Source organism: Triturus cristatus, chromosome 4_1 (assembly GCF_964204655.1).
Source record: "Triturus cristatus chromosome 4_1, aTriCri1.1, whole genome shotgun sequence".
Classification (NCBI taxonomy): domain Eukaryota; kingdom Metazoa; phylum Chordata; class Amphibia; order Caudata; family Salamandridae; genus Triturus; species Triturus cristatus.
The window spans coordinates 1,320,435,250-1,320,579,428 of record NC_140585.1 but is presented as its reverse complement, the minus strand read 5'-3'; positions in this window follow the sequence as shown (position 1 = coordinate 1,320,579,428).

The window sequence follows — 144,179 nt, the reverse complement described above, 5'->3', positions numbered from 1 at the left end:
GCGTATGTAAAAAAGAATTGTATTCCAGAGATGTTGGTGCTACTATCTGCATTCGGCAGGTGATTCAGTAGCCTTTGGGTCAGGTTCTAGGTGGAAGCTAAATGAGTGGATGCCTTTTGATGAGTGAAGTTAGCAGAGATAGTATCCTAGTAAAGTGCCAAAAGGAGAGATGTACTATATTATCCTATATATAAACGATTCCCTAAAGAAGGCAAAGATGGGTACAAATCTGGGAGTTAAACACCTTGGAGGAATGCCAAAAGTAATAACGGAAAAGAGATCGGGTGAAAATCAAATATGTGTTTATTAAGACAAATGACCATAAACCTGAACCAATTACATAAATATGTAAAAAAAAACATACAAATAATTTTAAATAAAACAAATGCATCCTGGGCTAACAAATCCAACCAATTCATCCCTCTAAAACTAGCATTGCTAAATCGACCATGGGCTATTGTCACATCCAAGACAATTTATCGCTCCTGTGTCAAACTGCAGTATTTTTAAAAGACAAATTTAAGAATCTCTCTGCGATGGCCATAAACAAATCACAGTCCATTAACATTTGTAATACAGGGCATTTATTAATATTATGTAGACAAAGCATTTTTTCATCATTTCTGATATAACTTCTCCTACATTGCCAACAAGACCTAGAAAAACCTGCCCTACCATCTTTAAATAGCATCCTCTCTGGCGGACTTCAGACAGAAAGCTAAGACCCGGCTTTTCGAGGGAGGCATCGCACCCACTGTGCTCAGATACCCTTAGGGGGTGACAGTGCTGCGCTACAAATATGCTGATTGATTGATTGATTAAGCTATACATATGCAGATTGCTTGATTTGGAAAATTGGATTAGGCCTACTCTAAGTTTGAGAATACTTTGACATAAAATATGATATAAAATTTTATATAAATATAGGAACAATTCCCCAACCTTCTAATGTTACGCCAATTTATGGCTTCACTTGCATATATTTAACATCAAAATTCAGCGAGAGCGGCAGTTGATTTTTCTTTAGCAAGTTGCACCAGGAAATGGTTCCCATAATTTTATTTACAAATCCTTTCATGTTTTTTTTTTACTGATGTAAAATTTTATTTAAAGAAACCACCCATTTCCCTTCACTATTCTGTTCTTCCCACCAACGGAGATATGGTATCTTATTACAAAAAAAGTTCCTCTGGTAGTTTTCTAAAGAAACATAATAGGTTATTCCTGCAGGCTATGTTAATGAAGTCATGATTGATAGCCTGAATCATAGACCCCTTTTTGTAAATGCAGCACGTTTTTTAACCATAGCACTTTCAAGTTACTCCCAGGGGGATTTTGCATTCAGAATTAAAATTTCAGCTCTATGCAATACCATTGGTAGAATTTTTAAAGAAAATGCAGTCATAAGAGTGTACAAGAGTAACCCCCATATTTCCAACTGAATTTTCGTAGAGCGTCCAATGATATTTTGGTTCTTACTTTAAAAGATTGAAAATGGCCAGTTAATTTTAAATTGTCAATAAACAACAAGCCAGGACCACAAGTATGAACCTATTTTGTGTTACCAAACAGGCCGATTAACAGAATCGGCCACTTTGCTACCACAGAAAAGGCTTTCATTTGTATCAAACCCTATTTTGCGATTTGGTGACCTTTCAACCAATCGCAAAACGGATATGTGATTCGGTATTTGGAAGGGGCGTGTTTAGGTCGTCCCTTCCAAATATCAAATTGCAGCACTATGTATGAATGTTTTGTGATGCAGTCACAAAACATTTGCATTTTACCACAACTTCAAGTTTGTGGTAACCCATTTGCAAATAGAAAGGTTTCCCCAAGGGACCCTTTCCCCTTTAGAAATGGTGGCAAAAAATTTTTTTAAGAGCAGGCAGTGGACCCACGGACCACTATCTGCTCTTAACCTCATCGCTGGTTATGACGGAGAGGTTCGGTCATGCGCGTCGGTCGCGCTGTGCGCATGACGGAACCACTCCGTCATGGCCCCGCCCGCTCAATGGAACCTTCAGCACGGCGCGGTAATCCGCGTCGCGCTGAAGGGGTTAAAAAATGAAAAGAAAACTTTTCTTTTTTTTTTCTTTTAAATACAACGCATTTTCCTTTAAGGAAAATGGACTGGATTTAAAAAAACTATTGCTTTATTGAAAAGCAATTAGGGACATGGTGGTCTGCTGACCCTAGCAGGCCACCATCACTGTGGTTTTAGAGATTCCTAAGGGGTCGCAAATTGTGACCTACTTCATGAACATTGATGAACATTGATGAGGTAGGTCGATTTGCCACACCCTAGAATTCACTAAATGAAACTGTTGGAGTTTGATAAATTAGGAATAGCAATTACCTAATTGTGATTTGCAGAAAATGGCAATTAAGCAATCGCTATCCCTAATGTTGATACATGTGGCGTAACGGACAGACTTTCTATCCGCCACCCATTTTGAAGTTTATTTCATTGATGTTGCTGTTTTGTTGAGTTCTGTAGAAGCTGTTGAAAGAAATGTATTTGTTAGCTATTGTTTGCTTTTTTATTAAATTTATTAGTTTTAAACCATTTATTTTATTTGTTGATTAAGTCATATACTTACTTGTTATAAAAAAAATGTGATGTTGATTTTATTGTTGTTTTGGATGTAAATCTTTGTTTAGAATTTTCTAGGTGGTGTTTTAGTGAAGTTTAATCTGTGACATATAAAGGAAAACATGTTACAGTTTTAGTTATTTTTTTTATTTTAAGCTAATTTTATTTATTTAGTTACAAAGGGCCTGATTCCGCCATCGTCCCAGGGTTTGCAACTGGCCGCCTATATGTTGGTGGTCCTGCACATGACATTACAATGCAACCGCCGCTGTGGCGATCGCATTGTGCATGTTTACCATTGCGGCGGGTGCTGCTGGCTGCAGCACCCGCCATAATGATAAAAATGCATGTTGTGTATTTCCCTGAACTACAAGGCAGGCACCATGCAGTGCCTGCCACCTGGTGCAGGAAACTTTAGGGGGCACCATAGGTGTCCCCCAAGTGCAAATTCCACATGCCCTCCTGCACAAGGGGTCCCGCAACGGGCCCCCAAAGTACATCCCACCAGCCTTCCAAAGGCGGTTGAACCACCATAGACAGGCTGGGGGGAATGCAGATTCCAAATCTGGGGGGCAGTTCCTGCTAGGCACCCCCACCATTTTGTGGATGCGCTGTGGGACCGACAGGCAATCATAACAACTGTCTCTGTTAGACCCGTGGCTGACGGGCTTTCCGCCATCCAGATCTGGCAGGCAGAAAAGGGACATACAATGGCAGTGAACCCGCCACCAGCATCGTAATAAGGCTCAAAGTTTTGTTCTTACCTTCAATGAAAGTTTTACTAAATAGTTGATTGTGCAGTTCTATTTCGTCTTGTTTTCTGTCTTGCAAAGGTTCGTGCTTCCTCTGTGTTTGTCCGTTTTATGGTAAATGTTGTATTAAGTAATATATTGCCTTTATAGTGTTTATTTAATTAGTTACAGTTTTCTATTGGTTTGGGTTGGTATAGTTTAAATTTATTGGTTGAGATGGCTTTTTTGAATTTTTGGGCAGTTACTGTTTAATTTGTTCAATATTTATTATGTTTATTTAATGTTTGTTTCTATTTTGTTTATTATTGTTCTTAAAATGTATATGTCGATAAATGTTATTTTTTTTATATATGATATATACTTATGTTTGTTTATTTTTGTAGTTGTTTTAGGATTTTCAGTATATTTGTTTTATTTAATTTCATTAATTTTTTTAGTGTTTGTTTATAATGTTTAGAGTATTTTATTTTTTTATATTATTGAAATGTTTTTTAAAGTTTATATGTATTTTATCGATGTTTGTGTAGGCGATATTATTTATATCCATGTTTTCGTTGTGTTATATATTTTTATATTTTATTTTAATGTTATAGATATTTTTGTTTTCTTTATTTCTGTTGTCAATATTTCTGGTTTGTGTAAGGGGTTTCGATATTGTTGTATACGATATTATTGACTCGATATTTTTGTAGTTCGATATTATAGGAGTCGATGTTGTATCAGTGATCCGTTTTCTCAATCTTCATATTTAGAAAATGGATTTTGCAATATAAGGCCAGGGCATCCATTTTCCTCTCTAAACCTAAGGCTGCATAATCACGGAAGATCAAATCATCGGCACATAGGAGACTGGGAATATGTACATTGTCCATTTTAGGTGAGAAAGGATGGGCAGTTTGAAGACCAGAGGGAAGCTCGGCTAAGTGGAGACTAACCAAAGTTGGCGCGAGAACACAGCATTGAAAACGGCCATTCTTTCAAAAGTTACCCCCAAAGTGCCAAACTCAACTTGATCTGTGCAATCCTTAAATTAAAAAAAGCAAGCCCAACTGTATTTACCATTAGATCATTTTCCTTCAAAGGTGACCTCTGACCACCATGTCAAAGGCATTTCAGAAGTCAACAAAACATGTGCAGGGGTTTATTTACAAAGAAGTGATGGAGCATGGCATTAGACTTCTTGGATTAATGCCGCGCTACGGCACTTCTGAAATACAGGGCTGCACCGTATTTACAACAATACGATGCATAGTGCAAGGGTGCCTGCATTGGGGTGAATAATTGTTTATTTGCAGGAAGGTGTCCCTTCCTGCTTTTAGCCTCTATTTGTTCTGCTTAGCGCAACCCAGATAGAAGCTGCGACTTGTCATTTTTAAAATTATTGTTTATGTGCAGGCAGGGGCACCTTCCTTCACACAAACAATCATGCATGGCGATATTTTGTATCTTTGTGTGCGGCACAATGCAGCACACATAGAAACAGCAAAAATGAGGAGACATGAAGCATTTTTCTTTGTTGCGCCATGTTCAGACCAGGTTTTGTTTGGACTTAATTTTGGATCTGTCCTATATTTAATCATGTCACCCTTGTAAATACGGGGCAGCGTCATTAACAATGAGTGTACGGCAGAACGCCCGAAGCAACACCCATTCACGAGCCCTTTCATGCTAAATCTAGCGTGAAAGGGAACCTTATTTACAAGGCAGCGTTAAGCCACGTTAAGCAGCTTAGCACTGCTTTGTAAATAAGGCAGAGCCCTATCCCCACACGAACATAAAAAAAGTGACGTTCCTGTGGCAATAGGGGCTTGTAAATAAGCCCTGCAGGGCCTTTCATTTACCTCTGGTGACTTCTAAACTGCAGTGCGAACTAATAATGGTCCACCATCAAATGGCCTTCTCGGAAACCCCCCTGTTCCATGGCTAAACAATTTTTGTTTATAGTCCATTACTGTAGGTGTGTTTAAAGAATCTCTGCAAACATCAGCCAAACGCATTAGACTGCAGGTTTGTGGCAGGCTTATGTCCCCTTTTTTATTTAAATGTTAACTCTACTAATGGACCCTTTTGTGATATTGGATTTTCACCAGTCTCTGATATCCACTTGAATAGAAGGGCTAACATTTTTTACCCAACACACATATTATTATTGACCACGAGAGCTGGAATATTATCAGGTCCTTAAGCATGGGAATTTTAGAGACTGAATGGTAGTTCATATGCTACTGACTGAGAAGGACTTATCAATATGATGATCAATCATATGTTTAATGGGTGATAAACATACAGCTGGCATTCCAAAATGGTATTAGAGATATCATTTCCATTTACCACCAGTTATTATATTTAAAATGAGGATGTGTAATAATTTTTATACACTATTAACCAATCTCCAGAACTATTGTTTTCCCTCTTTTTAATTACTGTATTCATTTCATACCAATCACAGTACAACAAAAACTTCTTTCTGCTTTGTACCTCATTAATTCTTTTATTTCAGTGTTAACATCCCCTGATCTAATTTCGTCCTAAATATTTGAAGTTTATTTGTATCAGCGGAGAATTGGATGAAACTTCTGATCAAGTTTACAAATTTCAAATTTGACCTTGTAACTCAATGTGATGACTGACACTGGCTCACAATATATGAGATAAATATTTATAGTATGTTAAAATAACAGCAAGTAGCCAATTGATTGAATCTTGAATATGTTATTGGCTTTCCCTTTGTTACTAGTTTGAAAAATGTGAATGTTTCTCCGCTTCCCACATCATATGGGTATACTAGTGTTTTTTTGTCTACCAGTTGCATAACTGGTAGTGTGGGTTGTGAGTACAGGGCTTTTCCGCGTTTTTATCCATGTATTTGCCAGCTCTGCATGGCATCATGGTCATGTCAATTTAGAGATCTCTGCTTCCCTAACATGGTAAAATTGCCTTCAACTCTTCAAATAGAAATGTATTTAATAATACCAAATAAGTAATTGATTTTATGATATAGTGGTTGGGGATGTGGTGCATGCTATATTTTGGGAAGTCCATATTATTTACCTCAATATAGGGACATACAACCTTTAACCCCTTCGCTGCAAGGCCTTTTCCCCTCCTGTGCTAAACCTTTTTTGGGCTATTTGGGGTAGTGCGCGCTTAGGCCCCTGTAACTCTTTGACCACAGTAGGTATCCACGCCAAATTTGCGTCCTTTTCTTCCAACATCATGGGGATTCTAAAGGTACCCAGGGTTTGTGGATTCTCCTAGAGGGTTCCCAGAAATTAGTCAAAATACAGCAAACTTTTGTTTTTTTTGTGAAAAATGGGGAAAAGTGGCTGCAAATGAAAGCGTCTGGGTTTTTCTCTGCAAATGATATCAAAAAAGGGTTTGTGGGGCTGAAATCACCATTTCTCCAGCTTTTAGGGACTGACAGATTTTTGTCAGAAATCCAACATGTTTTACACAGTTTTGACATTTTTCTGGGATATACCCTATTTTTGCTATTTTTTGTGCTTTCAACCTCCTTCCGGATAATGGTAGAAATGGGTAGAAAAGCAATAATGGATCCTGGAAAGCTATACATTTTTTAAAAGTAGACAAAATTCTGAATTCAGCAAGGGGTCATTTTTGTAGATCCATCAAGGTTTCTTTATAGAAACTAACAGTTAAATAGAGGAAAAATTAAAAATTTGTTGAAAAAAGCAGCCTTTTGAGTCAACGTTTTCACCTGTAACTTCTTCTAATTATGACATCTCTTTGAAACCAATGTACCGTTACATCCGGTGGACCTTCCTGGTTGTGGGGATATATAGGACTTGTAGGTTCACCAAGAGCCCAATTAACCCAGAGTAAAAAACTGAGCAGCATTTTGTAATGTTTTTTTTTTTGTTCCGGGTATATAGCAATTATTGTGGGAAAATGTATACATGAAAAAATCAGTATGAAAGACACCTATGTATTTCTGAAATGGGAACAAATTACAGAGTTTAGAAACAGTGCATATTTGCACATTTTCGAAATTGGGAATACTCATACTTGCATGACAATTATTGGTCATTTTTCAAAATGACTTTTTTTTTACACAATGTCTTTCATTTGGAAGGGAGAAATGCATCAAAAATCAATAGGTAATAACAGTTGCTTAACAAATCTGAACTACCCTAAGTCTCCCAATAAAAATGGTACCTCACTTGTGTGGGTAGGCATAGTACCCACGACAGGAAGTGGCTCAAAACCTAAGGTGAACACACAACATTTTCACACTGAAAATTTACACTTTTTTTGCGAAGAGTCTAGCTGTAGTTTTTGAATCCTAGCCCTGCCGGCACCTAGGTAAACCTAGCAAACCTATACATTTTTGAAAACTAGACACCCAGGGGAATCCAGGATGGGGTGACTTGACTGCCTCCCACCATGGTCTGTTACCCAGAATCCCTTGCAAACATAAAAAATTGACAAAAAAAACACATTTTCCCCACATTTCTGTGATGGAAAGTTCTGGAATCTGCGTGGATCCACAAATTTCCACCCACCCCGCGTTCCCCAAAGTCCTACAAGAAAAATGGTACCTCACTTATGCGAGTCGGCCTAGTGCCCGCGACAGGAAACGGAGCAAAACGTAACGTGGTCACACCTCAATTTTGCAGTGAAAAATGACCCTTTTTGGCAAAGTGACTAGCTGTAGTTTTTGAACCCTAGCCCTGCCGGCACCTAGGGAAACCTAGCAAACCTATACATTTTTTAAAACTAGACACCCAGGGGAATCCAGGATGGGGTGACTTGACTACCTCCCACCATGGTCTGTTACCCAGAATCCCTTGCAAATGTAAAAAATTGACAAAAAAAACACATTTTCCCCATATTTCTGTGATGGAAAGTCCTGGAATCTGCGTGGATCCACAAATTTCCACCCACCCCGCGTTCCCCAAAGTCCTTCGAGAAAAATGGTACCTCACTTGTGCGGGTCGGCCTAGTGCCCGCGACAGGAAACGGCGCAAAACGCAACGTGGTCACACCTCAATTTTGCAGTGAAAAATGACCCTTTTTTGGCAAAGTGACTAGCTGTAGTTTTTGAACCCTAGCCCTGCCGGCACCTAGGGAAACCTAGCAAACCTATACATTTTTGAAAACTAGACACCCAGGTGAATCCAGGATGGGGTGACTTGACTGCCTCCCACCATGATCTGTTACCCAGAATCCCCTGCAAACCTAAAAAATGGACAAAAAAAACACATTTTCCCCACATTTCTGTGGTGGAAAGTTCTGGAATCTACGTGGATCCACAAATTTCCACCCACCCCGCATTCCCCAAAGTCCTACAAAAAAAACTGGTACCTCACATGTGCGGGTCTGCCTAGGGCCCGCGACAGGAAACGGCGCAAAACGCAACGTGGTCACACCTCAATTTTGCAGTGAAAAATGACCCTTTTTTGGCAAAGTGACGAGCTGTAGTTTTTTAACCCTAGCCCTGCCGGCACCTAGGGAAACCTAGCAAACCTATACATTTTTGAAAACTAGACACCCAGGGGAATCCAGGATGGGGTGACTTGACTGCCTCCCACCATAGTCTGTTACCCAGAATCCCTTGCAAATGTAAAAAATTGACAAAAAAAACAAATTTTCTCCACATTTCTGTGATGGAAAGTTCTGGAATCTGCGTGGATCCACAAATTTCCACCCACCCTGCGTTCCCCAAAGTCCTACGAGAAAAATGATACCTCACTTGTGCGGGTCAGCCTAGTGCCCGTGACAGGAAACGGCGCAAAACGCAACATGGTCACACCTCAATTTTGCAGTGAAAAATGAGCCTTTTTTGGCAAAGTGACGAGCTGTAGTTTTTGAACCCTAGCCCTGCCGACACCTAGGGAAACCTAGCAAACCTATACATTTTTGAAAACTAGACACCCAGGGGAATCCAGGATGGGGTGACTTGACTGCCTCCCACCATGGTCTGTTACCCAGAATCCCTTGCAAACGTAAAAAATTGACAAAAAAAACACATTTTCCCCATATTTCTGTGATGGAAAGTCCTGGAATCTGCGTGGATCCACAAATTTCCACCCACCATGCAGTCCCCAAAGTCCTACGAGAAAAATGGTACCTCACTTGTGCGGGTCGGCCTAGTGCCCTCGACAGGAAACGGCGCAAAACGCAACGTGGTCACACCTCAATTTTGCAGTGAAAAATGACCCTTTTTTGGGAAAGTGACTAGCTGTAGTTTTTGAACCCTAGCCCTGCCGGCACCTAGGGAAACCTAGCAAACCTATACATTTTTGAAAACTAGACACCCGGTGAACCCAGGATGGGGTGACTTGACTGCCTCCCACCATGATCTGTTACCCAGAATCCCTTGCAAACCTAAAAAATGGACAAAAAAAACACATTTTCCCCACATTTCTGTGGTGGAAAGTTCTGTAATCTACGTGGATCCACAAATTTCCACCCACCCCGCATTCCCCAAAGTCCTACGAAAAAAATGGTACCTCACATGTGCGGGTCTGCCTAGTGCCCGCGACAGGAAACGGCGCAAAACGCAACGTGGTCACACCTCAATTTTGCAGTGAAAAATGACCGAACGCTGGGTGGTGGTAAATTTGTGTGAGCCCGGTGATGCCAAAACTTTTCCACACCAAAATGTGTGAAAAAAGTGATTTTTTCAGCAAAAATTGAGGTTTGCAGGGGATTCTGGGTAAGGAAACGTTGGGGGATCCACACAAGCCATACCTCCCTGGAAGCCGCCGGGTGTCTAGTTTTCAGAAATGTGTGGGGTTGGTAGGTTTCCCTAGATGGTCGCCGAGCACCGGGCCAAAAACCCAAGTGACCTCCCTTGCAAAACCAGGTGGTTTTGCAAAAGGCCATTTTGATGTTGCCTCACTACGTTTTGGGCCCTTGCCTGCCGCGGGTACTTGGGCCTCCCACACAAGTAAGGCACCATTTTTACCGGGAGACCTGGGGGAATGCTGGGTGGTGGTAAATTTGTATGAGCCCGGTGATGCCACAACTTTCCCACACCAAAATGTGTGAAAAAAGTGATTTTTTCAGCAAAAATTGAGGTTTGCAGGGGATTCTGGGTAAGGAAACGTTGGGGGATCCACGCAAGCCATACCTCCCTGGAAGTCGCCGGGTGTCTAGTTTTCAGAAATGTGTGGGTTTGGTAGGTTTCCCTAGATGGCCGCCGAGCACCGGGCCAAAAACCCAAGTGACCCCCCTTGCAATACCAGGTGGTTTTGCAAAAGGCCATTTTGATGTTGCCTCACTACGTTTTGGGCCCTTGCCTGCCGCGGGTACTTGGGCCTCCCACACAAGTGAGGCACCATTTTTACCGGGAGACCTGGGGGAACGCTGGGTGGTGGTAACTTTGTGTGAGCCCGGTGATGCCACAACTTTCCCACACCAAAATGTGTGAAAAAAGTGATTTTTTCAGCAAAAATTGAGGTTTGCAGAGGATTCTGGGTAAGGAAACATTGGGGGATCCACGCAAGCCATACCTCCCTGGAAGCCGCCGGGTGTCTAGTTTTCAGAAATGTGTAGGTTTTGGTAGGTTTCCCAAGATGGCCGCTGAGCACCGGGCCAAAAACCAAAGTGACCCCCCTTGCAAAACCAGATTAACTATTGTTCCTACAGCGTGAGAATTTTTGAATAATATTGCAATTAAAATTTGGCAGACATTTTGAGGTTTGCAGGACATTGGGGATAAAAAAACTTTTTAAATTCACAAGAGAGACATCACCATGAACTCCCATGTGTTTTCGACAATATCTACAGATGGTGGGTTATTCTTACATGGAAAGTGTACCTTGGCAGAGAAACTAAAGACAAAGATTCCTGCACAACCATCTATTCCTCAAACGCACACTCATACTGGTTGGATTTGGCACGAGGGCGAGTCATGGTTCAGTGTATTAAATTTTATTAACAAGAGATTTCACAAAAATGAAATGCACTGTCAATAATTAAATTCACAAAAAACCAAACCAATGACTCGCAGCTCGTGAGCTATAAAGCCATGTCAAGGCACCAACCACTTTACAGGCCATTCACACACCTTACATACCTGATACAAACAAGACCATTCGCACCACCAGGCACAAAAGCAACACATTACAAAAATCATAAAAAGGGACAAGGTACACACTGCTTCAGAAAGACAAATATTACTGCACAGCCATCTAATCTGCAAGCACACACACATACTGGTTGGATTCGGCACGAGGGTGAGTGATGGTTCAGTAGATACAATTGTATTAGCAAGTGATTTCACAAAAATGAAATGCACTGGTAATAATTGAAAGGGCGAGAAACTGAACCATTGACTCACAGCTCGTGAGCTGTAAAGCCACGACAAGGCACCAACCTCTTTACAGGCCATTCATACACCTTTCATACGTGTGAGACATACAAAACCATTCACACCGCCAGCCGCGGGCCCATCACATAACAAAACTCGCACCAGCACACAGCGCCATTCAAGGGCCCATCACTTTCACACGCCCACATTCCTGACACAGCAACTACACAGGATTGCGTGGAGTGGCACTCAGCTAGCAGTGTGTGTAGTGACCAGTAGAAAGTCACTACTCACACACAGCCAGCCGAGCGCCAGTCCACACACACCGCTAGCAGAGCGCCAGTCCATGCACACCGCTAGCCAAACACCAGTCCACGCACACCGCTAGCTAAACACCAGTCCACGCACGCCGCTAGCCAAGCGCCAGTCCAGGTACACCGCCAGCCAATCGCCAGTCCAGCCACACCGGCAGCCAATCGCCAATCCACGCACACCGCCAGCCAAGCTCCAGTCCACTGACACCACCAGCCAAGCACCAGTCCGCACACACCAGCAGTCCACGCACACCGCCAGCCAAGTACCAGTCCACGCACACCGCCAGCCAAGCACCATTCCACGCACACCGCCAGCCAAGCACCAGTCCACGCACACCACCAGCCAAGCACCAGTCCACGCACACCGCCAGTCCATGCACACCGCCAGTCCACGCACACCGCCAGCCAAGCACCATTCCACGCACACCACCAACCAAGTGCCAGTCCACACACACCAACAGCCAAGCGCCAGCCTACACACACCGCCATCACATTTAGGATTTTGTTAGAAAAAAATAAAAACACAAACAAATCGCAAATAGATACAAATCTTCAAACACAAAATCAGCAACTAAATACAGTGCACTAACACCAACCTTGAAACAGAATCAAATTATCCAAAGAATACAGACCAGGCAGTTCACTTTACCACTCATGAATGCTCCCAAAAATTATTTCGCGTGTGGTACGCTCTAAAACAAGCAGGGACACACAGTGCAGGTTGAGAAGGACAGTCGGGGCAGTACATACGACACTCCTTCTGCGTACCTCTTCGCCAACAGACTCTACATCTCCTACTGGGAAAATCTTTTGAGGGTGTGGGAGGAATGTGATCTGGAAAGTGGCGATCTTTCAATCTAGCAACATCCTCCACCACTCCAACTCTAGGAATACTTGCCTGTTCCACTACAACAAGGCTGCCTATTACAGACTCCTGAAACTTAGCAAAAGTCATCTTTGACTCAGGGCAAGAATCCTGGAACACAACAAAAGCATTAAACATTGCCAAGTGGAAAAGATGGATAGCCAACTTCTTGTACCAAATGTAAGCCTTACGAAGAGCAGTTTAAGGTTCCAACCTCTGATCTACTCTGTCAACACCACCCATGTGCCTATTATAGTCTAAAATGCACACAGGTTTGCGCGCTTCAGCGACCTGACCCCAAACAGTCACAGGTGCAGTGCTTTCATCATGGATGTAGTCAGCATATAGACATCTCTCCTGTCTGAAAACTTCACAGCAAGAAGCTCCTGGCAACGCAACCCACTGCACTGTCCCCGCACAAGCTTTTGACAAACAAGTTATTTCGTGAAACCTTTACGGTTAGAGCGGATTGTGCCACAAGCAAGAATGTCCACTTTGGCCAATTCCCTGAACAACCGCACACCAGTGTAGAAGTTATCTACATATAAATGGTGGCCTTTGTTAAAAAATCCTCTACCAAGTTCCCAAACAATTTTCTCAGTCACTCCAAAAGTGGACGGACAACCAGGGAGGTTAAGCCTGGATTCCTTACCGGTGTACACCCTGAAATTAGAGACATATCCAGTCCTACTGTCACACAGCATATACAGCTTTATTCCATAGCGTGCCCTCTTACTAGGAATGTATTGCCTAAAAACCAAGCGGCCCTTGAACAACACCAAAGACTCATCCACTGCAATTTGTTTCCCAGGAGCATAAATCTCAGAAAATCGATCTACAAAGTGATCAAGGACAGGCCTAATCTTAAAAAGACGGTCACACTCTCGTGGCAACGCTAAACCATTATCAACAAAATGCATCATCTGAAGCAGAAGCAAATACCTGTCACGACTCATGACTGCCGGAAAAATAGACGTTGCCATCAAGGGACTGCTAGACCAATATGAAGACATTGATGGCTTCCTTAGCAAGCCCATCAAAAAAGTTAAACCCAAGAACTTCTTCATCTCTTCAAGATTTGTGGGAGTCCATCGGGTAGCTCTAGAGTGTGGCTTAAGACTGGCACTGTTATCCCTCAAAAACTGTTCAGCATACAAATTAGTCTTCTCAACAATCTCTGCCAAAAACACATCGTCCGTAAACTCTGGCAATGCCAGCTGAACCATGCCAGGGGCAACCCAGAGGTCATCACTTTCAAAGGGAAGCCTTGCAGCCCCAGCCTGCAGCCCAGATGCCTCTTGCCACACTACACCAACGGGAAGCCTTGCAGCCGCAGGCTGCAGCCCAGAAGCCTCTTGCCGCACTACACCAACGGGAAGCCTTGCAGCCCCAGGCTGCAGCCCAGATGCCTCTTGCCGCACTATCGGCACATCAGTCTCCTCCTCTAACACAGGCACTTCATCCGCACTAAGAGTATCTTCATCATCCGATGACTCCATACGGAGAGGAAACTCACTGCCAGAATCGTCCCCTGCCTCCTCTCCCTCAGATGCAGAGTCAGTCTCTGAACCATGGTCAGAGGAAGACTCAAACAGCAAACCAACAACCTGCTGAGCAGTAATCCTGCGGCTAGCCATTATACTTACTAAGATAGAAGACTGCACAAACAAGTCAACAACAACCAACAATGTGCAAAACCAAGTAAGTAAAGAAATGTGTACCTTTATCACAAAGATCAATGTACTCAAAAACTATACAATTCAATTACAAGAGACAGCTGCACTCACCAGAAACCAACTCTGCAGTGACACAGCAAAAACCAACGATATCCAACTAGAAAGAAGAAAAAAAAACAAATTACTCACAAGACAACAAAATAAACATCGAGCACCAATGCAAAAAGTTTTTGACACTCAAAAAACAAACATACTGCTATTATTACACCATTTGCAAAAAAAAATTCATGCAGAGAAATCAAACACATTTACATTGTACAAAAAAAAGTCTCTTACCAAACTACACAAACAGCAGAACCACCAGTAACAAAACGGCAAACTGAAAAGAGCACTTCACCTAGAACAAAAAAGTTAAAAAAAAACATTACAATTGCAATTCACAAAACATATAACAATAAACATTATAACATGCTATGTCACTACCCAAATGGTCAATCGGCTTGTGTGCCAGGTGGGGCAGAAAACAGCAGGAAAAAAAAAGGCTACTCTGTTCCGGAGCGGGTGGGCCAAATACATATTATAAAAAATTGCACCCTGGAAGCAAGGGGTCACTTCTATTTTTATTTACACTAATTCCCTGGTGTCTAGTGGGCTTTTCTGCCCCCCCTGGGACCAGAAACGGCTACACAAAAGACCGATCTGCTCCCAGGGGGGGCAAAAAAGTCTTGAAAAAAATTTGGCCCCCCAGGAAGCGACCCTTGCCCAAGGGGTCGCTTCCTTTACGCAAAAAAATAACATCCCTTTTGTCTAGTGGGCTCTTCTGACCCCCCTGGGACCAGAAACGGCTACACAAAAGACCGATCTGCCCCCAGGGGGGGCAGAAAAGTCTTGAAAATTATTTGGGCCCCCAGGAATCGACCCTTGCCCAAGGGGTCGCTTCCTACAATAACAAACACATCCCTGGTGTCTAGTGGGCTTTTCTGCCCCCCCCCTGGGAGCGGAAACGGCAACAAAATTAAACCAATCTGCCCCCAGAGGGGGCAGAAAAGTCTTAAAAAAAAATTGGGGGCCCAGGAAAGTGACCCTTGCCCAAGGGGTCGCTTCCTACAATATCAAACAGATCCCTAGTGTCTAGTGGGCTCTTCTGCCCCCCCCTGGGAGCGGAAACGGCAAAAAGATTCAACCGATCTGCCCCCAGAGGGGGCAGAAAAGTCTTGCACACATAATGGGGGCCTAGGAAGCGACCCTTGCGCAAGGGGTCGCTTCCTTTATTACAACAACGCATCCCTGGTGCCTAGTGGTGGCATTCCTGCAGCACGATCACGACGCTGTGCACGATCGTGCTGCAGGAATGCCCTGTATTGAGACATCAGGGGAGAGAAAATACTCTTTCCTCTCCCCCGATGCCTCAATACTTGGAAAATCACCCCCGCGGCCCCCGCGGCCCCACCGGAGAGCTCCACATACCTGCTGCTCCTGCTGAGACGCCTGGAAGCAAATGGCTTCCAGGCGTCCCAGCGCTTCCTGATGACGTCGGCGCGCGCTGTGCGCGCTGACGTCATGGGGAAGCGTGGGGGGGCTTGGGGGTGGCAGCAGAAACTCTTCCACTGCCATCCCCCTCTGTGGGGGCACGATCGATGCCCCAGGGGGGGAGCGCCAGCGCTTCCTCCAGGGGCTGTGCTCATGACGGAGCGGTTCCGTCATAAGCACAGCCCAACCGATGCTCATGACGGAACCGCTCCGTCATGAGCATCGAAGGGGTTAAGAAAAGTGGAATACATTAAGGGAAATAAATGATTTTTTGCAAAAACAGGGGTAAAATCAATACTAATTAGGAACTGTAACTGATATGAACCCCAATGTACCCCAATATAGGCCTAGGTAGTTGCAGGACCTTTTACCTACATTCGTCCTACCATTGTTCTACATAACCGGTTTGGTGCTGATCTTTTACCTAATTAGGTGCTGCATAAATGTTATATGGTTTTCTCCAAAAACTAGCCTCATTATTATGAATGAGGATTCTCAGTATCACAGCAGTATTACCATTTTATTCATAATAACTCTGCATTAGGGTCACCACTATCGTCATTCTTGTCTGACATGCCCACAGTACAATGTCTCAACTAGGGAGAACCCCAGAGGGTGACGTCTGGGTATATTGGCACCACATCTTTGCTTGTCAAACCACAGGAGAAAGACTTCCATGCTGACATGAGATGCTGAGGTCCCTGCATGCAGATACTCCAGCACCCAGTGGTCTGACTTCCCTCGCGGGGTATCCAACTCAAGACCAAGATAGGGTCCTTCGCTCTCTCACATCAGGTAATAGGATTGGCTCTATCCTAGGTGGATTCTTGGCCACACACCTCCATAAATGCTAGGTACACTTAGCTAGATCTAGTCAGGTTTGCATCGTAGGAGTACGCATTATTATTGTCATGTTCGATAGTTTCCAAAAATGATTGGCTCCTTGGTGAGAGAAGTACACTGTGAGCTAGCTGGTCTACAGGTGAACATATCCGGTGGGGGTGTCTGGAATCAGTCTTGACACCAATCCCATAGTTTATCTTGTCTAAAAGCGCAGATCCTATATAGATTTATAGGAACTACACAACAGAACTAGATAGTGGGTCCACACTAGCATGAATAACAGCAGATGCCTTCAGAATGTTATTGCAAGGGAAACACCCTTTATGTACCTATGGGTTGATAAAAAACTTGGGAGGAAACAAAGGTTTTATTGCAAACAGTGCCCCAGGGGCTCCGCAGAAATGTGTGCTCATTTTCTGTGTCCTCCAGCACATTTTATTATTGCAGAAGGGGTCACGGACACTCGTCCGTCACTTTTTAATACAGATAGCACTGGCACACATGAAGCACCAGTACTATTTTAAGGAGGCATTGTCTCATTCTCATGGGAGCATGGCCCTATGCAAATGAGGGAAACACTTTACCATATTATGCCATATTATGGGCACAGTTGCAGAGAGAGGCAAAAAGGCCATCAGGAGTGTGAACTGGTTACAGACCAAAAAAAAAAGAATAACATTTTCAGACCACCCCTAAGGGACGCTCTCTGTAGTGGGGTCCAGTAGAGACTGGAGCCCCCTGCACAAAGATAGATGGACTTGCTTCTTCAAACAGTTGGTCTGCCTTTCATTAATGTGCAATATTTGCAATAGGTTTAACTATCCCTGTTTGAGACCGACATACCTGTTCAAAGGAGCACCATGGCTCAAACATGGACATTGTGGCTGATCCATAACAGGTGCCATGGTGCCCAATGCAAAAACATTAATGTCCTTAAGGATACAGAGAATTTAAGGGAAAGTTTAACCATTGTACCTAAGAACAAAAGGTGAGTATAGTCTTTGTATCATCACTCTTTCTATCATCATTGTTTAGTGGTGCAACAATGACTTTATTTAAGGCTGTTCAAAGGCTGTGGCATTATCATCTCTAGTTTGTAAGGTTGAAGAAAGAGGTGGTTTGTAATGCCGTATTTTTCTTAATTCATGGCTAATCAATGGAAACCGTTTATCTGTACATTATGGGAGATTCAATAAAAATATATATAAAAAATGTGTATAAGTTAATATGTCTTTGTGCATTTATGCGACTAAGAAACCCACTTTAGTTACCCATATGAAAATTATGTTTACAGAATCCAAACTATTCTTGGTCGAGACCTTGGAAATATGCTGTGCCCCTTTCTCCTTTACGGTTTACATATTTAAGGCAATCAAATTTAAAGAAAAAGGTAAAATAGATTCATTTATTTTGAGGTTTTTATTGTGCACATTATAAATTAAGTGTAATTGATCAGTGATCCAAGGTTTTATGAAAAAGGCGTATAGATTAAAAGACATACTTGCATTGTGATTTTTGACAGATGAAAATGTGGGCAAGCCCTGCTGTTCAATTATAGGATGTTCTTCTTTAAACGGTATACTACATCAAAATGTGACGGTTAACCCTGTCTCCCAATTACAAGTGCCTGGATACCCTTGCAGGTGACAAGCAGCGCTCAACAAATCCACCTTATATTACATTACATTGCAAGTGCCTTAAGCTATAATGCACTTTTAGTACTGAAAATACTGCATCCGCCATGCTGGTTGTGTTATCTATAGAAAATCTGAAAGGACATATCACTAATATCTTTGAATTGAATCTCGTGTGTCTTAGTTACAGAAGTGATGAAAACAATATGCTGATTAATAATAATAATGATGTTTTTTTAGTTTTTTGCTGAGCAGAGCAAAATAGTCATAACTAAAACAGTTATCCCCGGGAAGTTTACCTTACACTTCACAATATAAAACCTTTTCGCTATACATAGAAAACCACCATGGATTAAAAAGCAAGAAATAGAAAAAAGCATGTTACAAAAATAATCTGGATACATCCTGAACAATTTATTGGTGTGCAAATCCTGCATAGTGAAGTGCTAAAGGGCTAAATTGCTACAATACCCACTAAGACCCAAAATCGACTGATCGGAACCTGAACATTTAGCTTAAAATCACCATAGATTAAATACAAGTAGATAGCTAAAAGTATATTACAACCATAATCCAGCTGTACCCTTAATTTTTTGGGCAATGTTTGAGTCGATATCACAGCTATTTACAAGTGTTAAAACATTTTGTTTTTTCTTTTCAGACAATGGTGTTAAAGTGCTAAAGTGCTATGGGACCCAGGCAGACCCACAATAAACTACCTTTTACCGACATATAGCCGGCAGGAATAAAAATAAAAAAGCTATAATCTGGTCACTTCCTTAAAATTTCTAAAAAGATCTTTGGTCAGAAATCCCTTCTTTTTCTGGTTATGCATATCCAGCATAATAAAGTGTAAGGTGTGAAAATTCCAAAGTGCTGAAGTGCCAGAATCTATAAAATTTATGTTACCACCATGGTTTCCAGGTTTGTTAAATATTCCCAAACAACAGTGAATTTTCTTGTAGCACCAACCCTTCTAGCATACGCTTCTTCAAACTTCATAGTTCTTTTCATTTTGTTTAACCATTTTAAGTAGGAAGGTACATCTTCCGACCTCCAATTCTGGAGGACTAAAGAACGAGCAACGAGGGAGCAAATCGCTGTAAAGGTCTCCTCAGCTTTTGTCAGATCTTCCCTTTTTTTTGTAATGCCGAAGAGGGTTTTCCCAGCCTCCGGGTCTAGCCTCTTCTGAATTGCCTGATTACCAGCTGACATTTTTTGATCCAGAATGGCTCTAATTTTGGACAGGTGAAGAATGTATGTAGCCAAGCCCCTTCACCTTCTGCCTGACAGTGGAAACCTCTATTCTACACTTCCGGATATTTTTTACTAAGATTTTTTAGAGTATAGTATACCATCCACCAAGACAAGAAGGCCATCCTTTTAAAATTGGCAACTATTAACACCTTGCTCCCTAACTGGGATATGGACTGCCACTACTGTCTTGATAAAGTACAGTTTGTTTCCCGACTTACTCTTTTTAAATATTTCTCAACCAAGGGAGATTCATTGGATTTACTAAGTTGAGAATACCAGTTGCCCACCCCTCTTAGTTTGGCTCGAAAAAAAGCGTTCGCCTGCTTGGATGGGGTGCCGCTTGATGAAGGATTATATCTATTTATAAAATTCACAATCTGTAGATACTCAAAAAAGCTGAGCTTATTACATTGGCCGTATCCACTTTGAATGTCTTGCCAGGTAATTATTTTATTGTTCATAAAAAGGTGCTCTAGTTCCTCTAAGCCACAGTCCTTCCAGTTTTTAAGATGACTAGAAGGGATTTGGAGACCCAAACTTTTGCATTCCACTAACTTCAAATAGTGGAAGCCAGAAGAACTGGCTTGTTTAAGGAAGGATTGCAATCTGGAAGTCCTGCAAAATCTTGTATCTAGTCCTCTTCGGCAGTTTAGATATTTTCAGAAATATCGGAATTTGTGAGCCAGATTAATGTATCATTTTATTTTTTTGAAAACTGTCTAATAATCCATTAGGTTCCAGTAAATGAGCTGTAAGGTCTAAAATTGCTGCCTCATAATAATTTCGCATTTTTGGCAATGCTAACCCACCCTGATTAATATCTAGTTGTAGTATGGCTAACTTGAACCCGTAAGCCTTTTACACCAGACAAATTCCCTAAATATAGATTCTAACTCTTTAAAATACTAAGGGGCCTATTAGGATTGCGGGCGGACTTTAGTCGGCCCGCCACCCTAGCGGTGCTGGGACCGGCCACCAGTAGTGCGGCGGTCCCGCACCTGCAATTAGGATGCCACCGTGGCGGTGGCATCCTCCATCCCTAGCATTGTGGTGGGCGGTGCTCACAGCACCGCTCACCACAATGCTGGGAATGCACGTTGTGCATTGTCATGCACAAGGTGACAGGCACCGCCTGGTGCCTGCCACCTTGTCCGTGACAATGTAGGGGGTACCATAGGCACCCCCATGTGCACCCCCACCCTCCAATACCCTGGGGGCCCGCAACGGGCCCCCGAAAGCAAAATCCACATGCCTTTCCCGCCACGGAACGGCTGCTTCCCGCTCCCATGCTAATATGGATGGCGGTGTCTATCAGACACCGCTACCATATACAGACCCTTTTCCGTCCGGTCGACTGGTCGACCGGCGGAAAACCGGCGGACGGTCTTTCCGTCTGCCAGGGTCCCCCAGCCATACTAATATGGCGGGGGAAATCGGTGGCGATCCGACCTACATCATAATAGACCCCTTAGAATTGAAAGGCACGTTTATAAAAAGAAACCCAAGTAGAGGAAGTATGGACATCTTTATAAGGGCTACACAACCTATTAATGATAAGGGTAAAATCACCAATTATTCAGCAAAACCTTGATTTTCTTCCGCATTGCTAGATAGTTAAGCTTAAATAGCTGCTTATACTGATTAGAGACAAATACCCCCAGGTAACATATTGGTTCCGCTTTTAAGGCCTGAGGTTTGCGATTTAGGGGAAGAAAATCGCAGTCAGTGTTTAAAGTCAAAATCTCAGTTTTGTTTTGATTTATTTTATAACCTCCAATCAATTCAAATAGACTGAATTCTGTAAATACCCGGTCCAGATTCAGGCTCTCAGGACTTAAGTATAAAACAATATCATCTGCGAACAATTTTAGTTTCGCCATACCCTGTATTGGAGCTCTAATTTCCAAATTGTCATGAATTGTTGTGACCATGGGCTCAAAAAAGAAGGTAAACAGTGGGGGGGACATCGGACACCCTTGTCTGGTCCCCGGTTAATATTTAATGTCCCTACTTGGTTTGCATTCATCACCACCTGAGCCTGGGCACCCTGATAGATGTTTCTCAACATTTCTATAACCTGGGTAGGGACACCAAATTTGCCCAAACCAAAAAAAAGAGCATCCCAATTAACCAGGTGGATAAACAAATATTAAGAAGAAAAATATAAGAAACCAAAATGTTTGATTTTCAAAGTAAAATAAAACTGCAAACAGAAGAATGTTATTAGCTCACCTAAGTGTTATTACATTATGTGAAGGCACCGCTAGATAGTTCTAGTTAAAAACCTCTGTAATGTTTCGCCCTAGACCTGATAATAAACTGAACTCTGAGTAACGGTGGCAAGGCACTGAGGGCACAATATATTTTGAAAAGGTCCCTATATCTCTGATAGAAGAGCAGAATCCCACGTCCGTCTGCATAAAAACTCATTGCCACTCTGATTAGAGGTGATTATTTGTTGCAAGCATAATGGAGGAGAGAAGAAAAAACTTCAACTCCTGCTGGTATACAGCACTAAATAAAAGGTACTGCATGTTATCAACCACATAATGGTCAATAACATGTAGACTCTGTATCAAAAGGTGCATTGTCATATGTAAAACTAGATTCTGTGACCAATAACTAGCAAATTTCTGATCCCATTTACCACCTGCTCTCTGCATCCGGTAAATGGAATCAGGCAAGTCGGTGGCAGGAGGTTCGGTAGCTGCTCAGGGTAAGGGCAAGCAAATATGAGGATCTGTTGTTTTCCTTGTGGAACTGAAGGGGGCAGTCAGGGTCCAGGATAAGCCTCTGCATGATGCTGCTGTCTCTCTGTCTCAATCCACAGTTTTACCAGGTGAGGATGTGCGTCTGCTAAAATCAGGTCTTGTGTTTCCGGACCCCATAATCTCAACCCCAGAAACACTAGACAGCTCATACTATGGCAGAGCCATACTACACAAACAGCAGAACCACCAGTAACAAAACGGCAAACTGAAAAGAGCACTTCACCTAGAACAAAAAAGTAAAAAAAAAACATTACAATTGCAATTCACAAAACATATAACAATAAACATTATAACATGCTATGTCACTACCCAAATGGTCAATCGGCTTGTGTGCCAGGTGGGGCAGAAAACAGCAGGAAAAAAAAAGGCTACTCTGTTCCGGAGCGGGTGGGCCAAATACATATTATAAAAAATTGCACCCTGGAAGCAAGGGGTCACTTCTATTTTTATTTACACTAATTCCCTGGTGTCTAGTGGGCTTTTCTGCCCCCCCTGGGACCAGAAACGGCTACACAAAAGACCGATCTGCTCCCAGGGGGGGCAAAAAAGTCTTGAAAAAAATTTGGCCCCCCAGGAAGCGACCCTTGCCCAAGGGGTCGCTTCCTTTACGCAAAAAAATAACATCCCTTTTGTCTAGTGGGCTCTTCTGACCCCCCTGGGACCAGAAACGGCTACACAAAAGACCGATCTGCCCCCAGGGGGGGCAGAAAAGTCTTGAAAAATATTTGGGCCCCCAGGAATCGACCCTTGCCCAAGGGGTCGCTTCCTACAATAACAAACACATCCCTGGTGTCTAGTGGGCTTTTCTGCCCCCCCCCCTGGGAGCGGAAACGGCAACAAAATTAAACCAATCTGCCCCCAGAGGGGGCAGAAAAGTCTTAAAAAAAAATTGGGGGCCCAGGAAAGCGACCCTTGCCCAAGGGGTCGCTTCCTACAATATCAAACAGATCCCTAGTGTCTAGTGGGCTCTTCTGCCCCCCCCTGGGAGCGGAAACGGCAAAAAGATTCAACCGATCTGCCCCCAGAGGGAGCAGAAAAGTCTTGCACACATAATGGGGGCCTAGGAAGCGACCCTTGCGCAAGGGGTCGCTTCCTTTATTACAACAACGCATCCCTGGTGCCTAGTGGTGGCATTCCTGCAGCACGATCACGACGCTGTGCACGATCGTGCTGCAGGAATGCCCTGTATTGAGACATCAGGGGAGAGAAAATACTCTTTCCTCTCTCCCGATGCCTCAATACTTGGAAAATCACCCCCGCGGCCCCCGCGGCCCCACCGGAGAGCTCCACATACCTGCTGCTCCTGCTGAGACGCCTGGAAGCAAATGGCTTCCAGGCGTCCCAGCGCTTCCTGATGACGTCGGCGCGCGCTGTGCGCGCTGACGTCATGGGGAAGCGTGGGGGGGCTTGGGGGTGGCAGCAGAAACTCTTCCGCTGCCATCCCCCTCTGTGGGGGCACGATCGATGCCCCAGGGGGGGAGCGCCAGCGCTTCCTCCAGGGGCTGTGCTCATGACGGAGCGGTTCCGTCATAAGCACAGCCCAACCGATGCTCATGACGGAACCGCTCCGTCATGAGCATCGAAGGGGTTAAGAAAAGTGGAATACATTAAGTGAAATAAATGATTTTTTGCAAAAACAGGGGTAAAATCAATACTAATTAGGAACTGTAACTGATATGAACCCCAATGTACCCCAATATAGGCCTAGGTAGTTGCAGGACCTTTTACCTACATTCGTCCTACCATTGTTCTACATAACCGGTTTGGTGCTGATCTTTTACCTAATTAGGTGCTGCATAAATGTTATATGGTTTTCTCCAAAAACTAGCCTCATTATTATGAATGAGGATTCTCAGTATCACAGCAGTATTACCATTTTATTCATAATAACTCTGCATTAGGGTCACCACTATCGTCATTCTTGTCTGACATGCCCACAGTACAATGTCTCAACTAGGGAGAACCCCAGAGGGTGACGTCTGGGTATATTGGCACCACATCTTTGCTTGTCAAACCACAGGAGAAAGACTTCCATGCTGACATGAGATGCTGAGGTCCCTGCATGCAGATACTCCAGCACCCAGTGGTCTGACTTCCCTCGCGGGGTATCCAACTCAAGACCAAGATAGGGTCCTTCGCTCTCTCACATCAGGTAATAGGATTGGCTCTATCCTAGGTGGATTCTTGGCCACACACCTCCATAAATGCTAGGTACACTTAGCTAGATCTAGTCAGGTTTGCATCGTAGGAGTACGCATTATTATTGTCATGTTCGATAGTTTCCAAAAATGATTGGCTCCTTGGTGAGAGAAGTACACTGTGAGCTAGCTGGTCTACAGGTGAACATATCCGGTGGGGGTGTCTGGAATCAGTCTTGGCACCAATCCCATAGTTTATCTTGTCTAAAAGCGCAGATCCTATATAGATTTATAGGAACTACACAACAGAACTAGATAGTGGGTCCACACTAGCATGAATAACAGCAGATGCCTTCAGAATGTTATTGCAAGGGAAACACCCTTTATGTACCTATGGGTTGATAAAAAACTTGGGAGGAAACAAAGGTTTGTATTGCAAACAGTGCCCCAGGGGCTCCGCAGAAATGTGTGCTCATTTTCTGTGTCCTCCAGCACATTTTATTATTGCAGAAGGGGTCACGGACACTCGTCCGTCACTTTTTAATACAGATAGCACTGGCACACATGAAGCACCAGTACTATTTTAAGGAGGCATTGTCTCATTCTCATGGGAGCATGGCCCTATGCAAATGAGGGAAACACTTTACCATATTATGCCATATTATGGGCACAGTTGCAGAGAGAGGCAAAAAGGCCATCAGGAGTGTGAACTGGTTACAGACCAAAAAAAAAAGAATAACATTTTCAGACCACCCCTAAGGGACGCTCTCTGTAGTGGGGTCCAGTAGAGACTGGAGCCCCCTGCACAAAGATAGATGGACTTGCTTCTTCAAACAGTTGGTCTGCCTTTCATTAATGTGCAATATTTGCAATAGGTTTAACTATCCCTGTTTGAGACCGACATACCTGTTCAAAGGAGCACCATGGCTCAAACATGGACATTGTGGCTGATCCATAACAGGTGCCATGGTGCCCAATGCAAAAACATTAATGTCCTTAAGGATACAGAGAATTTAAGGGAAAGTTTAACCATTGTACCTAAGAACAAAAGGTGAGTATAGTCTTTGTATCATCACTCTTTCTATCATCATTGTTTAGTGGTGCAACAATGACTTTATTTAAGGCTGTTCAAAGGCTGTGGCATTATCATCTCTAGTTTGTAAGGTTGAAGAAAGAGGTGGTTTGTAATGCCGTATTTTTCTTAATTCATGGCTAATCAATGGAAACCGTTTATCTGTACATTATGGGAGATTCAATAAAAATATATATAAAAAATGTGTATAAGTTGATATGTCTTTGTGCATTTATGCGACTAAGAAACCCACTTTAGTTACCCATATGAAAATTATGTTTACAGAATCCAAACTATTCTTGGTCGAGACCTTGGAAATATGCTGTGCCCCTTTCTCCTTTACGGTTTACATATTTAAGGCAATCAAATTTAAAGAAAAAGGTAAAATAGATTCATTTATTTTGAGGTTTTTATTGTGCACATTATAAATTAAGTGTAATTGATCAGTGATCCAAGGTTTTATGAAAAAGGCGTATAGATTAAAAGACATACTTGCATTGTGATTTTTGACAGATGAAAATGTGGGCAAGCCCTGCTGTTCAATTATAGGATGTTCTTCTTTAAACGGTATACTACATCAAAATGTGACGGTTAACCCTGTCTCCCAATTACAAGTGCCTGGATACCCTTGCAGGTGACAAGCAGCGCTCAACAAATCCACCTTATATTACATTACATTGCAAGTGCCTTAAGCTATAATGCACTTTTAGTACTGAAAATACTGCATCCGCCATGCTGGTTGTGTTATCTATAGAAAATCTGAAAGGACATATCACTAATATCTTTGAATTGAATCTCGTGTGTCTTAGTTACAGAAGTGATGAAAACAATATGCTGATTAATAATAATAATGATGTTTTTTTAGTTTTTTGCTGAGCAGAGCAAAATAGTCATAACAAAAACAGTTATCCCCGGGAAGTTTACCTTACACTTCACAATATAAAACCTTTTCGCTATACATAGAAAACCACCATGGATTAAAAAGCAAGAAATAGAAAAAAGCATGTTACAAAAATAATCTGGATACATCCTGAACAATTTATTGGTGTGCAAATCCTGCATAGTGAAGTGCTAAAGGGCTAAATTGCTACAATACCCACTAAGACCCAAAATCGACTGATCGGAACCTGAACATTTAGCTTAAAATCACCATAGATTAAATACAAGTAGATAGCTAAAAGTATATTACAACCATAATCCAGCTGTACCCTTAATTTTTTGGGCAATGTTTGAGTCGATATCACAGCTATTTACAAGTGTTAAAACATTTTGTTTTTTCTTTTCAGACAATGGTGTTAAAGTGCTAAAGTGCTATGGGACCCAGGCAGACCCACAATAAACTACCTTTTACCGACATATAGCCGGCAGGAATAAAAATAAAAAAGCTATAATCTGGTCACTTCCTTAAAATTTCTAAAAAGATCTTTGGTCAGAAATCCCTTCTTTTTCTGGTTATGCATATCCAGCATAATAAAGTGTAAGGTGTGAAAATTCCAAAGTGCTGAAGTGCCAGAATCTATAAAATTTATGTTACCACCATGGTTTCCAGGTTTGTTAAATATTCCCAAACAACAGTGAATTTTCTTGTAGCACCAACCCTTCTAGCATACGCTTCTTCAAACTTCATAGTTCTTTTCATTTTGTTTAACCATTTTAAGTAGGAAGGTACATCTTCCGACCTCCAATTCTGGAGGACTAAAGAACGAGCAACGAGGGAGCAAATCGCTGTAAAGGTCTCCTCAGCTTTTGTCAGATCTTCCCTTTTTTTTGTAATGCCGAAGAGGGTTATCCCAGCCTCCGGGTCTAGCCTCTTCTGAATTGCCTGATTACCAGCTGACATTTTTTGATCCAGAATGGCTCTAATTTTGGACAGGTGAAGAATGTATGTAGCCAAGCCCCTTCACCTTCTGCCTGACAGCGGAAACCTCTATTCTACACTTCCGGATATTTTTTACTAAGATTTTTTAGAGTATAGTATACCATCCACCAAGACAAGAAGGCCATCCTTTTAAAATTGGCAACTCTTAACACCTTGCTCCCTAACTGGGATATGGACTGCCACTACTGTCTTGATAAAGTACAGTTTGTTTCCCGACTTACTCTTTTTAAATATTTCTCAACCAAGGGAGATTCATTGGATTTACTAAGTTGAGAATACCAGTTGCCCACCCCTCTTAGTTTGGCTCGAAAAAAAGCGTTCGCCTGCTTGGATGGGGTGCCGCTTGATGAAGGATTATATCTATTTATAAAATTCACAATCTGTAGATACTCAAAAAAGCTGAGCTTATTACATTGGCCGTATCCACTTTGAATGTCTTGCCAGGTAATTATTTTATTGTTCATAAAAAGGTGCTCTAGTTCCTCTAAGCCACAGTCCTTCCAGTTTTTAAGATGACTAGAAGGGATTTGGAGACCCAAACTTTTGCATTCCACTAACTTCAAATAGTGGAAGCCAGAAGAACTGGCTTGTTTAAGGAAGGATTGCAATCTGGAAGTCCTGCAAAATCTTGTATCTAGTCCTCTTCGGCAGTTTAGATATTTTCAGAAATATCGGAATTTGTGAGCCAGATTAATGTATCATTTTATTTTTTTGAAAACTGTCTAATAATCCATTAGGTTCCAGTAAATGAGCTGTAAGGTCTAAAATTGCTGCCTCATAATAATTTCGCATTTTTGGCAATGCTAACCCACCCTGATTAATATCTAGTTGTAGTATGGCTAACTTGAACCCGTAAGCCTTTTACACCAGACAAATTCCCTAAATATAGATTCTAACTCTTTAAAATACTAAGGGGCCTATTAGGATTGCGGGCGGACTTTAGTCGGCCCGCCACCCTAGCGGTGCTGGGACCGGCCACCAGTAGTGCGGCGGTCCCGCACCTGCAATTAGGATGCCACCGTGGCGGTGGCATCCTCCATCCCTAGCATTGTGGTGGGCGGTGCTCACAGCACCGCTCACCACAATGCTGGGAATGCACGTTGTGCATTGTCATGCACAAGGTGACAGGCACCGCCTGGTGCCTGCCACCTTGTCCGTGACAATGTAGGGGGTACCATAGGCACCCCCATGTGCACCCCCCACCCTCCAATACCCTGGGGGCCCGCAACGGGCCCCCGAAAGCAAAATCCACATGCCTTTCCCGCCACGGAAAGGCTGCTTCCCGCTCCCATGCTAATATGGATGGCGGTGTCTATCAGACACCGCTACCATATACAGACCCTTTTCCGCCCGGTCGACTGGTCGACCGGCGGAAAACCGGCGGACGGTCTTTCCGTCTGCCAGGGTCCCCCAGCCATACTAATATGGCGGGGGAAATCGGTGGCGATCCGACCTACATCATAATAGACCCCTTAGAATTGAAAGGCACGTTTATAAAAAGAAACCCAAGTAGAGGAAGTATGGACATCTTTATAAGGGCTACACAACCTATTAATGATAAGGGTAAAATCACCAATTATTCAGCAAAACCTTGATTTTCTTCCGCATTGCTAGATAGTTAAGCTTAAATAGCTGCTTATACTGATTGGAGACAAATACCCCCAGGTAACATATTGGTTCCGCTTTTAAGGCCTGAGGTTTGCGATTTAGGGGAAGAAAATCGCAGTCAGTGTTTAAAGTCAAAATCTCAGTTTTGTTTTGATTTATTTTATAACCTCCAATCAATTCAAATAGACTGAATTCTGTAAATACCCGGTCCAGATTGAGGCTCTCAGGACTTAAGTATAAAACAATATCATCTGCGAACAATTTTAGTTTCGCCATACCCTGTATTGGAGCTCTAATTTCCAAATTGTCATGAATTGTTGTGACCATGGGCTCAAAAAAGAAGGTAAACAGTGGGGGGGACATCGGACACCCTTGTCTGGTCCCCGGTTAATATTTAATGTCCCTACTTGGTTTGCATTCATCACCACCTGAGCCTGGGCACCCTGATAGATGTTTCTCAACATTTCTATAACCTGGGTAGGGACACCAAATTTGCCCAAACCAAAAAAAAGAGCATCCCAATTAACCAGGTGGATAAACAAATATTAAGAAGAAAAATATAAGAAACCAAAATGTTTGATTTTCAAAGTAAAATAAAACTGCAAACAGAAGAATGTTATTAGCTCACCTAAGTGTTATTACATTATGTGAAGGCACCGCTAGATAGTTCTAGTTAAAAACCTCTGTAATGTTTCGCCCTAGACCTGATAATAAACTGAACTCTGAGTAACGGTGGCAAGGCACTGAGGGCACAATATATTTTGAAAAGGTCCCTATATCTCTGATAGAAGAGCAGAATCCCACGTCCGTCTGCATAAAAACTCATTGCCACTCAGATTAGAGGTGATTATTTGTTGCAAGCATAATGGAGGAGAGAAGAAAAAACTTCAACTCCTGCTGGTATACAGCACTAAATAAAAGGTACTGCATGTTATCAACCACATAATGGTCAATAACATGTAGACTCTGTATCAAAAGGTGCATTGTCATATGTAAAACTAGATTCTGTGACCAATAACTAGCAAATTTCTGATCCCATTTACCACCTGCTCTCTGCATCCGGTAAATGGAATCAGGCAAGTCGGTGGCAGGAGGTTCGGTAGCTGCTCAGGGTAAGGGCAAGCAAATATGAGGATCTGTTGTTTTCCTTGTGGAACTGAAGGGGGCAGTCAGGGTCCAGGATAAGCCTCTGCATGATGCTGCTGTCTCTCTGTCTCAATCCACAGTTTTACCAGGTGAGGATGTGCGTCTGCTAAAATCAGGTCTTGTGTTTCCGGACCCCATAATCTCAACCCCAGAAACACTAGACAGCTCATACTATGGCAGAGCATTTTTCTCTCCTGGTTAGTTCTCCACCATACTCATGAGGACGGCCTAGGTCTTTAGATGTGAGAATCTTTTCCTGGGTGGCTGAAGTAGCTCTCCGAACACAAACATTAACATTGCACTCAATTAACAATGCAAAGTAACAATTGCAAGCAGGGGCAGCTCCTCCGCTAAAACACATTTTATTATCGTTGGGGGCAGGGCCATAGTGACGACAGGCACTGTGGAGAGTGGTATGTGCACTCCCTTCACTGCACATGACAGTTTGGCCGACCTTCTCAGGCCAGCCAAACCATCATGCGCAGTCAAAGTTCTCGCCAACCCTGAAATGCTGCAGAGAGCAGTCACAGACTTATAGTTTGTCCTGAAGCGCAAATCAAGTGCGCTTGGGCCAATCTTAAAGCTGCTCACTTGTGAGAGCAGCTTTAGGATTTGCCGCAGGACAGGCTGGGAGCCTGTGCCTTTTGAAGAGGAGAGGAGCAGATGAGCACAACGCGATCGAGGGCAACAGGTAAGTTTTTTTTATTTTTGACACTTATCTCCACGTCCCCCTTTCCCCCCCTCTGCCCCACCTCTTTTCCCCGACACGAGCCGTGACTACTCTCAAGGAAACTGTAAATTGAGTGATATGCTTTCTCATTTGATGAAAGGTTTGAAACTGAGTTGCAACATTGTTAGAAGCTCTGGAGGAAATTGAACATAGGAGATATGTGGCAGTGGAAAAAAGAAACGCCAATAATCATCTTTAATATTTTGAGCCGAAAAAAATACACACAGGACCTGGCGATAATATGTAAACCGAGCGTGCCTTAAGATGGGTATAAATCTCAAGTTCCCTTGACTGTACATGGCTGAGGAAAAGAATTTATCGGCAAAAATGTAAGAAGATAATTCCCTCCGGTTTTGAGGTTTAATCGAAGTGCCTCATTTTACATTCATGGCTATATTGGCAATTGGCAATGTAAGCAGGAAAATAGTAAGTCAAAGTGTGAAAAAAACACATCACTTTAGAAGGAAAAAAATACATGGCCCAGTTATCTAGTTAACAACCAATGAGCCCCAGTGTTTTCCCCTGATTGATTGCACGCTAAATATAACTGATCAATGTAGAAGAGGTGTTAATTGATGAATGTCACTGTACAAAAAGCATGGCCTGCCTACATTGTCTAAGATTAGCCTCCCTCAAAAGGAGCAATACATATTGTTTCCTTAGATCAATGTATCACTTGCAAAATAGCATAAAATGCAAAGTGGACTGTGCAAAAAGGCCATCACACGGACATTTTATCAAATATCTCATCAGTTTGAACATGCTGCAGTTGCAGATTTTTCATATTCTATATACGTGATTTGGTGGATGCTATAGTTATAATAGGCTGAATGGCACCCCATATGATCGCCCACCCTAGACTTGTGTATTCTTCACTTATAGAACATGTGGTAAATGTTTATATATGCATTTTTTCTTTCACCAACTTTTGAATCAGGACAGTATTTGTTATACGTTATGAATATTGAGTGGACAATACCAATATGGGGTTTATTCGCATATTATCCCTATGTATTTTGTCTTTCTTTCTCTTTGGCTGCTATATATCAAGATCAATTGATTCTATACATTAGCATTGTATATTTTGAAGTTTCGCGCAGCTTCAAAATGATATTGCTTCTGACAATGAATTAGTCCCATGGATAAATATTTTCTCTATGTCTATGAGGCCATGCGAACATAATGTAGAATTGCTGTTTAGCATGCATACATTTCTTGCTGTATTTAGGAATCAATACTACCTAAATTTTGTGACATGATGAATGTATACTGTGCTCAGTACCGCACATGGAAAAAATCAATTGTTGACATGTGGATCATGGCAAGATCAGATGTTTGACCTTGAAGCGATGATTTGTTGTTGGTTTTTTTCTCTTTTTTTAAACTATGCTTTATTCTGTATTATTTAGACTTTAATCTTCATTAAATTTGAATGGTAGTCGAATTTGAAAAAATTGAGATTGTTCACATTTTGTCATACGATAGAGGAAAGCTTTACCTTGTAGGAATTCTTCTATGTTTATCATGACGTCACTTGTATTTAATGGCTTTCCTGAAGCTGGTTGGTAAACTTGACAAAGGTCACCACGGCTGAAACGTGTTGTTTTTTCACTTTTAAATCACTCGTTGATGAATTAGTGTGCCGCTTCCACTCTTCTGGATTGGATTTCTTTGACATTTGTGGCTTTCTGCCACCACGGATGGCACCGACACTGAACGGCAGGTGCACGGCATTTTGGCAGTTAAATGGAACTTTATTTATATATATATATCTACATATATATATATATGTTTGTATATGGATATATATATATATATATTCACTGAAAAAACCATAGGTTTCACACACGTTATAGTTAGGAATTAGCATTTAAAAAACCTTGCAAATTCACTTAAAAAACCATAGGTTTCACACAAGTTATAGTTAGCTGTACATTTCACTCGTAAAAAACCAATGAAATTCCACGTTATAGTTAGATCAGGTAACTATAACTTGCGCGCCCACAATAAACTGCTGATGACGTCACATATTACATCACTTATGACATGGTCAGTGACATCACTCATGACATCAATGATGACATCTGAAATGACACATTGTGCATTGTGGTCACGCAAGTTATAGTTGCGCATTTCGTACCATGCACGCTTTGCCATTTTTTACAAAATATCAATTGTTTTTTTCTCCCTTGGGGGTCCTTAGAATTATATATTCAATGTAATTGTTAATTCTTTTTTTTTTTACCGTACGCGTACGGTAAGCTTACCGTACGCGCACTCCGCGATTTTTTTTAAAAATTATTAAATTTATTTTTCATACTTTTTGGTCCTTCGTGAACCCCCTGACGAACGCTAGGGGGTCTGCAACTCTCTTCGTTGCCCCCTTTTCATGTTATCAACCTTTGTTTTTCAGTGCGAGAGACAGAAAATGGCGGCCGATACTTTCTGATTTCGACCGATTCGAATGTTTACAGTCATGTAACCACCAATCAGAATTGAGCTCGCGCACGGCACCGTACGCGTACGGTAAGCTTACCGTAAGCGCACGGAGCGCGCTTACAGATATATATATTGATTTAAATGCTATTTTCTCAGGACCTACTGAACAGATTTACACCAGACCTGCAAAAGGCACATCCCTGACCTGAGGACTACCTCGCTGCCCAATTTCAAGTAATTCTGTTCAGCCGTTCGGGCTGTAGCTCGGACTAAAGGTCCTATGGGAAAATGCATGGGGAAAACGCGTTTTGGGACCCCCACTTTTTTCTCAGCCCTCGCTTGAGGAATCCCCCCGAGACTTTCAGGGTAGGAGCGGAGCGTAGCGCCCAATTAGTTTTGAAAAATTCGCGAGGATTCGTCAACCGGCGCCAAAGTTATTCCAAATAGAATGTTGCGGATTTCCTATGGAAACACGGTCCTAACTATAACTATCTACTGGCGACCGCCAGTAGATAATATATATATATATATATATATATATATATATATATATATATATATATATATATATATATATATGTGTATATATTACCTACTGGCGGTCGCCAGTAGGTAGTTATAGTTAGGACCGTGTTTCCATAGGAAATCTCAAAATTCTATTTTGAATAACTTTGGCGCCTGTTGACGAATCCTCGCGAAATTTTCAAAACTAATGGGGCGGTCCGCTCAGCTCCTACCCTGAAAGTTTCGGGGTGATTCGTCAAGCGGGGGCCGAGAAAAAAGGGGGGTCCCAAAACGCATTTTCCCCATGCATTTTTCCATAGGGACTTTAGTCGCAGCTACAGCCCGAACGGCTGAACAGAATTATGTGAAATTTGGCAGAGAGGTAGCCATAAGGTCCATGAAGTGCCTTTTGCAGGTTTGGTGTAAATCTGTTCAGTATTTCCTGAGAAATTAGCATTTAAATCAATATATATATCTGTATGCGCGCAGCGTGCGCGCACTGAGCAAGTCCTGTGCGCGCACCCTGCCGTGCGAGAGCGCACTTCTGATTGGTTGTTAGATGTCAGTAAACATTCGAATCGGTGGAAATCAGGAAGGGGCGACCGCCATTTTGTCTCTCACATAAAGAGGGGGTGATAAACAAAGGGGGAGAACGTGAAAAGGGGGCAGAGTGGGGAGATATTGACCAACTAGGCATTGTAAGGGGGTCACAGTAGGACCTTGTAGGGCAAAAAATAAGATTTATATTTTGAAAAAAAATATCGCACCCGAAAAAATTTTTAAAACAAAAAAATAATAAAAATTTGCAATTAAGTGAAAAGATATCAGGTGGCTCTAAAAAGAGCACTTGTGTTTATTGTGTGTTTTTTGGTACCTACAAGTAAGTACCGATGCAGAGTCTAAAGTTCAAGAGGAAGACTCTGTTGCCTTCATCAGTGAAGTGTACACCATCTCCTCTATAAATGTCTTGCATGTTGTAACGCAAGTTGTTGTGGTATATAGAACCCATACCATAGTCTCTGAGGAAAGCAGAAATAGATTTGTTGACGTGCTTCCTTGCTTTGTCAATCTGCGGACAAAATTAGTTGGACCAGTTCCACTTTTGCCTTTGGCATATGTTAGAATATACAAAGGCAGTTTGTGGAAAAAGCGACATCAATTGCACAAAGGTGTCCTTAATAAGCATTTCCAGACCTACCCCAGTTAAAGTGCATAGGTCATTTCCGCCACAGTGCACAATAATAAGGTTAGGCTGTGGGAGATGTAGAAAAGTTTTCACCAAAGACATTAATTGGTGCCACTTTAACCCTCTCTGACCAATCCATTTAATGTCTACATTTGGCAAAGCAAGGTCTCTCACCATACCTCTTTTTTCTGCAAACTTTTCACTCCAGAAGACATAGCTGTGACCTACAATCCACACTGTGAACATCTTCCATGGAGATCTGGATGCACTCAGGAGGTGTCTTTCAGTAGAAAGGCAATATGAAATGAAAGACAGTTGAAAAATGGAGGCACACATAGTTTTTTTTTATAAAAAGAACTAATTGGCTGTTTCAAACCATTCTACACTAAAAACTAGGCTGTATGTTTAAATTTTAAAAAGCATGTTTTGTATTGGTTCAGAAAAATGTGTGAACAAAGAACATTAGTTTGGATTTGCTGTTAGATTTGAAAAGTCAAGCACTCTTGCTCTTTGGATATGAAACATTGTCTGCTGAACTTCTGACCTCTCTCCTCACAGCAGTGTTCCATGACCTGTTGCTATGGTAGCAGGCAGAAGTCAAGTTGGGGGAAGGGTACATTTGGAAAGGGGTTGAAGTGTTCAACCAATAGAAATGTGTGATTTCATTTGAAAAAAAGTGGGAAGCACTGAGATTTGAAATTAACATGTATATGTGTGAAAAAAAGAGAGGGAAACATTGCCATTTACTGGTTCTGGAGAGAGGAGAGAGGTGTGGAGCTCTGATATTCTGACTCTGATAGTCTGCTGTTTGAGTGGCACATTTCTTTCTCAACTAACTATTTTAAAAGGTGAGTTATGAGTTTGAGAGGGAATGTATGTGGTGATTTTCGAGATAAATATTAGAATTGTGAATCTTCTTCAAAAGTTATGTTTTACATTTTGAGGTTTGCGAGATATTTAACTGTTTTGAACTTGTAAGATATTATGGAGTATGTTTTCACAATAAGTTTATGTGTACTGGTAAGAATGAGGAATACTGTTTTGTGCCTACCATCAAACCATGAGTCTGTGTGCAGAGAAGAATTGTTGACAGAGATTTAATTTGCGTTGCTGTTGAAAAGTAAGACTTGCAGTTGAAAGGAAAGGACAGCTTGTTTTTAATTGTGATGGTTAGGATTTAGCAGAAATCACTTTGAAAGAAAAGAGAGGAAAATGTCAGCACATTTGAAATTAGCATTAGTTCTGTAAGAATTGCAGACCCAGGAAAGGGGCAGCCTGTGTTTTGTGCCTACCAACACAGCATGAGTCTGTGTGCATATAGGAATTGTTGTCTGAGATTTAATTTGTGAAGTTGTTGTTCTGTAAGGATTGCAGACCCAGGAAAGGGGCAGCCTGTGTTTTGTGCCTACCAACACAGCATGAGTCTGTGTGCATATAGGAATTGTGGTCAGAGATGTATTTTGTGTTGCAGTTGTTTTGTAAAACATGCACTTGCAGGAAAGGGACAGCTTCTTTTCTTCAAATGTGGTGGTTAGCAGTCAACAGAAATCACTTAATCTGAAATGAGAGGCAAAAGCAAAAACATTTGAAACCAATAGGGTAGATTTTCCATTCAAAATAGCAAAGGCACAGGTAGTTGCCATATGTTCAAAACTGAAAATAACCCTTAGCACACATGCACTGTTACATACATCTCAGCAGTCTTCATGCAGTTTTGGAAGTCTCTTTGCTCATCTGTCTTGTACCAGACAATACACAGTCACAAGAAACACACTCTTGGCACACACGCAGCAGCTTCTCTCACACTCCCATGTGTAGTACTGAGGTCTGTGTGGTGTTTCAGATAGCACTGTGTAACGCAAACACATTCAACGTCATCAAGGCACATTTCGTTTGCTCTAGTGTAGTCACTCACCCAGATTGCACATGCTCATGGTATGATGTAGCTGTTAGGACATGTGGTCTTTTCTGCCTCTGTGATCTAGAAGGAAAATGTGTCAGGCTGTAACAGTAATTATCACTTGTTCTACCACAGTAGTAAATGTGCTTTGAAATTGCAAATCAAATTCTGTTTTCTGCTTAGACGCACACTATGAGGCTGTGTGCGCACAGGAATTGTAGCCAGAGATGTAATTTGTGTTGCAGTTGTTCTGTAAAACATGCACTTGCAGGAAAGTTGTTGTTCAGTAAGAATTGCAGTCCCAGGAAAGGGGCAGCCTGTGTTATGTGCCTAAAATGATGGCATGAGTCTGTGTGCGCATAGGAATTGTGGGCAGAGATTTAATTTGTGAAGTTGTTGTTCAGTAAGAATTGCAGTCCCAGGAAAGGGGCAACCTGTGTTATGTGCATAAAATGATGGCATGAGTCTGTGTGCGCACAGGAATTGTGGGCAGAGATTTAATTTGTGAAGTTGTTGTTCAGTAAGAATTGCAGTCCCAGGAAAGGGGCAGCCTGTTGTCTTTACACAAATTATCCCTTAGCACACATGCACTGTTACATACATCCCTGCAGTCTTCATGCAGTTCTGGAAGTCTCCTTGCTCATCTCTCTTGCAGCTGACAATACATAGTCTCCAGAAAAACACTCTTGGCACACACGCAGCAGCTTCTCCAACACTCTCATGTGTAGTACTCAGCTCTGTGTGATGTTTCAGATAGCTTTGTGTAATGCAAACACATTCAATGTCACCAAGGCCTCATTTTCTTTGATCCAGTCTAATCACTCACCCTGTAACACATGGTCATGGTCTCAAGGAGCTTTAAGGACATGTGCTGTTTTCTGCCTCTGTAAATGATGAGGGAAATGTGTCAGGCTGTAACAGTAATTTGGTACTATTCAGGAACACTGTTTTGTTCCAAAAAACATAGCATGAGTCTCTGTGTATACAGGAATTGTGGGCAGAGATTTAATTTGTGAAGTTGTTGTTCTGAAAGAAATGCAGTCCCTGGAAAGGGGCAGCCTGTGTTATGTGCCTAAAATGACGATATGAGTCTGTGTGCACACAGGAATTGTGGGCAGAGATTTAATTTATGAAGTTGTTGTTCAGTAAGAATTGCAGTCCCAGGAAAGGGGCAGCCTGTGTTATGTTCCTAAAATGATGGCATGAGTCTGTGTGCGCACAGGAATTGTGGGCAGAGATTTAATTTGTGAAGTTGTTGTTCAGTAAGAATTGCAGTCCCAGGAAAGGGGCAGCCTGTTGTCTTTACACAAATTATCCCTTAGCACACATGCACTGTTACATACATCCCTGCAGTCTTCATGCAGTTCTGGAAGTCTCCTTGCTCATCTCTCTTGCAGCTGACAATACATAGTCTGCAGAAACACACTCTTGGCACACATGCAGCAGCTTCTCCAACACTCCCATACGTAGTTCTTAGCTCTGTGTGATGTTTCAGAAAGCAGTGTATAACGCAAACACATAAAAACATCATCAAGGCCTCATTTTCTTTGCTCTACTCTAAACACTCACCCAGGTTGCACATGCTTATGGTATGAAGTAGCTGTTAGGAAATGTGCTCTTTTCTGTCTCTGTAAACTATAAGGAAAATGTGTCAGGCTGTAACAGCAATTATCAGTTGCTCTACCACAGTAGTAAATGTGCATTTACATTGCCAATCAAATATTGTTTTCTGCCTAGAATCACACCATGAGGCTGTGTGCGCACAGGAATTGTGGGCAGAGATTTAAAGTCTGTTGCAGTTGTTCTGAAAGACTTGCAGTTGCAGGAAAGGGGCAGCTTGTTTTTTTTCAACTGTGGTGGTTAGCACTCTGCACAAATTAGTAAATTACAAATGAGAGGCAAATGGTAAAATATTTGAAATTAATGAAAAGCTTAAAAATATTTTAATGAATTATAATTACAAAAAAGATTTTTTTTTAAGTTTCTTGCAGGTATTGCTGAGCAACAGTGTAAAAATTAAAAAATGCCTTTAAGGACAAGAAAGAGGAAAGAAAAGCAACAAAGAGTATATCTGGACAAAACTGGGAAAAAAAAAATAGGAGGAGAAGCATGTGATGGAAAAAAGAAAAATTCTACTGGTAAGAAAACTTAAGTTTTCTTTAAAAATAACTTAAAAAAAAAAGAAAATGGCAAAAATAAATGTAAAAAAAACAGTGTTTTATGTACAAAGCAACAACAGAGTCAACAGCAAAAAACAAAAGCTAATGTACAATCAGAAGTATGTAAAACTGATTTAACACGAAAATTAGATTTTAAAAACATTCGTCGAAAAATGTTTCAGAGAAGAGTGATGTTAAATTTGCTAAAGGATGTGAAAAAATATAAGAAAAAATCAAAATTTATTAAGACAAAAAAATGTATAGAAAATATTGTAAGTAAGGCTTTGGAAATAAAATGAAAACTTTTTATTCTAATTTTGAATAGGATGCGTAGATTAGATAAATTAGTCAATGCAATGAAGTCACAAAGCAAAAGGAAAAGAGAAGTGAAAAAAAGTAACTTTTGTAAAGTGTTCTTGGGAGAATGGAAACACAGTTCAAGTACTGAACCATTTTTTAATGAAGAGAGTTATCTTCAAAGTAATAGTTTGTTGCATGCAGTTGACACCAATGGTAGAGCATATGAAGTTAAGGATGGTTGTGTGATGGAAAAAGAGAAAATGGTCTCAAGAAATGAGGAAGAAGTAATGGCTGCTGAGGCTATGGGGAGACGTCCAAAAGCCCCAGTGTACACTTGGAACTGTAGTAGTATTTGTACTGTGCGTCAGGAATCTATTGATAAATTACGTGACTTTCTAAGAGAATATAGTAAAAAGAGTGTAAAACAGAAGATGAAGGTGCTTCAAACACTAGATCCATGCAGAGTGAGAGAGAATACTGGTTTGCAAGGACACTCTCTGGCTTGTCTATCTAGAAAAGTGTGTAAAAGTGTTTTTCATCATTTTAGGATGCTGGCTGTTCATCATACTGAAATGAGAAAGTTTGTGAGAACATTGTATTTTGCTATAAGTCCAGCAGTAAAGTTGAATGAGTTGAATAATGCTCTGTTCCGTGGATCTGTATCAGATGTAGTGAAGGTTACTGATGAGATTCAGTTTTGTTACTTTGGTCCAGAACAAGAAAGTGCAGAAAAGGACACAGTTAATGAGGAAAATGAGGAACAGAATGTAGAACTCATTATTACTAAAAATTTTGAGGATGAAATGACAAAATTTACTATCATCTCTAATGAAAGACCAAATATTACTTGTATTTGTTGCCGCAGAAGCCATTATAAAATTCAAACAAGGAATGTTGATCTGTATAAAAAAAGTGAAAATGAAGATAATTATAAGTGGAAAGATTTTGAAACATATATATTTCTTGAAAATTGTTTTGAATTAGGTGAAGATCAGCGTATTTGTAAATACTGTTATAACAAGTTAGAAGAAAATAGAATGCCGACCAGAGCTGTACATAATAATTTAGAATTGGATGCTATTCCTGCCGAACTTTCTGATTTAAATACATATGAGTCTATACTCCTTCAATGTGTTCATCCGTTCCAGACCATAGCACGTATGTAGCCCAAAACTGGTAAATTACCTTCTTCAGATTTACTGAGAGGTTTAAAAGGAAGAGTGGTGTATTTGCCCTTGGATTTGAAAAAAAATATGGAAACTATTGATGCAGATACTTTGGAAACTGAACCATTAGTTATTCTGGTTAATGGTGTACCTACAAATAATAAGATGATTTGGCAGGAGCTGGTAGATGTACGGAAAGTACAAAGAGCAAATATATATTTGAAAAGGTATAATAAATGGTATGAATCAATTTATATAGATGAAGAAGAAGAAGATTTACAAGAAGACACAGAAACACCAACTGGTCAAATTGAAAAAGTGGACAAGTCAAAGGAAGAAGAAATTTATGAACATTTTAGCATACATCCTCTTCATTCAAAAGAAGTTATGGGAGACACTATTGATCTGTTTCAGATGAAGAAAGCAAAAGGAACTCCCGTGAGTGCATGGGAGAAGAGCTTGGAAGCTCGATGTTTTCCTCAGCTGTTTCCTACAGGAAAAGGTGGACGATACGATGAACGCCCAGAACAGATTCCAGCTTCTGAGTATCGGACTACAAGACTATATGCTGAAGATTCAAGATTTCGTCAAAGTATTCCTTATTTGTTTCATCTTTTATTTGAAAGCGATTTGTCTGCATTATCTTATGCAGTAAATCACATTTTAAAAAGTGGAGTACATCTACATAATGTGTCTGCTAAGGATTTTATGGAGAAAGTGCAGCACCGAGATGATCATTTGGAAACACCTGATCAATCTGATGGCTTGTCAGCGTGGGACAAATGAATATTGGTACCGACGCCATGGTGAATTAAAATACATGTTACGGAATTTAGGAACTCCTACATGGTTTGTAACCCTAAGCTGTGCCGAGTACGCTTGGGATGATTTATTGGATTTTCTACGAGAGGCAAATTCAAACATTAAAAACATTGAATACAAGACAGCAGGAGAACTGTGCTCATTGGATCCGGTTAATGTTTGCAGATATTTCAATCATAGATTTGAGGCTATGATGTCCTTCATCTGCAATAAAAAAAATCCACCTCTTGGAGAAGTAGTGGATTTCTTTTGGAGAAAAGAGTACCAAGCAAGAGGTGCTCCTCATATTCATATGCTGTTGTGGATCAAGGATGCCCCAAAATTTGGAACAGATGCTGATAAAGCAGTGTTATCTTTCATTGAAGAATATGCAACATGTGCTATACCTAAAAGCACAGAAGAGAAAAAGTTAAAAGAACAAGTTTTACGTTTCCAAAGTCATCGGTGTGGAAAATACTGTCGACGGAAGTACAAGACCAAAGATAAATTCTACACAAAGTGTCGATTTGGATTTCCTAGACCTGTTCTTTCAAAAGGAAGAGTCAACAGTTTTACGTCAGCTGTGCGACATACTATAACCAGAAAATCTCCCAAAAATACATACAACCTAAAAAGAAAAGAAGAGTCAAAATTTATAAATGACTTCAACCCAGTCGTTTTATCCATGTGGAATGCTAACATGGATATTCAGTATGTGGCAGACAATTCTATTGCTGTTGCTCGGTATGTCACATCTTACATCACTAAATCTGAGAAAACAGAATTGAAGGAAATGTGGGAAGAGATTTCTCACGAGAAGACTGTCAGTAAGAAGCTGTACAGTTTCAGTTTAAAGATGTTATCGCATCGAGAAATTGGATCCTACGAATGCTCAGATAGGTTATCATCTGCAAGTCTTTACTCGAAATCCAGAAGAATAATTTGGGTAAGCTTAGGCCTTGCAGGAATGAGAAATCGGGTACTGAAATCTGTTGGAGAAATTGAATATTTGGCCGAGAATGACCCAGAAAGTACAGATATTTTGAAAACAAACATGTTGGATACATATTACCCAAAAAGAAGTCATCATCTTGAGAACATGTGTCTCTATGAAGTGCTGCAGAACTACATTTTTTCACGGAAAGCCACAGAAGACATCAACAATGGAAAATATAAAGTCATTGGTGAGGAAGGATGTTTGGTGAAGCAAACAAAAGGAAGTTTGATAAATCACAGGAAGCTGAGTTGCGACACTACTGACAAAAAGGAATTTTACTACTTGGCTCTTTTACAGCTGTTTAAACCATGGCGTTCAGAGGACGAACTACTGGGAGCATTTCAAAGCTATGAAGATTCTTTTAATGCTAGCAAAGATAGCATAGAATGCAGTGCTTTCACAACTTATGTTCAAATGTTAAATGAAGAAAATGAACAGGAAGCAAAAATTGCAGCTGAAGTAGCTAGAGACAGTTCTCAAGACTGCAAAAGTTCAGGAACACTTAGTCAAGATCCCCTAGGACAACCAATCATAGAAAATGAAGCTGCAGTAGCCATGACTGAAGTAGAAACGGCTATGAATCAAGCACAGGAAGATTCAATCGACTTACTAAATCTGGAACAACAACTGAATGAAGAACATAAACAAATTTATGAAGAAGTCACCAAAAAAATTGATCATGGATTACTACATGAAAAAAAACAGTGCTCATGCACATCATTTGAACCAATCAGGATGTATGTGAGTGGACAAGCTAATACTGATAAAAGTTTCTTAATAAAAGTCATCAGAAGCTACCTACAGCAAAAAACAGCTTCAAATTTGTCTTGTGTGGTAACTGCTCCAACTGGGTTAGCAGCCTATAACATAAAAGGAATTACCTTACATCGCTTGCTAATGTTACCAGTGGAGCATGAGAACAAAATAGAATACCACAAGCTAACTGGAGAAGCATGCTTCGAAGTTTCAAGAGTGTTGAAGAAGATGCAAGTTCTCATTATTGATGAGGTGAGCATGGTTTCAAACTTAATGCTTGCCTTTGTGCATTTAAGAATGCAACAAATTCTTAAGAGAGACTATGACGTGTTATTTGGAGGTAAACACGTCATAGTTTTTGGAGATCTTTTACAGCTCACTCCAGTTAAAGGACAACCAGTGTTTAATACTGTGACACATGAAGACACGAAGAAGTCATTAGGAAGCATTGGTAATGCGAATATTTGGTCGTTCTTTGAGTACAAAGAACTCACTACCAATATGAGACAAGCAAACGACGAAGATTATGCAAGTATTCTGAAAGATATCAGAATTGGACTACTCACAGAAGTTGGCAAAAAAGCATTACAGAGTCGGTTGCTACATAATTTATTTCCAAATGAAGAAATAGTTGCAGAGAAAATATACAAGAACATTGCTGAAAAAAATACTGTAATCTGCTTAATGCCAACACTACGTGAGTGCTCAATATTCAATGAGGAACTTTTGAAATTGGAAAAGGAAGAGATTAAGAAAATGGAAGCAGAGGACAAAATTCAGCATGAAAGAATTACTTTTACATTAACAGGCAAACTGAAAAATAAATTGGATTCACTAGAGAAGAACATTTCCAAAACAGCTGGATTAGAAAAAAATCTATATGTTTGCATGAATTGTCGAGTGATTTTAAGGAGAAATTTGGATGTAGAAAAAGGTTTAGTGAATGGAGCTATGGGAAGAGTTGTGGGTTTTATTAATTATCAGAAAAAAGAAGGAATTGAATGTTTAAAAATAAAATTTGATCAGATAGAAGAAGTTAAAGACATTTGTCGTTGTTCAGTTCGTTTCATGCTTGTGAAAGACTTATATGTACGTAGGAAGCAGTTTCCATTTTCTCTAGCATATGCTGTAACTATTCACAAGTCTAAAGGATTGACTGTAGATAGTGCTTTTGTAAACATTGGTTCTACTGTGTTCAAAGAAGGTATGGCATATGTTGCTTTGTCACGAGTGAAAACATTATCTGGTTTATTTATGATAGACTTTGATGACTCAAAAGTTAGTGCTGATACAAACTGTGTAAAGGAGTATAATAGATTAAGAAGAACCTATGCTCCTCATTTAGGTCAGTATCCTGTGATTGAAAAACATGTTGTTTCTCGGAAAAGGAGATTTGAAAATATCTGTAATGTGGATGAACAGAACAAAATAAAAAGGACAGTGATGTGATAGCAAGGAAAAAGAAAAAGGACAGTGTTGAAGAGGTTGTTGGTTGCCATTTTGAAAATAGCTCTGGTGTCAACTGCTATGCAAATGTAGTGCTGAATGTTGTATTTTATCTTGAAAAGTTGCTAGAACAGATAATAGTAAATCATGGAAAAAGATTGTGTTCTCTGCTGAGTCTCCTTTATGAGAAGCTGAGTAATGATAAAACTGAAATAGAAAGTGCTACTGATGTTAGAAATCTTTTAGATGTATGTTGTGGTTCTACACAGTTTAAAGAAAATGTCCAGCAAGATGCACAGGAATTCTTAATATATATTTTGAGTGTACTTGAAGATGAAGGAGTAGAAGTAGAAAACTCTTTTGGTGTCTCTTACAAATGGGAACATTGCTGTGAAAACTGTATGAACACATGTAGTAGTAATGTTGATTCAGAAAGGTTCATATTTTTACCATTACCACAAAGTAAATCAGTGACTTTTAGTAAATTAGTTAAAGATGCCAATCACAACATGGAATGTTCTGAATGTAAATCTGACATGTTGTCCACAATATTTTTACAGAAATATGGTCAGTATGTAATTTTAATGATGCAACATTGTAGAGCTGATGGTTCAAAATTGGATACTTTAATAAAGAAGTTTACAGGACAACAATTATCAATTTCTGGAAAAACTTTTGTTACAGTTGCAATAATTTTTCATGAAGGACCTACTGTAACTTCTGGACATTACACAGTTTATCTTAAATGTGAAAAAGGCTGGACACTGTGTAATGATTCCCAATTGATTTTCAAGCAACGTTTGCCTTATGATTTACCCAATTCTTATTTAATTTTTCTGAAACCTAAATTTTGAAAACTAAAAACTGCATCTGAAGAAAGCATTTTTTGTAATTTTAAAGGATTATAATTGAAGATATCACTTAAAAAGGATTTTGAAATTACTATTTGGCCTAAAGGAAAAGTAATAAAAACAATTGTGGACTCCTTTGACAGAAATTATTTTGGCATGTGTGCTTTTGCGACAAGGTTTAAAGACGGTTTTAAACAATCTTTCAGATTGTTTTTTTTTGCCCGCTGTTAAATGATGAATACAATTGTTTTCACTATTTTAACCCCTTCGCCGCGGCGGGAATTCCGCCGCGGCGCTGGGGGGTGTGGGGGGGCAGCGCGGTGGCCCGGTGCTCATGACGGAGCCGCTGCGTCATGAGCCACAGTTGAGCTGTGCTCATGACGGAACGGTTCCGTCATGACTCCGCCCAGTTGCGTTGTCCCCCCGCACAGGCGGGGAAACAGCGCAGCGTGGGCGGAGCGGCCGCCAACGGTCGTGTCATGACGGAACCGTTCCGTCATGAGCACACGGCAACCGTGGCTCATGACGGAGCGGTTCCGTCATGAGCGGGGAAGGGGTTAAGTGAAAATTAAAAAATTCTGAAAACAGCAAAAAAAGGGCAAAAAATTGCTTTGTAAAATATGTAAAAACATGTAATGCTTTTTGTAATGTATGATTGAATATTAATACTTTTTTCTTTTTTTGCAGAACTAGAAAGAAAAAATAAAAAAAAAATTCTGTTCCCTTGCAAAATACTAAAAAAAAAATTTTCAAAATAATTTTTTTTTTTTAAAAAATAAGTGAAAAAGATTTGTATTTCTCAAGCTTCCCTTTTCATGCTTCCATTTCTTCACCTCTTTTTGTACATTAAATTTAAAAAAAAAAAAAAAAAACATTTAAAAAACATCCTTGGGTGCCCGCAGGGTGCGCGCACCCCCCCAAAAAAATAAATAAATAAATCCCCCCAAAAATTTTTGGGGTTTAGTTTTTAAGTGGCTCTTAAAAGAGCCCTTGAGTTAATGGAGGGAAACAGGAAGAGAAAAACGTAAAAAGAAAAAACATCTATGGCCTACTTGCACTCATGGGCATCAAATTTTCTCTGAATGAGATCAAGACTGGTCTCACCCACAGAAATAAGTTTACCACAATCAGTGCAGCGTGTGGACAACCTAGCCAAACAAGGTGGTCCAAAAAGAGGTGTGGAAGAAGGCAAAGGCACCACTGCAGAAGAAGTGCTCGGCTGAGCTGCCGAAGATGTGCTCGGCTGAGCTGCTGCAGATGTCGTCGGTTGAGCAGGTGGAGGGTTTGCTCCAGAAGCTCGACGAAAAGTCACTGTATGCATTTTGTCAACATGCCTCAACATAGTGTGAATGCTAAAAGAATACTTCTTGTTAGGATTCCCACGTGACAAGACTTTTTGACAAAGTACACAAGTAACTTTAGGTGCATTTACCTTTTTTTGTCCCTCTGGAAAAGTGAAAAACTGCCATATAAAGCTGTCTTTCTGCTTCCTGCTCCTCTGCCTCTCAAGAGTGTCCTGGTCACTGTCTGAAGATGGTTGCTGTTCAGCCATTGTCTCTCAACAACAGAATAGCTCCTTCTCCAAAGGAATCAGAACTAATAATGAGGGGAGTAGGTGTGGTTTGGGAAGAATCTGGAACTGAAAGTACTTCAAACCAATCAAAAGTGATGATTCTTGATCACATGACTTGCCATGAGGGGATTGGGTGTGGTGTTGAAACAATCAGAAACTGAAAGTAATGATAACCAATAAGAAGTGTTGTTTTATTAAGCATATAACCCGAGGTGCGCGCACTGCGCAAGCTCCGAGCGCGCCCCTTGTGATTACGCATGCGCGAACGCGTAGGAGCGCATGTGCATACGTCATATGCGCGCACGTAACGCGCATACGTTGAACACGCGTATACGCGAACGTTATTGCACGTAATTTAAGCGTATGCGGAAGTGAACCGCGTTGAGCGCGTAGGACGCACGCACGCATGCGTATGTACGTACGCATTCGTACTGGGTGCGCGCTCCCAGCTCGCACTATGACGTATATATGCGTACGTAAATAACGTACAACGGTATTCATAAAAAACTTACGAAATTGTACTAGGAGCGCGCTCAGACCGCGCACCCCAAGAATTTATATAAAAAAAAAAAAGTGGAGAAAAATTAATTGCAAAAATTAAATAAACTGTTCAACTTTATCCTAATTGAAATTTTAAAAAAAGAGCAAAAACAAATAAAAGGATACAGATAATATATAAATGAATACATAGGAATTTTATTTTTATTATAAAAGAAAAAATATTTAATTAAATAATTCAAAAATTATCATTTAAAAAACCGTACAAATTCACTGAAAAAACCAAAGGTTTCACACATGTTATAGTTAGGAATTAGCATTTAAAAAACCTTGCAAATTCACTGAAAAAACCATAGGTTTCACACATGTTATAGTTAGCTGGACATTTCTCGCATACAAAACCAATGAAATTCCCCAGTTATAGTTAGTTCAGCTAACTATAACTCGCGCGCCCGCAATGCACTGCTGATGACGTCACATATTACATCACTCATGACATGGCCAGTGACATCACTCATGACATCACTGATGACATCTCAAATGACATCACTCATGACACCACTGATGACATCATCATTGTGGTAGAGTGGCAGACCTCCTCTCCCCCTAATATAACCTTTGATACACACATTCAAAAATAGAGACTAAAATTTTCAAAACAATTGACATACCAATACCAGTTACAACAACCTCTTCAGTAATTCTAAGATACACATACACATCCACTCATTCACCAACAGTCATATACAGTCACTCATACATGTACTCACTCATCATATGTACTTATACACCTATACATCCTGTTACACAATGCCACTCATCCATAGAGTTACTCACACACATAGACACTCATGCTAATAAAGAATCAAACATACATTTACTTGCATATACAGTTATACACACACCACCACACTTACTTCTATGGAAACTTACACATACTTAGTCTTTTAAATAATCACTTATAGAAACACATACTTATTCATACAAGAACTCTTTAAATCTCTCACTCTCACATATACTCACTTATATACACCGATAGTCACATATACTAGTTTAAAACATATGTAGTTACTCATAAAGACACTATTGAAACAGTCATTCACTCACTAATACAACCATACACACATTCATCCACCCATACAGTCCTGCACACATGCTGTGTTCAACACATACAAACAGTGAGTCACTCATTCATGCACCTATGCACTACGTAATACCCCACACCGAATCATGCAGACACTCAGACTGATAGTCAAAAAACCAACTAATAACCTATATAGACACCCATGTAGCTACTCACCAACCCATGCAGCCACTTATACACAAAGTGAGAGACTGATACAGATATTTACATATTTAAACATTACTCACTAAGCCATGTATTCACTATGATACACTTAATCAGTCAGTTACACAATCAATTTTTCAAAAACAAATCATCCATTTAGACATTTATATACCCATTTATTCTTCCATCAACCTTGAGATATACATATATAAAACATATTTAATTTTCAGAAAAACAGACATTCACTGGATGATGTCATTAGTGATGTCATGAGTGATGTAATTTGAGATGTCATCAGTGATGTCATGAGTGATGTCACTGACCATGTCATGAGTGATGTAATATGTGACGTCATCAGCAGTGCATTGCGGGCACGCGAGTTATAGTTAGCTGAACTAACTATAACGGGGGAATTTCATTGGTTTTGTATGAGAGAAATGTCCAGCTAACTATAACATGTGTGAAACCTATGGTTTTTTCAGTGAATATATATATGTGTATATATATATATATATATATATATATATATATATATTACCTACTGGCAGTCGCCAGTAGGTAGTTAAAGTTAGGACATATTTTCCATAGGAAATCCGCAACATCCTATTTGCAATAACGTTGGCGTCGATTGATGAATCTTCGCGAAAATTTCCAAACTTGTGGCCAGCTCCAGTCCGCTCCTATCCTAAAAATTTCACGGTGATTCGTCAAGCGGGGGCTGAGAAAAAAGGGGGGTCCCAAAACGCGTTTTCCCCATGCATTTTCCCATAGGACCTGTTGACGCAGCTACAGCTCGAAGTGCAGAACGGAATTACACCAAATTTGGCAAAGAGGTAGTCCTCAGTTCAGACTCGTGCCTTTTGCTTAAATGGTGTAAATCCGTTCAGTAGTTCCTGAGAAAATCAAAGTAAAATCACATATATATCTGGGCGGAGCCTAACCACACATCTCATTGTGAGATCTGATTGGCTGTCAGCACTTCATCCAAAAAGTGTTGGCAGCCATCTTGGGACCAATATACATGATAGCACCTCATTAAAAAGCATTGCAGTTAATAGAAGGTTTTCAGACTTTAGTTACATTATAAATCATTTGTTGATGGTACCATACTCATTTTAGGAATTGTGGTGTGTTCTAAGGTGATTTTGCCATGTGAAAAAACCTTCTGCTGTGATATCATGAATCATGTTTGAGAGAAAACTATTTTCTCATGCTTTTCCCACGTTTGGAAGGTGATCTATAAGCTAAACTGAGAGCATATTTTCTGTAAATTCACATTATCTTTCTCAGTCATGTGAGAATGAAGTCTGTCATTCTCAGTAAAACATGTACATCCAACAAGGGCAGAGACTGTCAGTTGATTCCTTTGTGTTCTACGGCAGCTTCCCAGAGTATTCTAAAGAACAACTAGAGTGCTAACAGTCCTACTTATGACAAACGTATGGCACACCTGAAGCCATCTTGGTTGGAATAAAGTGGTAACTCTTAAAACATTTAATTTAAAAAGGAACAACATGAGGGGGTTCATTTTGCCATAGAAAGTATGATTAGTGCTGCAGAAAGAAAAATTAGGGCACATTTTGAGTGACTTCTCAAATCCTCTTCTATTTCATTAAAACATTCTGACATGGAGACTGAAACATGCACTTTCAACACCGGCAGCAGACTTCCCTGGTGAGCAGTAGCTTTACTAAAGTGATCTAATAAGCAACTAGAGTGCTAACATTCTGAATTTATGGCAAATGTGTGACACATCTGAATGCCTTCTTGATTGAATCAAAGTAAAAAACTGAAAGTATTTCCTACTGAGGAGACTGTAGTAAATGAGGAAATTAGGAAACATCATAACAAATAAGTCTCCCAAAATGGCCACCAGAGACAAAAGAGCCCAAATGTAGCCCAAATATCACCCAGATGTAGCCCAAGTATTGCCCAATGACATAATGTCCAAGAGTGATTTAACGAACAACTAGAGCACTAACAGTCTTACTTATGACAAAAGTATGGCACACCTGAAGCCATCTTGATTGGAATAACGCGGTAACACTTAAAACATTTAATTTACAAAGGAACAAAATGAGGGGGTTCATTTTGCCATAGAAATTATGATTAGTGCTGCAGAAAGAAAAATTAGGGCACATTTTGACTTCTCAAATCCTCTTCTATTTCATAAAAAAATTCTGACATGCAGACTGAAACATGCACTTGGAATACCAGCAGCAGACTTCCCTGGTGAGCAGTAGCTTTACTACAGTGATCTAATGAGCAACTAGAGTGCTAACATTCAGAATTTATGGCAAATGTGTGACACATCTGAATGCCTTCTTGATGGAACCAAAATAAAAAACTGAAAGTATTCCCACTGAGGAGACTGCAGTAAATGAGGAAATTAGGAAACTTCATAACAAATAAATCTCCCAAGATGGCCAACAGAGACAAAAGAGCCCAAATGTAGCCCAAATATCACCCAGATGTAGCCCAAGTATAGCCCAATGACAGAATGTCCCGGAGTGTTCTTAAGAACAACTAGAGCGCTTACTGTTTTACTTATTACAAAAGTATGGCACACCTGAAGCCATCTTGATTGGAATAAACTGGTAACACTTAAAACATTTAATTTAAAAAGGAACACAATGAGGGGGTTCATTTTGCCATAGAAATTATGATTAGTGCTGAAGAAAGAAAAATTAGGGCACATTTTGAGTGACTTCTCAAATTCTCTTCTATTTCACTAAATAATTCTGATATGCAGACTGAAACATGCCCTTTTAATACCAGCAGCAGACTTCCGTGGTGAGCAGTAGCTTTACTACAGTGATCTAATGAGCAACTAGAGTGCTAACATTCAGAATTTATGGCAAATGTGTGATATATCTGAATACCTTCTTGATGGAATCAAAGTAAAAAACTGAAAGCATTTCCTACTGAGGAGACTGCAGTAAATGAGGAAATTAGGAAACTTCATAACAAATAAATCTCCCAAGATGGCCACCAGAGACAAAAGAGCCCAAATGCAGCACAAATATCACCCAGATGTAGCCCACATGTAGCCCAATGACAGAAGTGTGCAAAACACTTATTTTTTGTGTATTTGCAGTTTTATATAGTGCAGACTTGTCAGGTATTGGAGTGCTTTTCATGAGCATTGGTTACATTACACAAGATCAAATTCATTTTGGTTGTAGACATGGGGAGATTAAGTGATTTGACCAGAATCACAGAATGTTGAGCTGAAGCAGAAACTACAACCTGGTTCCCCAGTTGCAAAGTCTGCAGCTCTGGAAGTAACACCACATCCTCTCCCCTAGGTGCAACATTTCATCAAGTGGTCAACTGGATAAAAAAACATAAAGATTACAAATAATTTAAAAGTTCTTTGTCGCTATTTGAAAACTCAGAAAATATGTCCTCATTTTGGTTTTTTAGAGCACTAACCATAATTTTGATGCAAATAAGACCCTCTCATATATGTAATTTCTAAAGGAAATACTCTAGGTATTACAGTTTTGATTACATCAAGATGACGTCAGGCGTTCCACACTTTTGTAATAAATATTCAATCTAGTTGTTCATTGGGATACTGTTGAGAGGCAGAGGCCAGGGGCATGGACTCTGAAAATTGAAGGCAGGTAGGAGAGTGCAGATGCAACAATTTGACCACACTGGGCAGGCAGGAAGGGCAGTGGCAGCACAACAGACTATGGAGGGCAGTGGAAAGGGGGGCAGGGGCAACAAACCAACAATACAAGACTGGCAAGAGAGGCTGTGGCAATATAATAGACCATTGTGGGCAGAAGGAAGAGGCAGTGGTAGTACAACCATACATGCCAAGAGACACGTTTCAGCCAGGAAATGTCCAATGTTTTTAAGCTCAAATGGGATTTATTTGATCTGTCTCCTGTCTACAATCTCCTCTTTTTAAATGTAACTCAAAGGTGAAAATCAATACCCCAGTTTTTTTTCCAAATCTCCCTCTTACCAAGTTCAAAATGTTCGCAAGTATGGTACATTGGATCATGGTAGGCAGGAGGAATTGAGGTAGGGACATGGACTCGGATAACAGAGGACAGGAGGGACAGGGAGAGGTGCACCAAACTGTGCCTACAGGGCAGACATCAGGGTTCACAGCAGAACAATACACCACACAGCGCATGCGGGACGGGAGTGCAGCACAACAATCCATAGAAAGCACTAGGGAGGGGACAGGACCATGCACATGGACAACAGAGAACAGAGGGGAAAGAGGCAATGGTAGCTAGCTGACCATAATGGACAGACAGGAGAGAAAGCTGCAGCATAACAGACCATAAAGGGCAGGAGGGACGGATCAGGGGCATTACAATGGAACAGACAAGCCAGGAGGGAGGGAATAAGGGTCTTCACATGGAAACAGAGGGAAAGGGGCAGAGCAGGAGCAGCAAGATGACCATGGAGGTCAGGCAGGATGGGCACTAGAAACAAGACACATCATGGAGAGCAACAATGAGACTATGATGGCATACGCACAGACCATGGAGGGAAGGTGGGAGGGGGTCAGGGGCAGCTAGCTGACCACACAGGGAAGGTGGGAGGGGCCATGGCAGCACAGAAGACCATGCATGGCAAGCGGGAGGGTTAGTGGCAGCACAATGGCTATGATGGGCAAGAAGGAGGGTGCAGGGGCATGCACAAAGGACCATGGAGGATAGAAGGGAGGGTCAGGACCTGGGCACAGACAAGAGAGTTCAGGGGAAGGGGCCTTACAACAGACCAGGAGGAGCAGTTGCAGCACAACAGACCAGGGAGGGCAGAAGGGTGTGGCAGTAAATTGGACCATGGAGGACAGGAGGAAGGGGATAGGGGCCTGGCATGTGGACAGGCAGGGTGGAGGTGGCAGGGACAGGTTACAGTCATCTGACAATGCTAGGCAGGTGGGAGGGGAGTGGCAGCTCAACAGAACGCTCAGAGTAGATAGGAGTGGCAGGTCCATGGAACATGGTGGGCAAAAAGGATGGTGCAGGGGCATGCACAAAGACATCGGAGGACAGGGGGAAGGAGAATAGGGGCAACAAGCTAAGCACAGAGGCTAAGCAGGAGGTCAATGATGGGCAATGGAGGGCAGGAGGAGTGGACTGGTACATCATGCTAAATGGAGGGCAGTGGCAGCACATCAGACCATGCATGGCAGGAGGGAGGAGGCTAGTCCATGGATTCAGACAACAGAGGATAGGGAGAAGGTGGATGGGGCAGTAAGCTAACTGTTCAGAGAAGGTGGGTATTAGGAACTTTATTGTTTTTAAAGTGTGTGTCTGTGCGAACTACTTAAAATATGAACAAGTATGCAGCATAATCTCACTTTTATTCCGGAAGAAGAGGACGTTTGTGACTGTGACTCCGGGCTCACTTGGCAGAAACACCCCCTGACCCTCCACCCCCCATCGCAAAATGTAATGCCCGTGAAAAGGGTAGGTGGACGCAGTGTTATATAGAACATAGTCCTGAGAGCACGATTGAAAATGAAAACTATATATAGTATATGGTATAAACTATGCACCAAAAAGTGTGATATAAGATGAACCGGGGCGTGAAATATAATATGCAATACATTGTGCGCAATGACAGATTCATTGGAGAGCGCGAGATAGCACAGGCACTAGCGCGTGCTATGCGATATGCGCCTTGGAGTGTAATATGCACAGGGCAGTGTTGTGTAACCTAACTAGTCTCTAAAGTTGTAATATACAATATGTGCTGGGGACAAAGATATGGATCCCAGATTGTAATATGTATGGCATAGCGCTGTGCGTTATAACATAGGCATCGAGGAAGGCACGTCGTCATGGTGATAGGTACATACGGTTTGTCCAGCATGTCCTAGGTGTTTCTATAAATATATTTTTGTAAAAAATAATAAAAAACAAAGGCTGGCCCCAGGGGATGGGGCCCCCCTCCTAAAGAATTAAAAGAAAAAAAAGGCCATGACCCTGGGGTTGGGGTCCTTGGGTCCTTGGGTTAAGGCCTTCGGAGGGCCAAATATATTTTTTTCAACAAAAAAAAATAGGGTGCAGGCCCTGGGGGATGGGGTCCCCAGGGCCAATAAATTAGAAAAAGAAGGGGGGCCACACAGCCCTCCTTCTTAAAAAAATAAAATAAATAAAAGACTGGCATCGCACCGGAGGCCATGCCCCCTCCTTGCAGCACTCTGCAAACGCACCCTCTGGCCAGTTGTAAGTTGGGTAAGGGGGGCAACGCAGCCTCCCTCCTAAAGAATTAAAAAAAAAAAAGGCCATGACCCTGGGGTTGGGGTCCTTGGGTTAAGGCCTTCGGAGAGCCAAATATATTTTTTTCAACAAAAAAAAATAGGGTGCAGGCCCTGGGGGATGGGGTCCCCATGGCCAATAAATTAGAAAAAGAAGGGGGGCCACACAGCCCTCCTTCTTAAAAAAATAAAATAAATAAAAGACTGGCATCGCGCCGGAGGCCATGCCCCCTCCTTGCAGCACTCTGCAAACGCGCCCTCTGGCCAGTTGTAAGTTGGGGAATTAATTCCCCTTCAATACTGAGGGTCCTTGAGGGCCAATTAGCCCAACAGGTGTCTCCAGTATGCGCCAGGGAGCTGCGTTGCAGACAGGTGTTCTGAGGCCATGCCCCTTTTTACACCTCTATGCAACGCAGCTCTGTGGCGCTTACTGGAGATACCTAGTGGGCTAGTTTGACCCTAGGGACCCTTAGGATTCAAGGGGACTTAATTTCTCAACTTAGAACGGCCACAGGGCGCTTTTACACAGCGGTGAAGGGAGGGGATGGGACCTGAGATGACGTGTGCAAACACGCCCTGTGGCGCGTTTTAAGTGGGGTAAATAATTCCCTTTCAATCCTGAGGGACCCTGGTGGCCAACTAGCCCACCGGGTGCATCCAGTAAGCGCCACTGCTCTGCGTTGCAGAGAGGTGGTGCAGGCCTTGTCCCTTTTTACACCTCTCTGAAATGGCGCTTACTGGACGTACCTAGTGGGCTATTTTGCCCCTAGGGACCCTCAGGATTCAAGGGGACTTAATCTCTCAACTTAGAATGGCCACAGGGCGCATTTACACAGTGGTGAAGGGAGGGGACGGGGCCTGGGGTGACGTGTGCAAACACGCCCTGTGGTGCGTTTTAAGTTGGGGAAATAATTCCCTTTCAATCCTGAGGGACCCTGGGGGCCAACTAGCCCACCAGGTGCTTCCAGTAAGCGCCACTGCGCTGCGTTGCAGAGAGGTGGTCTAGGCCGTGCCCCTTTTTACATCTCTCTGCAAAGCAGCTCTGTGGCGCTTACTGGAGGTACCTAGTGGTCTAGTTGGACCCTAGGGACCCTCAAGATTCAAGGGGACTTAATCTCCCAACTTAAAACGGCCACAGGGCATGTTTACACAGTGGTGAAGGGAGGGGACTGGGCCTGAGGTGACGTGTGTAAACACGCCCTGTGGCGCGTTTTAAGAGGTAGTTTTAATCCCCTGCCCGATTATATACTAGGGGCTTACAGAGGAGGTCATGCTAATCACAGGGGGACCCCAACACATAGTGTTCCCTAGTGTATGTAGGTGTTTTCACTGTATTCTGAGTGTCTTTTAACATAGCACTGGCTCTAGGACTGGTTAGTCAGACTCAGTTACCACCAGTATCCGTCTGAAAAAATTGCGGGGGCGCGAGTTATAGTTAGCTCTACTAACTATAACGTTCGAATTTCTCTGGTTTTGTACCAGTAGTGAAATGTCCAACTAACTATAACGTCCCTGAAATCTATGGTTTTTTCAGTGAATTTCAAAGGTTTTTTAAATGCTAATTTTCAACTATAACGTCCCTGAAACCTATGGTTTTTTCAGTGAATGTCAAAGGTTTTATAAATGCTAATTCCTAATTATAATGTTCATTAAACCTATAGTTTTTTCAGTGATTTTAAATTATCATTCCATTCTCAACCTAGTGAAAACAGCCGATATCACCAGTTTTCCAGCAATAGCTTCGGCACAAAAAAATCGCCACACATGAGAGCAGCAACTAACGCTAATAATATGCAGAGTATGCGTTCCTGTGCAAAAATAACACAAAAATACCAGTTCCCGATATTTTCAACGAGCAGCCAAATCTGCGGTGCGATCCAAAAACAGGCAATAAGTTGCGTTAGCAGTAGGAATGTAGCATGTGCCTTTTACTGGTGTAAAGAAGGACAACTACCTACAGTGTGAAAGGGAGCCCAGCCCAGAATCACATCTGAAGACCAACACATGTCATAGAGCTACTGATCATGCATCTCTGACACCCAAGAAGGCCATAAAACCCATTGCCACCACCCTCAGGACCTTCCCCCCGACCACCCCCCTACTACCACCGAGGCAGCGCTCAACAGGACAGCAGACCTTCTAAAAACAGCATAGCCCCTCAGCCACACAATAGCTGAATGTTGCGAAATGTGGCAACCAAACATGTGTGAAGGATGCAAGTCACCCACCAATAATAATGCACACAATACCAAGTGTAGCGGTGATGTGCTGGACAGACCTGACTATGAAGAGCAAAAACCTCTCGATGTGTACATATACTGCTTGTGCTTGTAGTGTTGTGGACAGTGGATGCAACCATGTTACCTCAGGCAGTGGGGAAGTTCTCAGTCATGTACCTGTGTCGTCGTCCCCTGTAAGCAGAAGCGCAGTGGGCTGGTCCAACGTGCGCCATTCCAGCGTAGAAGTGTGAATAAATAGTCTGGGGCTCTGGGCGTGGTTCACTTGTGTGAAGGCCAATGCGTCTGCCAGAGCGGCGGCCCTCACCCTGCCACATGGCTGCCGCCATGACCGTGGGCCTCCTCGACACAGGCCCCCTGCGAATACAGCGGCACAGCACCACAGAGTTATGTCTGTACACATTACTGCCTTCGATCTACACTGCGGACAGCAGGGCTCACAATTCAGATGGAGTCTCAATTGCAGATGACGCAGTCCAATAGGCAAGACACATTGCTCCCAGTGCGGCCTGCCCAGACCATGCATAATCACAGGCTGCATACATGCTGAGTGCCAGAGGTACCACTAACTCAGTGCACCACAAGTCAACGCCACGTGGCCTTATTAAGGCAGAATTCATTAGACAAAAGCCATTGCTACCAGTGCAGCCCGCCCGGACCACACATCATCGCAGGGTGCACACACGCTGAGTGCTTCTGGTGACACTAACTCAGTGCACCATAAGTCATCGCCACGTACCCTTTTTGAGGCAGAATTCATTGGACAAAAGACATTGCTACTAGTGCGGCCCGCCCAGACCACGCATCATCGCAGGCTCAGCACAAGCTGAATGCTCTGATTCCACTACCTGTGCAGCTCAACTCAATGCCACGTGGTTGTGGGCCCTTGCTGACCACTGCCTCCGGCCCACATTGCGGTCACCAGGGCTCACAATTAAAAGTCAGTCTTGATTCATTAATTTCAGAGTCCAGTAGACAACTAACTATAACGTCCCCGAAACCTACACATTTCGACAATGTATTCCATACATATTTCATCTTTTGTTACCTACAATGCAGTCAGCAGAGCTCACAATTTACATTGAGACATGATTTATTAATTGCAGACAGAATTGTACTCTATGTCCTCGGATTTTGTCAAGAGGAAGTGACAAAAAGCATTCCTCGATGTCTGTGCTGACTACTGCCTTCCATCTACATTGCGTACTGCAGGAATCACAATTCAGATCGAGTTGCAATTGCAGATGACGCAATCCAGTAGGCAACAGACATTGCTACCAGTGCGGCCCTCCCAGACCACGCATCATCGCTAGCTTTGCACACGCGGAATGCTTCTAATGCCCCTACCTCAGTGCACCACAACTCATGGACCCTTTATGATAGAATCTTTTGTGTATGAATTCAGATCTGCTGCCCCTACCTCAGTGTACCACAAGTCATGAACACTTTACAATAGAATCTTTTGTGTATTATTTCACATCTGGTGCCCCTAACTTAGTGCAGCACAAGTCATGGACCCTTTATGATTCAATCTCTGTGTGTGATCCGATGATTACTGTTGTACTTGTTGCCAGGACCAACCATTCCCTGAGGGCTGGCTTACACTCACCCCACACGCATCCAGCACAGACGTCAATGGACATGTGACCCTGGTAGTAAAAAGGGGGCAAGCGCACGTGCCCGTACCCAGTTCCACTATCTATCTAACTGTGTCGGTGTGTTCATTATGTATGCATGATGCTGCCCCAGGGCACTACCACATTACATTCTGCTGTGGACAGATCTCGCAACCATGTTACCTCTGGCAGTGGGGAAAACTTCGGTTATGTAACTTTGTCTTGGTCATTGTATAAGTACATAGGTAGAGACTGGATCATTAGAGTACTGCAAGGAGAGTGTATAGTGAATTTATAAGTGCTTCGGAATTGGCTGAGTGATTGGATAAGTACATATGTTGGCGGAGCCTAACCCCGAGCACAAGCTTGCCTCTAATTGGCTGCCCTCCATGTGCCAAAAACGGAAATTTGGGCTTTGCATGGCCCTGTGTTGCTACAGCTGCAACACTCCACTAAATGTGCAATAAACATTCATATCCACACAGATATGTCATGTCACGATCTTTCATATGTGTGGATGAATCTAGGGTCAGTGATTCCCCCTACCTTCCATGTTAGCTATGTTTTAGGACTTGGGTCACAGGGTGACACATTGGCGCTTGCGGCCTGAGTGGCAGCAGGACCACAACAGGGACACCTGCATTAGTTGATTACTCATACAGCCCAGGACGGAACCACACCCAGAGCTCCGGAATCATTGTTCACAGCCTCACGCAGGACTGGCATACAACAGGCCAGCCCAATCCGCTTACGCATACAGGGAGGGACAACAACGCTACATGGCCCAGATTTTCATTGCAGTGATCTGCTGCTCACAGGTCTAGTTGTCAGTATGCCACAGCCACTCCCTGATGGCTGGTTTACACCCACACCACACCCATCAAGCACAGGTATCACAGGACACGTGACCCTGCCAATAAAAAGGACCGGGTGCACGTGCTCCATGCCATTTCCATTTCAGACTTGGTGCACCGGATGCACTGCTGCCAGCACAGGCACACCGCAATGGGATGGTGACTTTCGGTGCACTGTGGTAGGGGCACTGTAAGTGCTGAGTGGGTGTGCAGCCTGCTATGATGCCCCTTCACGGTGGTCCGGACAGGTCATGTTTTGTGTGCCCTGCTGGACCGCAGTGTAGGCCTGAGCCATCGAACAGCGGGGGCCTACCACCACGTGGCGTGGCCTCACTGTTCACAGAGTTAGTGGCACCGCAAGGTCTGAGTGGGTCTGCAACCTGCGATGATGGCGGGTGTGCTGGTATGTCCTCTGCGATGGTAAAATCAAGACGCAGCACCAAATGTGAGACCTGGTGGCCTGCAAAGTGGGGCTGCATGATGTAGAGGGTGCCCTGTCCACGGAAAGGTGAGCAGTGAGGCCTGGGTGCGCAGGGGCGGACAGACACCTCTGGGTGGCATGAGTGGTTGGGATGCAGCAGCCTGGGTGCGCAGCGGCAGGTAGACACCTCTGGGCAGTAGAAGTGGATGGGGTGCAGCAGCCTGGATGCACAAAGGCGGGACAGCGATTTCTCTCTCGTTTCCTCTCTCTCACACTGTTTCTCTCTTTCTCTCTCTCTCTTCCTCCCTCTCATACTCTTTCTCTCTTTCTTTCTCTCTCTCTGACTCTTCCTCTGTTTCTCTCTTCCTCTTATTCACACTGTTTCCCTCTTTCTCTCTCTCTTCCTCTCTCTCACTGTTTCTCTCTCTCTTCCTCTCTCTCACACTCTTTCTCTCTGTCTTTCTCTCACTCTTTCTGTCTCTCTCTCTCTCTCTTTTGATGGACGCATGATGCACAATCTTATCTTGCTTTTTGTCTAGCAGCTGACCCTCCCCACGGAACTACCACCACGAGGTGACTACTTCAGTTCCGCTGAGTTAGTGCCACCAGAGCTGAACGTGTGTGCAGCCTGCGATGATGCGTGGCCATCCTGGCAATCAACACCCACTCTGAATTGTGAGCTCGGCTTGACCACGTGTACGCAATTTCTGAGGAGGTTGCTTCGGCACGTGGTGGACCCTCTTATACACACGCCGGTGGCGGAAGGTGAGCAGAGAGGCCTGTTTCCGCAGCAGCGGGTAGTCACCTCTGGGTGGTGGGAGTGGATAGTGTGCAGCAGTCTGGGTGCACAAGAGCGGGCAGACACCTCTGAGCAGTGGGAGTGGATGGGGTGCAGCAGCCTGGGTGCACAGGAGCGGGCAGACACCTCTAGACAGTGGGAGTGGATGGGGGTAGCAGTCTGGGTGCGCAGAAACGGGCAGTAACCTCACGGGCACTGGGAGTGGATTGGGTTCAGAAGCCTGGGTGCACAGCTGCGGACAGACACCTCTGGGCAGTGGGAGTGGATGGGGTACAGCAGCCTGGGTGCACAGAGGCGGGCAGACACCTCTGGGCAGCAGGAGTCAATGGGGTGCAGCAACCTGAGTGTGCAGGGCGGACAGACACCTCTGGGCAACAGGAGTCGATGGGGTGCAGCAGCCTGGGTGCACAGGGGCGAAACAGAGAATTATGCGTGTGCAGTTGTATGTACTCTGCCATTACTGATTCTATACTATGTTTCAGATGACTAAACTTGAGGGCTGCACTATGTCCCGGCACGTGGTTGGAGACACACCGGTGGCAGAAAGGTGAGCTGTGATGATTTTCTCCACAGTGTCAACACTCACACTCCCTCTCCATCTCTTCCTTTCTCTCCCTCACACTCTTTCTCTCTCTCACTCTCTATCTCTTTCTTTCTTTCTCTCTCTTCCTCTCTCTCACTCTTTCTCTCTCACTCTTCCTCTCTCACACTGTTTCTCTCTTTCTCTCTTCCTTGTATCTCACTCTTTCTCTCTTTCTCTCTCTTACTCTCTCTCTTACTCTTTCTCTGTCTTCCTCTCTCTCTCTCACTCTTTCTTTATTTATCTCTCTCTTCCTCTCTCTCACTATTTCTCTCTTTCTCTCTCTCTCCTTTGATGGACAAATGATGCACAATCTGATCTTTCTTTTTGTCTTGCTGGCTGTAATTCACAAATTGTCGAGGGATGACACACCATGACTGAACCTACTTTTATTTTGTTGTTTTGTTTAAATAAAATGTTTTATATGTAAATCCATCGATGACTGAGATTCTTATTTGTCCATGCATCTTCTTAATTATAATTGTGCAACATCAGCCAATTTGTTATGTTCCAGATTTCCTAAGGTTGCTGTCACATTTGTTTGTGGGGGCTGGGGATGAGGAGGGGATGGTGGACAAGGGGTCGCTTGGGGGGGTGTTGAAGCAGTGTTGGGTGTCTGAGCTGCATGATCGTTGGCTCCATTACATCTGCTGTCATTCAGGTGTGGCTCTGGGCTGGGCTCCCTTTCATGTTGCAGGTTGTAGTCCGACTTTACCCCAGCTCAGAGCAGGTGTAAACTTCCTGCCACTAACACACCTTATCGCATGTTTTGTACTCTCTTCGACGATCTTACTGGTGGTTGAGAAACTTGCGAAGTGATGTGTTCGCTGCTTTTTGCACGGGTACATCTCGTTCTCAATATTTGCCGTGACGATGCTTTTTGAGCCTGCTATCGCTGGTAAACTGATTATATGGGCTGTTTGCTCCAGCTTGTGAATGGTGCATTACATTTATCACCATTTTGATTGCGATAAAGTGCCGTTAACTTGGTGATGTGTCCTTCAGAATATACCCCTCGGTGTTTGAAAGAATTAAGAAGTACTCGAGTGCTGCGCTGAGAACCACGCACCCATCACTTTCACAGAGGGGGCCGCGCTGATTGCCGCGCTAGAGTCGCGACTCGATTTGTTTTTGTGGAAACGTCCACTTTCACTAATTTATGTTTGCCTGGTGGTCACCCCGGGACACTGCAGGAGCCAGCCCTGGGGGGTAGCGGTCCCCAGGGCCATCACGGGCTCCAGACAGAGGGCCATACGCCCCCACTCCCAACATGAGTGAAGCCCTGGGGAGGTGGAGGGCTGCGGGTCCCCCAGCAGGCCCCCACTAATTTTTTTTTTAAATGACCTTGGGAACTAGCGCACCCAAGGTCCTCTTTAAAATAAAACACGGTGTTAGAAAGGGTAGACGGACCGGGAGGGTCGGCCGAGGTCAGGAGGAGAGGTCTCCGGGGAGAGCCGTCTCCAGCGATCGTACAGACAAGTGACTCCCCCCCCACAGACAGACACCACACAAGGATAAGATTTAGTGTTCTTTATATGCACTTCTTAAGGTACGATGAAATAGTACAAGGAGGTCTGGACTCAGGGGTCCCCTCGATTTAGGTCTCTTAGGATAGGGAAGGGGAAGCGGGACAGTCTGTTTACCAGTCCGGTAGTTCGGATGAGATGATGGTTAGCCCACAATCCTCGAGCTTGGTGGTGTAGCTGGTACGGGCCGCGGCAGCGCCAGCAGGTCCCGGTAGAGATGGTCGATACACGGTCCGCGGCAGCGCCAGCAGGTCCCAGTGAAGATGGTCGAGGTACGGTCCGCGGCAGCGCCAGCAGGTCCCGGCGAAGATGGTCGAGGTACGGTCCGCGGCAGCGCCAGCAGGTCCCGGTGAAGATGGTCGTTACCACGGGCCGCGGCAGCGCCAGCAGGTCCCGACGAGGATGGATGTTGCAGAAGGCCGCGGCAGCGCCAGCAGGCAGGACGATAGTTCGCAAGATAGGGCTACGGCAGCGCCAGTAGTCCGTCAAGGCTGAGTTCTCTCGGTGTCTCTCGACTCCAGGATACAACTGCCTTCCTGCTCTGGAGTTGCCCCAGTTATAGGGCAGGCGCTCTTTGATGTCCGGACCCTCGCACTTGGAGGTCGGAGGGCCCGGGATGAAGGTGTCCAGACACCCAGCAGGGGGTGGAGCCAGCGCCTGGGGGAGCTGGAGGCGATCGGCACCTGGCGGGGGAAGAGCTCTTGACACTTCGTCCTCCCATTGACCTGCCAAGTGGTCCGCTCACCTCCCGGGTGGATGGTGGTGCCGGGATGTCGGGGCCGGTCAGGCCCGGGGTTAGGGTCGGGGCGAGGCCACGCGGCCTCGTGGTGCAGGGCCCAAGATGGCGGCTTGAACCGGCCGGGGGAGCCGGTGGGGCTGGGCCCCGTGATGAGTAGAGGTCCGAGGGCAGAAGATCCGTCGGGAGACGGGGTACAGGTGCTTTTCGTGGGTTATGCCTGGTGGGCCGGAGCTCGGGCCCTGTCGTGCGGGGAGGGAGCAAGCCCTTCGTGTGGCCTGTCCAACTGCGTCCCCCCCAGCTGAAGGCGGGGAGAGTCACCCATCTCCTTGGGGACTCTCTTCGTCGAGGCGGAAAATGCGGGACAGGCCGTCCGCGTTGGCGTGGTCTTGGCCTGGTCGGTGCTCCACAGTGAAGTCCATTCCCTGCAGGGAAATGGACCAGCGCAAGAGTTTTGGGTTCTCCCCCCGCATCTGCATCAGCCACTGCAGGGGTCGATGGTCGGTTTGTACCCGGAAGTGGGTACCGAAGAGATAGGGCCGGAGCTTTTTGAGGGCCCACACCACTGCGAAGGCCTCCCTCTCGATGGTGCTCCAGCGCTGTTCTCGGGCCAGGAGACGTCGACTGATGAAGGCCACCGGCTGGTCATGACCTTCGGGGTTTAACTGAGAAAGGACGGCTCCGATGCCGTGGTTGGAGGCGTCGGTCTGTACCACGAATTCCCGACTGTAATCGGGGGCCTGGAGCACAGGGGCGGTGCACAGGGCGGCCTTCAGCTTCTCGAAGGCCGCTTGACAATCGGGGGTCCAGTTAATCCGCTTCGGTTGGTTCTTGGACGTGAGAGCCGTGAGGGGCCCCACGATGCTGCCGTAGTCCTTCACGAACCGCCGGTAGTAGCCGGTGAGCCCCAAGAAGGCTCGGACCTCGGTCTGGGTGACGGGGGGCTGCCAGGACTGGATGGCAGCAATCCTAAGTTGTAGTGGGGCCACCAGCCCGCTTCCCACTTGGTGCCCAAGGTAGGTCACAGACCCTTGGCCAATTTGGCACTTGCCGGCCTTAATTGTGAGGCCGGCCCGCTGGAGGGCCTGTAGGACCTCTTGGAGGTGACGGAGGTGGTCGGGCCAGTGGCGGCTGTATACAGCGATATCGTCCAGGTAGGCCGCGCTGAACTCTTCGAGCCCCGCCAAGACCTGGTTCACGAGGCGTTGAAACGTGGCGGGGGCATTCTTCATGCCGAAGGGCATGACCTTGAATTGGTAGTGGCCATCGGGGGTAGAGAAGGCTGACCGTTCCTGAGCCCTGGGTGTGAGGCCGATCTGCCAGTAGCCCGCTGTTAGGTCGAAGATACTGAGGTAGCGGGCGGCCCCCAGCCGGTCGATCAGCTCGTCTGCTCGGGGGATCGGATGAGCGTCGGTCCGGGTGACAGCGTTCAAGCCCCGGTAGTCGACGCAGAATCTCAGTTCAGGTGCGGTGCCGGGGGCAGCGGCTTTGGGGACCAATACAACCGGACTGGCCCAGGGACTGTCCGAGGGCTCGATGACCCCGATTGTGAGCATCTTGGCCACTTCCTCCTGTATGCAGGCCCGTACCCGATCTGGTACGCGGTAGGCCCGGTGTCGGACAGGGGGACTGTCGCCGGTGTCCACGTCGTGCAAACACCAAGGGGTGACCCCGGGGGTGAGGGAGAACAGGGTAGCGAACTGCAGCAGGAGGTTCCGGCAGCCCTGGCGTTGCTCCGAAGTGAGGGCGTCAGAGAGCCGGACCCCGTCCACGGAGCCGTCATTCTCCTGAGTCTTCAGAAGATCCGGGAGGGGTTCGGAGTCTTCCTCTGCCCCACTGTCCGTAGCCATCAGGAGGCTGAGTTCTGAGCGCACAAAGTGTGGTTTGAGTCGGTTGGTGTGGAGGACCCGAAGGGGGTTCCGGGAGGTCCCCAGGTCGATGAGGTAAGTGACGGGGCTTTTGCGCTCGACCACTTTGAAGGGCCCCGTCCACTTATCTTGCAAGGCACATGGTTCGGTGGGGGACATCACCCATACTTGTTGTCCAGGCTCGAACTCAACGGAGGAGGCATTGTGATCATACCACCTCTTCATGTCCTCCTGGCTGGCCTCGAGGTTCGCCTTGGCCATCTCTCTGAAGCGCCGGGTCTGATTGCGTAGGGCCAGGAGGTATTTGAAGACGTCTGGAGGGGTCTTTAGGGGGGCCATCTCCCAACCTTCTTTTACTAGGCTGAGGGGCCCTCGCACAGGGTGCCCGTACAGGAGTTCGAAAGGGCTAAAACCGAGGGACTTCTGGGGAACTTCTCGGTAGGCGAAGAGGAGGCACGGGAGTAGTACATCCCACTGGCGACGGAGGGGCTCTTCCAATCCCCCAATCATCCCCTTGAGAGTGCGGTTAAAACGCTCCACTAGTCCGTTCCCTTGGGGGTGATAGGGGGTCGTGAATCTGTAGGTGACCCCGCATTGTTGCCAGAGGGACTTCATGTATTTGGATATAAAGTTTGTGCCTCGGTCGCTGACGACTTCTCGGGGGAAGCCTACCCGGGAGAAGATCCCCATTAGGGCCCGGCCAACCACCGGAGCTGTCACGGTCCGTAGGGGCACCGCCTCGGGGTAGCGGGTGGCATGGTCCACCAGTACTAAGATGAACCTGTGTCCTTGTGCCGTGCGGGGGTCCAGAGGCCCCACAATGTCTATCCCCACCCTCTCGAACGGGGTGGTGACCACAGGAAAGGGTTGCAGAGGGGCTTTCAGCTTCCGACCACTCTTCCCGCTGGCTTGGCATGTGGGGCAAGATCGGCAGTGGTTCAGGACGTCGTTCCTCATTTTCGGCCAGAAAAAGTGGGTCACTAGGCGGCTGTACGTTTTGTCCTGGCCCAGGTGTCCAGCCAGGGGGACATCGTGGGCCAGGTTGAGCAGAAAGTCCCTGAAGCGGAGGGGTACCACCAGTACTCGACCGGCCCCCAGCTCGGCGATTCTTTGCTCGCTGTATAGCAGGTCGTTATCCCAGTAGACCCAGTGAGTTCCGGTGGAGTCCCCTGCGTTCTGGGCGCTGGCTTGTTGGCAGAGTCCCTCGAGGGAGGGACAGGTCTTTTGTTCCTGGCGGAACTGTTCTTGGGTGGGCCCCCCTTCTTGACGCCACTGAGCCAGGTCAGGAAGGTTCTGGGGTTGCGCGTCCCCTTCGGTCGTCGGGTCTGGGAGGCTGGCCTCGTCGTTGTCTTCTACTGGGGCGACCGGGGGCGGAGGTGCTGGCCATTCCGGTTCTTCTGATCGGGGGACGGCACGGGCGGCCATGGACCGGGTGGTTACGCAGGCCCAGTCCGGGAGGCCCAGCATCCCCAGGTGCTCTCTTCTCTCAACGGTGGCCCACGGGGAACTCTCGAGGTCATTCCCCAGGAGGCAGTCCACGGGGGCATCGTCCCGGACCGTCACCTTCAACAGGCCGGAGACCCCTCCCCATTCGAACGGGACGCAGGCCATTTGACACATACTCTCAGAGTTGTCTGCCGAGCGGACGGGGCAGAGAATGTTCGGCAGGATCTGCTCGGGCTTCACCAGGTGACAGCGGACGGCCGTCACACTGGCGCCTGTGTCACGCAAGGCCTCGGCTCGCTGTCCATTAATGGTCACCCACTGACCGTATTTCCTGGTGTTAGCGTGTAGGAGAGCCCGTGGGACCATGTCTCTTCCCCCTAAGCACGCCAGGACCATGGCGGCCGGTTCCCACTCTTGCTGGGCCGGCTCATACTCTTCTGGTTCCCCCGATAATCGCTCTTCCCCCAGGGCGGCGGCAGCTACCTGGCGGGGCTTGGGTGTTTGGTTCTGCGGGCAGCTCGGGTCATTGGCGTAGTGGCCGACTCGCTGGCATCGGTGGCACGTGACGTTGGCTCGGAACCCAGGACGCCACGGGGGGTTGCCCCGGCCGGCCGGAGGCGGGGTGCTGGCCACGGGTGTTGCTGGCAAGGCGTCTCTCCCTCGCCCCTGGCCCCCTCCTCCTCCCCGAGGACGGTGCTGGCCTGGGTTGCTTCTGTTCTGTTCGTGTGGCCCCCTCCGGCCCACTCGGGTGCTTTCCCATCGGTCAGCTTCGGCGGCGAGCTGCCGGGGGTCAGTCAGCTTACTGTCGAGGAGGTGCTGCCTGAGCTCGACGAAACAGTTGTTCGACAGGTGCTCCCATACCATAAGGTTAAAGAGTTGTTCGTAGGTGGTGACATGGCTCCCCTTGATCCAACCCTCGAAGGCACGGCTAAAATAGTTCACGTATTCTACCCAAGTTGTACCTGGGATCCGGGTGCAATCTCTGAACCTCTGGCGGTACATCTCGGGTGTGAGGCCGTAGCGGGTGAGGAGGGCAGCCTTCATGTGGTCGTAGGACGACATTTGGTGATCTGGGAGCTGCAGTAGGGCATCGCGACCCTCGTTGACAAACCTCCCCCAAAGTCCGGCTCCCCAATCACTCCGGTCGATCCGGTGGGAGGTCATGGCGATCTCGTAGGCTTTAAACCACTGTTGTATGTCGTCTTCTCGGACATACTCGCGGACAACATCCTTGGGGATGTGGACTTTTTTCTCGATTGGCCCCGGGGTGTGTGGCCGCTCAGGCACCCCCAGTTCTTTATTCTGTTTCCGAAGTTCTATCTCCGCTAGTTGGCGCTCGTGCTCGAGCGTTATTTTTTTCTCCTCCAGCTCTCTCTGTCTCTGCTTCTCTTCTCGTTCTTCTCGGAGCCGCATATGCTCGAGGTTGAGTTTCTGTTTAGCTAACTTGAGTTCCCCATCCATCTTGAGTCGTGCCATTTCCAACTCGTGCAATCTGGTTCTTTCTCTTTCTCGGATCTCCTCCTGCGAGAGGCCCGTTCCCCGCTCCTCGGGAGCCGTGGCGTTCCCCTCTGGTGTGATGCTGCTTTGGTCGGAGGGTCCGGCGACCCCAGTTTCTGTCCACGACTCTAGGGCGTGCTTTAGATCATCCTTGGTACTCAGGCCGGTGGTAGCAATGCCAAGTTCTATGCAGAATTGTCTCAATTCGCGGTGGTTGTATTCTTCTAACTTATCCATTTGGAATTTCTCGGTGGAGCTGCTATCTTTGGCTGACATCGTGTTTTTGTCGTGGGGTGAGCTACTCTCTGTACGATTACGCGTTGATTCGGATAGCGCCGCTGGCCACCAATGTTAGAAAGGGTAGACGGACCGGGAGGGTCGGCCGAGGTCAGGAGGAGAGGTCTCCGGGGAGAGCCGTCTCCAGCGATCGTACAGACAAGTGACTCCCCCCCCACAGACAGACACCACACAAGGATAAGATTTAGTGTTCTTTATATGCACTTCTTAAGGTACGATGAAATAGTACAAGGAGGTCTGGACTCAGGGGTCCCCTCGATTTAGGTCTCTTAGGATAGGGAAGGGGAAGCGGGACAGTCTGTTTACCAGTCCGGTAGTTCGGATGAGATGATGGTTAGCCCACAATCCTCGAGCTTGGTGGTGTAGCTGGTACGGGCCGCGGCAGCGCCAGCAGGTCCCGGTAGAGATGGTCGATACACGGTCCGCGGCAGCGCCAGCAGGTCCCAGTGAAGATGGTCGAGGTACGGTCCGCGGCAGCGCCAGCAGGTCCCGGCGAAGATGGTCGAGGTACGGTCCGCGGCAGCGCTAGCAGGTCCCGGTGAAGATGGTCGTTACCACGGGCCGCGGCAGCGCCAGCAGGTCCCGACGAGGATGGATGTTGCAGAAGGCCGCGGCAGCGCCAGCAGGCAGGACGATAGTTCGCAAGATAGGGCTACGGCAGCGCCAGTAGTCCGTCAAGGCTGAGTTCTCTCGGTGTCTCTCGACTCCAGGATACAACTGCCTTCCTGCTCTGGAGTTGCCCCAGTTATAGGGCAGGCGCTCTTTGATGTCCGGACCCTCGCACTTGGAGGTCGGAGGGCCCGGGATGAAGGTGTCCAGACACCCAGCAGGGGGTGGAGCCAGCGCCTGGGGGAGCTGGAGGCGATCGGCACCTGGCGGGGGAAGAGCTCTTGACACTTCGTCCTCCCATTGACCTGCCAAGTGGTCCGCTCACCTCCCGGGTGGATGGTGGTGCCGGGATGTCGGGGCCGGTCAGGCCCGGGGTTAGGGCGGGGCGAGGCCACGCGGCCTCGTGGTGCAGGGCCCAAGATGGCGGCTTGAACCGGCCGGGGGAGCCGGTGGGGCTGGGCCCCGTGATGAGTAGAGGTCCGAGGGCAGAAGATCCGTCGGGAGACGGGGTACAGGTGCTTTTCGTGGGTTATGCCTGGTGGGCCGGAGCTCGGGCCCTGTCGTGCGGGGAGGGAGCAAGCCCTTCGTGTGGCCTGTCCAACACACGGGAACCCGCGCTTCATTGTTTTTAAACAATTTCGGCGGAATTCGCGACCCCAGCGTGTATTGCGCTGAATTTTTTTTTAAAAATGCTTTTTTTGGCCCCGGGGGTCCTTCTGGGGCCCCCTGAGCAGGCCTAGGGGGTCAGTGTGTTTCTACCCTGCCCCCTTCTCTTCTTTTATATCTTTGTTTCTCTGTTTTGTGCTTACTCGCTTCTACTGAGTCACAAGATGGCTGCCAACACTTCCTGGTTCGGAGTGTTGACAGCCAATTAGAATGAAGCGCGTGGTCGTGGCAGCCAATTAGAATGAAGCTGGTGGTCAGGAGGGTTCGCGACTCCACCATTGGCCTAGATATTGAAACATTTATTTTTTTAATTTCTCAGCAACCACTCAACGGATTTACACCATTTTAAAAAAAAAAGGTTGCTTTCTGAACCAAGCTCTACCGTTTTGCCAAATTACCATGGAGAAAACGCGTTTTGCGGCCCCCCTTTTTTCTCAGCCCCTGCTTGACGAATCACCCCCAAACTTTCAGGATAGGAGCTGACCAGGATAGACTTTTTGGGGGAGAATTTTGCGAAGATTCGTCAAACGATGCCGAAGTTTTTAGCAAATCAAAAAATTATATTCCTATGGAAACTAGGTTCTAAGTACAACTACCTACTGGCGACCGCCTGTAGGTAATATGTGTGTATATATATATGTGTGTGTGTGTGTATATATCATTTCAGTGTGTGTGTATATATATATATATATATATATATATATATATATATATATATATATATATATATATATATATATATATATTACCTACTGGCGGTTGCCAGTAGGTAGTTATAGTTAGGACCGTGTTTCCATAGGAAATCTCAAAATTCTATTTTGAATAACTTTGGCGCCGGTTGACGAATCCTCGCGAAAGTTTCAAAACTAATGGGGTGCTCTGTTCAGCTCCTACCCTGAAAGTCTCGGGGTGAATCATAAAGCGGGGGCCGAGAAAAAAGGGGGGTCCCAAAACGCATTTTCCCCATGCATTTTTTCATAGGGACTTTAGTCGCAGCTACAGCCCGAACGGCTGAACAGAATTATGTGAAATTTGGCAGAGAGGTAGCCATAAGGTCCATGAAGTGCCTTTTGCAGGTTTGGTGTAAATCTGCCCAGTATTTCCTGAGAAATTAGCATTTAAATCAATATATATATCTGTACGCGCGTACCGTGCGCGCACTGAGCAAGTCCTGTGCGCGCACCTTGCCGATCGCGAGCGCACTTCTGATTGGTTCTTAGATGTCAGTAAACATTCGAATCGGTGGAAATCAGGAAGCGGCGGCCTCCATTTTGTCTCTCGCATAAAGAGGGGGTGATAAACAAAGGGGGAGAACTTGAAAAGGGGGCAGAGTGGGGAGATATTGACCAACTAGGCATTGTAAGGGGGTCACAGTAGGACCTTGTAGGGCAAAAAAAAAGATTTATATTTTGAAAAAAAGTATCGCCGAGTGCGCGCACACAGCGCGCACCCGAAAAATTTTTAAAAACAAAAAAATCAAAAAAAAATCGCAATTAAGTAAAAAGATATAAGGTGGCTCTAAAAAGAGCCCTTGTGTTTATTGTGTGTTTTTTGGTACCTACAAGTAAGTACCGATGCAGAGTCTAAAGTTCAAGAGGAAGACTCTGTTCCCTTCATCATTGAAGTGTACACCATCTCCTCTATAAATGTCTTGCATGTTGTAACGCAAGTTGTTGTGGTATATAGAACCCATACCATAGTCTCTGAGGAAAGCAGAAATAGATTTGTTGACGTGCTTCCTTGCTTTGTCAATCTGCGAACAAAATTGGTTGGACCAGTTCCACTTTTGCCTTTGGCATATGTTAGAATATACAAAGGCAGTTTGTGGAAAAAGCGACATCAATTGCACAAAGGTGTCCTTAATAAGCATTTCCAGACCTACTCCAGTTAAAGTGCCTAGGTCATTTCCACCACAGTGCACAATAATAAGGTTAGGCTGTGGGAGATGTAGAAAGGTTTTCACCAAAGGCGTTAATTGGTGCCACTTTAACCCTCTCTGACCAATCCATTTAATGTCTACATTTGGCAAAGCAAGGTCTCTCACCATACCTCTTTTTTCTGCAAATTTTTCACTCCAGAAGACATAGCTGTGACCTACAATCCACACTGCGAACATCTTCAAAGGAGATCTGGATGCACTCAGAAGGTGTCTTTCAGTAGAAAGGCAAAACGAAATGAAAGACAGTTGAAAAATGGGGGCACACATACTTTTTTTTATAAAAAGAACTCATTGGCTGTTTCAAACCATTCTACACTAAAAACTAGGCTGTATGTTTAAATTTTAAAAAGCATGTTTTGTATTGGTTCAGAAAAATGTGTGAACAAAGAACATTAGTTTGGATTTGCTGTTAGATTTGAAAAGTCAAGCACTCTTGCTCTTTGGAAATGAAACATTGTCTGCTGAACTTCTGACCTCTCTGTTCACACCTGTGTTCCATGACCTGTTGCTATGGTAGCAGGCAGAAGTCAAGTTGGGGGAAGGGTACATTTGGAAAGGGGTTGAAGTTTTCAACCAATAGAAATGTGTGATTTCATTTGAAAAAATGTGGGAAGCACTGAGATTTGAAATTAACATGTATATGTGTGAAAAAAGAGAGGGAAACTGTGCCATTAACTGGTTCTGCTGAGAGGAGAGAGGTGTTCAGTTCAGAGATTCTGGTCTGATAAACTGCTGTGTGACTGCCACATTTCTTTCACAACTAACTAATTTTAAAGGTGAGTTATGAGTTTGAGAGGGGGTGTTTGTGGTTAATTTAGATATAAAAAAAAGAATTGTGATTATTTGTTTAAAGTTGTGATTTACATTTTCTGTTTTGGGAGATATTTAACTGTTTTGAATATGTAAAATATTATGGAGTATGTTTTCATCATAAGTTAATGTGTACTGGTAACAATGAGGAATACTGTTTTGTGCCTACCATCAAACCATGAGTCTGTGTGCAGAGAAGAATTGTTGACAGAGATTTAATTTGTGTTGCTGTTGAAAAGTAAGACTTGCAGTTGAAAGAAAAGGACAGCTTCTTTTTAATTGTGATGGTTAGCATTTAGCAAAAATCACTTTGAAAGAAAAGAGAGGAAAATGGCAGAACATTTGAAAAAAGCATTAGTTCTGTAAGAATTGATAACCCAGGAAAGGGGCAGCCTGTGTTTTGTGCCTACCAACACAGCATGAGTCTGTGTGTATATAGGAATTGTTGTCTGAGATTTAATTTGTGAAGTTGTTGTTCAGTAAGAAATGCAGTCCTAGGAAAGGGGCAGCCTGTGTTATGTGCTTAAAATGATGGCATGAGTCTGTGTGCGCACAGGAATTGTGGGCAGAGATTTAATTTGTGAAGATGTTGTTCAGTAAGAAATGCAGTCCCAGGAAAGAGGCAGCCTGTGTTATGTGCCTAAAATGATGGCATGACTCTGTGTGCACACAGGAATTGTGGGCAGAGATTTAATTTATGAAGTTGTTGTTCAGTAAGAAATGCAGTCCCAGGAAAGGGGCAGCCTGTGTTAAGTGCCTAAAATGATGGCATGACTCTGTGTGCGCACAGAAAATGTGGGCAGAGATTTAATTTGTGAAGTTGTTGTTCAGTAAGAATTGCAGTCCCAGGAAAGGGGCAGCCTGTTGTGTTTACACAAATTATCCCTTAGCACACATGCACTGTTACATACATCCCTGCAGTCTTCATGCAGTTCTGGAAGTCTCTTTGCTCATCTGTCTTGCACCAGACAATACACAGTCTTCAGAAACACACTCTTGGCACACACGCAGCAGCTTCTCCAACACTCTCATGTGTAGTACTCAGCTCTGTGTGCTGTTTCAGATAGCACTGTGTAATGCAAACACATTCAACGTCACCAAGGCCTCATTTAAATTGATCTAGTCTAATCACTCACCCTGTAACACATGGTCATGGTCTTAAGGAGCTGTTAGGACATGTGCTGTTTTCTGCTTCTGTAAATGATATGGGAAATGTGTCAGGCAGTAAAAGTAATTTGGTACTATTCAGGGACACTGTTTTGAACCAAAAAACATAGCATGAGTCTGTGTGCGCACAGGAATTGTGGGCAGAGATTTAATTTGTGAAGATGTTGTTCAGTAAGAAATGCAGTCCCAGGAAAGGGGCAGCCTGTGTTATGTGCCTAAAATGACGATATGAGTCTGTGTGCACACAGGAATTGTGGGCAGAGATTTAATTTATGAAGTTGTTGTTCAGTAAGAATTGCAGTCCCAGGAAAGGGGCAGCCTGTGTTAAGTGCCTAAAATGATGGCATGAGTCTGTGTGTGCACAGGAATTGTGGGCAGCGATTTAATTTGTGAAGTTGTTGTTCAGTAAGAATTGCAGTCCCAGGAAAGGGGCAGCCTGTTGTGTTTACACAAATTATCCCTTAGCACACATGCACTGTTACATACATCCCTGCAGTCTTCATGCAGTTCTGGAAGTCTCTTTGCTCATCTGTCTTGCACCAGACAATACACAGTGTTCAGAAACACACTCTTGGCACACACGCAGCAGCTTCTCCAACACTCTCATGTGTAGTACTCAGCTCTGTGTGCTGTTTCAGATAGCACTGTGTAATGCAAACACATTCAATGTCACGAAGGCCTCATTTAAATTGATCTAGTCTAATCACTCACCCTGTAACACATGGTCATGGTCTTAAGAAGCTGTTAGGACATGTGCTGTTTTCTGCTTCTGTAAATGATATGGGAAATGTGTCAGGCAGTAACAGTAATTTGGTACTATTCAGGGACACTGTTTTGTTCCAAAAAACATAGCATGAGTCTGTGTGCGCACAGGAATTGTGGGCAGAGATTTAATTTGTGAAGATGTTGTTCAGTAAGAAATGCAGTCCCAGGAAAGGGGCAGCCTGTGTTATGTGCCTAAAATGATGGCATGACTCTGTGCACACAGGAATTGTGGGCAGAGATTTAATTTATGAAGTTGTTGTTCAGTAAGAATTGCAGTCCCAGGAAAGGGGCAGCCTGTGTTAAGTGCCTAAAATGATGGCATGAGTCTGTGTGTGCACAGGAATTGTGGGCAGAGATTTAATTTGTGAAGTTGTTGTTCAGTAAGAATTGCAGTCCAAGGAAAGGGGCAGCCTGTTGTGTTTACACAAATTATCCCTTAGCACACATGCACTGTTACATACATCCCTGCAGTCTTCATGCAGTTCTGGAAGTCTCTTTGCTCATCTGTCTTGCACCAGACAATACACAGTGTTCAGAAACACACTCTTGGCACACACGCAGCAGCTTCTCCAACACTCTCATGTGTAGTACTCAGCTCTGTGTGCTGTTTCAGATAGCACTGTGTAATGCAAACACATTCAATGTCACGAAGGCCTCATTTAAATTGATCTAGTCTAATCACTCACCCTGTAACACATGGTCATGGTCTTAAGGAGCTGTTAGGACATGTGCTGTTTTCTGCTTCTGTAAATGATATGGGAAATGTGTCAGGCAGTAACAGTAATTTGGTACTATTCAGGGACACTGTTTTGTTCCAAAAAACATAGCATGAGTCTGTGTGCGCACAGGAATTGTGGGCAGAGATTTAATTTGTGAAGATGTTGTTCAGTAAGAAATGCAGTCCCAGGAAAGGGGCAGCCTGTGTTATGTGCCTAAAATGATGGCATGACTCTGTGCACACAGGAATTGTGGGCAGAGATTTAATTTATGAAGTTGTTGTTCAGTAAGAAATGCAGTCCCAGGAAAGGGGCAGCCTGTGTTATGTGCGTAAAATGATAGCATGAGTCTGTGTGCGCACAGGAATTGTGGGCAGAGATTTAATTTGTGAAGATGTTGTTCAGTAAGAAATGCAGTCCCAGGAAAGGGGCAGCCTGTTGTGTTTACACAAATTATCCCTTAGCACACATGCACTGTTACATACATCCCTGCAGTCTTCATGCAGTTCTGGAAGTCTCTTTGCTCATCTGTCTTGCACCAGACAATACACAGTGTTCAGAAACACACTCTTGGCACACACGCAGCAGCTTCTCCAACACTCTCATGTGTAGTACTCAGCTCTGTGTGCTGTTTCAGATAGCACTGTGTAATGCAAACACATTCAATGTCACGAAGGCCTCATTTAAATTGATCTAGTCTAATCACTCACCCTGTAACACATGGTCATGGTCTTAAGGAGCTGTTAGGACATGTGCTGTTTTCTGCTTCTGTAAATGATATGGGAAATGTGTCAGGCAGTAACAGTAATTTGGTACTATTCAGGGACACTGTTTTGTTCCAAAAAACATAGCATGAGTCTGTGTGCGCACAGGAATTGTGGGCAGAGATTTAATTTGTGAAGATGTTGTTCAGTAAGAAATGCAGTCCCAGGAAAGGGGCAGCCTGTGTTATGTGCCTAAAATGATGGCATGACTCTGTGCACACAGGAATTGTGGGCAGAGATTTAATTTATGAAGTTGTTGTTCAGTAAGAAATGCAGTCCCAGGAAAGGGGCAGCCTGTGTTATGTGCGTAAAATGATAGCATGAGTCTGTGTGCGCACAGGAATTGTGGGCAGAGATTTAATTTGTGAAGATGTTGTTCAGTAAGAAATGCAGTCCCAGGAAAGGGGCAGCCTGTTGTGTTTACACAAATTATCCCTTAGCACACATGCACTGTTACATACATCCCTGTAGTCTTCATGCAGTTCTGGAAGTCTCTTTGCTCATCTGTCTTGCACCAGACAATACACAGTGTTCAGAAACACACTCTTGGCACACACGCAGCAGCTTCTCCAACACTCTCATGTGTAGTACTCAGCTCTGTGTGCTGTTTCAGATAGCACTGTGTAATGCAAACACATTCAACGTCACCAAGGCCTCATTTAAATTGATCTAGTCTAATCACTCACCCTGTAACACATGGTCATGGTCTTAAGGAGCTGTTAGGACATGTGCTGTTTTCTGCTTCTGTAAATGATAAGGGAAATGTATCAGGCTGTAACAGTAATTTGTTACTATTCAGGGACACTGTTTTGAACCAAAAAACATAGCATGAGTCTGTGTGCGCACAGGAATTGTGGGCAGAGATTTAATTTGTGAAGATGTTGTTCAGTAAGAAATGCAGTCCCAGGAAAGGGGCAGCCTGTTTTGTGCGTAAAAAGATGGCATGAGTCTGTGTGCGCACAGGAATTGTGGGCAGAGATTTAATTTGTGAAGATGTTGTTCAGTAAGAAATGCAGTCCCAGGAAAGGGGCAGCCTGTGTTATGTGCCTAAAATGATGGCATGACTCTGTGTGCACACAGGAATTGTGGGCAGAGATTTAATTTATGAAGTTGTTGTTCAGTAAGAAATGCAGTCCCAGGAAAGGGGCAGCCTGTGTTAAGTGCCTAAATGATGGCATGACTCTGTGTGCGCACAGGAAATGTGGGCAGAGATTTAATTTGTGAAGTTGTTGTTCAGTAAGAATTGCAGTCCCAGGAAAGGGGCAGCCTGTTGTGTTTACACAAATTATCCCTTAGCACACATGCACTGTTACATACATCCCTGCAGTCTTCATGCAGTTCTGGAAGTCTCTTTGCTCATCTGTCTTGCGCCAGACAATACACAGTCTTCAGAAACACACTCTTGGCACACACGCAGCAGCTTCTCCAACACTCTCATGTGTAGTACTCAGCTCTGTGTGCTGTTTCAGATAGCACTGTGTAATGCAAACACATTCAACGTCACCAAGGCCTCATTTAAATTGATCTAGTCTAATCACTCACCCTGTAACACATGGTCATGGTCTTAAGGAGCTGTTAGGACATGTGCTGTTTTCTGCTTCTGTAAATGATATGGGAAATGTGTCAGGCAGTAAAAGTAATTTGGTACTATTCAGGGACACTGTTTTGTTCCAAAAAACATAGCATGAGGCTGTGTGCGCACAGGAATTGTGAGCAGAGATTTAATTTGTGAAGATGTTGTTCAGTAAGAAATGGAGTCCCAGGAAAGGGGCAGCCTGTGTTATGTGCCTAAAATGACGATATGAGTCTGTGTGCACACAGGAATTGTGGGCAGAGATTTAATTTATGAAGTTGTTGTTCAGTAAGAATTGCAGTCCCAGGAAAGGGGCAGCCTGTGTTAAGTGCCTAAAATGATGGCATGAGTCTGTGTGTGCACAGGAATTGTGGGCAGAGATTTAATTTGTGAAGTTGTTGTTCAGTAAGAATTGCAGTCCCAGGAAAGGGGCAGCCTGTTGTGTTTACACAAATTATCCCTTAGCACACATGCACTGTTACATACATCCCTGCAGTCTTCATGCAGTTCTGGAAGTCTCTTTGCTCATCTGTCTTGCACCAGACAATACACAGTGTTCAGAAACACACTCTTGGCACACACGCAGCAGCTTCTCCAACACTCTCATGTGTAGTACTCAGCTCTGTGTGCTGTTTCAGATAGCACTGTGTAATGCAAACACATTCAATGTCACGAAGGCCTCATTTAAATTGATCTAGTCTAATCACTCACCCTGTAACACATGGTCATGGTCTTAAGGAGCTGTTAGGACATGTGCTGTTTTCTGCTTCTGTAAATGATATGGGAAATGTGTCAGGCAGTAACAGTAATTTGGTACTATTCAGGGACACTGTTTTGTTCCAAAAAACATAGCATGAGTCTGTGTGCGCACAGGAATTGTGGGCAGAGATTTAATTTGTGAAGATGTTGTTCAGTAAGAAATGCAGTCCCAGGAAAGGGGCAGCCTGTGTTATGTGCCTAAAATGATGGCATGACTCTGTGCACACAGGAATTGTGGGCAGAGATTTAATTTATGAAGTTGTTGTTCAGTAAGAAATGCAGTCCCAGGAAAGGGGCAGCCTGTGTTATGTGCGTAAAATGATAGCATGAGTCTGTGTGCGCACAGGAATTGTGGGCAGAGATTTAATTTGTGAAGATGTTGTTCAGTAAGAAATGCAGTCCCAGGAAAGGGGCAGCCTGTTGTGTTTACACAAATTATCCCTTAGCACACATGCACTGTTACATACATCCCTGTAGTCTTCATGCAGTTCTGGAAGTCTCTTTGCTCATCTGTCTTGCACCAGACAATACACAGTGTTCAGAAACACACTCTTGGCACACACGCAGCAGCTTCTCCAACACTCTCATGTGTAGTACTCAGCTCTGTGTGCTGTTTCAGATAGCACTGTGTAATGCAAACACATTCAACGTCACCAAGGCCTCATTTAAATTGATCTAGTCTAATCACTCACCCTGTAACACATGGTCATGGTCTTAAGGAGCTGTTAGGACATGTGCTGTTTTCTGCTTCTGTAAATGATAAGGGAAATGTATCAGGCTGTAACAGTAATTTGTTACTATTCAGGGACACTGTTTTGAACCAAAAAACATAGCATGAGTCTGTGTGCGCACAGGAATTGTGGGCAGAGATTTAATTTGTGAAGATGTTGTTCAGTAAGAAATGCAGTCCCAGGAAAGGGGCAGCCTGTTTTGTGCGTAAAAAGATGGCATGAGTCTGTGTGCGCACAGGAATTGTGGGCAGAGATTTAATTTGTGAAGATGTTGTTCAGTAAGAAATGCAGTCCCAGGAAAGGGGCAGCCTGTGTTATGTGCCTAAAATGATGGCATGACTCTGTGTGCACACAGGAATTGTGGGCAGAGATTTAATTTATGAAGTTGTTGTTCAGTAAGAAATGCAGTCCCAGGAAAGGGGCAGCCTGTGTTAAGTGCCTAAATGATGGCATGACTCTGTGTGCGCACAGGAAATGTGGGCAGAGATTTAATTTGTGAAGTTGTTGTTCAGTAAGAATTGCAGTCCCAGGAAAGGGGCAGCCTGTTGTGTTTACACAAATTATCCCTTAGCACACATGCACTGTTACATACATCCCTGCAGTCTTCATGCAGTTCTGGAAGTCTCTTTGCTCATCTGTCTTGCGCCAGACAATACACAGTCTTCAGAAACACACTCTTGGCACACACGCAGCAGCTTCTCCAACACTCTCATGTGTAGTACTCAGCTCTGTGTGCTGTTTCAGATAGCACTGTGTAATGCAAACACATTCAACGTCACCAAGGCCTCATTTAAATTGATCTAGTCTAATCACTCACCCTGTAACACATGGTCATGGTCTTAAGGAGCTGTTAGGACATGTGCTGTTTTCTGCTTCTGTAAATGATATGGGAAATGTGTCAGGCAGTAAAAGTAATTTGGTACTATTCAGGGACACTGTTTTGTTCCAAAAAACATAGCATGAGGCTGTGTGCGCACAGGAATTGTGAGCAGAGATTTAATTTGTGAAGATGTTGTTCAGTAAGAAATGGAGTCCCAGGAAAGGGGCAGCCTGTGTTATGTGCCTAAAATGACGATATGAGTCTGTGTGCACACAGGAATTGTGGGCAGAGATTTAATTTATGAAGTTGTTGTTCAGTAAGAATTGCAGTCCCAGGAAAGGGGCAGCCTGTGTTAAGTGCCTAAAATGATGGCATGAGTCTGTGTGTGCACAGGAATTGTGGGCAGAGATTTAATTTGTGAAGTTGTTGTTCAGTAAGAATTGCAGTCCCAGGAAAGGGGCAGCCTGTTGTGTTTACACAAATTATCCCTTAGCACACATGCACTGTTACATACATCCCTGCAGTCTTCATGCAGTTCTGGAAGTCTCTTTGCTCATCTGTCTTGCACCAGACAATACACAGTGTTCAGAAACACACTCTTGGCACACACGCAGCAGCTTCTCCAACACTCTCATGTGTAGTACTCAGCTCTGTGTGCTGTTTCAGATAGCACTGTGTAATGCAAACACATTCAATGTCACGAAGGCCTCATTTAAATTGATCTAGTCTAATCACTCACCCTGTAACACATGGTCATGGTCTTAAGGAGCTGTTAGGACATGTGCTGTTTTCTGCTTCTGTAAATAATATGGGAAATGTGTCAGGCAGTAACAGTAATTTGGTACTATTCAGGGACACTGTTTTGTTCCAAAAAACATAGCATGAGTCTGTGTGCGCACAGGAATTGTGGGCAGAGATTTAATTTGTGAAGATGTTGTTCAGTAAGAAATGCAGTCCCAGGAAAGGGGCAGCCTGTGTTATGTGCCTAAAATGACGATATGAGTCTGTGTGCACACAGGAATTGTGGGCAGAGATTTAATTTATGAAGTTGTTGTTCAGTAAGAATTGCAGTCCCAGGAAAGGGGCAGCCTGTGTTAAGTGCCTAAAATGATGGCATGAGTCTGTGTGTGCACAGGAATTGTGGGCAGAGATTTAATTTGTGAAGTTGTTGTTCAGTAAGAATTGCAGTCCCAGGAAAGGGGCAGCCTGTTGTGTTTACACAAATTATCCCTTAGCACACATGCACTGTTACATACATCCCTGCAGTCTTCTTGCAGTTCTGGAAGTCTCTTTGCTCATCTGTCTTGCACCAGACAATACACAGTGTTCAGAAACACACTCTTGGCACACACGCAGCAGCTTCTCCAACACTCTCATGTGTAGTACTCAGCTCTGTGTGCTGTTTCAGATAGCACTGTGTAATGCAAACACATTCAACGTCACCAAGGCCTCATTTAAATTGATCTAGTCTAATCACTCACCCTGTAACACATTGTCATGGTCTTAAGGAGCTGTTAGGACATGTGCTGTTTTCTGCTTCTGTAAATAATATGGGAAATGTGTCAGGCAGTAACAGTAATTTGGTACTATCAAGGGACACTGTTTTGTTCCAAAAAACATAGCATGAGTCTGTGTGCGCACAGGAATTGTGGGCAGAGATTTAATTTGTGAAGATGTTGTTCAGTAAGAAATGCAGTCCCAGGAAAGGGGCAGCCTGTTATGTGCGTAAAAAGATGGCATGAGTCTGTGTGCGCACAGGAATTGTGGGCAGAGATTTAATTTGTGAAGATGTTGTTCAGTAAGAAATGCAGTCCCAGGAAAGGGGCAGCCTGTGTTATGTGCCTAAAATGATGGCATGACTCTGTGTGCACACAGGAATTGTGGGCAGAGATTTAATTTATGAAGTTGTTGTTCAGTAAGAAATGCAGTCCCAGGAAAGGGGCAGCCTGTGTTAAGTGCCTAAAATGATGGCATGACTCTGTGTGCGCACAGGAAATGTGGGCAGAGATTTAATTTGTGAAGTTGTTGTTCAGTAAGAATTGCAGTCCCAGGAAAGGGGCAGCCTGTTGTGTTTACACAAATTATCCCTTAGCACACATGCACTGTTACATACATCCCTGCAGTCTTCATGCAGTTCTGGAAGTCTCTTTGCTCATCTGTCTTGCGCCAGACAATACACAGTCTTCAGAAACACACTCTTGGCACACACGCAGCAGCTTCTCCAACACTCTCATGTGTAGTACTCAGCTCTGTGTGCTGTTTCAGATAGCACTGTGTAATGCAAACACATTCAACGTCACCAAGGCCTCATTTAAATTGATCTAGTCTAATCACTCACCCTGTAACACATGGTCATGGTCTTAAGGAGCTGTTAGGACATGTGCTGTTTTCTGCTTCTGTAAATGATATGGGAAATGTGTCAGGCAGTAAAAGTAATTTGGTACTATTCAGGGACACTGTTTTGTTCCAAAAAACATAGCATGAGGCTGTGTGCGCACAGGAATTGTGAGCAGAGATTTAATTTGTGAAGATGTTGTTCAGTAAGAAATGCAGTCCCAGGAAAGGGGCAGCCTGTTGTGTTTACACAAATTATCCCTTAGCACACATGCACTGTTACATACATCCCTGTAGTCTTCATGCAGTTCTGGAAGTCTCTTTGCTCATCTGTCTTGCACCAGACAATACACAGTGTTCAGAAACACACTCTTGGCACACACGCAGCAGCTTCTCCAACACTCTCATGTGTAGTACTCAGCTCTGTGTGCTGTTTCAGATAGCACTGTGTAATGCAAACACATTCAACGTCACCAAGGCCTCATTTAAATTGATCTAGTCTAATCACTCACCCTGTAACACATGGTCATGGTCTTAAGGAGCTGTTAGGACATGTGCTGTTTTCTGCTTCTGTAAATGATAAGGGAAATGTATCAGGCTGTAACAGTAATTTGTTACTATTCAGGGACACTGTTTTGAACCAAAAAACATAGCATGAGTCTGTGTGCGCACAGGAATTGTGGGCAGAGATTTAATTTGTGAAGATGTTGTTCAGTAAGAAATGCAGTCCCAGGAAAGGGGCAGCCTGTTTTGTGCGTAAAAAGATGGCATGAGTCTGTGTGCGCACAGGAATTGTGGGCAGAGATTTAATTTGTGAAGATGTTGTTCAGTAAGAAATGCAGTCCCAGGAAAGGGGCAGCCTGTGTTATGTGCCTAAAATGATGGCATGACTCTGTGTGCACACAGGAATTGTGGGCAGAGATTTAATTTATGAAGTTGTTGTTCAGTAAGAAATGCAGTCCCAGGAAAGGGGCAGCCTGTGTTAAGTGCCTAAATGATGGCATGACTCTGTGTGCGCACAGGAAATGTGGGCAGAGATTTAATTTGTGAAGTTGTTGTTCAGTAAGAATTGCAGTCCCAGGAAAGGGGCAGCCTGTTGTGTTTACACAAATTATCCCTTAGCACACATGCACTGTTACATACATCCCTGCAGTCTTCATGCAGTTCTGGAAGTCTCTTTGCTCATCTGTCTTGCGCCAGACAATACACAGTCTTCAGAAACACACTCTTGGCACACACGCAGCAGCTTCTCCAACACTCTCATGTGTAGTACTCAGCTCTGTGTGCTGTTTCAGATAGCACTGTGTAATGCAAACACATTCAACGTCACCAAGGCCTCATTTAAATTGATCTAGTCTAATCACTCACCCTGTAACACATGGTCATGGTCTTAAGGAGCTGTTAGGACATGTGCTGTTTTCTGCTTCTGTAAATGATATGGGAAATGTGTCAGGCAGTAAAAGTAATTTGGTACTATTCAGGGACACTGTTTTGTTCCAAAAAACATAGCATGAGGCTGTGTGCGCACAGGAATTGTGAGCAGAGATTTAATTTGTGAAGATGTTGTTCAGTAAGAAATGGAGTCCCAGGAAAGGGGCAGCCTGTGTTATGTGCCTAAAATGACGATATGAGTCTGTGTGCACACAGGAATTGTGGGCAGAGATTTAATTTATGAAGTTGTTGTTCAGTAAGAATTGCAGTCCCAGGAAAGGGGCAGCCTGTGTTAAGTGCCTAAAATGATGGCATGAGTCTGTGTGTGCACAGGAATTGTGGGCAGAGATTTAATTTGTGAAGTTGTTGTTCAGTAAGAATTGCAGTCCCAGGAAAGGGGCAGCCTGTTGTGTTTACACAAATTATCCCTTAGCACACATGCACTGTTACATACATCCCTGCAGTCTTCATGCAGTTCTGGAAGTCTCTTTGCTCATCTGTCTTGCACCAGACAATACACAGTGTTCAGAAACACACTCTTGGCACACACGCAGCAGCTTCTCCAACACTCTCATGTGTAGTACTCAGCTCTGTGTGCTGTTTCAGATAGCACTGTGTAATGCAAACACATTCAATGTCACGAAGGCCTCATTTAAATTGATCTAGTCTAATCACTCACCCTGTAACACATGGTCATGGTCTTAAGGAGCTGTTAGGACATGTGCTGTTTTCTGCTTCTGTAAATAATATGGGAAATGTGTCAGGCAGTAACAGTAATTTGGTACTATTCAGGGACACTGTTTTGTTCCAAAAAACATAGCATGAGTCTGTGTGCGCACAGGAATTGTGGGCAGAGATTTAATTTGTGAAGATGTTGTTCAGTAAGAAATGCAGTCCCAGGAAAGGGGCAGCCTGTGTTATGTGCCTAAAATGACGATATGAGTCTGTGTGCACACAGGAATTGTGGGCAGAGATTTAATTTATGAAGTTGTTGTTCAGTAAGAATTGCAGTCCCAGGAAAGGGGCAGCCTGTGTTAAGTGCCTAAAATGATGGCATGAGTCTGTGTGTGCACAGGAATTGTGGGCAGAGATTTAATTTGTGAAGTTGTTGTTCAGTAAGAATTGCAGTCCCAGGAAAGGGGCAGCCTGTTGTGTTTACACAAATTATCCCTTAGCACACATGCACTGTTACATACATCCCTGCAGTCTTCATGCAGTTCTGGAAGTCTCTTTGCTCATCTGTCTTGCACCAGACAATACACAGTGTTCAGAAACACACTCTTGGCACACACGCAGCAGCTTCTCCAACACTCTCATGTGTAGTACTCAGCTCTGTGTGCTGTTTCAGATAGCACTGTGTAATGCAAACACATTCAACGTCACCAAGGCCTCATTTAAATTGATCTAGTCTAATCACTCACCCTGTAACACATTGTCATGGTCTTAAGGAGCTGTTAGGACATGTGCTGTTTTCTGCTTCTGTAAATAATATGGGAAATGTGTCAGGCAGTAACAGTAATTTGGTACTATCAAGGGACACTGTTTTGTTCCAAAAAACATAGCATGAGTCTGTGTGCGCACAGGAATTGTGGGCAGAGATTTAATTTGTGAAGATGTTGTTCAGTAAGAAATGCAGTCCCAGGAAAGGGGCAGCCTGTTATGTGCGTAAAAAGATGGCATGAGTCTGTGTGCGCACAGGAATTGTGGGCAGAGATTTAATTTGTGAAGATGTTGTTCAGTAAGAAATGCAGTCCCAGGAAAGGGGCAGCCTGTGTTATGTGCCTAAAATGATGGCATGACTCTGTGTGCACACAGGAATTGTGGGCAGAGATTTAATTTATGAAGTTGTTGTTCAGTAAGAAATGCAGTCCCAGGAAAGGGGCAGCCTGTGTTAAGTGCCTAAAATGATGGCATGACTCTGTGTGCGCACAGGAAATGTGGGCAGAGATTTAATTTGTGAAGTTGTTGTTCAGTAAGAATTGCAGTCCCAGGAAAGGGGCAGCCTGTTGTGTTTACACAAATTATCCCTTAGCACACATGCACTGTTACATACATCCCTGCAGTCTTCATGCAGTTCTGGAAGTCTCTTTGCTCATCTGTCTTGCGCCAGACAATACACAGTCTTCAGAAACACACTCTTGGCACACACGCAGCAGCTTCTCCAACACTCTCATGTGTAGTACTCAGCTCTGTGTGCTGTTTCAGATAGCACTGTGTAATGCAAACACATTCAACGTCACCAAGGCCTCATTTAAATTGATCTAGTCTAATCACTCACCCTGTAACACATGGTCATGGTCTTAAGGAGCTGTTAGGACATGTGCTGTTTTCTGCTTCTGTAAATGATATGGGAAATGTGTCAGGCAGTAAAAGTAATTTGGTACTATTCAGGGACACTGTTTTGTTCCAAAAAACATAGCATGAGGCTGTGTGCGCACAGGAATTGTGAGCAGAGATTTAATTTGTGAAGATGTTGTTCAGTAAGAAATGCAGTCCCAGGAAAGGGGCAGCCTGTGTTATGTGCCTAAAATGACGATATGAGTCTGTGTGCACACAGGAATTGTGGGCAGAGATTTAATTTATGAAGTTGCAGTCCCAGGAAAGGGGCAGCCTGTGTTAAGTGCCTAAAATGATGGCATTAGTCTGTGTGTGCACAGGAATTGTGGGCAGAGATTTAATTTGTGAAGTTGTTGTTCAGTAAGAATTGCAGTCCCAGGAAAGGGGCAGCCTGTTGTGTTTACACAAATTATCCCTTAGCACACATGCACTGTTACATACATCCCTGCAGTCTTCATGCAGTTCTGGAAGTCTCTTTGCTCATCTGTCTTGCACCAGACAATACACAGTGTTCAGAAACACACTCTTGGCACACACGCAGCAGCTTCTCCAACACTCTCATGTGTAGTACTCAGCTCTGTGTGCTGTTTCAGATAGCACTGTGTAATGCAAACACATTCAATGTCACGAAGGCCTCATTTAAATTGATCTAGTCTAATCACTCACCCTGTAACACATGGTCATGGTCTTAAGGAGCTGTTAGGACATGTGCTGTTTTCTGCTTCTGTAAATAATATGGGAAATGTGTCAGGCAGTAACAGTAATTTGGTACTATTCAGGGACACTGTTTTGTTCCAAAAAACATAGCATGAGTCTGTGTGCACACAGGAATTGTGGGCAGAGATTTAATTTGTGAAGATGTTGTTCAGTAAGAAATGCAGTCCCAGGAAAGGGGCAGCCTGTGTTATGTGCCTAAAATGACGATATGAGTCTGTGTGCACACAGGAATTGTGGGCAGAGATTTAATTTATGAAGTTGTTGTTCAGTAAGAATTGCAGTCCCAGGAAAGGGGCAGCCTGTGTTAAGTGCCTAAAATGATGGCATGAGTCTGTGTGTGCACAGGAATTGTGGGCAGAGATTTAATTTGTGAAGTTGTTGTTCAGTAAGAATTGCAGTCCCAGGAAAGGGGCAGCCTGTTGTGTTTAAACAAATTATCCCTTAGCACACATGCACTGTTACATACATCCCTGCAGTCTTCATGCAGTTCTGGAAGTCTCTTTGCTCATCTGTCTTGCACCAGACAATACACAGTGTTCAGAAACACACTCTTGGCACACACGCAGCAGCTTCTCCAACACTCTCATGTGTAGTACTCAGCTCTGTGTGCTGTTTGAGATAGCACTGTGTAATGCAAACACATTCAATGTCACGAAGGCCTCATTTAAATTGATCTAGTCTAATCACTCACCCTGTAACACATGGTCATGGTCTTAAGGAGCTGTTAGGACATGTGCTGTTTTCTGCTTCTGTAAATAATATGGGAAATGTGTCAGGCAGTAACAGTAATTTGGTACTATTCAGGGACACTGTTTTGTTCCAAAAAACATAGCATGAGTCTGTGTGCGCACAGGAATTGTGGGCAGAGATTTAATTTGTGAAGATGTTGTTCAGTAAGAAATGCAGTCCCAGGAAAGGGGCAGCCTGTGTTATGTGCCTAAAATGATGGCATGACTCTGTGCACACAGGAATTGTGGGCAGAGATTTAATTTATGAAGTTGTTGTTCAGTAAGAATTGCAGTCCCAGGAAAGGGGCAGCCTGTGTTAAGTGCCTAAAATGATGGCATGAGTCTGTGTGTGCACAGGAATTGTGGGCAGAGATTTAATTTGTGAAGTTGTTGTTCAGTAAGAATTGCAGTCCCAGGAAAGGGGCAGCCTGTTGTGTTTACACAAATTATCCCTTAGCACACATGCACTGTTACATACATCCCTGCAGTCTTCATGCAGTTCTGGAAGTCTCTTTGCTCATCTGTCTTGCACCAGACAATACACAGTGTTCAGAAACACACTCTTGGCACACACGCAGCAGCTTCTCCAACACTCTCATGTGTAGTACTCAGCTCTGTGTGCTGTTTCAGATAGCACTGTGTAATGCAAACACATTCAATGTCACGAAGGCCTCATTTAAATTGATCTAGTCTAATCACTCACCCTGTAACACATGGTCATGGTCTTAAGGAGCTGTTAGGACATGTGCTGTTTTCTGCTTCTGTAAATGATATGGGAAATGTGTCAGGCAGTAACAGTAATTTGGTACTATTCAGGGACACTGTTTTGTTCCAAAAAACATAGCATGAGTCTGTGTGCGCACAGGAATTGTGGGCAGAGATTTAATTTGTGAAGATGTTGTTCAGTAAGAAATGCAGTCCCAGGAAAGGGGCAGCCTGTGTTATGTGCCTAAAATGATGGCATGACTCTGTGCACACAGGAATTGTGGGCAGAGATTTAATTTATGAAGTTGTTGTTCAGTAAGAAATGCAGTCCCAGGAAAGGGGCAGCCTGTGTTATGTGCGTAAAATGATAGCATGAGTCTGTGTGCGCACAGGAATTGTGGGCAGAGATTTAATTTGTGAAGATGTTGTTCAGTAAGAAATGCAGTCCCAGGAAAGGGGCAGCCTGTTGTGTTTACACAAATTATCCCTTAGCACACATGCACTGTTACATACATCCCTGTAGTCTTCATGCAGTTCTGGAAGTCTCTTTGCTCATCTGTCTTGCACCAGACAATACACAGTGTTCAGAAACACACTCTTGGCACACACGCAGCAGCTTCTCCAACACTCTCATGTGTAGTACTCAGCTCTGTGTGCTGTTTCAGATAGCACTGTGTAATGCAAACACATTCAACGTCACCAAGGCCTCATTTAAATTGATCTAGTCTAATCACTCACCCTGTAACACATGGTCATGGTCTTAAGGAGCTGTTAGGACATGTGCTGTTTTCTGCTTCTGTAAATGATAAGGGAAATGTATCAGGCTGTAACAGTAATTTGTTACTATTCAGGGACACTGTTTTGAACCAAAAAACATAGCATGAGTCTGTGTGCGCACAGGAATTGTGGGCAGAGATTTAATTTGTGAAGATGTTGTTCAGTAAGAAATGCAGTCCCAGGAAAGGGGCAGCCTGTTTTGTGCGTAAAAAGATGGCATGAGTCTGTGTGCGCACAGGAATTGTGGGCAGAGATTTAATTTGTGAAGATGTTGTTAGGTAAGAAATGCAGTCCCAGGAAAGGGGCAGCCTGTGTTATGTGCCTAAAATGATGGCATGACTCTGTGTGCACACAGGAATTGTGGGCAGAGATTTAATTTATGAAGTTGTTGTTCAGTAAGAAATGCAGTCCCAGGAAAGGGGCAGCCTGTGTTAAGTGCCTAAATGATGGCATGACTCTGTGTGTGCACAGGAAATGTGGGCAGAGATTTAATTTGTGAAGTTGTTGTTCAGTAAGAATTGCAGTCCCAGGAAAGGGGCAGCCTGTTGTGTTTACACAAATTATCCCTTAGCACACATGCACTGTTACATACATCCCTGCAGTCTTCATGCAGTTCTGGAAGTCTCTTTGCTCATCTGTCTTGCGCCAGACAATACACAGTCTTCAGAAACACACTCTTGGCACACACGCAGCAGCTTCTCCAACACTCTCATGTGTAGTACTCAGCTCTGTGTGCTGTTTCAGATAGCACTGTGTAATGCAAACACATTCAACGTCACCAAGGCCTCATTTAAATTGATCTAGTCTAATCACTCACCCTGTAACACATGGTCATGGTCTTAAGGAGCTGTTAGGACATGTGCTGTTTTCTGCTTCTATAAATGATATGGGAAATGTGTCAGGCAGTAAAAGTAATTTGGTACTATTCAGGGACACTGTTTTGTTCCAAAAAACATAGCATGAGGCTGTGTGCGCACAGGAATTGTGAGCAGAGATTTAATTTGTGAAGATGTTGTTCAGTAAGAAATGGAGTCCCAGGAAAGGGGCAGCCTGTGTTATGTGCCTAAAATGACGATATGAGTCTGTGTGCACACAGGAATTGTGGGCAGAGATTTAATTTATGAAGTTGTTGTTCAGTAAGAATTGCAGTCCCAGGAAAGGGGCAGCCTGTGTTAAGTGCCTAAAATGATGGCATGAGTCTGTGTGTGCACAGGAATTGTGGGCAGAGATTTAATTTGTGAAGTTGTTGTTCAGTAAGAATTGCAGTCCCAGGAAAGGGGCAGCCTGTTGTGTTTACACAAATTATCCCTTAGCACACATGCACTGTTACATACATCCCTGCAGTCTTCATGCAGTTCTGGAAGTCTCTTTGCTCATCTGTCTTGCACCAGACAATACACAGTGTTCAGAAACACACTCTTGGCACACACGCAGCAGCTTCTCCAACACTCTCATGTGTAGTACTCAGCTCTGTGTGCTGTTTCAGATAGCACTGTGTAATGCAAACACATTCAATGTCACGAAGGCCTCATTTAAATTGATCTAGTCTAATCACTCACCCTGTAACACATGGTCATGGTCTTAAGGAGCTGTTAGGACATGTGCTGTTTTCTGCTTCTGTAAATAATATGGGAAATGTGTCAGGCAGTAACAGTAATTTGGTACTATTCAGGGACACTGTTTTGTTCCAAAAAACATAGCATGAGTCTGTGTGCGCACAGGAATTGTGGGCAGAGATTTAATTTGTGAAGATGTTGTTCAGTAAGAAATGCAGTCCCAGGAAAGGGGCAGCCTGTGTTATGTGCCTAAAATGACGATATGAGTCTGTGTGCACACAGGAATTGTGGGCAGAGATTTGATTTATGAAGTTGTTGTTCAGTAAGAATTGCAGTCCCAGGAAAGGGGCAGCCTGTGTTAAGTGCCTAAAATGATGGCATGAGTCTGTGTGTGCACAGGAATTGTGGGCAGAGATTTAATTTGTGAAGTTGTTGTTCAGTAAGAATTGCAGTCCCAGGAAAGGGGCAGCCTGTTGTGTTTACACAAATTATCCCTTAGCACACATGCACTGTTACATACATCCCTGCAGTCTTCATGCAGTTCTGGAAGTCTCTTTGCTCATCTGTCTTGCACCAGACAATACACAGTGTTCAGAAACACACTCTTGGCACACACGCAGCAGCTTCTCCAACACTCTCATGTGTAGTACTCAGCTCTGTGTGCTGTTTCAGATAGCACTGTGTAATGCAAACACATTCAATGTCACGAAGGCCTCATTTAAATTGATCTAGTCTAATCACTCACCCTGTAACACATGGTCATGGTCTTAAGGAGCTGTTAGGACATGTGCTGTTTTCTGCTTCTGTAAATAATATGGGAAATGTGTCAGGCAGTAACAGTAATTTGGTACTATCAAGGGACACTGTTTTGTTCCAAAAAACATAGCATGAGTCTGTGTGCGCACAGGAATTGTGGGCAGAGATTTAATTTGTGAAGATGTTGTTCAGTAAGAAATGCAGTCCCAGGAAAGGGGCAGCCTGTGTTATGTGCCTAAAATGATGGCATGACTCTGTGCACACAGGAATTGTGGGCAGAGATTTAATTTATAAAGTTGTTGTTCAGTAAGAATTGCAGTCCCAGGAAAGGGGCAGCCTGTGTTAAGTGCCTAAAATGATGGCATGAGTCTGTGTGTGCACAGGAATTGTGGGCAGAGATTTAATTTGTGAAGTTGTTGTTCATTAAGAATTGCAGTCCCAGGAAGGGGGCAGCCTGTTGTGTTTACACAAATTATCCCTTAGCACACATGCACTGTTACATACATCCCTGCAGTCTTCATGCAGTTCTGGAAGTCTCTTTGCTCATCTGTCTTGCACCAGACAATACACAGTGTTCAGAAACACACTCTTGGCACACACGCAGCAGCTTCTCCAACACTCTCATGTGTAGTACTCAGCTCTGTGTGCTGTTTCAGATAGCACTGTGTAATGCAAACACATTCAATGTCACGAAGGCCTCATTTAAATTGATCTAGTCTAATCACTCACCCTGTAACACATGGTCATGGTCTTAAGGAGCTGTTAGGACATGTGCTGTTTTCTGCTTCTGTAAATGATAAGGGAAATGTATCAGGCTGTAACAGTAATTTGGTACTATTCAGGGACACTGTTTTGTTCCAAAAAACATAGCATGAGGCTGTGTGCGCACAGGAATTGTGAGCAGAGATTTAATTTGTGAAGATGTTGTTCAGTAAGAAATGCAGTCCCAGGAAAGGGGCAGCCTGTGTTATGTGCCTAAAATGACGATATGAGTCTGTGTGCACACAGGAATTGTGGGCAGAGATTTAATTTATGAAGTTGCAGTCCCAGGAAAGGGGCAGCCTGTGTTAAGTGCCTAAAATGATGGCATTAGTCTGTGTGTGCACAGGAATTGTGGGCAGAGATTTAATTTGTGAAGTTGTTGTTCAGTAAGAATTGCAGTCCCAGGAAAGGGGCAGCCTGTTATGTGCGTAAAAAGATGGCATGAGTCTGTGTGCACACAGGAATTGTGGGCAGAGATTTAATTTATGAAGTTGTTGTTCAGTAAGAATTGCAGTCCCAGGAAAGGGGCAGCCTGCGTTATGTGCCTAAAATGATGGCATGAGTCTGTGTGTGCACAGGAATTGTGGGCAGAGATTTAATTTGTGAAGTTGTTGTTCAGTAAGAATTGCAGTCCCAGGAAAGGGGCAGCCTGTTGTGTTTACACAAATTATCCCTTAGCACACATGCACTGTTACATACATCCCAGCAGTCTTCATGCAGTTCTGGAAGTCTCTTTGCTCATCTGTCTTGCACCAGACAATACACAGTGTTCAAAAACACACTCTTGGCACACACACAGCAGCTTCTCCAACACTCTCATGTGTAGTACTCAGCTCTGTGTGCTGTTTCAGATAGCACTGTGTAATGCAAACACATTCAACGTCACGAAGGCCTCATTTAAATTGATCTAGTCTAATCACTCACCCTGTAACACATGGTCATGGTCTTAAGGAGCTGTTAGGACATGTGCTGTTTTCTGCTTCTGTAAATGATAAGGGAAATGTATCAGGCTGTAACAGTAATTTGGTACTATTCAGGGACACTGTTTTGAACCAAAAAACATAGCATGAGTCTGTGTGCGCACAGGAATTGTGGGCAGAGATTTAATTTGTGAAGATGTTGTTCAGTAAGAAATGCAGTCCCAGGAAAGGGGCAGCCTGTTATGTGCGTAAAAAGATGGCATGAGTCTGTGTGCACACAGGAATTGTGGGCAGAGATTTAATTTATGAAGTTGTTGTTCAGTAAGAATTGCAGTCCCAGGAAAGGGGCAGCCTGCGTTATGTGCCTAAAATGATGGCATGAGTCTGTGTGTGCACAGGAATTGTGGGCAGAGATTTAATTTGTGAAGTTGTTGTTCAGTAAGAATTGCAGTCCCAGGAAAGGGGCAGCCTGTTGTGTTTACACAAATTATCCCTTAGCACACATGCACTGTTACATACATCCCTGCAGTCTTCATGCAGTTCTGGAAGTCTCTTTGCTAATCTGTCTTGCACCAGACAATACACAGTGTTCAGAAACACACTCTTGGCACACACGCAGCAGCTTCTCCAACACTCTCATGTGTAGTACTCAGCTCTGTGTGCTGTTTCAGATAGCACTGTGTAATGCAAACACATTCAACGTCACCAAGGCCTCATTTAAATTGATCTAGTCTAATCACTCACTCTGTAACACATGGTCATGGTCTTAAGGAGCTGTTAGGACATGTGCTGTTTTTTGCTTCTGTAAATGATAAGGGAAATGTGTCAGGCTGTAACAGTAATTTGGTACTATTCAGGGACACTGTTTTGTTCCAAAAACCATAGCATGAGTCTGTGTGCGCACAGGAATTGTGGGCAGAGATTTAGTTTGTGAAGTTGTTGTTCAGTAAGAATTGCAGTCCCAGGAAAGGGGCAGCCTGTTGTGTTTACACAAGTTATCCCTTAGCACACATGCACTGTTACGTACATCCCTGTAGTCTTCATGCAGTTCTGGAAATCTCCTTGCTCATGTCTCTTGCAGCTGACAATACATAGTCTGCAGAAACACACTCTTGGGACACACGCAGCAGCTTCTCCAACACTCCCATGCGTACTACTCAGGTCTGTGTGTAATGCAAACACATTCAACGTCACCAAGGCCTCATTTTCTTTGCTCTACTCTAAACACTCACCCAGGTTGCAGATACATATGGTATGAAGTAGCTGTTAGGAAATGTGCTCTTTTCTGCCTCTGTGATTTTCCAGGTAAAATGTGTAAGGCTGTAACAGCAATTATCACTTGATCTACCAGAGTAGTAAATGTGCTTTGAATTTGCAAATCAAATTCTGTTTTCTGCTTAGAAGCACACCATGAGGCTGTGTGCGCACAGGAATTGTGGCCACAGATATAATTTGTGTTGCAGTTGTTCTGTTAAAAAATGCACTTGCAGGAAAGGGGCAGCTTGTTTTTTTTCAACTGTGGTGGTTAGTACTGTGCACAAATTAGTAAATCTGAAATGAGAGACAAATGGAAAAACATTTGAAATAAATGAAAAGTAAAAAAAAATATTTTAATGAATTATATTTACAAAAAGGATTTTTTTTTAGTTCCTTGCAGGTATTGCTGAGCAACCGTGAAAAAAAAATGCCTTTAAGGACAAGAAAAAGGAAAGAAAAGCAACAACAAGTATATCTGGACAAAACTGGGAAAAAAAAATAGCAGGAGAAGCTGGTGATGGCAAAAAGAAAAAGTCTACTGGTAAGCAGAGCAGAGATTTCTTAAAAAAGATTTTCAGAAAACAAAAAAATGGCAAAAATAACTGTAAAACAAAGAGAGTTTTATGTACAAAGCAACAACACAGTCAACAGCAAAAAAAAAAGCTAATGTACAATCAGAAGTATGTCAAACTGATTTAACACGAAAATTAGATTTTAAAAACATTAGTCGAAAAATGTTTCATAGAAGAGTGATGTTAAATTTGCTAAAGGATGTGAAAAAATATAAGAAAAAATCAAAATTTATTAAGAAAAGACAATTTAGAGAAAATATTGTAAGTAAGGCTTTGGAAATAAAAAGAAAACTTTTTATTCTAATTTTGAATAGGATGCGTAGATTAGAAAAATTAGTGAATGCAATGAAGTCACAAAGCAAAAGGAAAAGAGAAGTGAAAAAAAGTAACTTTTGTAAAGTGTTCTTGGGAGAATGGAAACACAGTTCAAGTACTGAACCATTTTTTAATGAAGAGAGTTATCTTCAAAGTAATAGTTTGTTGCATGCAGTTGACACCAATGGTAGAGCATATGAAGTTAAGGATGGTTGTGTGATGCAAAAAGAGAAAATGGTCCCAAGAAATGAGGAAGAAGTAATGGCTGCTGAGGCTATGGGGAGACGTCCAAAAGCCCCAGTGTACACTTGGAACTGTAGTAGTATTTGTACTGTGCGTCAGGAATCTATTTATAAATTACGTGACTTTCTAAGAGAATATAGTAAAAAGAGTGTAAAACAGTAGATGAAGGTGCTTCAAACACTAGATCTATGCAGAGTGAGAGAAAATACTGGTTTGCAGGGACATTCTCTGGCTTGTCTATCTAGAAAAGTGTGTAAAAGTGTTTTTCATCATTTTAGGATGCTGGCTGTTCATCATACTGAAATGAGAAAGTTTGTGAGAACATTGTATTTTGCTAAAAGTCCAGCAGTAAAGTTGAATGAGTTGAATAATGCTCTGTTCCGTGGATCTGTATCAGATGTAGTGAAGGTTACTGATGAGATTCAGTTTTGCTACTTTGGTCCAGAACAAGAAAGTGCAGAAAAGGACACAGTTAATGAGGAAAATGAGGAACAGAATGTAGAACTTATTATTACTAAAAATTTTGAGGATGAAATGACAAAATTTACTATCACCTCTAATGAAAGACCAAATATTACTTGTATTTGTTGCCGCAGAAGTCATTATAAAATTCAAGCAAGGAGTGTTGATCTGTATAAAAAAAGTGAAAATGAAGATAATTATAAGTGTAAGGATTTTGCAACATATATATTTCTTGAAAATTGTTTTGAATTGGGTGAAGATCAGCGTATTTGTAAATACTGTTATAATAAGTTAGAAGAAAATAGAATGCCGACCAGAGCTGTACATAATAATTTAGAATTGTATGCTATTCCTGCCGAACCTTCTGAATTAAATACATATGAGTCTATACTCATTCAATGTGTTCATCCGTTCCAGACCATAGTACGTATGGAGCCCAAAACTGGTAAATTACCTCCTTCTGATTTACTGAGAGGTTTAAAAGGAAGAGTGGTGTATTTGCCCTTGGATTTGAAAAACAATATGGAAACTATAGATGCAGATACTTTGGAAACTGAACCATTAGTAATTCTGGTTAATGGTGTACCTACAAAGAATAAGAAGATTTGGCAAGAGCTGGTGGATGTACGAAAAGTACAAAGAGCAAATTTGTATTTGAAAAAAAATAATAAATGGTATGAATCAATTTATATAGAAGAAGAAGAACAAGATTTACAAGAAGACACAGAAACACCTACTGGTCAAATTGAAAAAGTGGATAAGTCAAAGGAAGAAGAAATTTATGAACATTTTAGCATACATCCTCTTCATTCAAAAGAAGTTATGGGAGACACTTTTGATCTGTTTCAGATGAAGAAAGCAAAAGGAACTCCCGTGAGTGTATGGGAGGAGAGCTTGGAAGCTCGATGTTTTCCCCAGCTGTTTCCTACAGGAAAAGGAGGACGATACGATGAACGTCCAGAACAGATTCCAGCTTCTGAGTATCGGACTACAAGACTATATGCAGAAGATCCAAGATTTCGTCAAAGTATTCCTTATTTGTTCCATCTTTTATTTGAAAGCGACTTGTCTTCATTATCTTATGCAGTAAATCACATTTTAAAAAGTGGAGTACATTTATATAATGTGTCTGCTAAGGATTTTATGGAGAAAGTGCAGCACCGAGATGATCATTTGGAAACGCAACTGATCAATCTGATGGCTTGTCAGCGTGGGACAAATGAATATTGATACCGACGCCATGGTGAATTAAAATGCATGTTACGGAATTTAGGAACTCCTACATGGTTTCTAACCCTAAGCTGTGCCGAGTACGCTTGGGATGATTTACTGGATTTTCTAAGAGAGGCAAATTCAAACATTAAAAACATTGAAAACAAGACAGCTGGAGAACTGTGCTCATTGGATCCAGTTAATGTTTGCAGATATTTCAATCATAGATTTGAGGCTATGATGTCCTTCATCTGCAAAAAAAAAAATCCACCTCTTGGAGAAGTAGTGGATTTCTTTTGGAGAAAAGAGTACCAGGCAAGAGGTGCTCCTCATATTCATATGCTGTTGTGGATCAAGGATGCCCCAAAGTTTGGAACAGATACTGATGAAGCAGTTTTATCTTTCATTGAAGAATATGCAACATGTGCTATACCTAAAAGCACAGAAGAGAAAAAGTTAAAAGAGCAAGTTTTACGTTTCCAAAGTCATCGGTGTGGAAAATACTGTCGACGGAAGTACAAGACGAAAGATAAATTCTACACAAAGTGTCGATTTGGATTTCCTAGACCTGTTCTTTCAAAAGGAAGAGTCAACAGTTTTATGTCAGCTGTGCGACATACTATAACCAGAAAATCTCCCAAAAATACCTACAACCTAAAAAGAAATGAAGAGTCAAAATTTATAAATGACTTCAACCCAGTCATTTTATCCATGTGGAATGTTAACATGGATATTCAGTATGTGGCAGACAATTCTATTGCTGTTGCTCGGTATGTGACATCTTACATCACTAATTCTGAGAAAACAGAATTGAAGGAAATGTGGGAAGAGATTTCTCACGAGAAGACTGTCAGTAAGAAGCTGTACAGTTTCAGTTTAAAGATGTTATCGCATCGAGAAATTGGATCCTACGAATGCTCAGATAGGTTATCATCTGCAAGTCTTTACTCGAATTCCAGAAGAATAATTTGGGTAAGCTTAGGCCTTGCAGGAATGAGAAATCGGGTACTGAAATCTGTTGGAGAAATTGAATATTAGCCGAGAATGACCCAGAAAGTACAGATATTTTGAAATCAAACATGTTGGACACATATTACCCAAAGAGAAGTCATCATCTTGAGAACATGTGTCTCTATGAAGTGCTGCAGAACTACATTTATTCATGGAAAGCCACAGAAGACATCAACAATGGGAAATATAAAGTCATTGGTGAGGAAGGATGTTTGGTGAAGCAAACAAAAGGAAGTTTGATAAATCACAGGAAGCTCAGTTGCGAAACTACTGACAAAAAGGAATTTTACTACTTAGCTCTTTTACAGCTGTTTAAACCATGGCGTTCAGAGGACGAACTACTGGGAGAGTTTCAAAGCTATGAAGATTCTTTTAATGCTAGCAAAGACAGTATAGAATGCAGTACTTTCACAACTTATGTCCAAATGTTAAATGAAGAAAATGAACAGGAAGCAAAAATTGCAGCTGAAGTAGCTAGAGACAGTTCTCAAGACAGCCAAAGTTCAGTAACACTTAGTCAAGATCCCCTAGGACAACCAATCATAGAAAATGAAGCTGCAGTAGCCATGACTGAAGTAGAAACGGCTATGAATCAAGCACAGGAAGATTCAATCGACTTACTAAATCTGGAACAACAACTGAATGAAGAACAAAAAGAAATTTATGAAGAAGTCATCAAAAAAATTGATCATGGATTACTACATGAAAAGAAAGAGTGCTCATGCACATCATTTGAACCAATCAGGATGTATGTGAGTGGACAAGCTGGAACTGGTAAAAGTTTCTTAATAAAAGTCATCAGAAGCTACCTACAGCAAAAAACAGCTTCAAATTTGTCTTGTGTTGTAACTGCTCCAACTGGGTTACCAGCCTATAACATAAAAGGAATTACCTTACATCGCTTGCTAATGTTACCAGTGGAGCATGAGAACAAAATAGCATACCACAAGCTAACTGGAGAAGCATGCCTCGAAGTTTCAAGAGTGTTGAAGAAGATGCAAGTTCTCATTATTGATGAGGTGAGCATGGTTTCAAATTTAATGCTTGCCTTTGTGCATTTAAGAATGCAACAAATTCTTAAGAGAGACTATGAAGTGTTATTTGGAGGAAAACATGTCATAGTTTTTGGGGATCTTCTGCAGCTTACTCCAGTTAAAGGACAACCAGTGTTTAATACTGTGACACATGAAGACACGAAGAAGTCATTAGGAATCATTGGTAATGTGAATATGTGGTCGTTCTTTGACTACAAAGAACTCACTACCAATATGAGACAAGCAAACGACAAAGATTATGCAAGTATTCTGAAAGATATCAGAATTGGACTACTCACAGAAGTTGGCAAAAAAGCATTACAGAGTCGGTTGCTACATAACTTATTTCCAAATGAAGAAATAGTTGCAGAGAAAATATACCAGAACATTGCAGAAAAAAATACTGTAATCTGCTTAATGCCAACACTACGTGAGTGCTCAATATTCAATGAGGAACTTTTGAAATTGGAAAAGGAAGAGATTAAGAAAATGGAAGCAGAGGACAAAATTCAGCATGAAAGAATTACTTTTACATTAACAGGCAAACTGAAAAATAAATTGGATTCACTAGAGAAGAATATTTCCAAAACAGCTGGATTAGAAAAAAATCTATATGTTTGCATGAATTGTCGAGTGATTTTAAGGAGAAATTTGGATGTAGAAAAAGGTTTAGTGAATGGAGCTATGGGAAGAGTTGTGGGTTTTATTAATTACCAGAAAAAAGATGGAATTGAATGTTTAAAAATAAAATTTGATCAGATAGAAGAAGTTAAAGACATTTGTCGTTGTTCAGTTCGTTTCATGCTTGTGAAAGACTTATATGTACGTAGGAAGCAGTTTCCGTTTTCTCTAGCATATGCTGTAACTATTCACAAGTCTCAAGGATTGACTGTAGATAGTGCTTTTGTAAACATTGGTTCTACTGTGTTCAAAGAAGGTATGGCATATGTTGCTTTGTCACGAGTGAAAACATTATCTGGTTTATTTATGATAGACTTTGATGACTCAAAAGTTAGTGCTGATACAAACTGTGTAAAGGAGTATAACAGATTAAGAAGAACCTATGCTCCTCATTTAGGTCAGTATCCTGTGATTGAAAAACATGTTGTTTGTCGGAAAAGGAGATTTGAGAATATCTGTAATGTGGATGAACAGAACAAAAAAAAAGGACAGTGATGTGATAGCAAGGAAAAAGAAAAAGGACAGTGTTGAAGAGGTTGTTGGTTGCCATTTTGAAAATAGCTCTGGTGTCAACTGCTATGCAAATGTAGTGCTGAATGTTGTATTTTATCTTGAAAAGTTGCTAGAACAGATAATAGTAAATCATGGAAAAAGATTGTGTTCTCTGCTGAGTCTCCTTTATGAGAAGCTGAGTAATGATTAAACTGAAATAGAAAGTGCTACTGATGTTAGAAATCTTTTAGATGTATGTTGTGGTTCTACACAGTTTAAAGAAAATGTCCAGCAAGATGCTCAGGAATTCTTAATATATATTTTGAGTGTACTAGAAGATGAAGGAGTAGAAGTAGAAAACTTATTTGGTGTCTCTTACAAATGGGAACATTGCTGTGAAAACTGTATGAACACATGTAGTAGTAATGTTGATTCAGAAAGGTTCATATTTTTACCATTACCACAAAGTAAATCAGTGACTTTTAGTAAATTAGTTAAAGATGCCAATCACAACATGGAATGTTCTGAATGTAAATCAGACATGTTTTCTACATTATTTTTACAGAAATATGGTCAGTATGTAATTTTAATGATGCAACGTTGTAGAGCTGATGGTTCAAAATTGGACACTTTAATAAAGAAGTTTACAGGATAGCAATTATCAATTTCTCGAAAAACTTTTGTTACAGTTGCAATAATTTTTCATGAAGGACCTACTGTAACTTCTGGGCATTACACAGTTTATCTTAAATGTGAAAAAGGCTGGACACTGTGGAATGATTTCCAATTGATTTTCAAGCAACGTTTGCCTTATGATTTACCCAATTCTTACTTAATTTTTCTGAAACCTAAATTTTGAAAACTAAAAACTGCATCTGAAGAAAGCATTTTTTGTAATTTTAAAGGATTATAATTGAAGATATCACTTAAAAAGGATTTTGAAATTACTATTTGGCCTAAAGGAAAAGTAATAAAAACAATTGTGGACTCCTTTGAGAGACATTATTTTGGCATGTGTGCTTTTGCGACAAGGTTTAAAGACGGTTTGTCTAGAAAATTTTTATTCATCTAGAGAAGTACTTGTAATATATATGTAATATTTATAACAAGGTATATTTTAGTGAGGAAAGTTTTAGGGCTTTTTTTAAGCAATATTTCAGATAGTTTTTTTTTTTGCCCCTGTTAAATGATGAATACAATTGTTTTCACTATTTTAAGTGAAAAATAAAAAATTCGGAAAACAGCAAAAAAAAGGGCAAAAAATTGCTTAGTAAAATCTGTAAAAACATGTAATGCTTTGTGTAATGTATGATTGAATATTAATACTTTTTTTCTTTTTTTGCAGAACTGGAAAGAAAAAATAAAAAAAAAATTCTGTTCCCTTGCAAAATACTTTTTAAATTTTTTATATTTTTTAAAAAATAAGTGAAAAATATTAGTATTACTCAATCCTCCCTTTTCATGCTTCCATTTCTTCACCTCTTTATGAACATTACATTTTTTTTTTGTTTTAAAACATTTTTTTTAAAAACCCTTGGGTGCGCGCATGGTGCGCGCACCTCAAAAAAAAAAAAAAAAATGTTGGGGGTTTAGTTTATAAGTGTCTCTTAAAAGAGCCCTTGAGTTAATGGAGGGAAACAGGAAGAGAAAAACGAAAAAAAAGAAAAAACATCTATGGCCTACTTGCACTCATGGGCATCAAATTTTCTCTGAATGAGATCAAGACTGGTCTCACCCACAGAAATAAGTTTGCCACAATCAGTGCAGCGTGTGGACAACCTAGCCAAACAAGGTGGTCCAAAAAGAGGTGTGGAAGAAGGCAAAGGCACCACTGCAGAAGAAGTGCTCGGCTGAGCTGCCGAAGATGTGCTCGGCTGAGCTGCTGCAGATGTCGTCGGTAGAGCAGGTGGAGGGTTTGCTCCAGAAGCTCGACGAAAAGTCACTGGATGCATTTTGTCAACATGCCTCAACATAGTGTGAATGCTAAAAGAATATTTCTTGTTAGGATTCCCACGTGACAAGACTTTTTGACAAAGTACACATGTAACTTTAGGTGCATTTACCTTTTTTGTCCCTCTGGAAAAGTGAAAAACTGCCATATAAAGCTGTCTTTCTGCTTCCTGTTCCTCTGCCTCTCAAGAGTGTCCTGGTCACTGTCTGAAGATGGTTGCTGTTCAGCCATTGTCTCTCAACAACAGAATAGCTCCTTCTCCAAAGGAATCAGAACTAATAATGAGGGGAGTAGGTGTGGTTTGGGAAGAATCTGGAACTGAAAGTACTTCAAACCAATCAAAAGTGATGATTCTTGATCACATGACTTGCCATGAGGGGATTGGGTGTGGTGTTGAAACAATCAGAAACTGAAAGTAATGATAACCAATAAGAAGTGCTGTTTTATTATGCATATACCCGAGGTGCGTGCACTGCGCAAGCTCCGAGCGCGCACCTCGTGATTACGTATGCGCGAACGCGTAGGAGCGCATGTGCATACGTCATATGCGCGTACCTAGCGCGCATACGTTGAACACACGTATACGCGACCGTTATTGCGCGTAATTTTAGCGTATGCGGAAGTAAACCGCGTGGAGCGCGTAGGACGCACGCACGCATGCGTACGTACGTACGCATACGTACTGGGTGCGCGCTCCCAGCGCGCACTATAACGTATATTTGCGTACGTAAATAACGTACAGCGGTATTCATAAAAAACGTACGAAATTGTACTAGGAGCGCGCTCAGAGCGCGCACCCCAAGAATTTATATAAAAAAAAAAACATGAAGAAAAATTAATTGCAAAAAATAAAAAAACTGTTCAACTTTATCCTAATTGAAATTTTTAAAAAAAAGCAAAAACAAATAAAAAGATACAGATAATATATAAATGAATACATAGGAATTTTATTTTTAATATAAACATTTTTTTTTTAATTAAATAATACAAAAATTAGCATTTAAAAAACCGTACAAATTCACTGAAAAAACCAAAGGTTTCACACACATTATAGTTAGGAATTAGCATTTAAAAAACCTTGCAAATTCACTGAAAAAACCATAGGTTTCACACATGTGATAGTTAGCTGGACATTTCACTCGTGAAAAACCAATGAAATTCCCCTGTTATAGTTAGTTCAGCTAACTATAACTCGCGCCCCCGCAATGCACTGCTGATGACGTCACATATTACATCACTCATGACATGGTCAGTGACATCACTCATGACATCACTGATGACATCTTAAATGACATCACTGATGACATCATCCTTGTGACAGAGTGGCAGACCTCCTCTCACCCTAATATAACCTTTGATACACACATTCAAAAATAGAGACTAAAATTTTCAAAAAAATGGACATACCAATACCAGTTACAACAACCTCTTGAGTAATTCTAAGATCCACATACACATCCACTCATTCACCAACAGTCCTGTACAGTCACTCATACATGTACTCACTCATCAAATGTACTCATACACCTATACATCCTGTTACACAATGCCACTCATCCACAGAGTTACTGACACACATAGTCACTCATGAAAATAAAGAAAGAAACATACATTTACTTGCATATACATTTATACACACACCACCACACTTACTTCTACGGAAACTTACACATACTTAGTCTTTTAAACAATCACTTATAGAAACACATACTTATTCATACAGGAACTCTTTCAATCTCTCACTCTCACATATACTCAGTTATATACACCAATAGTCACATATACTAGTTTAAAACATATGTAGTTACTCATAGAGACACTATTGACACAGTCATTCACTCACTAACACACCCATGCACACACTCATCCACCCATACAGTCCTGCAGACATGCTGTCTTCAACACATACAAACAGTGAGTCACTCATTCATGTACCTATGCAGTACGTAATACCCCCCACCGAACCATGCAGACACTCACACTGATACTAAAAAAACCAACTAATAACCTATATAAACACCCATGTAGCTACTCACCAACCCATGCAGCCACTTATACACAAAGTGAGAGACTGATAAAGATATTTACATATTTAAACATTACTCAGTAAGCCATGTATTCACTAAGATATACTTAATCAGTCAGTTATACCATCAATTTTTCAAAAACAAATCATCCATTTAGACACTTATATACCCATTTATTCTTCCATCGTCCGTGAGATATACATATATAAAACATATTTAATTTTCAGAAAAATACACATTCACTGGATGATGTCATCAGTGATGTCATTTGAGATGTCATCAGTGATGTCATGAGTGATGTCACTGACCATGTCATGAGTGATGTAATATGTGACGTCATCAGCAGTGCATTGCGGGGGCGCGAGTTATAGTTAGCTGAACTAACTATAACGGGGGAATTTCATTGGTTTTTCACGAGTGAAATGTCCAGCTAACTATAACATGTGTGAAACCTATGGTTTTTTCAGTGAATTTGCAAGGTTTTTTAAATGCTAATTCCTAACTATAACGTGTGTGAAACCTTTGGTTTTTTCAGTGAATATATATATATATATATATATATATATATATATTACCTATGGCGGTCGCCAGTAGGTAGTTATAGTTAGGACCTAGTTACCATAGGAAAATGGCAACATTCTATTCCCAATAACTTTGGCGCCGATTGATGAATCTTCGCAAACTTTTCAAATAATTCTTTGTTGAGATAAGCTCCTATGTGTTTTCTCCATGTTAATTTCCATAGGAAACTTTAGACAAGGCTACAGGTTGAACGGGTGAATGGAATTACCCCACATTTGGCAGGGAGAAGGGTCTTTGTCTAAAAAGCACGCTTTTGTTTATTTGGTGTAAATTTGTTCAGTAGTTTTTGAGAAATTTTTAAATTTACAGATATCGATATTTGGGAATTCTGCCATCTGTTGGCTGAGGTATTACAAGCACGAGCTAGTTGCTGATTGGCTGCGAGCGGTGCGAGCAGTTGCAACTAGGAAGTGTTGGCCGCCATTTTGTGATTCCATTGAAGCGAGTAAGGTCAAAAAAGGGGGAAAAAGTGGGAACTAGGAGGGTAGGAGCACTGTAAGCTCTGTGGGGTGTTTAGGGTGTGCTATAGAGGGGTTGCGAAGCGAAGTATTTACTCCTACCTGTGTGTAAGTGGTGGGCTACGGAAATTAAGTGAGGTATTGGGTAGAGTCTGATGCGGGTAAGATGAGCTGGTGCAGGACTAGGGGATTAAAACATGAGCCCAAATTGTGTGTCTTATGCTGTGAAGTCATGTGCCGTGGCCGCTGCACTACAGTTGTGAAAGTAGTGTCCGGATGTGTTTATAACTACTAGGACGAACTAGTGACCCATACTGGTATGAAAGTCCTGGGGTATGGAATATTTGGGAGATATTGTCTAGAGTCTCATGTCGCTAAGCTGAGCTGCTGCCGGAGTCGGGTATTAAAGCGTGAGCCCAAACTGTGTGTCATATGCTGTGAAGTCATGTGCTCTGGCCGCATGTAGTTATAGGTACTTGAATGAACTTTTGTTTAGAACATTGTAGCTTGTGTATGGTGCTTAGGTGGTGTTGTATAGGGATTGCGAAGGTAAATCAATATGGTATTTGTAGAGCGCAAACTGCTAACCCCTATGGGTGAGTAGAGCTGGAGATCAGAGCGAGAGGTCTGTGTTGCAGAGTGAGATGGTCTGGCCGCTGCTCCACAGCTGTGTGGAGAATATATTTTGGCGAGAGTGCGGTAGTTAGCGTTATATGGCCCTAAAATAGGGGGCCTAAGTTGTAAGTTGTAGGGTGGCTCTTAAAAGAGCCCTTGTGTTCATTAGTTGGAGCTACATATACGTGCGGATGCACAGCTGCAAGTTATTCAGGAAAACTCGATTTCCCTGCTCTGTGATGTGTACTCCATCACTTCTGTATATATCCGCCATATCAAAATGTATGTTGGTGTTGTATATGGACCCCATTTCGTGGTCTCTGAGGTATGCAGAGACAGCTTTGTTGACTTTTTTCCGCGATTTTTCAATCTGAGGACAAAATTGTTTGGATCATTTCCACTTCTGTCTTTGGCATATATTGGAATATACAAAGACAGTTTGAGGCCAAAGTAACATCAATTGTCCAAAGGTGTCCTTCAAAAGCATTTCCAAATCTACCCCAGTCAATGTGCCTAGGTCGTTTCCACCACAGTGCACAATCATGAGGTCAGGGTGTTGGAGATGCAAACAGGTTTTAACCAAAGGCAACAATTGGTGCCACTTCAATCCTCTCTGTCCAAGCCATTTAATGTCCACATTTTATAAACCTAGGTCTAAGTCAATACGTCTCTGTTCTGTATACCTCTTGCACCAGAAAACATAGCTATGTCCTACGATCCACACTAGCATTTTGAAGGTATAGCAGGAAGGTATGGAAAGATGACTGTAGCTCATGCAGTTCCTTCGTAGAATAAGAGATATGTTTAAAGATGGGGAACTAGTTTCTTTTCGCATCCAAATGTTACCTGATTGGGAGATGAAAAGCATTGTTTTTTAAAAGTAGGGTGCACATTCGTCTTGTGGAAAAGTATGTTTGTGATTGGTTAAGAAAAAACAGTTTGCACGTACATATTATAGTACATATTATAGGATAATATTTGCTCAACTCAACCACACCTGCTACTTGCATTTGGAAGGCACTGTTCGAACTTAAAACAATTGTGAACTTTTAACCTGCACGTGCCGTTAAATGTTCGAGAAAATGGTGCAAAAAAATATCGTTAGGTTTAAATAATTGATGAACTTTTAACCTCCACGTGTTGCAGAATGTTCTAGAAAGTGTGTTGATAGAATACGTTGCATTTCTGACTTCGATGTGTACTTGAATATTAAATAAACTATTTATATGGAAAAGTAGAAAGACAGTAATAGAGAGAATTTTTGAAAGCTAAAAGAATCAAGAAACTATTGTAATTTGTTCTTGATTACCTACTGGCGGTTGCCAGTATGTAGTTATCACTGTTAACGGTCTGAAAGTGCGGTGTTGCTCAGAGTGGCATGGTGGTGATATGATATGGTGCTACACTCGGATATGAAACCGAGAGTCTAAACTGTAAGGTCATTGCTGTAAAGTGATGTGGTCTGGTGTTTGTAGCATATGTGTGCAAGTAGTGTTAGTAGGCGTTTATACCATACAGGAAGTGGGAAGCGAACTACTGACCGCTACTGTGTGTTGATAGTATACCGGAAGCGGGAAGCGAAGTAGTTACGCCTACCGGTGTGAAGACTTGGAGATGAAACCGAGCTGATTGCTGTAAAGTGATGGGCTCTAGGTGGTGTAGGATACTAGCCGCTGTAGTATAAGTGTGTAAGTAGTGTTAGTATGCGTTTATAGTATATAGGGAGTGGGAAGCGACTCAACTCATCCCTACTGGTGTGAAGACTCGGGGATTAAACCGTGAGCCTAAATTGTGAGCTCATTGCTGTAAAGTGATGTGCTCTGGGCGCTGTAGCATAGTTGTGGAAGAAGTGTTAGTTTACGTTTATACAATAGAGGGAGTGGGCAGCGAAAGTCTTACCCCTACCGGTGTCAAGACTCGTGGATGAAACTATGAGTTAATTGCTGTAAAGTCATGTGCTCTGTGTAGTATTCCGTTGTAAGTCATAGTAGAATGCTAGTATGTAATTCTACTAGAATCTAAGGGGCATATTATCAAGGAACGGCGTTAAAATTATCGCCGCTTTAGCGGCAGGAAACTGCCGCTAAAGCGGCGATAATGGGCTTGATAATATGCCCTAGAGAATTCCAATAGAAGCCCATGTTAACACGAGAACATGGGCTTCTATTGGAATTCTCTACGGCATATTATCAAGCCCTTTATCGCTGTTTTATCTGCAGTTTCCTGCCGCTAACGTGGCGATAATTTTAACGCCGTTCCTTGATAATATGGCCCTCAGTGTGTAATGTTAGAATGTAGGGCTGTTATGAGGGGAAACTTGCGGAGTTTGCACACGGTGCTGGATTAGACGGTTGCTTTGCTGTCTGCTCCTATTGGTTATTGTTTCAGGTGTCTTGTTTTCTTGTAATAAATCTACTTATTGGATTCACTGCTGTCTGCCTCTTCACTACATAAAGTTGTCGACGAGTGGGAGAATGCAAAAAGAAGGCACCACTCAGCAATATTTCGAAATTGCTAGTGTTGTGCTGAAGACCCGTTTAGTTCGAGTAGCTGTTTCAACTCATGCCAGGGTCGTCGGCTCATTGAACTGTCATCCGACTTCTGGTAGGATTTATATTTTTAGATTTTGCGCTTCCTCTGCTTCTTCACTACATTCTGGTCACTGTACTACACATGTGTAAGTAGTGTTAGTATGCATTTATACTAACAAATGCATCATGGTAGTAGGGAGGGCGACCTCTCAGGTGCAGATCATACAATGTCCCGGGGTGTGCATTCGCTGGACATTTGTGTTTGCTATTAGAGGGTGGTGCATGACTTCCACCCTGTGATAGCAAATACTTGTTCGACTACTTGAAGCGAGAGGCGGAAAACCTCGTATCACTGTAATAGAGGGGATGCGGATGGTAAAAATGGAGAGAAAAGAACAAAACAAAAAAAAAGCGGGGTCTAACCTGTTCTTTTTAAATGAGGCCCCTGGTGGGAGGGTAATGTTCTGTGGCCAATCCAATTATTATATTGCTGGGTCTCTGTAGGACTGGGGATCTTAATGTCACATGTAAATTAGGTGCGGAAGGGCACAGAGACGTTTTGCAGCCTAGGGGAGCGCCACCTTCCCGGGTATTGTTTACTAATTGTTCGGGGGGTTCGAGGCCAACTGGAGTCCGGGGATCGCCACACTCCGGATCTTTATTTAAATATGCAGGGTGGGCCTTGGCAGTCCCTGAAGCCTCGGTGGTCCTAGGCAGTGCCTTATTTGTTCTGTAATCACACGGCAGTACTTATGGTGTTATAAAGTGATACACTCATAGAACTCTTGCAGTTTTTTTTTTTTTTGTGTCCTCATTTGCCTGCCCCACATTCCCAAAAAGAAAAAAAAAAACGCCATTCATCTTAGATGTCGTCGGGAACTAGATAGGAATATCTCCTAGACCCGGACACCAGAAAATACGAACTGGCGAAAGACGTTCTCCGGAATGTTATATGGGGAGAAATCTTGTTACTCCATCTAGACTTGAACAGTCTTTCGGGCGGAACCACCAAGGAACCTTGGAGTGTGCTGGCATAATCATCGGACCCGGGAAAAAAGAAAAAAAAAAAAACCCGGAAGACCTGCCGAGCAATTCTACTTCCACTGAGCCAGCACGTTCCAAAAGGTGAGGTTACGTTCACGACATGATCTGGCCAAGACCACTTTAGATGTATCATATAAGGACATTAGCCAGCCTGCGTGCGGTGGTGCCTTCTGGTCGACCCAAAATTTGCAGATCTGCCGTCTGGCCAGCAAAATTGCATAGAATAAAAAGCACCTTTCTTGCCCCGTGATATTATCGTCCACGCGAAATATTATTAACGGCAGTGTGACAGAAATGGAAATCTTAAGGATGGAGTTCAAAGTGGTCTTTACTTCCTCCCAAAAGGTGTTAATAAATGGACAGTCCATAAACATGTGGACGTCGGAGGCTGCGGGGAGATTACACTTATTACAACATTTTCCTGTCTGAAACTTGGATAGCCTTTGGGGGGATAAATAGGCTCGATGAACAGTAAACAAATTATTCCGCTTCAGCCAAGCCGGCTTAACCACTTTATACAGGAGAGTGAACGATCTTATCCATAAGTCCTCACACTGCATACCCGTGACCCCTCCCCACTGCTCATCGAGTAAAGTGAATTCCCCGTCCCCCTCCTCAGGAATAGCCCGATACCAAAAAGCTACCTCTTTCCCCCCTCTTGTCTCTCTACCAACTGTTCTTCCAGGAAGCTGCTCCTCCCCAAATACATCCTTTTCCTAGTCAGTTCCTGAGACCAGCTAACAAGCTGCATATATTTAAATCTCGATAGTGTTGGGCCAACGTTCTCATGTAGCTCCTCCCAACCTACCAGTGCCCCTCCCACTAGCAGCTGTCCCCATCTTACTATCCCTGCCTCCTTTATGGGAGTTGTGAGACTATCCTTCAGACAGGGAGGGAGCCCCGGGGAGTCCCAAATTGGGGCAAAACTTGAAAAATAGGGCAGCCCTATTCCATCTCTAATCAACTTCCAAGCTTTTGCCAATGATTGTAGGGTCTTTAACCTCACCTTCTTAAAGAACTTCAGGTCCCCGAATTTAAATAAAAAACCATCAGGGGGCAGATCCGCCCCATTCAACATAGCCTTGAACATTCTACTGATTGATGAACTTGATGGAGATTTCAGCAACATCCTGGAGTATGACAGCTGAAAGGCCCAGGCATAATATTGTATGTCTGGTAATGTGAGCCCCCCCTTTTCCCTCCTCCTTCTCAGTTTTTTCCAGGCCAGTCTGGTTGATTTATAACTCCAAACAAATGAATTTATATCTTGCTGACATTTTTGAATTTGCTTAGAATCAAAAGCTAGAGGGATGGTATTAAAAATAAATGTATACTTGGGAAGGATGGCCATTTTTACTAAACTAACTTTCCCAAGTATTGTCAATGGGAGAAAGGCCTAAGCTTTTAATAACGCCTGACATTCTCGAAAAACCTGATCCAAGTTGGTATGTGCTATATTACCGATCTCCTGTGTGATCCTCATTCCCAGATAGCGCATAGATGGAGTGACTACCAACTTCGGGTTTTGAATATTCCATGTCATTATCTCTGTCTTTCCTTCGTTGATTTCATACCCCGAAAGGCCTGCACAGGGTCGGTTGTATAAATAAGGATATCATTGGCATAGAGTCCTATACGCTTAACCCATCCTCCAAACTCAAAAGAGGGGATGTTATACTCCTTTCTCAAGATTTGAGCGAAAGGTTCAATATACATATTGAATAGGAGGGGAGAAAGCGGGCAACCCTGCCTGGTACCCCTCGTGATCTTAAAAGGCTCAGTAAGAGCCCCATTGACCAGTAGTCTAGCCCTTGGGTCCTTATAAAGAAGCGTGATAACTCGACAAAACTTATCCCCCAAATTGAACCTTTTCAATACCTCGGCCAGATAGGGCCAGTTGACCCTATCAAATGCTTTGGTAGCATCCAGGGTAAAAATGGCCAAAGGAAGAGAGAAAGTAGAAGCAATGTCTATGGCTCCCACCAGGTCGTGTGTGAGATCTGCCAACTGTCGCACCCTTATGAATCCCTTCTGATCCTGATGGATTATTGAGCCAATCTCGTTCCCCAACCTTCTCGAAAGGATAGCTGCAAAGATCTTATAGTCAACGTTTAGGAGCGAGATTGGTCTATAGGACCCGCAAACAGCCGGGTCCTTACCAGGTTTGGGGATCAGCACTATCGTTGCCACATTCCACGATTCTGGCGGGGCCATGCCTTCCAGAAATATGGCATTAAAGAGGGCAGTCAAAGTTGGGGCTATAGCTGAACCTAATACACCATACACTTCCCCTGGTAGGCCATCCGGTCCAGCCGCCTTCCCTCGCTTCAGTTGTTTGATAGCGTTACTGACTTCCTCCTCTGATATTGTGGTCTCCAGGTGGTCGCGCAGTTCTGACAGAAGGGTGGGCAGATGAGCCTTGTCTAACCAAGCCTACCTGGCCGTTGAGTCATCTACAATGTCTTCCTTATAGATGTTTTGGAAAAATTCCTGAAAGGCGGTCCCTATATCAGAGGTCGAGGTTCTGGCCTTAGCTTCCCTTTCCAATTTTATTTCCTTAATATGTTTTTTGGCCTGATCTGCTTTTATTTTCCAAGCCAAAATTTTTCCTGCCGCCTCTCCATACTCAAAGTTTGACAATTTACTTGCCTCCCATCTCTTGGCCACCCTTTTCTGAAGTAAATTTTCAAGCTTTGTCCTAGGCAGTGCCTTATTTGTTCTGTAATCACACGGTAGTACTTATGGTGTTATAAAGTGATACACTCATAGAACTCTTGCAGTTTTACAATTACCCAGGCTTCATTTGTCTAATAGTCAGTTAGATTATGTTTGGTAGGTGCATTCTAATATTAAATAATGTTGTCCTTAAAATCTCCTATAAACAGATGATTTTCACAATAAACAATAGACAGGTGTTGTCAGAAAAAGACCTATACACTCAGTTATTTATTTGAAAAAATAAGTAACCTTTATTAAAAAAGAAATAAATAGAAACTTTAATAGAACAGTATAAAAAAAATGTGGGTTGGACTCCAGTGGAAGCAGCGTAGGAAACCAGCAAGACAAAAATGAAACATAAGTATGTGTACTAAGTAGAAGAGGTAAAGAAAGATAGTCCGAATGAAAGGGCCATAGTGAGAATGGAAGGGAGGGGGAGTGGGTGGAAGGGAGAAGGGGAGGGAGTGTCAAAAGAAGAGAGGGAGGAGGAGACAGAGCGTCGGCCTATTGCACCCAGCCCTTAGTGTTTACCCTCCATCACCCATTTGTCCAGGACGCTGGGGTCTGCGAGAAAGAGTGTGGTTCAGCAAGTCATTAAAATTAAATACATGAGGCCAGAGATTATGGGCCATATTATGAAGGAAGGGCGATAAGGGGTTGAAAATATGCCCTTGTGAATTCCCTTAGAAGCCCAGGTTCTGGTGTGAACCTGGGCTTCTATGGGAATTTACAATGGCATATTATCAACCCCTTATCGTCGCTTTAGCCACAGTTTCCTTTCGCTAAAGTGGTGATAATGTTATTGCCGTTGTTTGATAATATAGTCCTACATTATTAGCTAAGGGAAAATCGCTTGCATGCACCTGTGCACCCAGGGTGCTGCACCCCAACCCCTTCCCCCGCACTGTGCTCAATTGTAGGTCTTGCACACTGAGGTTTCACTGCTCACCTGCCACCACTGGTGTGTCCCACGCCGTGTTGGTGCAAGCTCCTACTCCGGGGTATGTTTGTACGATAGACCAGGTCTCCCGTCGGGGACGGTGTCTTGATACCACGATGGAAGGTGTCAGAATGCCAGGGCATCATTGCGGGGTCAGCTCCCGCTCCGTTCTTCTTGTGGTAATCAATGGAATGTCTGAAAAGGGTGAAATATTTTAATGGTGGAAACGTCTGGAGGTAAATGAAGGTTTATTTCAAGCTTGGAAAATAGGAGTTGAGTGCATCCTTCGTTTATGAAGTACGATCTACCAACTGTTAGTGTTAATCGTGGTTCAAAGAGGAGTTGGAGTGCACGAGAATACACAAGGTTAAATAATAATATGTTATTCCAACGTTCACATACAAAGGAACAGAGCGCAACCTAGATGCATAATGTGCGTGTGTAATGCAGTGGCGGGAGCCTGTGTGCATGTACACTTAGTAAGAAGCTCACTACAGTGTCCTAAAAGCCAACGCCACGTGTCTGTAGGGCAGCGCTGCCTGCTGGCTCAGGCCTACAGTACAGTCCAGCAGGTCCTTAAAATTAGACCGATGTGACTGAATGAGGTCAGAGATCACATCATTACGAACGGCAACATTGCTTTTTCGCACGTGCGCACTCAGGGTGATGCACCTCACCCCTCCCACAGAACCGCCCTCAACAGGTGTCTGTAGGGCAGCGCTGCCCGTAGGTTCAGGCCTACCTTATGGTATAGCAGGTCTTTAAAATGAAACAGAGATGTGACTGAATGAGGTCAAAGATCACATCATAACACATGGCAATATCGCTTATTCGCACGTGCGCAGTCTGGCTGATGCATCCCATCCCTCCCGCAGCACTGCGCTGAAGAGGTGTCTGTAGGGCAGCACTGCCCGCTGGCTCAGGCCTACAGTACAGTCCAGCAGGTCTTTAAAATGAGACAGAGATGTGATTGAATGAGGTCAAAGATCACATCATAACACATGGCAATATCGTTTTTTCGGACCTGCGCAGCTAGGCTGAAGCACCCCACCCCTCTCGCTGCAGCGCGCTCAATTGGAGGCCCTGTGTACCCAGACTGCTCTGCTTACCTGCTGTCATTGTTGTGTGAGCAAACACTATGGGCAGCAGTGCTCACAATTCAGATGGAGTGTTGATTGCAGGATAGTGTACACCTCATGGCTCCCTTTCGTAGACGACGAGCAGTAAGGCTCACAATTTAGAGCCCGTGTTAATTGCCAGGATAGAGTACACCTCATGGATCCATTTCTTTTTTTTATTGCGCATTGTGATATGCGAGGTGGATGCGGCAAATCATTTGAGGTAGTGTGGAAGAAGAGGGACGTGTGGCGTCGTGGTTATCCTAGCCAGGCCAGCGTAGGGGTGTGAATAATTATTCTGGGGACTTGGGTGTTGTTCAGTTCCTGCCTGGCCAGGAAGTGCACTTATGTGTGTTTCTTTTGTAGTTTTGATTTCGCAGAGTGTGCAATTTAGATTAGTGTAGCATGTGTCGGGAGGGCGGAAACTATCGTTAATGAGATGGCATGTGATCTAGAATGTGCAGTCTGCCGGTGGATGATGATGCTCCTTATAGCAGTACCCAGGCCGAAAGGCAGCACAATAATGTGCAGACACACAAACCAGGGGCATCGTGTAACACATATTTGTTTTTTGATGGAACGTTTGAGATGCATGGCAATCACACGTGCGAGGCTAATGTACAGAGCATGAATATTGATCAAGATGATCGTTGCATGTTGTGTTTAGTATAAGATATGTGTATACAGGAAAACCCTTTTTAAAAAAGGTTTCTAAGCAGAAAAGGTGTCTCTCATCAAACGCTGCAGAGAGAATGAGTAAAATGGGTGGGGTCGTACAACTGTTACAATGGGAAATGTTATGAACCAATCAAATGCTTTTTTTTAAGGTCACATGGCAATCGAGGCCGCACCCGACGCGATTTTGACAAAATATATTTATCATAATATAAGTTTATTACAGTTAGAAATATATAAATGTTTAAAATAATTTAGATTTTCGCGTGCTCTCATATACTGTTTAAAGTTATTTAGATATACTTTTGAGACAAAAAAAAATAGGGAGTGGCGGACCCGGCGCAATACTATACGTCTGTGATGTAACACAGGGCCTGGCAGCGTGTACTCGTCGAATACACAACGTGCAGCAGGCGCGACCCCATACATACATGACATAACATGTGGCTTGGTACCAAAGTAGTACCTGGGGTGACGTCATGCGTATATGATGTTACGCGGGACGCGGTGCCACGAACTCGTCGGATACGAATTGCGCATCCTTTATGAGTTTAGCAATATGGCGGATGGGATTCGTGTGGTGATGGAGCTTGGTACTCTACCGGTATGGGAGTGCAGTTTTCTCCCCCCAAAAAATATACATATTTTTGGGGGAAGATATAAAACATTACATGATTTTTAAAGTTAAAAACAAGAAGTATAATAGAGTTCCAAAATATTTTAAAATATAATAGAAAAAATAAAGGTTTTATAAACATTAAAATATGAAATTAACATTTAAAAAGCCTTCTAAAATCACTGAAAAAAAACATAGGTTTTACAGATGTTATAGTTAGGAATTAGCATTTAAAAACCCTTAGAAATTCACTAAAAAAACCGTAGGTTTCAGGGACATTATAGTTAGTTGAACATTTGACTCATATAAAACCTGAGAAATTCGCCTGTTATAGTTAGTTGAGCTAACTATAACTCACGCGCCCGCAATGCACTGCTGATGATGTCACATATTACATCACTCATGACATGGTCAGTGACATCACTAAAGACATCACTGATGACATCTGATAACTATAATGTCCCTGAAACCTATGGCTTTTTTAGTGAATATATATATATCTATCTATATATATATATATATATATATATATATATATATATATATATATATATATATATATATAAACATTTTTAACCATAGGTAATATATACATTTGTTAAGCAGTCCTAAAGAATATCTATATATTTTTAAACCACAGGTAGTATATATACTTGTACCAAGAAATGCACATATCTAAAATCATATATTCAAACTATACATGTTTATATGCCCTTTCATATACAAAACATGTGTGTTTGAGTGTGGTGGTTATATAAGAAAGAGCCAACTCTTGAGTAGTCTTTTGAAGATAAGATAGTTTTACGTGGGTCTTATGTTTGGGGGCAATACATTCCATAGTTTTGCTGCTTGAACAGAGAAAGATGTACCACTCATCTTTTTTTTTCTTGTGTGCTGGGGTTTTGAGGCGAGATGCCAGTCTTGAACGGAGGTTCCTTTTTTGTATGTAATTGGTGATTTTATTTCTAATGCAAAGTGGCCCTGTTCCATGTATTGTTTTGTGGGTGATACAAAGCAGCATGAAGGTAGATCTTCTGGCAACTGGTATCCAATGTAAGGCCATCAAGGCAGTGGCTATGTGAGCTTTTGGCTTTACATGTAAGAGTGGACAAGCAGAAGAATTCTGTGTTAGTTGTAGTTTTGTCATAGTTAATAAAAATGACTAGTGGTAAGGCCATTAAATTAATCAAGTTTAGAGAATGAAAAAGAGATAGTAGCTTGGAACTTGTGTGGAAATCCTAGGTTGGAAAAGATACATCACAGAGTTTTCGAAGTAATGAAACTTGATCTTTCTAACTTGTCCACTTGGGCGTTCTTTGATAATTTTGAGCCCAGGGTAGCCACAAAGTTTCTTACTTTAGATACTTTAGGAGGTGATCCCACATTGTTAGGCCAGGTGCAGAGTGGGTCATAATTTTTCCAATTGCCACATGTGAGTATTTAAGTTTTGGAAGCATCCAATTTTAGGTGGATTCATGTCATTCACTGATCAAAGGTTCTGAGGCAAACGAAGATTTTGGAATTTCCAATGTCTTTGGAGCTTTTCAGTTTAAGAAGTATTTTTGTGTTAACTGCACAGTTACAGCATGTGAGCTAAAATTCATTGATCATTGCCTGTAATGACCTCATGCATATATTGAAAAGCATAGTTAAGATGATAGAAGCTTGAAGGACCCTTGCTTTAGTGAAGTATGGTTTGGATAAGAAATGGGGAGTATGGATGACATTTGTCCTGTTTTGAAGATATGATGTAATCCAATCAAAAACAGTCCCCTCTATGCCAGTTTCATAGAGTTGTCGTATAAGGGTGCTATGGTCAACTGTGTCGAGGGTGGCGGGAAGGTCTAAGAGAAGTAGAGCAGTAACCCCATTCTTGTCTACTGTGTTTTTTTTAGGTCACCCAAATTGTGACAAGGGCATAATCTGTGTCTCTTTCTAGATGGAATACTGGTTGGATGTCAGAAAGCATGGAGTTCTCTTCAATAGACTGGGACATCCGGGTGAATCTTTAAGTCAATTTCTCAAGGAAAAGTCCATTTGCAATTGGTTTGTAGTTGCTTGGGTCATGCAGGTCCTAGTTTGTTTTCTTTTATTATGGGCCTATGTATGCCTTTTTTAAGTTTTCTGAAAAGATTCCTGTAGTTATGAATTATTGAGGATTTTTCTTACTGGTGTGGCAACAGAGATAGGTAAAAGAATGTTCTTGAAGATTTGTGGTGGGCAAGGGTCAGAAGGGCAACTGGCTGACCTGCCTGCATTGACCAGATCCATAAATTCACTTTGCGATTGTTGTTTGAAAGAATGCAAAGACTTTGTTAGCCTACCCGTGGAGGGATTGTTGGAAATAGGTTGGTGCTGGTGGTTTTCCTTTTTTTTTTAAATAGGAGTACAACATGTCTGCTTTGGTTGTTTAATGATTATGTTGGTGAAGTTTGTCTTGATTACTATTTGTTTTGAGCCTGGTGTGTTGCAGCTTTGAAATTTGATTTTTTTAATCTTTTTTAGTTCTGCATTCTTCCAAGATGCTTGTTTTCTTTTGTCATGTTTTGTTGTTCTTAGTGGCATTAGGATATCAAATACTTCCTCGAGCCACTTATAAAGTTTTGGAATGGAATTTATTGGATCTAGTTCTGAGTCGGAATTTAGTTGTTCTAAGTGTTTCTAAGTGTTCAGAATTGAATTTGTTGTATGTTCGAAATGTGCATGCATGTAAGATGGCCATTGTTATGGTGATTTCTGGTGTTTTGTGTTGGAAAGCAAACAGATGGTGGTTTGACCTCGTGACTGGAGTAATTATTTGTAAGGCAACTAGTTCTGGATTTGCAAAAATGACATCAAGGGTGTGTCTAATCAGTGTGACTCGGATGTGCCATATATGTTTAGGTCACCAAGTATGCATAGGTTGGAGTGTAGTGCCATAAGGTTTGAAACTGTGTCTAAAAGCTTGCCTTGGACTGTTTCATTGGTAGGTGGTGGTCTATAAACAAGGAGGAAGATTGTAGTGTAGTTCCTATTTCCCTAATAGGCTCTGCGCATTGGAATAATATACCCTATAGATTTGGCATAGGACTGAGGTCAGTATGCCCCTATCGTGTATATTAAACTTAATTAATTTTTACCAGCTAACTCAGATGCCACTAGAAACTCCTTGTAAACAAGAAGGGATTCGTTTCTGGCAACCGCATAAACATGACAACTTTGTTTCCCTTTAGAATCGGAACACTCTCAGAAACGTGGAAACAGCAGATAATAGTTTTACTCAGCTAATCGTGCATGCTTAGTTTCTTCAGAGTTACACAGAAAGAATAGACAGGCGTTTCAATAAAAGGATTTATTGAACAGTCTTGTTTTTCATGTAAGAGATATGAGCTGTTACAATCACAAGACAGTATGCAAGATATATTAAGTACAGTGTAAGCAGTAGGAAGAAATAATACTGCACTAGCATTATCTTTTAGCTATGACACATATATTCATATACATAAATAACCTAAGCTAAAAATGTGAGTACTCATGAGATGCTTCTCTAAATAGTTCTACCCCAGTGTACCTAACGTAAGTGTAGTACAAGGTAAGATGTAGGTGCTGTATGCTATAGTCTGGTATACCATAGTATGGTATGCTAAGTCTGATATGCCATAGTATGGAATGCTAAGTCTGATATACCAAGAGACCCTCTAGGTTCTAGTCAGCTCCAAACCTTGAGAATGAGAGAGGTGGAAATGTATTTCCGGGTCTCAAACTCTAACACCCCACAAAGGGAGTCAGAACACTGGAAGCTGGATTCTCTGCGAGCAGGGATGACAGCGTCTCTTGTCAGTGCGTCAGGCCGGGACACGGGCTCCTCTAAAGTCGAGGTCTCCTCCTACTTGCTTGGGCAAGGAAGGTATATTTGTACCTGGTAGGTGCCTTGAAATGTTAGCATTGACGTAAGGTCGGGCAGAGGAAGACTTCAGGAATGAACCCTTGAGAAATCAATTATCCTGTGCTAGGAGAACTCCCATGAGCTTACGGGTCTGGTTTCTAAGAACTCGTTGTGACGTTGGGGTGGACGGATGTAGGTGACCATGCCTGTATTTAAATAGCATTGCTAATGTCTAAATAAGGACTGGGATCTTATGCCTATATAAGGGCAATGCGAATTGTGCCTATATAAGGACATGTATCATGAAAACCTATATACGGACACATAAAGTGGAATACAACAAGAGGGTGTAGGGTTGCGCATGGTCTTGAGGGCTTCACAACCTTTACGAAAAAGTCAGCAGCTTTGGTGAGATTTATTGTTTCCTTGAATGCAATAGCTAAACCACCTCCACTTTTGCCTATGTTATTTTGCATGACAGTTTTAAAGCCTGGTGGAATGGCTTCATGCAACACATGAGCCATGCCATCTCCCAACAATGGTTCAGTGAGGAAGAGTATGTCAGGTTGTGTGTCCGTGGGTAGGTCATAAATGTGGTGCTTGTTTTTAGAGAGTGTACTAGCATTCATCTAGAGACTGTGTTCTGGTGGTGGTGTGACTTTGTTTGCCAGAACAGTGAGTAGCATTCTTTGAACTTGTAGCAGTTATATTACTAGTGTTAGTATTAACTGTATGAAGATGGCCACAATGATGTTTGTATATATCATAATCCTCTCCCAGCAGGCTTAGAAGGCATTTTGTTGGGTTTGCATGTGCAGGTTGTGGAAATGGTGGTTGAGAGTGACTTGGAGAGCTGTTTTGTGAGCTGGCATGATGTTTGTTTCGTTTGGAAGGTGGTGGTGGAGCATTTGGGACATTTTTTAAGGCTCAGAATTTTGCAATAGATGGGAGGCAGATGAATGAGTGTTTTTTTTGTTGGGGTGTTTGAGGTAGGTGTTGGTAAAGATAGACGGTTTGGGAATAAAGATGGTTTATGATCTGCAATATTTGTGTAGTCATGAGGGTGGTAGTGGGTGTTTGTTTCTATTTTGTGATGGAATAAAGAATTAAGTTGTGTGTGTATTAGAGATTTTGGTGTGCCTTGTGTGTGTTATGTTTTGTTTTTGTGGAGTAGTGAGATGAGACATTGAGGTAGTGAATTTCTGTAAAGGAATTGAATGTAAAGTACTGGTGTTGAGTGCGGAAGGGGGTGATGTGCATGTGGCGTGTGTGAGCCGATAGACGGGGTTATGTGTGTTTGTGTAATATTTAGATTTAGTAGCAGGGACAACCTATCAGTAACAGTAGAAACCCCAAAACCGGTCCTAGGATGCTTGTTTCTAGTCCAGGGAGAACCTGGCTTGGCAGTTAAGGCTGGACTGTTCCAATGGGGAACAGGGTCATGACTGGTTTGCATATGGCTGGGTTTAACCTTGAATGGCATGGGGAGCAAAAAAACAATGGACTTAGGCCCAGATCTATGTACTGGGGTGAATGTTTGACATTGATCAGCATTCTGTCCATCAAATGTACTTTTTGCAACTTTCTAAAAATGGCATTTCAGAATTGTGATTTAAATCTGACTTTACGATTAAAGAGGGTTTAAATTTACAATTAATTCGAGTATAAACAGCACATCTCTATCTGTTTCCAATCCAAGGTTATCACTTATTAAATGTAGTAAGGCACACCAATGTTAGTCAACAGGAGAGATGGTCCTTACAATAATCTTTAGGGGCTATTCACTGTCAGGACAGGTAAAACTTAAACACACATGTTCTACTTTTTAGATACGATGTAACATGCCTAAGAGCCTTTTGGATCCACCTTAAGAGTGATTTATATGTATTAAAGAGCCAGGTTTCGGCCTGGCAAAATGTTTATTTTGCCAGGTTGCAATGGCAGTTAAAGCTGCACTACAGGCTGCAGTGGCAGATCTGGGAGGGGTGGCACAATGAGCGCTGCAGACCTACTTTTAACATTTAATTCACAGGCGCTGGGTACATGTAGTTTACTTTACGAGGGACTTATAAGTAAATTAAATGTACTAATCAGGTATAGCCAATTGTACCATACCTAACGGAGAGAGCACAATCATTTTACCACTGGTTAGCAGGGGAAAAAGTGCCCAGAGTCCTAATGGCAATAAAAACAGTGCAGCAACAGAAGGCAAAAATGTAAGGGCAACTGAGCAAAACAGGCCAGGTGCAATAAGCATTGTCTGCCTTTGCTTTTGGTGCCACGATTCTGTGGGAAGTAATTTAAATGCTGTTGAAATATCCAGGTTTTTGGTGTATCATTTTCTCCCACACCGTGGGGCTTTGACTATGAAATTATTCGATTTGTAAATGATATTTAGGACCTTATTCATAATGATTGAACCTGATTATCTTTCCAGGACTCTGACCCGCCCTGTGGTATTGTACTTTTGAATTGCTAGTACAGACCTCAAAGATAATATACATCTTAGGTTGATGGACTTTCTTTGCTTTTTGTGTGATTCAAAATCTCTGTTTTTTCATCATTTATTTAAACCAAATGGCCACGAATACGCATTTGTGTAAGATCCACAGACGCGTCTTTTTGGGTTTTTAACTGTCCAGTGTTATTTGCCCTTGAAGGACGAATCGAGAATACATTCCTTACCACTGAGGTTTGTGGTGTGCAGAAGTGACTTTGTGTTTTGATATCTGCTGTACTACGATGATGGACTGCAACAGGATTAGTTGGGACTTTTCTGGGCTGAAAGATCTTGATCGTTTTTTAGCCCTAAAAATGTTTTTTTTGTATTATGAATGAACTACATTGATTAAAAATACCAAAAATACTTTTTAATGCTATTAGATAGTAGACTCCGGTATCTTTCCATTGGGAATTTGATGTCAAATTGTTGAATTAAATTAGGCAAAGTAAGACTAACTTCCATAATTGTGCTGTTGTACTTATTTTTTTGGCTTAAAAGAGTATAGGTTGTGCATTATATGAAAGCACAAATGAGCATTTCCTTTGAGGCAAATTGACAAAAATCCTAACGAGGGACTGCGAGAGCAGTGACACATGTCAACGCATTCACGCTTCGGGATCTGTTGTGACTCAGCCAGATGCTGAATTGAATCCTATTTATTTCATTTGAGAGCCGTCACTGATACAGCATACCTTTTCCAGGTTCCATTAGGCTATTCTCAAAACTAACCCCTGCCGTATTCGTCCAATACATATAGAACCAGTCCTGATGATGCCCATTGGATTTTTTGAGCACTAGGGCTGAAACGTTATCGACATACCAAATGGTTTTATTGCATATTGACATCAACAATAAATTAAATGAATATCTTCACTCTCTGTAAAATGTCTTCATAACCCAGGAGGCCCTTTTTGTAATAAATTGCACATGCACAATTTGTATTTTACTACCATTTGTACCTCTTGCACTACCAAATTCTCTGTTTCATTAGTCAAGTGTACTAAAGGCATTAATAGTTCAGTTATGATTACCTGTAAAGGAGCTGTCACTAATCTGAATGTAATAATCTCTTATATCTATTGTCTGATCATTTTTCGATTTATTTTGAAAAAAGGATATTACTATAGAATCTTTGTATTTATAGAGCTATCCCAATAGGGCCATTATTAAATTGCACGATCAAAAACATGTTGTAGCACCGAATATCCCCAGATAGCAACACTGACTGTGTCATAACATTAGCATGTGTGAGTGTTTATTAAAGATTTTCAAACGGATGATTTATCATATGTATTTTTAATGGTATTGATTTTTATTATTAGGTGTACTTGTATTAGCTTTATAAAGGTATTTGCATGTAATTCGCTGATTTTTGATCTGCTGTGGTTGTGACCATCGGTACAGTATTCAGGCATCAATTTAAATCCTCTTTAAACATAAAAAAAGTTCTACATGGGCTTACATTTTTAGCATGAAAAACAATTGTCTGCCCATATGACAAAAAAATGCCCTTCCCATATATAGCAAAATAAATCTTCGAGTGTTGACAGAAACCTCACATTTCATATTTAATTGATTTTAGGATTTTTAAAATGATCTGCCTCACTGGGCCACTTTAGATTCCGGCTACGTTATTCATGAAAGAGTCTTACTGAGTCACGCCCACGACACGGGAAGCGTTATTGAACGTTCCATGCCCATCTTTCTGGATTAAAAAGCTTCACAGGAACCCAGGCTCCTGCTAATTCTGCATTCACTGTGGACAACAAATTGTGCCTTCAGAAAGCTCTTTGAAAGTAAGTGCAAGGCAGTCTCAAAAGACCCAACGTGTCCATTTCAGGTCGCAGCAGCCAGACACTCAGGACTGTGTCTCAAGAGCTTCTGAAAGGTTTCTGATCACATCTTACGAATGTGACATGCTGATTCTGCTGCTTTAGCCAAGGGCAAACACTACCTCAGCGAACAAACGAGCTAGCAGGGGAACAGCACTGTAATAGCTCTTATCTGCCAGGCTATCAGTGTTCCAGGACTACAGCACAGGCTGAAGCGCGGCTTCTCACTTCTGCATTATCAAACACCTCCTAGGCTCTTGTTCTGCAGAATGGAACAATTATACATGACAGGGAAAAATAAACTCAAACTAAGCTCTCTAGCCGCAAGGAAAACAGCTCAAAGGTTGGAAAGTACTGTAATATATACTTTTAATTACTGTATTTTTGTGCTTTTTTGTTAAAGATTGTGAAGTATCTTGTTTCTAACTAATCTGGTTGTATTTAAAAAGGATGTTCGTGTCACAAATATAATTAGTTCTGAGACACAGCTCAATGAGGCATTTTGCAATTAAATGAATTAAGAGTACTGTGGTTGCGTGCCATTAAGGATCTGATTTCAAGAGTGTGGAATCACTAATGTTGCATGAGAGACAAAAATATTGAGGGCATATTCTCAAGGAGCTATCACCGAGTTATCAGCACTTCAGCGCAGCCAAAGTGGCAATAAATTCTTCGCCCCATTCACAAGCTGGTGCAAACAGCCCATATCACCAGTTTTCCGGCAATGGCTTCCTCAAAAAACATCGCCACGGATGACCCCCGGCAACTATCGCTAATGAGATGCAGAGTAGGCGTTCCCGAGCAAAAAGCTGCGACAACACCACTCCACAACATTCTCAACGACTAGCCACATCGGCGATAAGAAGACAAAACATGCGATAACGCGCGTTAGCAGCAGGAAACTAACACCTGGTCTGACCTGGTGTAAAGTAGGACAAGAACCGGCACCAGACAAGGGAGCACAGCCCAGAGCCACACATTAAGAACAACAGATGCCCTGGAGCAACTGAACATGCAGCACGGAGCCCCAATAGGGCAATCACGCCCACCGCCACCACCCCCAGGACTGCCCCCCGTACCCCCCCCCCGGACCACCACAGAGGCAAGGCAGCGCAGACAAAGACAGCGGACCCTCAAAGAACGCACCAACCTCACAGACACAACACCAGAGAATGCAATTGCCCACTACAGGCCCAAAAGGACAACCATCCTCCGCATCCTGAACATGAACATCATTGCCCACAGGCCGACAGCACTAGCACAGCGGACAACCAACATTCCACCTCAGACAAAGCTGCTGGCTGTGCTGCACCTGTAGGCCTCTGGTACCTCCCAACCAACTGCAGGCTAAGTCGGAGGAGTCTCACAGCCAGCCATATCCAAGTGTATCACAACTATCCTGGATGCCATCACCAGTTTGGTACCCCAGTACCCATTCCGCCCCCCCACTGCGCAGGAACAGCTGTTGACCAAGCAAGGCGTCTACGCCATAGCTGACTGCCCGCACGTGTTAGGGGGCAATTGACTGCACACATGTCCTACCTGTGCCCCCTGGTGACACTGCACACAATTACCTCAACGGAAAACACACACATTCCATCAATGTGCAGGCAATAGTGGACCACCAGGGAATCGCCACCAACGCCGTCACCAACTACCCAGGCAGTGTGCATCATTCCACTTCTTCCGACAGTCCATCAGCAACAGGCGCTACCAGGATGGCACCCATGCACGTTGGTAAGTACCAAATAAACACACAAAACACCTCAACTCCACAATCATGCAACTCACAACACTGGGAATGCACACGTACCAAACTCACATACAACATGCCCACCAACATGCCCACCCACCAGACACAACAGCACAACTTACTGTGGCAACCTGGGCCAGCCATGTACATGAGCCATCAACGGCATGGCACATCAGCCACACAATAGCAGATTGCGGGGAGAGGTGGGAACTAGGCTTGTGCGAAGGAGGCAAGTGACCCATGAATGAGAAGGTACACAATGCCAAGTGTTGCGTGGATGTGATGGCCAGACTGCAGTATGCAGACCACACACATATCCAGGTCGACATACACCGCTGGTGTATGGAGTGTAGTGGACAGTGGACGCAACCATGTCACCCCAGCCAGTGGGGAAGGTCGCGAAAATATAGCTTGTTACATCCCCCCCTATAAGCGTGAGCAGAGTGGGCTGGTCCAGCGTACGCCAGGGCAGTGTAAGGGTGTGAATAAAAAGCACGTAGCTCTGGCATGGTTCTCTTCTGAAATACCCAACGTCTTTGCCAGGGTGGCGCCTCTCAACCCGCAACGAGGCTGACGCCGTCATCATGAGCTGAGTTGCCTGCAATCCTTTGCGCCTGCTGTTTCTTCCGGACTGCTGGTCCCCGAACCAGTCCTGCCCACCCCTGCGCACACAGGCCTCACCGCTAACCTGCTGACACTGGCGTCTGTCAAAGAGGGCCCACCACGTGCCCATGCAACCTCCAAGCCTGAGGCCCGCAAGCTTGGCAGCCTGCTCAGACCATCACAGCCTCCTCGAGCAAGGGCCGCAGTTCTCCCTTCTCGTTGATGTACTCCACCGGCATACACAGCTGACAAGTAGGTCACACATTTGAAACTGAGTCTTGATCATACAATGGCAGAGTACATATTCATGGCTGATTTTATTTCACTATACTCCCTTCGATGTGGTGCCACCAAGTCTGTGTATAGCATTCCAACCACAAGTGTCCCTGGGCCCTCGTGAACTACTGCCCTCGACACACACTGCTCTCGAGTAGGTCACACATTTGGAACTGAGTCTTGATTTCATAATGGCAGAGTTCAAATCATTGCACGCAAGGAGAGGTGTAAAAGGAAGACGAGTGTCAGTCCGAAGGAAAAAAGAATCATCGTTATGGAGGTGATCGAGCATTACCAACAACTGCCCTGGTGTCACTAACTCTGTGCTTCGCAAACCAATGACACATACTTGTGGGCCCCTGCTGACCCCTGCCTTCGGCATACACTGCGGACGAGTAGGTCACACATGTGGGACTGAGTCTTGATTATACAATGTTCGAGTACACACATTAATGCAGCGCTGACCACGTTCTCAGGCCTACACTGCGGTCGAGTAGGTCACACTTTCAGAACTCACTCCTGATTCATTGATGGCAGATTTGTTATCATTGTACAGGCCTCATCGCAGAATGCATACCCTTTCAGCTCTGGTGCCACTAAGTCAGCTCCCCGACATCCATGAACACTTTCTGGTTGATCTTTGGTGGCGACTGAGTCTTTGGACTAGGGGTTGTCGTCATCATCATGTCGGTGATACTGACTTGGTGGTAAAAACGAGGCATTCGCATTCCACTCCTCCATTTGCCACTTCCGGATGGCTTCTGCCCTCTGCATCATGCCCTGGAGGACACCTTCCACTGTCCCCTGCAACTCTACGCCACATTCACCTTGGACATCAATGAGGACCCGCTCAGGTCGCGTGGCCCCATCTGGCTGCACCGCAAGTCACCGCCCCGTGGCGGTGTGCCTGTGCCTGCAGCAGTGCATCCTCGGCCACTAACTCTGTGCAGCTAAGTCAGCGGCCCTGTCTGCTGAGATATTGGATGGCCTCTGAGACGATGGCCTTGGGTCATCAATGCCATGTGTATGTGGCACTGCGCTGTCCGGTGCCTCTGGCCTCAACTGCGGTCCACCATGGTTCACACATCAAATCGAGTCCTGACTGGCCCGGATGTCGCATCACCGCAGGAGGCACACACCACCGCTGCCTGGATCAGCTCCACATGCCAAAAGCCACAGTGGAAAGTCTCTTACTGCTAGACTATCACAGTTGCTCACACCTGTTGTGGATGCCATCATCTACATGATACCCTGCTCAGCACTACAGGTGCCACTAACTCACTGCACCACAGCTCATGGACACTTCTTTTTGCTCCTTGGGTGACCTCTGTACTTGCTCCAGATACCACCATGATGCTCCGCAGTTGTCTCTGTAATGCTGATTTCTGTTTCTGTTTTAATTGTGTTCTCTGTTGTAGTTGTTGCCAGCACCAACCACTCCTTGCGGGCTGGCTTACACTCAACCCACACACATCCAGCACAGGCGTCACTGTACATGTGATCCTGCCAATAAAGGGGCCAGGCACACGTGCCCATAGCCAGTCCCACAAACTATCTACGTGTGTCCGTGTAGTCATAATGTATGCATTGGGGACCCTGGCCCTACAACATAACATTGTGCTGTGTACAGCGGACGCAACCATGTCCCTGCTGGCAGCGGGTAAGACCTTGGACATGTAGCTTTGTCATCACCCACTTAATATGTAAGAGGAGTAGCCTGGGCCATCGTACGGAGGTCCGGTGTGGGTGTGTGAATGATAATTCTGGGGCTCTGCGTGTGGTTCATTACAGGACATGTGGCAAATGCATGTGTCTCTGTCGCAGTGTGAGTCTCCTTTCTGGGGTGTAGGTGGTCCCTGATGGGACTTAGACACCCACGAATGTAGTCCAGTTCGGCTGAGTATTTGGAGTTGGTCCTGGCGGTGGTGGCGTGTGCCTCCTGCGGTGATGCGACGTCCTGGCCGTTCAGAACTCGATTTGACATGTGGGCCCTGGTGTGCCGCAGTAGAGGCCGGAGGCAGCAGACAACGCAGGGCCACAGACACATGGCATTGATGACCCCAAGGCTATCGCCTCAGAGGCCATCCAATATCTCAGAAGAAGAGGTCCCGGACCTGACCAGCACAGAGTTAGTGGCCCCGGATGCACAGCGGCCGGCACGGGCACCCCGCCACGGTACTGTGTCTTACGGTGCACTCAGATGGGCCACGCAAGTTGAGCGGGTCCTCATCAATGTCCGAGGTGTATGTGGCGGAGGGTTGTGGGAGACAGTGGAAGGTGTCCCCCAGGGCATGATGCAGAGGTTTGATGTTATCCGGAAGCAGCAGGTCAGAGCAGGTTTTAGTTTCCTGGTGCTACCTGACCATATCGCTTGGTTTGTGATCCGATCGCCGATGTGGCTGTTCATTGAGAATGTTGTTGAATGGTGTTGTCGCAGCTTTTTGCTCGGGAATGCCTACTCTGCATCTCATTAGCAATAGTTGCCAGGGTCATCTGTGGCGATGGTTTTTGAGGATGTTATCGCCGGAAAACTGGTGATATGGGCTGTTTGTACCAGCTTGTGAATGGGGCGATGAATTTATCGTGACTTTGGAAGCGATAAAGTGCCGATAACGCGGTGATAGCTCCTTGAGAATATGGCCCAAAGTATTTTTTCTTCCTGTGAGTTCCGCCAAGTCTGTGTCATGGCTCCTTTCTTATTTCTTGTGTACATAAAATACATTTATAATTATTGAGCTGTCTAATTTTTTTAAATAAAGCAGAGAAAGACATGCCCAAACTGGATGAATGTACACTACCAGATGATGCCCTTCTCATTGCCAGAAACGCAAATGGCCTCCAAACACTTCTGGACACTTTTAGGTTCCTTTATGTTAGATTTGGGGCTACAGATACATTTGTCTAAACCTTACATAATGACCTGTGCTCCTAAGAACATTAAAACAAAGACATTTTTCAGTGAAGGAGCTGAGGTGGCAACATTTCTCCTATCTGGGGATTCCTATATATGCTGCCTTAAACTGGAAGCACCTGCTTAATTTAAGAGCCACCAATTTTCAAAAGTAAGTAGAGGCCATCTTTAGATTCTCGTCAAGATTAGGACATAAACCAGCGAAGGAGTTATTATAAGTTTGTAATAGTTAGTGCCTCGTGTTAAGCACTTATGGCACAGAGGTCTGGGGGTATGCAGACGCAACACATCTACAAAAAGTAAAATTCTGTTTTATTCAATGATAGCTATCAGTCCCACAATCTACCTCCCCTTTTATGGGTTGTTCTGAGGTGTGCCTAGGTTCCATTAAAGGCCATATTAAATTGAGTCCGTTGATAACTTGCCTGGCTGATAAATCTTTTATGTATGTTTTATTCATTTTATACTCTTTTATACTGTTTGTACTTTTATGGCCCTGGTGGCCGAAATAAAGATATTTCAAGTTTGAGTCAATTAATATTGTAGGTGGAGGTATGGACTAAACCTGAGGCTATTTTGACTAAATCAATTATTTCTGACTGCCTGGCATCAGACAATGTGTTTGCAATTCTGTGTTAAGTTTATATTCAATCAATCAATCAATACAGGCTTTATTCGATTTAAAATTAAAAATCATAAAAGCAAACATATTAAGAAGAACAATGAAAGTTCCAGCACAAATAACAATATACTACATCAAAATTATAAAAAAAAAATAAAAAAAATGAAAAATGTGTTTTTGAATGACAAAAGACGAATCATGACATACATATCAACCATCTAGGATGTCTTGGACAGGCCATAATACTAAAATTGATTTCAACCATTTACTCATTTTGTGAATTGAGTGGTTAGACATTTCCTAACCCGCAGCACACTCTTTAAAAAGCCTGCCACTGAACCGATGCAGTAACAATTTTCCAACATCTGGAGGTATACCAGGGCGGGACGGCATTGCCTCCATCTTCCTTCTTTTAAAACAGGAATTAGCCATCTGCGCCTTTCATTATTGTAAAACTTACAAAATAGAATTGCATGTATTGTGGTTTGTGATGAAATGTTATCACACGGACAGCAGCAAAGTTCCCTTGACCAGTCATTGATGTAAGGGTGAGTAATAAGGCGATGAAAAGTCCCAAATCTGAATCTTGTAAGCAGGTATCTATCAAAACCCCCTGCGACACATAATAGGTATGGTTGAATTTTGCTGGTAACGGTGATTATTTGGTGGTTTACCACCATAGTTTTGTTCAATTCAAGGCCTAGTCTGATCTCTTCTAGATGTGCCATACAGATCTTTTTAATCCTTACGATTGATGGAAGTCATATTTTCCGGTAGGGTAAAAAACTCCGGGCGTCCAATATCATGTAAGAAGTTTTTTACATATCTGAGCCAAGATATTTTGCTCACATTATCCAACCTCATGGCATCCATTATTATTTCTCTATTGAGGCCAGTGCTGTCCGAAGTCCAAATTCTATGCCACAGCAAAATTGGTTGAGTCTTTATTAGATCAGAGATATAGGCTACGCCTAGCTCGCTGTGGCAATTAAAAACTGGGGCACTTGCTGGGACGCCCAGGATAAACCTTAAAAAGCCATTTTCAGTACTTTGAATGGACGTACTCTCATGAAAACCCCAGATGGCAGCTATACTTACACATTTTGCATGGTAGATTTTTAATAACATTTCGGGCGGCCTTTTCCCCAGTTTTTTTGAAAAGTTTATGAGGGCCGCAATGGACTTCATAAAAAGTAAATTCCTAGCCTTAACTGCTGCAGTCCATGAACCAGTTCTATTAAAAAGAACACCCAGATAGCTAAACAGATTGGTAGTTTCCACCCGCCTACCACCCGCCTGGTAGCTTCTGGGGTTATTTATCTTCCCACCGCAAACCATAACAAAGCTTTTTTTTGCGTTCAATTTTAGCCCAAGCCTGTCCATAAAACAAGTATAAAAAGAAAGCGCCCTTTGTAGGCCAACCTGTGTACGGGCCATAAGCACTGCATCATCAGCATAGAGGAGAGAGGCAATCGGGCGCGTGTTAACTGTCGGGGGGTCCCTAGTATGTGACACCAACTCCTGTTCCAAAGCGTTGGTATATAGTGAGAACAGGAGTGGTGCCAAGACACAGCCTTGCCTTACGCCCCTCTCAACCCTAATTGATGCAGTGCACTCGCCATTAATTCCATAACGAACTTTAGCTCTGGCACCAAAATACAGCTGCCTTAAAAACAATATTAAAACGGGGTCTACTTTTAATTCATCTAAAACTTCCCACAGTTTATCGTGTATTACACAATCAAAAGCCGCTGTGAGACCTACAAAGGCCAGGTAAAATTTCCCTGGCTTAGCCTGTGTATATTTACTGATTATAATACTGAGGTTCAAGATCTGTTCATTTGTCCCTAAGCCAGCTCTAAAACCATATTGGACGTCGCTTAAAATGCCCTTTTCTTCCGTCCATGCTTGTAACTGGTTTAAAACGACCCTGCCGGCTATCTTCATTAGGGAATCCAACAAGGATATTGGGCGATAACAAGCGGGATTCTCCCGTTCTCCCTTCTTGAAGATGGGGACTATGATTGACTCATACCAAGTATCTATAAAACCATTCGCACAGCTCGCTTGCAACACCCTAGTTAAAATTGGACCCCAAACCTCCAAGTTTGACTTATAGAGGTCTATTGGTATCCCGTCTGGGCCCGTGGCCTTACCACCCTTGCTAGCCTTAACTGCTGCATTAACATCTTTAAGAGCGATGTTTAGAGGGATAGGCATAAATTTCTGTTTTGCGCTTTCTATGGGTTGGTCCTGTACTATTAGCTCCGTGTCTCCCTGGTTTGAATAGACTTTTTGAAAAAAATCTATCCAGGTACTTTCCTCAATGGTCACCTCAATTTATGGAGAATCCAAGTTACTATTTAAAAAAGGGGTGTTCACTGCAGACCAGAATTTCGAACTGTCCTTACTCTCAGCAGCCTCACAGAGATTCTTCCATGCATTTTCTTTCAGCTCATTCTCCCTTGTTTTTCTGGCAGCATGATATAGTTTTCTGTAAGCCCTAATCTCACAGCTATCTCTTTCGGCACTATGCAATGCTCTCTTTAGGTTGGTATAGCATCTAGTGCAATTTTGGTCGAACCATCCTTTCTTACGGTTGCTTGCCCCTTTACGTTCTACAGACAGCGTGCTTTTCACTGTCTCAGTGATACTCAGTGATACTCTTAAAGGCTTTTAGAACATCAGCATGAGTTGGGCAGTCGCTTAGGCATGTTAAAATAGGGTCTAGTGCCTTAGTAACAATTTCTTTAGTTAGCTCGGCAGGATCCCGGCTTGCCCAACGTATAGTGTACCCGTTCTTCCTTCCCAGTTCAATGTTTTGCAACCAAGCAGTGTTGTTCCCTGATTTCTGGGATGCACTATGTGTGAATGCTATATTCACATTTATCGCCAAATGATCACTCATGATGTTTTGATGAATTTTGTATCCTCTTATGTGGCTAACATGGCGATTTGGGATAAGAATAAAATCGATGGTGGTTTTAGCGCCTCTTCCTATGAAGGTGTAACCGAAGTCCACCTTTGGCGTACATAAACAATTGGAAAATCCGAGGTCATGTTTAAACAAGAACTCATTTAAGAGCTCTCCTTTAGCTGTGTGGAGAAAGTGGGCCGGGGGGTCTTCCATATCTGTCGTTAAGCCACACTTCCCTAAATCTGCAAATGGACACAAACTAGTATTAAAATCACCACCGATAATAGGGAATAAAGTTGTCTCACGTTTTAATTTTAAATTATTAATGTCCCTACTTAGTTTTTCTAGTAGTGCTCCCAACTGGTCCTTTTCCACGTTGTTATAAAGATTAATCAGTGCTAATACACTATGCGAGTCCATATATATTAAAACAATTTGATAAGATGCTTCTACGCTCACCATTTCTACATTACTTGCCCCCAACAAATTTGAGACATAGACGCATAGCCCTCCTTGCGGCCTACCGCTAGATGAACGAATTGCAGGTGTGTGGTATGTTTTGAAACCATTAATATGGACTCTATCGATTAACCAAGTCTCTTGTAAACACAACACATCAAATTTTCTAGCAAAGTCCAGCCAAGCTGGGTCAATCACTTTGCGTTTTAATCCTGCAACGTTCCAAAAACAGATACTGCAGGACCCTGCCAGATGGTTAGTTGGATCCATGTCAGTCTCCGCGATACCACTATTCCTAGTTTGGGCACCCGCTCCCTCATCCACTTGCTCCACCAGAGTCTGGTCGTGCAAAGTTGAAGCACCCTGTTCGGTTCTAGTTTGGGTACCCTTTCCCTCAACCGCTTGTTCGGCCAGGGTCTGGTCATGTAGGGTTGAAGCACCCTGTTCGTTCCTAGTGAAATGGGGTTGCGTCCTCTGAGATGGAAATCTATTACTGGGTAGTCAATCGTTCTCGTCTAGAGCAGTTAAAGGGCCGAATCTGTTAGGGACTATCAGGTTAAAGCGGGGGCCATCCCTGTTCCAACCGAGGGAACCTTGGTTTTTGGAGGTATTTATAGTTGGCATGCGGTAGAAAAATGTTAGGTTAAGAACTTGTATACTGGTATTGGATAGGTTAGACTGGTGGATTCTCAATAGGATTTCTCTGACCAAGGCCGGTGATCCTAACGAGAGCACAATGCAGTCTCCTTCGTATAATTTTCTGGAGTTTCCTACCCAGTCAACTCTCCTCACCATCTTAAATTCCCTAAAAAGGGCATTTGTTAAGCCTGTCCTATTTCCCAGCCAATATAGAGTTTTATTTCTTAATGCCTGCCAAGTTTAATTTACTACTGGGTCTAATTTGGGGACATCCGCTAAACTGACTGTATATGGTGTAGCGGCTGGAGGAAAATTAAGAATTTGGACTTTTTCATCCTGCGGCATATTTATAGATTCTCGACCCTTATGTTTATCCGGGGATTTATGGACTGCCATACCCAGCTTTTTATAACTAGATGTTTTGCCCTCAATAAGGATGCTACTGTTAGTTGCCATGGGAGCGGTCTGATGCATGGGTGCATTCTGGTGCAAATCTAAACGGCCATCCTGGCTCTCAACCACCAATGCTCCCCTGTCCAACCGCGGAACTGGTCCTCCTAAGGCCCCCCTCTCCAATTGTCCACACGTACCCAATGGCCTCTGTGCAACAACACCCACTGTTTGTACGATGTCGGATTGGGCTGCTAATACATCATCCTGGTATTTTTCTATTTTATCCAGCCTGCTAGAAAGGGTGGTCATTGATTGCATTACAAGCTCTTTTAGATCTTTAATAATTTGGTGCAAGTTATCCAAATCACATGTGGGTTCGGTACAGGACCTTTTCCCTTTCGAGGTACTTGCAGAACCCGTTTGCTTCGGCACTTTATTTTTGACCCTTTGTAGTTTCCCCGGCTGTTTTTTCGGATGGATTTTTATATGACTTAGTGTGGGGGCGGGAATAGGAATTACAACCACCTCCCCCTCATCAAAAATATCCTTTACTCTTATTGAGTTGGTTAATTTATCCATTTTAATTAGTGGGAGGGGGGAGTCGCAAACTTCTGTCCCTATAAGGACCACATCATCAATCTCCTGGATACACCCATTCTTGTGTTGGCCAGGGACACACTTTACGGGCGAATCTTTCGTTAGCACCCCTGCAAGGCTTGGCACGAAGTTATCCGTAGAGTTTTGTTGCGATGTGGATGGTTCTACAGTGTCACTATTTTGTGTCTCCTCCACTGAGATAATCTGCCTTTCAATATCCCCAACAGCCCCTGTTAAATAATCCAATAGGGTCTTATTGACCTTCCTGTGCTTACTTGGTACTTTTGGCGAATGATTCGCCGCCTGCTTTCTTTTGCCCATGACAAACGTATTGGTTACCTGTGATTTTTAAGTAATCTTGAGCTCAGAAGACTCCCGGGGATATATAAGTAACTAACTAGGACGATAAAAAGGGCACTAGCTCAACACAACAAAATCAAAAACAAACAGGTATTAAAACTGTTCAACATACGTATACCCAAAGAGTAAATATGTCCCAGAACATATCATAAGCAGATGGCAGATTTTATCAAATCACCCCAGACAATATTAAGTTTCAATCAGTTCGATGTTAGTGAATGATGGAGCACTCACAAGTAGGGGAAAGCGTGGACACAGTACCTTAGACGTCAGTCAGTCCACACGTGAGCTCCGGGAGCCAAGCGTTAGGGTGGTGGCCCTGCCCTGCCTCTTACTGGCGATGACGGGCAAGGACAGGCCCGCCCTTGGCCCGGGCTTCGTCCGGGCACGGCCCGCGCTCGCCCCGCGGTGATTTTCGACGCTTTTAAGCGTGTGGGTGACCAGGAAACCTCCCTCCTGGGAGCGTTGCAGCCTGGGCGTTGAGGTTCAAAAGTGCTGGTGCTGTTTTAGCGCGTCCCGCGCCGCGGTGATTTTCGGCGCTCTTAAGCGCGTGGGTGACCAGGAAACCTCCCTATTGGGAGCGTTGCAGCCTGGGCGTCGAGGTTCAAAAATGCTGGTGCTGTTTTAGCGCGTCCCGCGCCGCGGTGATTTTCGGCACTTTTAAGCGCGTGGGTGACCAGGAAACCTCCCTCCTGGGAGCGTTGCAGCCTGGGCGTTGAGGTTCAAAAGTGCTGGTGCTGTTTTAGCGCGTCCCGCGCCGCGGTGATTTTCGGCGCTTTTAAGCGCGTGGGTGACCAGGAAACGTCCCTCCTGGGAGCGTTGCAGCCTGGGCGTTGAGGTTCAAAAGTGCTGGTGCTGTTTTAGCGCGTCCCGCGCCGCGTATATTTTCGGCGCTTTTAAGCATGTGGGTGACCAGGAAACCTCCCTCCTGGGAGCGTTGCAGCCTGGGCGTTGAGGTTCAAAAGTGCTGGTGCTGTTTTAGCGCGTCCCGCGCCGCGGTGATTTTCGGCGCTTTTAAGCGCGTGGGTGACCAGGAAACCTCCCTCCTGGGAGCGTTGCAGCCTGGGCGTTGAGGTTCAAAAATGCTGGTGCTGTTTTAGCGCGTCCTGCGCCGCGTTGATTTTCGGAGCTTTTAGGCGCGTGGGTGACCAGGAAACCTCCCTCCTGGGAGCGTTGCAGCCTGGGCGTTGAGGTTCAAAAGTGCTGGTGCTGTTTTAGCGCGTCCCGCGCCGCGGTGATTTTCGGCGCTTTTAAGCGCGTGGGTGACCAGGAAACCTCCCTTCTGGGAGCGTTGCAGCCTGGGCGCTGAGGTTCAAAAGTGCTGGTGCTGTTTTAGCGCGTCCATTTATTAAAAATGCATTCTCAGTAGCGGCTGGCAGGGAATAACAGTGGAGAGGTGAGCGGGTGGGTTGGGGGTCGCGGGTGGAGGGTATAGCAAAATAAAAAATAAACAGCTCCACTCCAAATCCGCAGCTGCCTCTCCTCCATCGTGTTGTCCCTCATCGTCTCTCCGGAAACAGTAAGCACATAGGCTCTCTCCCCTGACCAATCACAACGCTGGATTGCAGGGTTGTGATTGACCTGAGCACTGTGGATCAGCGCTCAGACAGGGACTGGGAGGCTTTGCATGTTCCTCTCCAGGCTGTGTAATGCTGCCAGGTGTGGAACATGCAAATACTGCATGACTGTTTAGGTGGCCTGAGAGGGAAGACCAAGCAGCTGTGCACACTTAAGGAGTGCAAACCACTCTTTCTCCCGGACACCTCGGAAGTGCCAGCCCTGCCTAACCTGTCCCCCCAAAAATTATAATAACAGAATGACTTCTGTTCTTATCATTTAATTTTTTTTACACTGCTCCGCAGTGGGGCAATGCCCCTCTACCTTAGACAAGGAGCCGCCACTGTACATTCTTGAATTTAGAAGTTCCGAACTTATGTACTAATTCAGACTCTATTATCAATACCAGATGGGACTAAGTAAGAAGGCTGTATCTCTCTTTACTTCATGCATCTCAGATTAACATTCTCCAGGACCTGCAGTCACCCAATATCTGAAGACAATCGTATTTGCCAACTGCCTCCAAGTTTTACTTGGTAACCATTGAGAATTCTTACTATCGATACTCACTCGCTATGGTGTGTCTGTGTAGGGAGCGCACGTTGAGGAGGATGCACCTCACGGCTTCTGTGGTATGGGCGTCCGGCATGGGTTTGGCGGTCTTGGGGGGGCTGTCGATGGTGAATGATTGTTGGCAGTGTCGGCAGTGTCGGCAGTGTCTTTAGATGCTTTCCCTGAGACTCAAATCTTCAGAGACCATCTGGAACCTCTACTTCATGGATCTTTAAACTTTTCTAAATAGAGAGCTATATCCAATCAATGAAAATAGCCCTGAGCTACTAATGGCTTTGAACATTGCTGCAGTATTTTTTTGATTTCAAAAGAATTTATTATTTTAAGGGAGTAAGAACAAGCATAGTATACAATCACGGATGATACAAATGATATCAGCTGAAAGACATCCAACCTGGAAAGCTGAGAATTAACACTAGAATTTCATTACAAAGTTCATTAATCTGGAAATATCCGAGGAATGCATTAAATAAGGAAGAGACACTAGATAGTCAGGAGACGTGCTTATCAAAAAGTATCATCATCCTATATTAACTTGGGGATAAAGGGAAAGAAAGAAAGGAAAGAAAGCAAAGACAGAAAAAAGATAGAAGAAAAGAGGAAGAAGGACAAGACAGGATGAAAGAAGAGAAGAGGATTTCCAAAGGATTCACCCAGCAACAACGACAGCATTAACCAGGCACATCAAAAGGGTATTGAGCCACCAATCCCTCTGAGGCCCTTTGCACGTACGTATCTAGAGTCCGCCACACCTCATTAGATATAGACGGAGAGAGGTGAGCATGATCAACTGACGTATGAGCACTACGCAAAAAAGAAACCCATGCCCACCAAGTATGATAAGAGACTGAAGAAAAAGATTTCCACTCCATGAGAATTACTTTGACCGCAATAGTTAGTAAAAGATCCAATAGTTGTAATTCCATGGCATCTAAGGGCAACGGTACCGAGGCCGCCAACGGACCTAGAAGAATTAGTGGAAAAGAGAGTTGAAACTCAATATCAAAGATAAGCATGAGGTGTTTGTGAACTAAACCCCAAAAGGGTTGGAGAAGAGAGCAATTAAAGAACATATGCTGGAAGTCACCTGGTGCAAGACCACAACTCCAACAGAGATTATCGTCCTTGAGATTTAACGCGTGTAAACGAGTGGGAGTCCAGTGAAGAAGATTAATAGAGAAAAACTTAGATTGCATTAATGAGGGGGCGATTTTATTACGAAGCGAGAGCCTACCAATATCTTGCCAAGTGTCCGAAGAAATATGATCAGTGACTTCATGCTCGAAATGACGTAGCCATTTTTGCTGTGTAACAGTTTGAGTAGGAAGTGTCGAGGACGACAAAAATTTATAAATCCTAGATGCTACATGACCAGACTTAATCCATAGGTGAAAAAGCATAATCATGGGGGAAGAAGGCTGAAGCTGTATTCTAGCAAGTGCTACCTTTATCTTAAGAAAAGTATAAAAATCTAAATTAGATAGAGAAAATTGCTGGGCCAGGGTAGAGAACGGAAGAGGATCATTATTGGAATCATACAAATGCTTAACAAGCGAGATACCTTTCCCCGCCCAGTAAGACATCAAGTCTGGATCAATATTAATTTTGATTTTGGAGTTGCGCCAAATGGATGACCATCTAGTTTTATGCAGCGGAATCGCCACTCTCATGTCAACTTTGCGAATCGCAGCAACCGTATCCAAAATAATAGATCTAGAAAATGGAATGAAAAGGGTATGCGTGGTTAAAAAAGAGGCAGTTGGAAGCGGAGAGGCCAATTCCTGTTCTATTAGCAACCAGGCTGGAACCTGCATAAAGGGAGAGGAAAACCAGAGCGCACCCTGGGAGGCTAAAAAAGCAGATTGATATTTTCCCCAATCAGGAAGATTACATCCCCCCAACTCATAGGGTTTCCTCAAAAATTTATAGGCAATTCTAGCCCTTTTATTATTCCATAAGAATTTGGAGGTAATTAAATCAAGATCATGAAAGAAGGCATCAGAGAGCTTTACTGGAATCATAGAAGACACAAAATTAATAATAGGTGTTATCATCATTTTAAGAGTTTGGAGCCGACCCCACCAGGAGATATGCTTCGGAGACCAATTATCTAAAAGATGTCGCACTTTAAGAATAGTTTGAGATTCATTATAAGCAACCGTGGCATAAAGGGTGGAACAAAAATAAATACCCAGATATTTTAGTTGCTTAGATTGCCACTTAAAGCCCGCCGAACCCATATGAGAGGAGAAGAAGTAAGCATTTAAGGGGAACTTTTCTGTCTTATCTCTGTTCAGTGTATACCCTGAGACCTTTGAGAAAATGGAAATGATCTCAGAAATAGCCGGAATAGCACGTGCAATATCATCAGAAAAAATGAGAACGTCATCAGCATAGGCAGCTACTTTTAGCTGATGGGAACCAAAAGAAAAACCCATAATGTCTGAATGTACATCAATCAGTCTAAGAAGAGGATCAATGGACAACAAAAATAAAAGAGGAGACAAAGGACACCCTTGTCTCGTACCCTGGCAAAGATTAAAAAAGGACGAGGTAGCCCCATTCACTCCTATGTTAGCCCTAGGTCGGGAATAAAGAGACATAACCATACTGATAAAAGAATCACCAAGGTTATGTGCACATAAAACAGCTCGTAAAAAAGGCCAGGAAACCTTATCAAAGGCCTTTTCAGCATCAAGGGCCAAGGCCGCCGCCGGAAGATTGGATCGCTTAGCGGCACCTAGAATATGACAGAAAGTACCGATATTATCACGTGCAAGACGACCCTTTACAAAACCTGTTTGGGAAGGATGAACCAATTGAGGGATAAAGGATTCTAATCGTTTAGCTAAGATTTTAGCAAAAATCTTAGCTTCCATGTTAAGCAGGGAAATAGGACGAAAATTCTTGGGGTCTGAATGATCTTTTCCTTCTTTGGGGATTACTACAATAGTAGCATCGGCAGCAGAGCCAGACACAGAGCCATCCTTGATAAAAGCATCAAAGACCGATTGAAGTTTCGGAACAATCACAGATAAGAAGGTCTTATAAAACAAAATAGGGTACCCATCTGGACCCGGAGCCTTACGAGTGGCTTTAATCGCGGAAATAATTTCATCAGAGGTAATCGGGGCATTTAATGAATTATTAGCATCCTCCGGTATAATTTTCAACGGCACTGTCTTCAAAAACTCCTGGCACAGTTCAAAAGACGCCTGAGTAGAGGGGGTATATAACTTATTATAAAAATCGCGAAAGACCTCAAGGATCTCTTCAGTCTGAAATTTCCTCTTACCAAGATGGTCAGTAATAGAGGAGATTTGGGAAGACTTATTAGCAGACTCCTGGAACTTTAATGTAGCTGCAAGAATCTTGCCCGCACGATTTTTTAACAGTAGCCGCTTAGATTTCTGAGCCTGAAAACCAATATGCGCCCTCTTAGTGACAATAGTATTATATGCATATTTTAAACTCTTAATAGATTGTAAGCACGATTTATCCTTAGAATGTCGAAAAAGAGATTCCTGACGTTTAATATCCTCTGCTAAATCCGTGAGTTCTTTTTTGATGGCAGCGTTTCTCCTGGACATACACTTAATGACCTGACCTCGAAACGTGCATTGAAAAGAGTCCCAGAGAACAACAGGGGAGCTTACTGAGCCAACATTCTCAAGGAAAAACGTCTCAATATCATTAGAAAACTCTTGAACCTGGGAAACATCATGTAAAATTTCCGTGTTTAGCCTCCAAGATCGAGACCTTGCCCTAGGAGCAAAAGACCTAAGTGTGAAAGTTACCACGGCATGATCTGAGACTAAAATGGGGTGAATAATCGGAGATGCGGAAGCTTGAACAAGGGAGGAGTGAACCAGGAGATAATCAATACGTGAGAAGGACGAGTGAGGGGAAGAAAAAAAGGAGAAGTCACTGCCAGTGGGATTGTGAAGACGCCAAACATCCTGAAGATGGGTCAGAGAACACATATTAATCATTTGTTTATGTGCTTGAGGGGGACGAAAATTAAAGGCAGAATTCCTATCCAGAATAGGATCCATTGGTAAATTAAAATCACCACCTACAACAAGATTGCCAGAATGAGGCGTGTCATTTAGCTTTTTGGTGATCGTTTTCCAAAAAGACGGATCATCCTTGTTAGGGGCATAGATATTCATGACAAAGAGAACAGCATTACCATCGGACAGCTTAGATAGTAGCCAGCGTCCCTCTGTATCCTGTTCAGAGGAAACGATAGACAAACCCGAATGTTTAGAGACTAAAGTAATTACCCCATTTCTTTTACCACACGCATCTGAGCAAGCAACATCAGCAACCCACTCCTTCTTCAGAAATAACGCTTCCCTAACAGAGACCTTTGTCTCCTGAAAAAGTACGAGATCCGAAGAAAGAGATTTACAATAGTCTAGAATCTTTGACCTTTTAACTGGGTGACTTAGCCCTTTGACATTAAGGGAGAGTACATTCAAACCAGCCATAGACCTATTAACAGGAGAAAAAGATATTGCATAAATGATATATGAACTACAACATCTAAGAGACCTCGCCTCCAGACACTAGACCTCCACACGCAACCGGGAGAATCCCCGGAGGAAATCCAAAGAGAAAAGGAAAAAAGAGATTAAAAAAAGAGCAAGAAGAAAGACAGAGAAAGAGGGAGAAGGGTCAACAAGGAGGGTCTGAAAAAGACCGAATTCATACAAGGGGGGGACATGGAAAAAGAGCAAAGAGCCCAACATGAGGAATAGAAACCATCAGCATAAATAGCCCCAAAACAGAACATAACAGATTATACGTCCTTTTAAAAGAAGAACAATCTAAAGGATATGAACAAGAATCAATTATCGTTCTAGAAACAGTACAACATATAAGTCTATACAGGCGACAAGTTGACCAAATTGATAAAAAGGTAATACCGAAACAGAATCATAAAAAAGTGTAACTGATGCAAAAGAGAGCTAAAAGCTATCGTCACTATTATATCAAGCCAAACCAAAGCAGACAGATTAAGAGTAAGAGAAGAATAAAGAGAAGAAATAAGTACCAAAGGATACTATATAATACATTGTGAAGAAAGTAAATGAAATAAAGAGGAGAGCGGCATATAGTAATAGATCAATATATAAACCATGAAGTCTTATGACAGATACATAAGATAACTGATACAATACAAAAAAAGAGAAAAATGTAAAGTCTATAGATAATCTAATAGATAACTGTCCAAAAATACATATCATTCGTTGCACTCGATTTAACTGAGAGAGGTGAAAATATCTTAAATATATGAACATGGAAGTAAAGAAACATAAACCTATCAATTACAATACAGCTATAGAATTCCGACCTAGTCGAAAAAGACACTTAATAATACGAAACACACCAATCAATGCTATAACAGTGACATAGAACTAAACACTAACTCTACCTATAGCAATTAATAAGCAACAAATATTCATCAATGAGTCAAATATGTAATCAATCTATACACCAATATATTATAAACACTATCGTACTCCACAGATATGAGACAACCAAAGACGATGAAAGTCATACACATACCACAATAAAAGAAAGTAAGAAGTCATACACTGGGATAAGAAACGAACCAGGACCTAAAATGCGGAAAGACAATTTGGGAAGGAGAAGGATAAAAAGGATGGCAAACGCGGAAGAGTGACGTCAAAACAACACTAAACAATACCACGAAATCTTGGAAGGTTCATACAATAGAACTATCAACAATAAAAGACCGTTACACCATACCGACAAGGAGGGAACACCACCAGACGACAAAAGCACAACAAAAACAATGGACACTAAGACCACCGTGCAGATCTAAAAGAGACTAATCTCAATAGATCTGCCAAAAAAGAAAATTCATTGCAGTATAAATAACCGCATCAGGTGCCAGAAGAACCAGGATCAAGCGAGGGCTCCATTTGAAGTTCCATCTGTAGCTCCATCTGATTGTCCAAAAACGAGACCAAGTCAGCAGGTTCATCGAAGATTCTAGCGCGACCTTTAAAAGTAATGCGGAATTTTGAGGGGCCAGCAAAAGAAAAGGGGATATTCATCTCAGATAGACGCTTCCGAAGATTGAGAAAACCCTTCCGCCGTATGACCGTGTCTCTGGCAAAATCTTGAGAGATTGAAATGCGATGCCCATTCCACGAAACAACTCTAACCTTCCGCATATGAGCCAGAATTTGTTCTGTATGCTGATGGCGCAGTGGCTTAAAAATTATCGCCCTAGGTTGCGTAGCAGACTTAGAACGAAAAGTGGGAACACGATGTGCACGTTCCAGCTCAAAATCTCTTTGGAAGGAAATTTGCAGTGTGG